The sequence below is a fragment of the Hyperolius riggenbachi genome, chromosome 8 (assembly GCF_040937935.1).
Source record: "Hyperolius riggenbachi isolate aHypRig1 chromosome 8, aHypRig1.pri, whole genome shotgun sequence".
Classification (NCBI taxonomy): Eukaryota; Metazoa; Chordata; class Amphibia; order Anura; family Hyperoliidae; genus Hyperolius; species Hyperolius riggenbachi.
The window spans coordinates 40165496-40309674 of record NC_090653.1 but is presented as its reverse complement, the minus strand read 5'-3'; the positions used below and the strand labels follow the sequence as shown (position 1 = coordinate 40309674).

Here is a 144179-nt window from a genome sequence, read left to right as displayed (position 1 = left end):
TGTTCTGCAATTATGTCTATTGTTTGTTTTTTCCTCCTCTTGAAGCCATTGCGATCTTTTATTGTATGTGAAGTCGTAGCGATTTTTATTGTACGTTTTTTTATCTTTGTTTGTTGCAGCTATTCCTTTCTTGTATTTTGCCTGAGGAAGCGGGCTTGAGACCCGTGAAACGCGTTGCAATTGTGTATCTCGGAGAACAGATTAAATGTTTTTTTTGCATATTGACCACAGTGGTTGTGTCTGATAATTGGGGAGGTAAGTCCACCCTTACCCCCTTGTTTTATTGTTTTTAAACACGGTTCTCTTTTTATCCTGTTGGCGCCTCTGTTGTTACTATACACTGTCTACACACTGCCTGATGTCAGTGTGTGTCACACACTTGAACGTGTTGCCAAAATATGCACTGCAGCATTCCCACTGCCACTGGTAGTTGCAATCATGCTGCGATGTGATCTCCGTTTTACCTATAAGTGATGTGACCATTTCCCTTGCAATTTTTGTGCGATTAGGCAGATTTATGGTGCAGTTACAATATGCAAATGGAAAGAGAATGAACAGCTTGGGAAAAGAATTTGAAATTGCTGAATCACACACACATATATATATATATTTATATATTATCGTATGTCGGCAATTTTTCTGCACTCCTATATTTTACACAGGAGCTCAAGCGCAGAAAAAAATATAGCAGTTCCGGCAAATCAAATAGCAAAATGCAGCCAGTGGGAAACCACACTAAGGGCTGGATTCACTAAACCGTGATAAGACAAATATCACACCTTATGAAAAGTTATCACACGTTATCGCTACGAAGTGCACTTTCCAATTAGCAGGCATAAGTCTGTAGCGCTCGCTGTGCTACTCTGATAAGGGGTGTTAACTTTGATAAAGTGTGATATCTTTGATAACGAGTGATATCTTATCACAAGGTGTGATCTTTGATAAAGTGTAATATTTGAGTTATCATGGTTTAGTGAATCAAGCCCTAAGTGTGCCCAGGCCCATAAGGTAGCCATACAATGGTCGATGTATGGGCAGACCAACCATGATATAGATACCTCTTTGATCAAATGTGATCACGGAGGGATGTGTTGCCTGCCTGCCCATACACTGCTCAGTGGTTTCCAAAAGATTTTAGCATGTAATCTATCAGCTATCGTCGTTGCGCCAGGGAGTGCTAGTACCACGTTACTCATCACTTGTCATGTCACACACGCTCTGGTGTCAGATGGTACCGGCATTTGCAGGGTTTGGAGAGGGGGGGGGTATAGGACTTTACACTGGCAGACACCAGCCGCGGGTATGTTGGGTACATTGATTGTCACAATATTGAACAATATTACCACCGCACACATTATCGAACCCTTAAGACTGAGGTTTTCCACACTGTCCGATTGAATCTTTAGACCGATTTTGGCCCAAAATCAATCAAAAGTTTGATCGGGCAGCTGTGTTGTGACACCAATTCTCTTTCAATTAAACAAAATTTTCAAATTGGAAGGTCAATCGGGCTGCAATATTCAGTAGTGTATGGCCACCTTTAGGTTACAGAGATTTGTAGAAACAACATTTCTTTGCTTGCTGCTTATTATGTCAAACCAGCAGCAGCTCTCAGCTAGTCTAGTACTGGAGCTGCAATAATCTGCTCCTACAGGTGGATATTTAATCCTGCAAAGCAGTCAATAGTCCCTGCTACAGAGCAGATCTATGAAGCTGGTGTGCTGCTGCTGCTGCTGCTGCTGGTGTGATGGAATAAGCAGCAACTCCATTGGCTAGCAAGCTACAAGGAGAACCCACTGTAGAAAATGATAAATGCACAACTCGTAATTCATTAAAGCCCATATGATGTAAAAAAAAAAAAGTAAATAAAAAAAAAAGGAAAAACCAGTGGATGATTTTTATGTCCATGTACAATGCCTTGAAATCACTATGTAGCCCTTTAGTTTGTTACTATAACTGATTCTATAATATAATCATTATTTTTCAACTAATCCTTAAAGGGAAGGTTCAAGCAAAATAAAAAAATGAGTTTCAATTACCTGGAGCTTCTACCTGCCCCATGCAGCCATCCTGTGCCCTCGTAGTCACTCACTGCTGCTCCAGTCCCCCGCTGGCAGCTCGCTGACCTCGGAGGTCGGCGGGACGCATTGCGTACATTTTTACGCATTCCCGCTAGTGCAGGAACATTAACACATAGATTTTTACGCATTACTGGTTCAATGCGTAAAAATGTATGCATTGAACCAGTAACGCGTAAAAATCTATGTATTAATGTTCCTGCACTAGCGGGAATGCGTAAAAATGTACGCAATGCGTCCCGCCGACCTCCGAGGTCAGAAAGCTGCCAGCGGGGGACTGGAGCAGCAGTGAGTGACTACGAGGGCACAGGATGGCTGCATGGGGCAGGTAGAAGCCCCAGGTAAGTGAAACTCATTTTTTTATTTTGCTTGGACATTCCCTTTAACCTCTTGTTATTCAGACCTCAATGACCTAGTCTAGATCCTGCCGAGGAGAAGTGGTCTAGACTGGAGCATGAAATTTGGGCGCTAACCTAAATATCGGCTATAAGGCGCCCAAAGCAAAAACTGGGTGTGCAATAATTATGGTTTTGAAAATTAGAATTTTAATAGTTTTTGAAATTTAGTATGGTTTTAAAAATCAGAACGTTTTTGACATTTTTAATGTTTAGTATGTAGAAATTTTTGAAAGTTATCATTTTAAATATTATAAGCTTAGGAAGGGTGTGTTCAAGTACAGGCTCTGAGGAAAATGTGTCAGCTTTTGTATATACTTTTGCTATGCCACCTATCTACTTATTCTATCTCTATTCCACTTTACCTTACAGTACTACCCCTACTCCATGATTTGCCAGGCGTTATACTGTACCTGGCTTTAGTGTATGTAGTGTTTTTATAAATGCTTTTGATGATGTTATTAAAGTGGACCTGAACTTATGCATAGAAGTGCAGTAAAGCCCCATCTACACCATACAATTCCACACACTATCAATGGAATTTGATTGGATCTAATTCAATTGGATCGATTAAATCCGACATGTCCGATCGGTATTCGATAGGTAGTGTGGTCGATTTTGCATTGATAACTATGCAAAATCGACCACATTACCAATCGAATCCCGATTGGACATGTCGGATTTAATTGATCCAATCGAATTTGATCAATCGTGTGTGGAATTGTATGGTGTAGATGGGGCTTAAAACACAGAAAAACTCGGCCTGTTTGTATTTATAGATAACAGGCTGTTTAATTATCGCTTATCTTCTACTGGTAACAACTCACTGTAATTTGAGCTGGCAGCTCCGTTTGATATGAGCAGTCTGTGCTGTTCAGAGGCTATATGTAAGCAACAGAGGCTACATGTAAGCACATGCAGATTTAAACCTGCATGTGCTTCAAGAAAATCAGGAAGTAAAAGTTCTGCAGCATCTCTGAGGGGATCCATCTGAAAATGGCGCCTGTGAATAATGGCGCACGGTGTTGCCGCTAATCCGTTTGCCGCTTATCGATATTTAACGTTAAAGCCTTATTGTTATTTAACGTTAAAGCCTTATTGTTATTTAGCGTTAACACACAGAACCCTCTCTGTACCTATCCCTAACCCCTAAACCCCGCCTGATGGTGCCTAACCCTAAGACCCCTCTGGTGGTGCTTAACCCTAAGACCCCCCTGGTGGTGCCTAACCCTAAGACCCCCCTGGTGGTGCCTAACCCTAAGACCCCCCTGGTGGTGCCTAACCCTAAGACCCCCCTGGTGGTGCCTAACCCTAAGACCCCCCCTGGTGGTGCCTAACCCTAAGACCCCCCCTGGTGGTGCCTAACCCTAACCACCCCCTGGTGGTGCCTAACCCTAACCACCCCCCTGGTGGTGCCTAACCCTAACCACCCCCGTGGTGGTGTCTAACCTTAAGACCCCCCCCCCCCAATGGTGCCTATACCTAAGACCTCCCTGGTGGTGCCTAATCCTAACCACCCCCCTGGTGGTGCCTAATCCTAACAACCCCCCTGGTGGTGCCTAACCCTTAGACCCCCCCTGGTGGTGCCTAACCCTAAGACCCCCCCTGATGGTGCCTAACCCTAAGACCCCCCCAGTGGTGCTTAACCCTAACCTTGACAGTGTTACAGTAAATCCATTCCCCGTTTTGCAGTTAAATAATGTCTGCAGTTTGGCTTATGTAGGGCGCTATTAATAAATAACGTTACTGTGGGCAATAACGTCTGCTGTTTGGCAAATGAACGGCACTATTGATAAATAATGTTACTGTGTGCCGTTTTCCTTCTTTTTTCCCTGTGCGCCATTATTATGCAGTACTAACGATAAATAGCGATAAGCGTATCTTTTTAATGCGGCGCCATTTTTATACATAGGTGCTGTGCGCCATTATTCACTGATCTGCTCTGAGGAGATCTGTAAACAGTAACAAAGAAATGTTTTTCTGTAAAGCAGGAAACACACTTGCAGGGCTGTGTTCCCCTGCGATTCGAACATTTCCATCAGGCTTCCCTTTTAACGCGTAGGTTTTTCCGTGTATGTTTCCACGTTAACGTGTTTGCGGCCCCATGTACTGTATGTAAGCATGCACGAAAAAGCGGAAAACTATGCATTTGGAAAACGTGAACGCAAGGACTCAATGCATGCGTTTCCTGCAATAGCCTGTAGAATCTTGTGCGTTTTGCCGTTTGTGGCAAAACGCGCACAAATGCATGTGGTGTGTTCCCTGACTCAAGGTTATTATGCTGTTGCTTCTCTTTTAGAGCAGAGAGGAAGTTCTGGGTTTAGGTCCGCTTTCATCTTTTTTTTCTTTCAATTGATTGGTAATCAATAAAGTTGTCATACCTTTACATTTGTAGTCTGAGTATTTTGTTATGCGATTCAGTAACTTTTACATGGCATCAGAACAGCATTGCTTTACTCTGTGTTTTCAAATATGGAATTGCTTGTGAAATGCACAAAATCGTTTTTAACACAAAAACCACAGTCCTGTAAAGCAATACATTTTCAGCAAAAGACATAGGCCTCAATTCACTAAGATCATGCTGGAGATAATAAAGCAAGAGAAAACTTACCTCCACACGTGAGAGAGTTATCTTACCTCTTCATTCCTTAAGTTACCTCTCCTGTAGTTAATTTACCTCCTCTGTAGTTAATTTACCTCCTCTGTACTTAATTTCACATGCAGCTAATTAACAGCTTGTCTTTAACTCTGGAGTTATTTTAAGGATTGGAGAGTTAATTTAAAGACAGAAGAGTTAACTTTAGGCTTGCCTGAGGTAAAATACTTCCTGAATACTACATGCCTTATCACCATGGTAACAACTCTAGAAGAGTTATTAAAGACATAGAGATAAGTTTAGTGAATTGAGGCCATAGTATAACTTTTGCTAAACCCCTTTATTTTTTTTATTTTTTTTGTGGAAAATTTATTTCACAGAATATTCATTGAAAATCTTTTGAAATCTTCATGAAAAAATACAAATGTTTAATTACTTTTTTTTTTCCTTTTTTCCCAGTAAATTGGCAGCATTACTATTTTTAGGACTACTATTGTGAAAGTTTAAAATTTAAAATAAATCTGTACACAGAGGGGTGTAGGTTTTCATGGCTCCAAGACCCCTAAGTATAGAGTACTAATATACAATAGATATCAACCCCTAAATAGAGAATTCAGAGAGGAGGAACAGTCTTTTCTTTTTCAGAGGCCGAGTGGCAGGGGATTCTCTATCATACCCCAAAGAACGTAAGAAAAAGAGGATATAAAAAGGAAATGGAGGGGGTTGGCGACTACAAAGAAGATGAGACCAGTAGAAGATAGAATAGTCAATGTAAGCGGAGTAACTCTTTTGAGAAAATAAATTGCTCTGCTTGATAGAGGGTTAAAATCTGCCCCAAAGAAAAATGTTAATAAATGTGACCTTTGTAGATGTGTACAAATTTGTAAGAAAAATAGATCTCAAAAGATATTTTTTGTACAAAGAAGATCCAACCACTAAGGTTAATCGGATGAGGGGCTATGCACAAAAACATTTCAGAATCAACTCAAAGTTTAACCCTCAGAATAATGCCAGCAGACAATTGACATTGTTAATTAAGGGGACTAGTCTTGCAGGATATATCCAAAATGAAGACCCCAAGATACACGGTTAAATCAAATAAAATACGTAAAATGCTGAAGGAAAAGGAAGTCCTCATACAGCCAGCGGATAAGGTGGGTAGGGGGGGTCATTCTAAATAAACAAGAATACATTGATGAATTGGACATTTTGGTATATGATTCTACCTATGGCAGACTAAGTACAAATCCTACCTCTCTGTACGAACAAGAACTGTTCATCTCTTGAGGAAAGGCCTTTATGAGAGTCTATCAAGTGATATTGAATTTGACTAGTTTAGGTAGGATTAGGAGGCGCGCGCTCAAGTTAATGTGAATACACTCTATATGGCTGCCATATAGAGTGTATTCATATCATTACCTTGACCGGGCGGCTCCTAATCTTACCTAAACTAGTTAGTACCCCTATGCTTAGGGGAAGATCGGCATCGGAAGGTTTCCGATAGATCTACTTTTTCGGAGCAGCAACCAACAACCAAGGCCGAGTTGGGACGGTACTTCCCCACATGCGAGAAGGAGTGGTTGCCTCACCCAGCAACCCACTCTTGTGAGTATTCTAACTTTATACTTACGAAAAATTCCCTGATCCACTAACGTTATTGTACCAGATTGGGCTCCCGGACCTCCCTGTGCTTTTTTCCCTCTACCCTTCTACTGAATTTGACTACTTGATACCCACAGCCCCTAAGATACCAGTGGTATATCAACTACCTAAGTTACATAATAATACTCAGAACCCCCTGGGAAGGCCAATCATTAGTGAAATCAGTTCTGTAACACAAAAGTTGGGTCAATATGTTGATACATTTTTTATAACCCATTGTGAGTTACCGAGGGTGTTGAAAGAAACCATGCGTGCTGCAATTGCTGGAAAGCATGGAGGTGCAAGGTGACTCCTTGCTTGTCATGGCAGATGTAGCCTCCTTCTACACGAACATTGATTAGGGGGAGGCACTTCTTCTGTGGTGGGGACATTGTTGAAATATGACATCCCTGAGAACCAGATGGAATTTTTGATAGAACTTGATTTTGCTCTAGCGAGAATTTATTTTTGGTACAAGGGTAGTTTTAATAGACAAATCAAAGGGTGCGTCATGGGGGCCACTTTTAGTGACCACAATGGATAATATCTTTATTGCAGGGTGGGAGTTGTCAGCCATAAATTCGTGTCCACAGCAGATTGGTAGCTGGTATAGGTACTGTATATCAACAATTTGATGATAGTATGAAATAATAATAATAATGAAAAGTCCTTTACAGAAATTTGGAGACTATTAATAATATGTGCCCCAATATTGGACTGGAAAACTTTTCTAAACTTTTTTTTTTTAAGAAACCCAAAAGAAACGACTTAAGCAAGTTAAGATCAAGTCAAATCGGTCGACCTCAGGGGCTCATAGAGTCCACATAAAAAAAAAATGACATCTTTCAGAGCAAGCATAAGGAAAAGCCATTACAGTACAGAAAGCCTTAAAGAGACTCTGTAACAAAATGTTCATCTTTATTTCTCTTATCCTATAAGTTCCTATACTTGTTCTAATGTTGTCTGGATTACTGCAGCCTTTTCTAGTTGCACTATCTCTCTAATATATATTATCTTCTTTTCTTTGTCAAGCTTTGTCACCCAGAGAGGAAGGAGCTACCTTTGGTGTGATAGGGAACAAATTATGCACATGTGCTTTGTTTATTTCTCACTCACAGACAGGTATCTGCTCTCAGTCTCAGCTGTGTCTGTTGAGGCTGTGGGAGGAGGGAGCTGCCTGCTACATGCTGCAAATTTGTTACCCAGACACAAGTGCAGAGAGTCAAAGGATTCTTGTCACGCTTCAGTGGCAGAGCCACAGGAGGCAGAAGGTAAAAAACAGTGGTGCTATCACGGGTGGTCGTGATCACAGGTCCGCGTGGTTCACGACCATTTTTGCGCATCACGGGCTGTGATCCGGATGCCGTGATCCGCATGGATCACGGCTATGCGTAAAATTCGGATCACGGGTTGTAATCACGGCCGTGATGCGGCCATGATGCGGCCGTGATCTGGAAAATGTAGGGATGACATCACTGGGCCAATCAAAGGCCCCTAGCGCAGGCTACAGCAACCAATCACAGGAGGGGAGGCTATGCCCTCCCCTCCTGTATAAAACCCGGCGGCTATCATGAGAAACTCTGTCCTTGCTGAGACTGGGTGACTGAGAGCATCTCAGGCCATTTGTGTCACAAAGCAAGGGCAATTAGTGTGAAAAACACAGCGTTTTAGTTCATTCCTGTCCTGGTATACTGCTGTTATTGCTTGTATTTAGCTAGCCAGTGACAATAGTTATTTAGTTAGTCAGTGACAGTGTAGTTCAGAGTGTACTGTGCTGCTAGTGTCTGCTGCTGTTCGGTGCTTAGTGCAGGCTAGGCAGGCACTGTGCACAAACTGCACACTGATTTCTATACTGTACTGTATTTAGCTAGCCAGTAGCCAGTAGCCAGTGGTTTATTGTCAGTGTAGTTTAGAGTGTACTGTGCTGCTAGTGTCTGCTGTTGGGTGCTTATACTAGTGTACTACTAGTGCAGGCCAGGCAGGCACTGCACACAAATTTCTATACTGTACTGTATTTAGCTAGCTATTAGCCCTCCAGTGGTTTATTGTCAGTGTAGTTTAGAGTGTACTGTGCTGCTAGTGTCTGCTGTTGTGCTTATTGCATGCAGGCACTGCACACAGATTTCTGCGCTGTAAAAGTTTTTACTTGACGTCAGTCAGTGTAGTCATTGACCGTCCGCTGTCTGCTAGTCTGTACTGAATCCAGTTAATTGGCACTAGTGCCCAGTAGTAGTGACTGCCAGTTAATTTTAAGTGTCCAATAGTGACTAACTGCTGTTGCGATTAGTCACAAAGTGTGTCAGTGACTGACCATGTAGCGTCGTGCTGCTAGTCTGTACTGCAGACAGTTACTTTCCCAGTGCAGTCAGTTACAAAAAACTGTACAAACAATGTCTGAGTTGGTCTCTGAAAGCAGCTCAGAGGATGAGCCACAGGAGCATGGGCATCGCCAGATTCGCCACATGTCAGGCACGAGCAGGTCCAGAAGTGGGCGTGGAAGGCAGGAGCCACAGCCCGCTGCTTCAGCTGGCACCACCATCAGAAGCAGCAGCACTACCACGCAACTCTCAACCAGAGGGAGAGCTGCCGCACCCTCTTCGAGCCAGAAGGGGAAGTTTACATCCCCCATCTGGAATTATTTTCAAGTGACGCCCAGAGACGACAGCTTTGCAGTGTGTAACACCTGCCAAAAAATCTTGAGTCGTGGGAAAAACCCTTCTAAGATGGGTACCTCATCCCTCCAGACCCACCTGGAGAGGAAGCACAAACGGATTATGATGTGTTTAAGAGGCTGAAGGAACAGAAAGGGGGTGGTGAGAGCAGAAGACCCACCGTGCAGCATTCAGGAGGAGCAGCAGCATCATCCCTCATGGTCATCGTCAACCCCTAAAAAGATCCTCCTCTCTTTCCAGTGCGGTCTCGTCAGCTCATCATGCCACAGATATTGCTCATCATGCCAAAGATATTGAGGCTGGTGAGGCCGGCCAGTCTTCATTGTTCTCCTCTCCTCCTTCCACTGCTCACTCCTCCTCGGCAGGGCTTCGGCAGACCCTGTTGAGCAACAATTTTGGGCGTACAAGCAAGCCTCTGCCTCCTAGAAACTGGCGCATACAGAAGCTGAATGGCTTGCTGGCCCCGGCCATGTGTTCCCAACTACTGCCATACTCCCTGGTCAAAGAAAGAGAGTGATATGCGTGCCTTGCTCCAGTTTGGGATGCCAGAATGGGAAATCCCCAGCCGACATTATTTTTCAAGAACAGCGATCCCAGCACTGCACGCTTTTGTGGTGGAAAATGTGGCCCGTTCGCTCGACCACGTCGTGGGTGAGCGGGTCCACATTACAATGGATTCCTGGAGCAGCAGATTTGGGACAGGCTGGTACCTGTCCATTACCGCCCACTGGGTAACATTGGTTGAAGTGGGTGAGAACCCTGCAGCAGTAGGCCAGTTGGTGGTGCCACCATGCGCATTGAAGGGGGATGCAGCAGGCTGCTTGGACCCCATTCCTTCCCCACCCCGCAAGCAAGCCCGCCTCAGCAGCAGCATAAAGCCTCAGCAGTGTCAAGCACTCCTAAAATTGGTCAGCCTGGGGAAGGAGAAGCTGACCGGAAGATACACCCTCGAGACCCTCAAGGAACAGGAGGAGATTTGGCTGACCCCCAGAGGACTAAAAGTGGGGTACGTGGCGTCGGACAACGGGTCCAACCTGCTGGCCGCCCTCCGCCTTGGAGAACTGGAGCATATCCCCTGCTTGGCCCGTGTCCTCAATTTGGTGGTGCAGCGCTTCCTGCGCATCTACCCGGGGATGGAAGAGCTACTGGAAACTGCACGCAAGGTGGTGCGCCATGTTCGCCGATCTGCAACTGCCTCTGCAACCCTGGCCGACCTGCAGCATAAAGAGGGCCTGCCATCACACCGCCTCATTATCGATTTACCAACTCGTTGGAATTCAACCCTGGCGATGCTGGAGTGGCTGTTGCAGCATATGGAGGCTGTAGATAAATACATCTATGATGTGAATTACAAAAGGACCGCCCGGTCGCAGAGCTCTCCTCCAACAGTTTGCCGGTGATATCCAACGATCACTAGACACAAATTCAGCAATTGTGTCTGGTCTTGCTTCCTTTCCTGCAGGGAACCAAGATGGTAAGCCGAGATCGGGCATTGGCTTGTGAATGGGTTTGCATGCTGGACAGGGCGGTGTGTAATTTGCTGGTAGCAGGAGAGGAAGCCGTGAACCAGCTGGAAGTGGAGCAGCTAGCAGCACTGTCCACCGCAGAGGAAGAAGAGGACCATGACCTTCAGGCAGCGGGGGTTGAGTTGGAAGTCCCAAACCTAAACAATGAGGGGGAGCTGCAGAGCGCCGCTTCCATTGTGCAGGGTTGGCGGCTTCAGGTACAGTGCGCAGGAAGAAGAGTTCACTAATAATGTCATCTTGAAGGCCGACGACCCCAATTTTTCAGACAAAGCCCGCCTCTTCCCCATGGCTACCCACATGTTGCGATGCCTTCGCAGGGACCCCCGGGTAATCCAAATGCAGGAAAGGGAGGACATCTGAATCTCCTTGATCCTGGACACGCCTCTGAAGGGGAAGCTGGGACAGTTTATGGCGCCATCCACCACTGCAAACCGCACAAAGGAGTTGCAGGAAGCCCTCGTACGAAGACTGCAGGAAGTATTCCCCCAGCCTACCACCACCCCCACTGTTGCTGTTCTGCCATCCCAGCAACAGGTGCCTGCATCCACCACCACCAGCAGCAGCATCCGCCTTGGAGACCTGCTAAGCCTAACCAAGACTCTATATGCAGTGGAGCTTCCCAGAGCAGAGGTCCCAGCCACGGAATCTTCCTCCGACCAGGAGCAGTGATTTTCACAAATGGTGTCTGACTACATGGGCTCATTCACCGGCCTTGACACAGACAGCCCCGTGGACCCCATGAAGTACTGGGTCAGGAGACTGTTGATATGAAGGGGGCTTGCCCAATACGCCCTCGAAGTCCGGGCCTGCCCCCCTTCCAGTGTTCTCTCCGAGAGATGCTTCAGTGCAGCTGGTGGCGTGGTCACTGAGAAGTGCTCTCGGCTGTCCACCGACTCTGTGGACAAACTCACCTTCCTCAAAATGAACCAGGCTTGGGTGGAAGGTGAGTTCCTGGCCCCTCCTGTCGGCGACAGGGGGAAATGAAGTGGCTGCCTCTCTGGGAATTTAATTTTTTTTACTAATAGGATATATGTAGCAAAAAACTGAAGAAACTTGAGGCGTTTATATGCAAAAAAAAATACAAAAGATTTTTATTGAAGACAACACTTGTGCAAAAATATTTATAAAAAGTATCCGTCAGGAAACATTTTCCATAGCAGAGAATGGCAAAAATGCATCAGTTGTTAACATCAAGATTAGTGCAGTTGTGCAAATTGCAACAACGGTGACTTGTTGTTTCGGGATAGACCCTTCATCACTCAGGCCTCCACAAATAGAGACAAATCTGTATAGTTAACAGCACATGTTCTTAATAAACATCTGGACAACATGAAGCCAGGTATAACCACGCATCCAATTTTCACACACGGGAACCGCACAAGGCAGGAGCTGGAGAAGAAGAATGGCCATTCTTCTCCAGCTCCTGCCTTGTGCTGTTCCTGTGTTTGATGGTATAATAGTTAGGATAGCAGCCTACCAAGCGGTAGGCCTGGGTTCGATTCCTGGCCAATGTGAGTTGGCTTTTGACATTCTACAAATCCCTAAGCAAGCTCATTTTTCTCTTGGATATATCATAATGGTAAATGCTAGGCTGGCTTCAGCATGTAGTGTTGTTGGTGGTATAGTGGTGAAGAGATCTAACTACTGAGCACTAGACCTGGGTTAAATTCCTGGCCAAGGTATGTAAGCTGGCTTTTGAAATTCTACAATTCCCTGGAAGAGGAGACCCTCTTCCCTCTGGGAGGAGGGAGGAAGGAGAAAAAGGACTAAGGGAACAGTCAATAGGGTCTATGGCGGGCATGGGCAAACTTGGCCCTCCAGCTGTTAAGGAACTACAAGTTCCACAATGCATTTGCCTTTTTGAGTCATGACTATGGCTGTCAGACTTCTGCAATGCATTGTGGGACTTATAGTTCCTTAACAGCTGGAGGGCTAAGTTTGTCCATGCCTGGTCTATGGGCTACCATATAGCATAAACAAGGTTCCATTTGCGATTATTAACATTTTTCCGCCGGAATCCGGAATTCCGCGGAAATTCGTAAAAATCCGGCGGAATTCTCATAGCGACGGAATTTAGCTCTGGTGGAATCCGTGAATTCCGGCGGAACGGAATTTGTTTGTTCCGATCATCCCTAAGCAGACATGTCCACCAAACTTGCCATAAGTCACCCAGGGCACCACAGCCATGGAAACAGCGATCATATATATTAGGTTGCATTGCATGCAGTCTCACTGGGATATAATAACATGGATGCAGAAGGTTGATCGCAGTTTCTATGGAGGAATAATATGAGCTGTGTTTGGTACGCATCATATAGCAATAGGCCCATCTCTTATCTGAAAGAACTGAGCCAATGTCTGCTTTCCACTTCAGCTGAAATCACAATTCAGCAGAAGCAGTGTCCAGGTTTAACAAGGAATAAAGAAAAGATATAAGCCCTTTATCAAGGGGCGAGTCTGTACACCAAATCTCATAAGAGGAGTAACTCTGAGGCCCTGTAGCAGTCCTAAAAGTTTGCAAAACGTGAAAAACCTGATTAGCTCTAAAAGTTTCTCTAAAAGGGAGGGACAAATGATGGCAAAATTCCAGCTTGGACATAATATGAAAGGCCCGGACAAAGTTACCTATCCGAAGAAAGCCTTTATTTGTCTACCATGAGAAGGCAGGTTAGCAGTTGCAAGGGGGAGAACTCAGTGTTACCTTAAAGCCCTGTCATACAACAGTCCAAAGATTGTATCTTAAATTAAAACTGAACGGACTTTCAGATAAGGAAAGAATGAGCAGAGACAGGCGATTTTTTCTTCATATCAGGGATACTAAACTGCCTGGTCTACATGATGTCTGTAAACATCAGTGGTCTTAAAAGGTAAGTTTCTGATGTCTTCCAAAGCAGGGCCTCCCATTTGCTATTAGCTGTGACCAAATGAGCTAGCTGAACTGCTAGGTAATGACGAGAGGGCAGAAAGGGGTTGTTAAGGAGGAACTGCAGTGAAAATAGTGTAATGAAAAAAGTGCTTCATTTTTACAATGATATGTATGTGTAAAGGATTTAGTCAGTGTTTGCCTGTTGTAAAATCTTTCCTCTCCCTGATTTACATTCTCCTCCAGATTTATCCAGCACAGCTCTTTTGATCAGAAATTACTTTATTGAATCATCAAAACAGACTAGACAAGCTGCAGAGTGCCCACTCTGCAGCTTGTCTAGTCTGTTTTTATGATCCAATAAAGTAATTTCTGATCAAAAGAGCTGTGCTGGATCAATCTGGAGGAGTTGTGAGTCATACCCAGAAGGTACACTGGGTAATCCGCTGCACGCTATCCCCTGCTTCACTGGAGTGCGGTCCTGCACATCTTCTTGGACACCTGATTTACATTCTGACATTTATCATATGGCTATACACCTTTAGAAGATTGGGGATGGCCATGCGCAGACTGAATAGCGTGGGGTTAATATCATCTGCAAAAAGGCTTACTGTTGTTTATATTCAACTGAGCCTATTTTAATGCCCATAATATTTCCTGTATCTTGCAGCTTTTGGGCAAAAGACTAAATAATAAGGCAAACAAGGTTTGGGAATGTAAGCAACCCTGCCTAGTGCCCCTTTGTATAGGGAAGGGTGGTTAAAGAGAACCAGAGATGAAGCAACCTCATGTATTTTACCTTATAAATCAGTGGGAACATGACAGTAAACACCTAATCTGCTCTTTGTTACATTGTTCTCTGTTTAATTTGCCTGTTATCACCTCTAAGATAAGAATCCCGACTAAGCAGTCGGTCTGGCTTTGCTACAGAATAATTATAGCTGAGACTGTGTTCTTTGCTGTCTTCAAGTCCAAGCCTGCCCCCTGCTGGCTTTGCTCAGGAATCATTATAGCTGAGTCATTATAGCAAAGCCAGACTCAATGCTCAGTCCGGGATTCTTATCTCAGCTAGATAACAGACACTTTTAGCAGTGAGGATGGAACAGAGAGCATGGTAAGTGTTTTCTCTAATGTTCCCACTGATTTCCATGGTAAAATACATGAGGATGCTTCGTCTCTGGTTCACTTTAAGAATGGCCCAGGAGCTTTAGGGTAGCTCTAGACCAGGGGTCTCAAACTCAATTTACCTGGGGGCCGCAGGAGGCAAAGTCAGGATGAGGCTGGGCCGCATAAGGGATTTCACGTGTCCTGCCGCAAAACGAGGGCTGCAGAGCCCCCAAATCGCCCGGGGGGCAATCCGCTGGCATTTCCTGGAAGGGGCAGAGCTTTCAGCTTCAGCTCTGCCCCTCCTGACATCAATTGCGGCGGATCGCCGCCTCTGCCCGCCCCTCTCACTCTTCCTTCACAGAGAGGGACGGAGAGGGGCGGGGAGAGGCGGTGATCCGTGCGGCAATTGACGTCAGGAGGGGCAGAGCTACAGTTGGAAGCTCTGCCCCTCAGCGCAGTCGTGCGTGTTTGCCCGGGGGATTTGGGGGCTCTGCAGCCCTCGTTTAGCGGCGGGGATGCGGCGGATTACTTGGGAGCACTGAAGCGAACTATAAGGTAAAATAGGCAAAAATAGTTCGCTTCCGTGTCTTTTTTGCTTTTGCCAGCGCGGGCCACAAAATATTGTATAGAGGGCCGCGAGTTTGAGACCCCTGCTGTAGAGTGACATTAGATTGCATTGACAGCATTAGGAAATTTACATGAGAGCCCAAATTTTGGAGGGTAGCTAGTATATACGGGCACTTAATCAGGTCAAGACCCTTTTCCATATTGAGAGCAAGGATAGTCATGGGTATTTTATGCACTTTGACATAATGCTGAATGTTAATAATTTTGCACGTTGTCAGCAGCCTGATGCTTAGGAATGTCTAATCTGGTCCTTATAAGCAGACAAACCGAGAGCCCAATATAGTGTAGTAGGTATTAGCCCAAATGGGTAAAGATGAAAAAGCAAGTATTATACTTACAAACACGGGTTACCGCTAAGGCAACCACTGTATAGGCAGGTGGGGAGTATAAACCTGTCCCCACTCAGGAATAAAATGTCGCTCTCTGTGATAGAGGAAAAGAGGGTATGTCACCCATCCACCCAGGGTGGTACACTGGATCAATCGATGTACAGAGGCGCCAGTAGGATAAAAGATAATAAAAAGTTTAAAATATCTAGGTGGTGGCGGTGGACCAACCGACCCAATATAGACACGATGCTGTCAATTAAAGTCAACGAAAATTTATTCACATACTCCAAAAAAACATACTGCGACGCGTTTCACGGGCATACAAACCCGCTTCTTCAGGCATTAAACGATAGGAGTATCACACAGCTATAGGTCCTGAGCAGGCTTGGCACCTCTGTTCCTTATGGATAAGACCTGGAAGGAGTACATTTGAAATCGGCGCCGGTAGACTTGGGCGCAGGATACAGCCAGTATATGGCTGATTCTGCTTCTGCACAAATCCGGGCCGTTTTAATTACTATTCCCCCTCCAGGCCGCCATGGATAGTGGGGGAATGAAATAATTCGGCTTCCAGCGATTGCTGGAGGCCGAATTATTGTGTTTTTTAAGCACCTTCGGCTCCGTCTTCTGACGGAGCCGACGTTACTCACTGAGCGCCGCTATAGACTGATTCCTATTACAGTCTATGGCAGCGCTGGCTGCACCCAAATCTAGCAGTGCTGAAAAGCACTGCTCCACCTGGAAGAGTAGTTTTTGGGCAACAAATGGTGATGCTGGGATTTAGGGAGTATTACGATGGTAGAAGCCAAAAACTCGTGGGGTGATGTTACCAACTACGGTGTAGATATTGCATTTAGGCATGTATGGTACAAGCACATGGAAAATGTTTTTGTAATAAATGACACTCCGGGCCTGGGGCGTCAATGCAGATGTAACATTATCGTTAAGGAAGCGTGCAATAACTGCACCTTGGTCAGAGTTGGTATTTGTCTGCATTATTGCTTTTTAAAGTGATTTGTCAAAAAGGATTTTACACTATTTTAGTCTATTTTCTGAGCCCTAGATCATTGATTGCCTAGATCATAGGGGGGCTGATATATTATTTATCAAGAAACCATCTGGTAAGTGTCACCCACAAAGGGCAGGCTGTCTCTCCCTACTTCCGGGTGTGGGCACATTCTAGTTTGCAGTGATCACATTGGATTTCACTGAATCAGGGACTATGTGCACTTATTTGACTTCACAGGGTGATCTAGTGAGTGAAGTGATATTCTATTGGAGGACTATCATCGTGTCTGAAGCGCTGCTTGTTATTGTGACTGTTGCATTACACATACTTATAAGATGAACATTTCTCCCAGAGTGACGTGCACTGTAAATTACTTTTCTCCTTTGCCTCTGTTACATACAGTAGGCAGTAATTATCTGACAGATCAGTCAGGTTTTGGACTGATACATCTCCTCACGGGGAGTGGGAAAGTGAATGGCAAGTGAGTAATCTGACTCCTGCACAGCCGGACATCGTCTCTCTCTGCTATCTGTTTTCCAGCGCTGCGATCCAGTGGCGTAGCTACAAACCTCTGGGCCCCGATGCGGAATCTGAATGTGGGCCCCCCCCGGCAACAACAGCCCCCCCTCCCCCGGCAACACACGACGCACACACATATCCGAATCCCTATAGCCAGCTATAGGTCCCCCCAGTATAGGTAACCAGGCATAGGTAAGCCAGTATAGTTGCCCCCGGTATAGGTTAGCCAGGTAGGTGCCTCCAGCATAGGTAGCCAGTATACTTGCCCCCAGTATAGGTTAGATAGGCAGGCGCCGCCGGTATAAGTTAGATAAGTTAGATAGATAGGTGCCCCCAGTACAGGTTAGCTAGGCGGGTGCCTCTAATATAGGTAGCCAGAATAGTTGCCCCCAGCATAGGTTAGATAGGTAGGTGCCCCCAGTATAGGTTAGTTAGGTAGGTGCCTCCACTATAGGTAGCCAGTATAGTTGCCACCTGTATAGGCTAGCTAGGTGCCCCCAATACAGGTTAGATAAGTGCCCCCAGTATAGGTTAGATAGGTAGGTGCCCCCCAGTATAGGTTAGATGATGTAGGTGCCCCCCAGTATAAGGTTAGATGAGGTAGGTGCCCCCCAGTATAAGGTTAGATGAGGTAGGTGCCCCCCAGTATAGGTTAGATGAGGTAGGTGCCCCCCAGTATAGGTTAGATTAGGTAGGTGCCCCCCATTACAGGTTAGACTAGGTAGGTGCCCCCCATTATAGGTTAGATTAGGTAGGTGCCCCCCAGTATAGGTTAGATTAGGTAGCTGCCCCCCAGGATAGATTAGGTAGCTGCCCCCCAGGATAAATTAGGTAGTTGCCCCCCAGGATAGGTTAGAGTAGGTAGCTGCCCCCCCAGGATAGGTTAGAGTAGGTAGTTGCCCCCCAAGATAGGTTAGGTAGCTGCCCCCCAGGATAGGTTAGATTAGGTAGCTGCCCCCCAGGATAGGTTAGATTAGGTAGCTGCCCCCCAGGATAGGTTAATTAGGTAGCTGCCCCCCACCAGGATAGTTTAGGTAGGTAGCTGCCCCCCAGGACAGATTAGGTAGCTGCCCCTCCAGGATAGATTAGGTAGCTGCCCCTCCAGGATATATTAGGTAGCTGCCCCTCCAGGATAGGTTAGGTAGGTAGCTGCCCCCCCAGGATAGGTTAGGTAGGTAGCTGCTCCCCAGGATAGATTAGGTAGCTGCCCCCCAGGATAGATTAGGCAGGTGCCCCCCCAGGATAGGTTAGGTAGGTAGCTGCCCCCCAGGATAGGTTAGGTAGGTAGCTGCCCCCCAGGATAGATTAGGTAGGTAGCTGCCCCCCAGGATAGATTAGGTAGCTACCCCCCAGGATAGGGTAGGTAGCTGCCCCCCCCATAATGGAGGGGGGAGCCGCAGGGAGGGCAGGCCAAGGCGACCGCGGGCCCTACGCCACTGCTGCGATCCTATTCTTTCCCCGTGTCTCTCAGCCCCAGTCTTCCTACGGCATGTAGGTGAGCTCACAACATGCAGGAACAAGACAAGGCTGAGAGACACGGGGAAAGAGCAGGATTGCAGCGCTGGACAACAGACAGTAGAGAGAGACAATGTCCAGCTGTGCAGGAGTCAGATTACTCACTTGCCTGAGTTTAATGCTTTAACGGAAGATGACCACAGTCAGCACACTTGGAATAAGCAAATGGTAGGAAAAATAATAACACAGCACACACTGAATGGTATGAGAAATGACAGCACAAAAGACAAAATGGCACAATAGGCAGTAAACAGTAGCATTACTGATATGTGTATATATATATGTTGTCACAGGAGCCCTAGTGGTCAGACCGCAAATTGCCTTCCAATCGGTTTCAGCACACAGACCATGCAAGCTTTGGTCACGATCTTTGCGCAGAAACCGACAGAAATTTGGGCAGCAGCCCGACTAGAAGGGAGCCTGTGAGGTACGGTGATTACAACTTTACACTAATTCGGGGTATAACTGCCACCACCTCTGTTTTCTGAGACAGAGGAACTCACTAACTGGCTATTCCTCGACCTGCAAATAAAACGGTTAAAACACACTCTATTCTGTCTAGCTAGCAACAAAAGTAGCGTCTCCTCAGAGACCTGGGATCAGTTTCTGTGTATGGCTGTATAGCAGGTGTAGCTGAACAGTAAACGACTTTGATAAAGTGTAAGATAAATTAATATATACAGAAAATCGTTAAAATCAACAATTATAGAGACATTAGGTAACGCAGTATGAAAAGAAAAGGATAAAATACTTAGGTTCATGGAAGATGTCCTGTTGTGGGAAAACTTGTAAAGTTCCTTTAGTTTCAGTTCAAAGTCCAGAGTTCAGACCAGGTGGATGCCAGCATATCCTCAAGGTGGCACAGATGTGATCAAGATGTTGTTTCAGCGTGGAAGACACTGAGTTTGGCTCCTCTGCCATTCTTATGCCCCTGATCCAATAGGAGGGAGTGAGGGTGGGAGCCACACACCCCCTTAGAATTTGAGATGAGTCCTCCCCTTGTCCTGGGGACCAGAAATCATATCTAACCATATATGGGCTCTATCTCACAGAACCGTACAGGTCAGGGCAGATTTACTAACATTTTCAGATTCGTCCCGATTTACCCAGCACCCTGATACCAAACATTAGGGGTGGGACCCCTGTGGTATCGCCAGGGCACTTCCGAACTGCCTAACTGGCAGCCTTTACCTCAGAATGTTCTGAAACTTCCTCAGAACCAGCACCAGACAGGGCCCATCACGCTCTGTTAGTTTGGAGGGTCTGCCAGCCTGGCAATACAGAAAATATGACACATATAGCAGTTTATGGAATATGATATACATCTGGGATTTACAGCAGGTCATTCCCAGGCAAAGGCTCTTTTGAAGTTTGGGGGCAGCAAGCTACCTGTCAGCTCCCCTGCTGGGACTGTAGCCAGAATGTCTGACTTTTCCCAACTAAATTGGATCTGTCATGCTGCTTATCAGCTCCATCTGATGGATGGGCCATCAGCACAGCGTGATTCCGGGGACAGCTGCAGCAGGCTCCTGCCTTTTGAGGGGGAAGGAGGGAAAGGACTGTCTTTATTATAAAAGAAAAACCAGGAATGTCAGTTCTGCTCGCTGCACTGACTGGCAAATCTGACCGAGAAATCGACGGCGAATCTTCTAGATTCGCCTACGTTCCTCCCGGCTGTTCCGTGACAGCTGGGAGAAAGAGAAACTCCAGGTTGCTACAGGTGGCCCCTACCCAGCCAATCCAGATTCTATTGATCTGAATCGCAATCGATGCAAAGAATCAATTGCGATCGCATTTTCTTCACGGGCGGTTCTAGGACGCGTCTGCGGCCCCGCAACCGTCCGTGACATATGTGTGTGTGTGTGTGTATATATATATATATATATATATATATATGTGTGTATTTATACTGTACCTATATGTATATATACATATATAAAAACATATATATATATATATATATATATATATATATATATATATATATATATATATATACTAGCTGATGACCCGGCGTTGCCCGGGTATTTATTTGGCTGCTGTTGGCTCTGCCCACTTTTTCTAACCCTAACACACAAACAGTCAATTATCAAGTTTGTGAGCTTTGGGGTTCTTGGCATCAATAATTTGTATTTTCCAAGTGAAATGAAACAAATCCTATTGGCTGTTTATGGCTCCGCCCCTCTCCAGCATTTGAACCCCAGTCACCCATTGACCAACTGTAACAGGTGTGAGGCATCTGCTATAACCAGTGTAAAAATGGCAGAAATTTAAATATTTTCCTTGAAAATCAACAGGTAAATTTTGATTGGCTATTATAGGCTCCACCCACTTCCCTGAATATCACTCTGTCACCCAGTGACCATCTGGGCAAAGTTTGAGAACCCAGCCATTCACAATCTAAAAATGGCTGCAGTGTATATTTTTCCAGTGAAATTTGTATTTGGCCCCACCCACTTTTTTGTAACCTGAACACATAGTCACTCAATGACCAAGTTTATTAGCTTTGGGGTCTTTAGCATCAATAATTTGTATTTTCCCAGTGAAATGAAACAAAGCTGATTGGCTCTTTGTGGCTCTGCCCTTTTCTGAATTTGAACCCCAGTGACGCAATAACCAACTGTACCAGGTTTGAGGCTTGTGCCATTAACAGTGCCAGAATTGCAGCAATTTTAATATTCCCCTTCAAAATCAACAGGCAAATTTTAATTAGCTTTTTTAGGCTCCACCCACTTTTATAAATATTAATCCCAGTCACCCAGTGACCAACTGTGCAAAGTTTGAGAACCCTGCCATTAACAGTTAAAGGGGCACTATGGTTAAATTCTTTGTTTTTTAGTCACTGTAATATTTGTAGGTGTATGTAGAGCATAGTAAGTTACATGTAATGAGGCAGGTGACATTTTTTTTTTACACCGACATACTGCTTGTTTACCTTTAAAGTCCCGTCGGCAGATTTAGCTTACCGCTTGCGCTGTTTAGATTGTCCCTAATCTCAACCGCACAATCGTGCAGTTACTGAAATCCCCCATCCGCCGTAAAGAGCAGAATTTAATCTGCTGCGCAGATTGGAGTACATCATCCCTCCTCGGTGGGACGCAACTGCCATGTGAGGAGGAGCGCAGCATCACTGATGACACTGCACAGCAAGGACCCCTGTAGCGAAGCTGGCAATGAAACGGACACCTATTGTTGTCCGTTTCTATGGTTACCTTTACATTTATATTTCAGGGGAATTTATATTCCACTTACAGGTCCATATCCATTACTTGACAGACCCTGCCACCCATTTCGCTACAATAATTGTAGATCCTTGGCATCCTCCTGATTGCAGCAGCTCCCACATTATCCAGGCAGCATATATAGTATGTGCACGCAGCCATTGCTGTAACTGGGAGCTTTATAAGACGCCCCTGCACCATGAATGCACCAAGTTAAGTATATATTCTTTTTTTTCCTGTTTTTTGTCCTCTAAACCTAGGTGCGTCTTATGGTCCAAAAAATACGGTATAGCTCATTTAGGTGTCGTGAATAGGGATAAAGTTATTGCAGATTAAACAGGGACATAGCTAAAGCATCAAAACTGCTCTGGCCCATAAGGCGAATACAAGGTCTGGATGCAAAGTGGTTAATACTGAGGGCACCTCTGGCTACCTACCTACTACTAAGGGACACCTGTAGCTGCCTATGGCGGGGAGGGGAAGTAAGGGAGAAGTGACAACTGTGCCAGCTAGCACACTTGCAGTGCAGTTTGGTGGTGGTTTGTAGATTCATGGAGGGCGAACTAAGGTGCCAGGACATCTGTGCCTGTAGGCAGGTAAATCTGGGCCTGCATATTAGTTTTTAAGTTGAATTGCTGAAATAAATGGTGTCACGGACGGTTGCGGGGCCGCAGACGCGTCCTGGAACCGCCCGTGAAGAAAAAGCGATCGCACTCGATTCTCTGCATCGATTGCGCTTCAGATCAATAGAACCAAGATTTGATGTGTAGTGTCCCTCTACCTAGGAACAGCTGGGGGATCTGTCTTAGCTGAGTAAAAGCCTGGGGGGAGGTGTTAATTAGCTTGGACATATTCTCTGTGGAAGGCACAATTCCCCTTTCTGTTCTTTGAACCAGGTGACACCTAGCTGATCTCATGTGGATGTTAATTAACCAAAGGGTGATCAGGATGCCTAGGTGCAGCCAGGCAGGCTACGAATCCTCGGGAGGTCTTGACACCTTGCTCCCTGGTAAAGATCAAAGGGAAGTCAGCTGTTAGCAGCTAGCACACATCCTGAATAACCTGAGTCTCATAGCATAATCCATAACTTCCCAGATCTGTCATATTTCTGGGGTTCCTGAGATGGCAGCTTCGCCAAACGTGAGGGAAGTGTAGCATGAGTCCCGGTGCTGGTTCTGAGGAAGTTTCAGAACATTCTGAGGTAAAGACTGCCAGTTAGGCAGTTTGAAAGTGCCCTGATGATACCACAGGGGTTCCATCCCTCATGTCTGGTATCAGGGCGCTGGGTAAATCGAGACAGACCTGAAAATGTTAATAAATCTGCCCTGACCTGTACGGTTCTGTGAGATAGAGCCCATATATGGGTAGATATGATTTCTGGTCCCCAGGACAAGGGGAGGGCTCATCTCATCTTCTAAGGGGGTGTGTGGCTCCCCGCCCTCACTCCCTCCTACTGAATCAGGGGCATAAGAATGGCAGAGGACCCAAACTCAGTGTCCTCCACCCTGAAACATCTTGAACATTCTGCTGCCAGCCAGAGGACACATGGCTGGTGGCCATTTTGCTGAACTTTGAATCAAGCTCTGAAACAAAGGACACATGGGCTAGCGGCCATCTTGATTGGCCATCTTCTGTAACCTGGAACAAAGAATTCTGCTGAACTTTGATTGAAACCAAGAGCTTTAAGAACCTGAAACCGTTTTGCTTGGACTTGATGATTTTCCCACGAAAGGACATATTTCCACAAACCCTAAGTATTTTTCTACCTTCTTTTATTTTTTTATACTGGCTATTACTGTTTTAATAAGTGTTGATTTTAATAATTGTCTGTATATATTAATTATTTATATTGCTGTGAATAAACGACTTTATCCAAGTCATTCACTGTCCGCTACCCTGCTTATCAGCACACACAGAACTGATCCCGGGTCTCTGAAGATACGCTACTGTTTGTTTGTTGTTGGCTAGACAGAATATCGTGTGTTTAACCGTTTTATTCGCAGGACTAGTCAGTCAGTGGGCTCCTCGATCCCATGGTAACCGCGGTGGTGGCAGTTTACCCTGAACCAGTGTGTGAAGTTGTAATCACCCGTATCTCACAGGCTCCCTTCTGGTTTGTCTGCGGCTATCTCTTAACGGTTCCTGCGCATTGACTGTGACCAGAGTTCGCACAATCTGTGCGCTGGCACCGTTTAGAAGGCTAATTGCGGTCAGCCGCCAGGGCTCCTGTGACAAATGGACTTTTGCACGATTCTAATTTACAACTGTATAGTGTTCATTTGAAGCTTTATTTCAGCCAGGGAACACACTAGAATATTTTCGTGTGCGTTTTCTGCACAGAAAAACTTAGAACTCATGTTACTCAATGGGTTAGTTCACACTTACTGTGTTGTTCGCGCGCAGAAAAAAAACGGACATTCTGCATGATGACTCACATTTCGGCAGTTTTCTCCATTACATCAGCTGCTGTGAAAAAACGTGCACGTTTTCCTGCATGGAAACACACTTGGTGTACAGAAAAAGTATGCAGAAAAACGCGCAAAAAAAACTGAAAGTCAAGTGTGAAATTTCTCATGATTGACAAGCTGAGATTTCCATGCAAAACATTGGAATGCAATCATTGAGGGTGTAACCTAGTTACTGTTACTGTGATGATGTTTTAGTAAACGTCGCGTTGCATAACTGAAAAGCTTTCACTTTTAAATGGAGCAAGGAGGAAGAAGATGCAAATAATATTTACCAACATATTTTCTGGTAAGTGTGATTACTTTTTTCCCAGAGATGGCAGATTTGATTGTTGCATTCATGCAGCGACTGCGTGTGCTGCTTTTCCTGTGAGCAGTGAGGACAGGTCTGTGTCCCTACAGATCTGATTATGTCCCTAGAACTGATAACACTTATGGATGGTTATGTGTATGCTAACTCCTTGCACTCAAAACATTACCTGTGGACGTAGCAACACCAGAGAATAGAAATGAATGGAGGATATTTAAGCCTAGTACACACCTTCAACTTTGATTGGCCAATCACTGCCCGATTTCACCACCTCCACGTAGTATAGGCTCCGAACACAGGGAGAATGCACTGTCCACTCCGCGATCCATCATTGCTCGCAATCCCTAAGGGCTGTGCAGAGAGCAACTGGTAATTCCCGGTGGTGTTGATCCAGGGATTTTATCTGATTGCCATCTGGAGTCGGGAAGGAATTTTTTCCCTTTTGCGGCTAATTGGACCATGCCTTGTAAGGGTTTTGTTTCGCCTTCCTCTGGATCAACAGGGATATGTGAGGGAGCAGGCTGGTGCTGGTGTTGTACTTTGTTTTCTGTTTGAACTTGATTGACGTACAGTATGTCTTTTCAACCCAAATGACCATGTAACTATGTTACTGAAAGTACCCTGGGCATGTAAGGTCTGGAAACAGTCACCACACATGCCCAGTCCACTCCAGCAGCAGCTGAGGAGGCCAGCCGCAGGTAGGTAGGTAGGCGTAAAAAAATCCCTATACACGCATATGTTAAAAATAGTGCACCATCCATCCATTAAAAGAAGCAGCAATCTACACAAAGCAATGCAGGAGGAGGAGCCTCAGCACTACAGCATGCAAGGGGCAGAGGCTCAGTACCAGAGCATGCAGTGGGAGGAGACTCAGCAGTACAGTATGCAGGGGGAACAGTCTCAACGCTACAGCATGCAAGGGGAGGAGACTCAGCAGTATAGCATACAGGGGGAGGAGACTCAGCAGTTCAGCATGCAGGGGGAGGAGACTCAGCACTACAGCATGCAGGGGGAGGAGACTCAGCACTACAGCATGCAGGGGGAGGAGACTCAGCACTACAGCATGCAGGGGGAGGAGACTCAGCACTACAGCATGCAGGGGGAGGAGACTCAGCACTACAGCATGCAGGGGGAGGAGACTCAGCACTACAGCATACAGGGGGAGGAGACTCATCACTACAGCACACGGGGGGAGGAGACTCAGCACTACAGCATGCAGGGGGACAAAGACTCAGCAGTACAGCATACAGGGGGAGGAAACCCAGCATTACAGCATTCAGGGGGGACAGAGACTAAGTACTACAGCATACAGGGGGAGGAGACTCAGCTGTACAGCATACAGGGGGCAGAGACTCAGCACTGCAGCATGCAGGGGGACAGAGACTCAGCAGTACAGCATACAGGGGGAGGAGACTCCACTCTACAGCATACGGGGGGAGTAGACTCAGCTCTACAGCATACAGGGGGAGGAGAATCAGCTCTACAGCATGCAGGGGGAGGAGACTCAGCACTACAACATGCAGCGGGAGGAAACTCAGCATTTTAATAAGTGGGAAGAAGAGATTCAGCACCCACAGCCTCCAAGGAGATGAGGCATACATGCAAAAGAAGCAGGGGGACGTTTTGGGTGCCCAATTTTGATAAGTAGAATATTGGTTACTATACCAATCAATATTCTACATTTTGAAAGTGTAAATTACAATGGTAAGATATAAATTAATAATACCGATATCTTAATACAACTAAACCTAACCCTATTCTCACACAGGCCCCTCCCTCTACTTATGCCTAACTCCAATCACCCCCTACAGATGCCTAAACCCCCAACTCCTAACCTCAAAAATAAACCCCAAAACCTAACCTTAAAGAGGAGCTGTTAGGTATATGGTCTCAGAGAAAAAAAACACATATATCAGTAGCTAAATATTGGCTGTACTTACATTACATATGCATTTCACTGTCCACGTTTGGATTTCACAGAATTTTTATATAGGATTTGCAGAGAATGATGCTCCTGACAGCTCATGGCAGGTTCCATGTTTGTCTGTCTCCTATGAAGCCAATTGTGATGTCATATCCCCCCTGCTTCCTGATGATTTGACTCACAAAAAAGATCCTAATGGACAACACTACTGTGCAGTGAATATTAATTAGCCATGTGGCTAGGAACAATAGCGGACTCATGCAGTATACTCTAACGGAACATGTGCCCTGTGATTTTTCAGTGCTGTGAGCTGGGCTGCGTTACTGGCTGCTGTAACATGAGCCTGTAACTTCTCACTGTGAAAGCAGCCTTAGGGCGGGATAGGGAAATGAAGGGGATGACCCAAGGTAGTACACTGGGGAGAAGCAGCCCGAGAATGCTTTGCAGTATCTGCTATGCGTCCTGCCGGCCTCCTTACAGAGCTTGGGAATAACAGCCTTGCTGTTCAGCACACATCACAGTAAGAGAGATTTTCAACTTCAGTATTGCCTTTTTGGCTTCCTTCTAAACTGTTTAACACAGGAGAATAGAGGTTTAAATTAGCTTTTGCAGCCTGACAGTTACTCTTTAACAACCCCTCCCCCCCCCCATGCCTAACCTTAAAGACTCCCTCACCCATGACTAACCTTCAAAACACCTCCCCATGCCTAAAACAGTGAAAGGGGGGGGGGGGGGGGGGGGGTTTGAGGTGAACCTTCAGGGAGAAAAGTGCTCCTAGGTAGTACTTATTTTTGGAGGGGTAAACCTCTGGATGCAGAAGAGTCTTACCCTGTCCTCCTCAGTAGAGGCAATCCAGCGATGAGACCCCCAAAGCTCCACTTGTTGCCTCTTTGCGCAGGCGCCCCAGCAGCTTTCTGCTTGGGCTCCAGCAATGACCAGTCCAGAAGGGGCTAGCAAGAAAGGACTGAAGGGACTGAAGGAGCAGCCTGCAAGCAAGAAAGGACTGTAGTTTGCCAGGCAGGTACATATGAAGTTAAAGGACAACTAAAATGAGAAGAGTATGGAGGCTGCCATATTTATTTCCTTTTAAACAATACCAGTTGCCTGGCAGCCCCGTTGATCTATTAGGCTGCAGAAGTGTCTGGATCACACCAGAAACATGCAGCTAATCTTTTCAGATCTGACAGCAATGTGATCTGCTGCATGCTTGTTCAGGGTCTATGGCTAAAAGTAATAGATCATCAGCAGGACTGCCAAGAAACTGGTATTGTTTAACCGCTTAAGTACCAGTGGTCTCTGCCTCAGAGACCACTGGTACAATAACGACGGAATACTGACAAATCCCCACATATACCTGCTGCAACCGGCATCCACGCCACACTGGACACGGGATCCTCAGGACATCCACTCTGCTGTCTCTATGACAGCAGAGTCATGTAAGCCAGTCAGGAGACGCTATTATTGGCTCCTGGCCGTGTTTATCAATGTAAGCCTAGGGGAGTTGCTTACATTGATCGACACGGCCAGGAGCCATTGAAATCGGCTCCTGATCAGCTTGCAGGGCACTGCCGTAATAGAGACAGGCAGAGCAAGAGAGCTGCGACAGGACACAGCGGGGTAGACAGTGGCAAGATTGGCTGGAGCGACGAAAACGGCAGATGCACGCTGCTCCGGTGAATTGAACTCTACGCCCTGGCAGCCAAGTAACCATCAAGACAGAGCATAAATTTCAATTACCAAGGTCTTTAAAGAGACTCAGAAGCCTCCTTAAAGTCATGTTTTTATTTTAAAAAGCTCTTAACCTATTTTGGTTCCTGGACGTAGAAACTACGTCCAGGAACCATGTGCGCTACCGCGCGCCCCTGCGGCCGATCGCGCGCGTGCACGCGCACTCCCGGCCGCGGATTCGGTAGCCAGGGAATCAATGTATCGGGCTATGGTGCCCGATCACTGATTCCTCTCCCCCGCTGAAAAAGCGACAGCTTCTCTCGGAAGCTGCGCCTTTTCTGGCCGTTCCCTGCCCGATGCGCCACTCTAAGCGTGGGTTACGCTTAGAGTGACGTCATGTAAACAAACTCATGGCCGCCATCTTGTGGCCAAAAAGTAATACTACAAGTGAAAATAAAAATAAATGAAAATGAACACACATTAACATTATAACTCTATTGTTTACCCCACCCTCCCAAAACAACCCAAATAAAATGTTTACTATAAAAAAAAACATTACAATAAAAAAAAAAAAACATGTAAATATTTACCTAAGGGTCTAAACTTTTTAAATATCAATGTAAAGATGAAATATTTCTATATTTTTTTTATTTTAAACTTGTTAATAGTGATAGATGCAAAATGGAAAAAATGCACCTTTATTTCCAAATAAAATATTGTCGCCATACATTGTGATAGGGACATAATTTTAACGGTGTAATAACCGGGACATATGGGCAAATACAATACGTGAGTTTTAATTATGGAGGCATGTATTATTTTAAAACTATAATGGCTGAAAACTGAGAAATAATGAATTTTTCCATTTTTTCTTATTCTTCCTGTTAAATTGCGTTTACAGTAAAGTGGCTCTTAGCAAAATGTACCCCCCAAAGAAAGCCTAATTGGTGGCGGAAAAAACAAGATATAGATCAGTTCATTGTGATAAGTAGTGATAAAGTTATAGGCTAATGAATGGGAGGTGAACATTTCTCACGTGAAAACCACGGAACCTAAATGGGTTAAGCATGTTTGCCCTAACTAAAACGCCACATCCCTGCGGCTGAAAACGGATTAATTTAGTTTTCAGCCGCAGGGATGTGGCGTTTTAGTTAGGGCAAACATGCTTAAAGCGGATCCGAGATGAAAAACTAACTATAACAGGTAACTTGTCTATATATCTTATCTAAAGTTTAGATAGTTCACACAGCAAATCTAGCTGCAAACAGCTTTAATAGAATATGATTCGTTCTTCCTGTGATACAATGACAGCAGCCATGTTGTTTGTAAACATTTCACAGAGGCAGGCTTATCTGTATCTTGAGCAAAGAAAACTAATCCCCCCTCCTCCTCCCCTGTGCCTGTGAAATCTCTGGCTAGTAATACCTCCCCCTCCTCCTGCCCAGACTGAGCTCCCATGAGCCCTTGCTACTGTCTGAAAGTGCCTTGGCTCTCTGGAAACCTGTGGGCGAGGCTTATTTAGTTTATAGGGAATTAGAGCATTAAAACAAAAACAAAAAAGTATTTGGCTTGAGGAATGCCCTATACACAATAGGAAAGGAACACAATTATGCAATGAGTAAAAGTTAATCTCGGATCAACTTTAAGAGCTTTTTAACCACTTGCCGACCGCGCACTCATAATGCGCGTCGGCAAAGTGGTAGCTGCAGGACCAGCGACGCAGTATTGCGTCGCCAGCTGCAGGCTAATTAATCAGGAAGCAGCCGCTCGCGCGAGCGGCTGCTTCCTGTCAATTCACGGCGGGGGGCTCCGTGAATAGCCTGCGGGCCGCCGATGACGGCTCGCAGGCTAAATGTAAACACAAGCGGAAATAATCCGCTTTGTTTACATTGTACGGCGCTGCTGCGCAGCAGCGCCGTAAGGCAGATCGGCGATCCCTGGCCAATCAGCGGCCGGGGATCGCCGCCATGTGACAGGGGACGTCCTGTCACTGGCTGCACAGGACGGATAGCGTCCTGTGCAGCCCCGATCACCGGGGATGACAGGTAGGAGAGGGAGGGGGGGGGAATTTCGCCGCGGAGGGGGGCTTTGAGGTGCCCCCCCCGCAACATGCCAGCCAAGAGGAGCGATCAGACCCCCCCTGCACACCATCCCCATAGGGGGGAAAAAAGGGGGGGGCGATCTGATCGCTCTGCGTGCTGCCTGATCTGTGCTGGGGGCTGCAGAGCCCACCCAGCACAGATCACAGAATACTGCGCTGGTCCTTAAGGGGGGGTAAAGGGTGGGTCCTCAAGTGGTTAAAATAAAAACTTTATTTTAACGAGGCTCCTGAGTCTCTTTAAGTAGTTAAAGATAAATAAATATTTTAGCCTCCATATTCCTCTCACTTCAGATGTCCCAGGCCTCATTCACACTGGAGCGCTTTACTAGAGATTTCAGCTTGTCTGTAAATCGCTAGCGCTTAAAAAAGCTCTATGGCAATTCAAATCAATGGTAGTGTTCACACTGTAGCGATCACCAGTGATTAGTAATTAGCTGAAATCTCAAACTTGGTGCATACAGCATTTTTGGAGCAATTGCATTTTAATGTAAAAAAAAAAATGCAATCATTTCAAAATCACTTTCTTGTACAGTGAAAAAAAATAATCACAGGAAAATTGCTTTGCATAACACTAGTTATTTTTTTCTGAGTGTTGTGCGATTCCCTGTGTGAATGGGGCCTTAACACTTCTTCCATAATAACCTCACCATTTGGGCAATCTGCTTAACTGCTTGGCACCTGTTATCCCTGCCAGGGCATAGATTTCAATTACCTTGCCACATGTTACCGTGTTGATCGCACTACTCACCTGTCGCCAGAGGTGGGACAAGGTCCTCCAGCACCCAAGGCTGAGACACCAAAGTGCGCCCCCCATCCCTCCCACCCCAGCCGTCACACACTGATTGCTATTAGACTAAGAGGTGCCACAGGGCCAACAACCTCCCCAACACCTTAATATCTAGTTATCTGGCTTGCAGTCACTGCTATGTATCCCCTTTTCTTTCTGCTTCATACACAATTAGGAATGACAGCTGAATGAATTGTGCGCCCCCTCCTACACTGCGCCCTGAGGCTGGAGCCTCTCCAGCCTATGCCTCGGCCCGGCCCTGCCTGTCGCTGCAGGCCACTCCATCTGTTGTCATAGTAACGGCAGAGGGAGTGAGCTTCAGCGACAGGTGAATGGCAGTAGCGGTGGCAGAGCCGGATTAAGGCTAAATGGGGCCCTAAGCAAAGTAACTGATTTGGGCCCCCCATATTAGAATGGTAACATGAAGCTGCTGTGTGCACAGTAACATGCCGGACACACCGGGGCAGCCGCTCTACTGGTTGCTATGGGCAACAGCCCGCTTTCCTCTGCGGGTACACAATGCACGGAATAGCAGCGCCAACATGCAGAGAGAGAGATGAATGGCCGGGACGTTGTCACTTGGGGCACCTCTGTAAAGAGGGTGCCAGATATCACAGCAGCAGCACTTTCCCCCTGCATCCCCAGCCTGGCAATAACAGAAATCTCTGGACACCGCCAACCCGGAAGCCGCCCCCCAGACAGAATTACATAAACAACCCACCACCACCGAACAACCAATTTACTCCCAAACTAGACAGCCACATCCACCATGCAGCCTCCAACCCCATGAATACGATAGTCCCGCAGAGAAGGGCAGCCGCAGCGGTGGAGAAGGACAGCACCAGATGACTTGCATTCACCTATTGCGATCCAAGCAATAGAGGTCCCGTCATACGGAGCCCATCGGTCTCCACTAGAGTGCCGCTGCTCTGTTACTACTACTATTACTACTTCCTGTCTGATCTGAGAATCAGGAAGTTCAGAGGAGACAGATGGGTTTCGGATGATGGGACCTCTATCGCTTGTATCACGGATAGGTGAGTGGGTGTTTGTCATCTGCAGCTATCATTCCTGCCCGCTGCAGCTGTGGTTCTGTGGGAAGGAAGGGAGGAGCGGGCAGCGGCAGAGCGCACAGTAGCAGGAGAGGGACCCAGGAGGAGAGCCCGGCTCTGAAGACAGTCAGCAGCGGGCAGCGTCCTTTGACAGGATGGCGAGGGCTGGATTATGTGCTGATGGGGTCCCTTTGACTCTGAATGGGGGCCCCAAGCGACTGCTTCTGTTGCCTGGTCGGTAATCCGGCCCTGAGCCATGCGGCAAGTCGTCGGTCAGCTTCGTTTTTTTGGTACCAGCAGTCTCTAGTCCTGAAGTTGCCAGAGACTGCTGGTACGCAAGTGGTTAAAAGCCTTTTAATTTCCGTTTTGTGATGTTTACAGGGCAAATGCTATGATATAGGAAACTGGGCAATTGCCCAGCGATCCCCAATTGTTGTAGCGTACACTCAGGAGAATGTTTTCACCTGGTTAGTTTGCAAACTACTCCATGGGGTTGATTCACTAAAGAGTGTTATTTCTTAACGCGTGTGTGTTATTGTACGCAAGAGCGCGACAACGGTGATTACGGCAAAGTGCACGTTATCTAGATAGAGTTGGGTAGTTAAATCATAAAGGGCATAGTGAAACATGTGTGCATCTTTTTTTAGACCAGTAATCCATTACGTGCAATGAGTAATTAAATTCCTTTTTGTTTCTAATTTAATTATTTAGTGTTTGTAGATATTCTGCCATTTTTTCCATTGTTATTTTGCTGTGGTTGCAATGGAGCAGGAGCAGAGAGGGCAGCCACTGAGGCGCAGCCTCAGAACCCAGCAAAATCCTACTACATCACAGAGGACCTTGCGTTTTAGGACCCAGGCACCCAGCCAGAGTCCTGCACATAGGAGTACTCATACTGGCCGCCGCAGTCCCCGCAGCCGCACATCCAGCTGCAGTCTCCGCAGTCGCATACCCAGTAATTAAAGGAATTTAATTACTCACGCGGACTGCAGATGGGGGTGCGGCTGGGTGTGTGGCTGTGGGGACTGCGGCTGGGACTGCAGCTGCATGTGCGGCTGGGCGTGCGGCTGTGGGGACTGCGGCTGGGTGTGCGGCTGGGTGTGCGGCTGTGGGGACTGCGGCTGGGTGTGTGGCTGGGTGTGCGGCTGCGGGAACTGCGGCTGGGTGTGCGGCAGTGGGAACTGCGGCTGGGTGTGCGGCTGCGGGGACTGTGGCTGGGTGTGCGGCTGCGGAGACTGCGGCTGGGTGTGTGGCTGGAAATGCCACTGTGGGGACTGCGGCTGGGTGTGTGGCTGGGTGTGCGGCTGGGCGTGTGGCTGGGTGTGCGGCTGCGGGGACTGTGGCTGGGTGTGCGGCTTCAGGGACTGCTGCTGGGTGTGCAGCTGCGGGGACTGCGGCTGGGTGTGCGGCTGGGAGTGTGACTGTGGGGACTGTGGCTGGGTGTGCGGCTGCGGGGACTGCGGCTGGGTGTGCGGCTGTTGGGACTGCAGCTGGGTGTGGTGCTGGGTGTGCGGCTGCGGGGACTGCGGCTGGGTGTACGGCTGGTAGTGTGGCTGTGGGGACTGCAGCTGGGTGTGCGGCTGTGGGGACTGTAGCTGGGTGTGTGGCTGGGGGGACTGTGGCTGGGTGTGTGGCTGCGGGGACTGCGGCTGGGTGTGCGGCTGGGAGTGTGGCTGTGGGGACTGCAGTTGGGTGTGCGGCTGTGGGGACTGTAGCTGGGTGTGCGGCTGGGGGGACTGTGGCTGGGTGTGTGGCTGTGGGGACTGCGGCTGGGTGTGCGGCTGCGGGGACTTAGGCTGAGTGTGCGGCTGCGGGGACTGCAGCTGGGTGTGCGTCTGCGGGGACTACGGCTGGATGTGCGGCTGTGGGGACTGCGGCTGGGTTTGCGGCTGCGGGGACTGCGGCTGGGTGTGTGGCTAGGTGTGTGGCTGGGTGTGCAGCTGTGGGGACTGCGGCTGGGTGTGCGACTGTGAGGACTGCGGCAGCGGGGACTGCGGCTGGGTGTGTGGCTGGGTGTGCAGCTGTGGGGACTGCGGCTGGGTGTGCGGCTGTGAGGACTGCGGCAGCGGGGACTGCGGCTGGGTTTGTGGCTATGGGGACTGCGGCTGGGTGTGCGGCTGTGGGGACCCAGCAGCAGTCCCCGCAGCCGCACACCCAGCCGCAGTCCCCGCAGCCGCACATCCAGCTGCAGTACCCGCAGTCGCACACCCAGCCGCACACCCAGCCGCAGTCCCCGCAGCCGCACATCCAGCTGCAGTACCCGCAGTCGCACACCCAGCCGCACACCCAGCCGAAGTCCCCGCAGCCGCACATCCAGCTGCAGTACCCGCAGCCGCACACCCAGCCGCACACCCAGCTGCAGTCCCGCAGCCGCACACCCAGCCCCACACCCAACTGCAGTCCACGCAGCCGCACACTTAGCCACAGTCCCTGCAGCTGCATTATTTCAATAGTGTATGCATTAAAAACATTGCAAAGTTAACATTCATTACCTAACATACACTTCAATGTTATTTTTAGGTTGTACACTACAAATAAACATTTTATTGAGTGTTCACAACAGGAGATTTCAGTGTATTAATAACATTGGAATGCAGCTGAAAGCAGACCAAAGCACCACCAGTACTACATACACAGTATGGAGCTTGCATTGTACAATGCCGTCTGTTTCATTCATTCTGCAACTGCATAACACACGTTGACTAACACAGAGTGGGTCACTGAGCAGCGCTTAATGCAGATCTGCATGAAGTCCGGTAGGCGGAAAATAGCAGCGAGTGTGCGCGCATTTTTTGCACATTCACGCTGAGTGACAGAGCTCTGCACAGATATCAGCCTGCCTGTCAGCATTTGCATCTGCCAGACTGGGATAGGAATGACAGAGCTCGGTTGGTGCCAAGAAAAGGACAGCGCATTCCTAATGCTACGTACACACTTGAGATAAAAGTCTTTGGAAAATGAAAGATCACAGACCAATCTTACCACCCTTCATGTAGTATGAGAGCCATACCTACACAGTCTTTTCTATGGAGCTGAACTCCCCATCAGACAGAAATCTTTGCAAGATGCTGCACACAAACATGCTGTACAGACACAAAAGATCAGTATCTGCAAAAGATCTGTTCCTGCAAAAGATCCATTCCTGCAAAATGCATTCATAGTCTATGAGATCTGCAGATCATCATACACGCCTTGTTTAACACATTCATCTGCAGATCAGACAATCATCTGCAGATCTGAAGATCCATCCTGGTGACGTTTTAGTGCGCGTAACGTTTTACGCGTGCTGTAATGCGCGTAATGCATTTAGCACTATAGCGTTATGCATGAATCAACCCCCTTGTCTTTTCAGAATCCATCAGCCTTCACCCCTATGGCATTTGTGTTCCTGTAACCTAACAGCAACCCCCTTCACTGCTGGCTGGGACCTCTCTTATTCTTTGCGGCCGCCCTCCCCTCTATTTACGAGCTCGGCTGGTTTGTGCAGGTGGCAGTAGGGTTCCCACCTGCGCATTAGCACGGAGCCACTCACGCACAGAGGAAGAACTTATGCATGAGTCAGATACAGGCCGTACTTTGCGCCTGCGCAGTGCAGTCACGCTCTCACACGGAGGGGGAGTGTGGACACAGGCAATATTCAACATTAATGTTGAATTGTAAGGCCTGGCTGATCTCTCGTCTTCCTTGCGAATGTAATCAAAACTAAACAACTGAATGCATGCAGAGAAATCAGAACTGCCTGGTACGTCTGTGCTATCCTGTGGGCGACATGGTGGCGTAGTGGTTAGCGCTCTTGCTTTGCAGCGCCGGTTCGAATCCCAGCCGGGTCAACATCTGCAAGGAGTTTGTATGTTCTCCCTGTGTTTGCATGGGTTTCCTCCGGGTACCCCGATTTCCTCCCACATCCCAAAAACATACACACAAGTTAATTGGCTTCCCCCTAAATTGGCCCTAGACTATGATACATGCACTACACCAGTGGTTCCCAACCTTTTCCGGGCCGGGGAACACTTTCTGACCATATTTTTCTCCGGGGAACGGCGGCGGCGGGGGGGGGGGGGGGGGGCGGCGGCGCGGGTGTTTGCGCGACCTAGTGGACAGTGCCGTGCTATGGGGGGGGGGGGGGGGGCGGCTGCATAGCTAGCATAGTTGCCCCAGTATAGGGAGTTTAGTTGCCCCAGTATGGTTAGTATAGTTACCCCAGTATAGTGCCCCAGTATAGCTAGTATAGTGCCCCAGTATAGCTAGTATAGTCCCAGTATGGATAGGTAGTGCCCCAGTATAGCCAGTAAAGTGCCCAGTATAGCTAGTATAGTGCCCAGTATAGCTAGTATAGTGCCCAGTATAGCTAGTATAGTACCCAGATAGCTAGTATAGTGCCCAGTATAGCTAGCATAGTGCCCAGTATAGCTAGCATAGTGCCCAGTATAGGTAGGTAGTGCCCCAGTATAGTGCCCAGTATAGCTAGTATAGTTGCCCCCAGTATAGCTAGTTTAGTTGCCCCCAGTGTAGGTAGTTTCGTTGCCCCCAGTATAGCTAGTTTCGTTGCCCCCAGTATAGCTAGTTTCGTTGCCCCCAGTATAGCTAGTTTAGTTGCCCCCAGTATAGCTAATACAGTTCCCCCCAGTATAGATGCCCAGGAGGGGGGAAGCAGCGCTAGAAGGAGGGGCAGTGGAGGCAGCGGTGGGGAGGGGGGAAATATCACCCCCCCCTCCCTTACCTGGGACCCCTCCTTCTGCCTCTCTCCCCCTCCGTTTAGCGGTGGCAAGTGCGGCTCGGCGGCGGGGAGGCATACGGAGAATTACTCACCACTTCTGCGTTCCAAGCGCCGGCAACGTCATGTCGTCACACATCTCCGCCTTCAATACCACCCACTGTGCTTCCGCTAATCAGGAAGAACAGTGGGCGGCATTGAAGGCGGAGATGTGTGACGACATGACGCTGCCGGCGCTTGGAACGCGGAAGTGGTGAGTAATTCTCCGTATGCCTCCCCGCCGCCGAGCCGCACTTGCCACCACTAAACGGAGGGGGAGAGAGGCAGAAGGAGGGGTCCCAGGTGAGGGAGGGGGGGATATTTCCCCCCTCCCCACCGCTGCCTCCACTGCCCCTCCTTCTAGCGCTGCTTCCCCCCTCCTGCACCCTAAAGTAGGTACAGGTCTGGCGAGAGGCCAGACCTGTACGGCACACCGGGCAACATGCCGCGGCACACCGGTTGAAAAACACTGCACTACACGATACATACATAGACATATGACTATGGTAGGGATTAGATCGTGAGCCCCTCTGAGGGACAGTTAGTGACAAGACTATATATACTCTGTACAGCGCTGCATAATATGTTGGCGCTATATAAATACATAATTAAAATAAATAAATCCTGCTACTGAAGTAAGTAACTTTATATATATATATATATATATATATATATATATATATATATATATATATATATATCTTCAGGTACCCTTTAAATAGCTGGGTTAGATTGACAGGGAATTCAAGAGTCTCATCTCAAATTCACCACATGAAAGCCTCTTCATCATAAAAAAAAAAAAAAAGATCATTTTTACTGAACGCCTTGATGTTTGGATAGCATTCCAGATTCCTGACCCCCAGAGCCAAACCAAGGACTACCAGTGCACTACCTGTGCATGGGGGGCGGGGTTATAAAACACAGTAGCCATATGGGAATCGTCGCCTCTCCCCCACAGTGATTGACACATTGTACATTAGGGGGGATAGCACCCAGGGTGGCGAGACAGTGGAAGCGATGTCACAAGGCAGATTCCAGAGAGATTTTGTGCTGAACTCAATCAGGAATTGGCCTGCAGTGTTTGTGTAGGCAAAAAATCTTTTGCAGATCAGCCTCAATCAGAGAGAGATCTGTCTCTTGGTCGATCTCCCTATACATCGTCTGAGTAGATCATATGGGCAGATCGCTCGCATTCTTCACATATGGCCAGGGCGAGGGAGCACTCACAGTGCCCAGAGACTAGTGTCTCCCCAGCCTCTTCCTCGGCCCAACCCTGGGTCCCATTAATATTAAGTAGCCTGATGCCACGTTTTGAGGATATGAACAAGCATTTTGGCCTCATTCACACCTAAAATCGTTTTTTGTGTGCTTTTTTACCCCCTCCTGGTGCTCTACTGAGGGCTGCGTTTCTGGTAAAAGCGTTTTTCTAAGCACTTTTCCAAAGCGGTTTTGTAATTCACTCCCTGACCCAAGTCAGTAGCCCAGGCATGGGCAAACTTGGCCCTCCAGCTGTTAAAGAGACTCTGTAACAAAATTTTCAGCCTTAGTTTTGCTGTCCTATAAGTTCCTTTGCCTGTTCTAATGTGCTCTGGATTACTGCAGCCTTTCCTACTTGCACAGTGGCTGTATTATCTCTGTTATCTATATATCTATATATATAATAGACTAAGTGCCTCAACCTTCAAACAAGAAGAAGAAGTACTTTGCATGAGAAAATTTATGCGTGATCAAACACCAAGTTTAAGGCCTCTTTTCCACGGACTGTTGAGCTGTGTGCTCAGCAAGCAGTTACCAGGCAGCAGTGAGCAGATACCAGGCAGCAGCAAGCAGTTATCAGTCAGCAGTGAGCAGATACCAGGCAGCAGTGAGCAGTTACCAGGCAGCAGTGAGCAGTTACCAGGCAGCAGTGAGAAGTTACCAGGCAGCAGTGAGCAGTTACCAGGCAGCAACGAGCAGTTACCAGGCAGCAACGAGCAGTTACCAGGCAGCAACGAGCAGTTACCAGGCAGCAACGAGCAGTTACCAGGCAGCAACGAGCAGTTACCAGGCAGCAACAAGCAGTCACCAGGCAGCAACAAGCAGTCACCAGGCAGCAACAAGCAGTCACCAGGCAGCAACAAGCAGTCACCAGGCAGCAGCAAGCAGTCACCAGGCAGCAGCAAGCAGTCACCAGGCAGCAGCAAGCAGTCACCAGGCAGCAGCAAGCAGTTACCAGGCAGCAGCAAGCAGTTACCAGGCAGCAGCAAGCAGTTACCAGGCAGCAGCAAGCAGTTACCAGGCAGCAGCAAGCAGTTACCAGGCAGCAGTGAGCAGTTGTGAGAGTTTGAGAGCCATTTCACTGCCTATTCACAGTCCATGGAAAAGAGGCCTTACCCTAGCAAGTCTGACATTGCAAATCTGGCCTAATTGGATATTCATGAGGCAATGCTCATGCAAATGCATGCACAAACCAATACCACAAAGCAGTCACCCTGCTACATGCTACATTAGCACTATCCGGCTTAGTGCACACCAGAGCGGTTCGGCAGCGTTTTGCGATCCACTTGCGGCTGCGGATACGCTTGGGTAATGTATTTCAATGGGCTGGTGCACACCAGAGCGGGAGGCGTTTTGCTGAAACGCATACTCCCGAGGTGAGGCATTTTTTTGGATTTCGGATGCGTTTCTGCCTCAATGTTAAGTATAGAAAAAACACGAACCGCTCTGAAAAACGGCAGTTCAGAGCGGTTTTGCAGGCGTTTTTGTTACAGAAGCTGTTCAGTAACAGCTTTACTGTAACAATATATGAAATCTACTACACCAAAAACGCTTTACAAAACCGCAAAATGCTAGGTGAAATGCTACAGAAAAATAAGAAAAAGCGTTTCAAAATCTGCTAGCATTTTGCCGATCTGCTAGCAGTTTTTGGTGTGCTCCAGGCCTCCAGAGCGCAACGGGGAGGATTCCCAATGCCCCCTTTTTATACAACTGGGGGGACCGCAGGGTCCCAGGCTCTCTCACTTCCTGGAAACCACAGCGGCACCCCGGAGGGGGAGGCTGGGTGGCGTGGACGACCCCCCCCAAGTTTGGCCAGCGCTGGGGAGAGCCGTCTGCACCCACCTCCCAATATTAAAAACAGGCACTTACCTTAACGTCCATTGCGTTCTGCTACATGCGCATTAATTTGGGGGCACCACATGAGAAAATTAATGCGCATGTAGCAGAACCCAATGGACGTTAAGGTAAGTGGCTGTTTTTAATATTAGGAGGTGGGTGCGGACGGCTCTCCCCAGCGCTGGCCACGCTTGGGGGGGGGCAGCTGCGCCACCCAGCCTCCCACTCCGGGGTGCCGCTGTGGTTCCCAGGCAGCGAGAGAGCACTTTGCAGTATTGGTTTTTTGACCCTGCATAGTTTGGCATGCGAAAGCAAATGCATATTTGCATGAGCATTGCCTCATAAATAGCCAATTAGGCCGGATTTGCAAAGCCAGACTTGCTACAGTTAAACTTGGTGTTTGAGCACGCATACATTTTCTCATGGAAAGCCTACTTCTTCTTGCTTCAAGGTTGAGGCACGTACTCTATTAGATAGATAGATGCGGCGTATGCTACGACGCGGGTTGGCTAGTATGATCTAATCTTCTCTCTTCTGTCGGCTCTGTCGGCTCAGGCTGGAAAGTGTGGAATGTGCAGGGCTGCTTGTGATTGGATAGAAGCGATACACACCCACACTCTTCAGGCCCCCTGCAGGCTCTGTATGACTCACACACTCTGCTTATGTGAGCCTATCACAAGCTGGTTAGTTTGTTTGTAAATGCTGCCTAAAACTGGCAATTACAAGCCAGGATTGCAGCAGGAAGTGGCAGAAACACCACAGAGGGGCCCAGGAGAACATAATGAACAGAATGGTATGCTTTTTATTGTAAGAATTTTAGAGTACAGATTCTCTTTAACTATCATACTAGAGAATAGTATGGAGGGCCGAGTTTGCCCATGCCTGCGCTAGCCTGCTAATTTTTTTTTGGGGGGGAGGGGTGGAGCGGAGCCCAGGGGGGACTGGCAGCAGCACCAGAAGGGCACAGAGGCATGTCATTGTGCACAGAACATGCCTCTGTGTCCTATAATGTATATATTATCCCCGTCCATACAAAAAGGCCGTCGGGGAGAAAAGGGCGCGGGGTGTAAACGATAAGCGGTAATAGCGTTTATAAAAATATTGTGTTGTATTTCGTTTACAACAATGTTTTACAAATTAAAAACATTTCATAATGTGTATGAAATAACAAATTGTGAAAATGAAAATCTTCCCTGTTTTAAAAGTGAAACTTATAATTATGTTTGTTAAAAAAAACGATAATATATGTATAATCGTTATAATTGTATAATATTGTGTATAAACTTCATTTATCGTTTCTTCATGTAATAAAATCTGAAAATATTGTTTATAATGATAAAAAAATATATATAAGTACGTTCATAATTGTTGTAAAACTTTAGTAAATATTACTAACATTTTACTACAACTAAACCTGACCCTACTCACACACAGAACCCTCCCTCTACCTATCCCTAACCCTTAGACCCCACTGGTGGTGCCTAACCCTAAGACCCCCCTGGTGGTGCCTAACCCTAAGACCCCCCTGGTGGTGCCTAACCCTAAGACCCCCCCTGGTGGTGCCTAACCCTAAGACCCCCCCCTGGTGGTGCCTAACCCTAAGGCCCACCCAGGTGGTGCCTAACCCTAAAACCCCCCCTGGTGGTGCCTAACCCTAAGGCCCACCCAGGTGGTGCCTAACCCTAAGACCCCCCCTGGTGGTGCCTAACCCTAAGACCCCCCCTGGTGGTGCCTAACCCTAAGACCCCCCCTGGTGGTGCCTAATCCTAAATCCCCCCTGGTGGTGCCTAACCCTGTGCCCCCCCCCCCCAGGTGGTGCCTAACCCTAAATCTCCCCTGGTGTTCCCTAAAGCTACGTCTACACATAGCGATCCGGCTTATTAATCGAGCCGCTGCTGCGGCTCGATTGATAAGATCCGACAGGTCGGATCTCGCCACCGCCGGATCGCTACGTGTAGATTAGGCTTAAGACCCCCTAGGTGGTGCCTAACCCTAAATCTCCCCTGGTGGTGCCTAACCCTAAGACCCCCCAGATGGTGCCTAACCCTAAATCCCCCCTGGTGGTGCCTAACCCTAAGACCCCCCAGGTGGTGCCTAACTGTAAGACCTCCCAAGTAGTGCCTAACCCTAAGACCCCCCTGGTGGTGCCTAACCCTAAATCCCCCCTGGTGGTGCCTAACCCTAAATCCCCCCTGGTGGTGCCTAACCCTAAATCCCCCCTGGTGGTGCCTAACCCTAAAACCCCCCTTAGGGCCCGTTTCCACTTGCACCGAAACCGTGCTGAGTCCGCAGAGTTTCCCCGCAGGCAAATCGTGCGGGGAAACTCTGCCATAGGGTGCAATGGCAACGCCGGCTAAATCGCTACCGCTAGCGATTCGGCCTGCATTTTCATCCGAATCGGTGCGGGAGGCTTCGGATCCCATAGCCGTGCATGGCATGGCTGATGGTATTCATCTGCCTGCCCGCAGACCCGGAAGAGCCGCCGCGCGTCTCATAGTCGCGTGCGGCTCAAGTGGAAACGAGCCCTTAATGATCGCTTTATTGTGTGGATAATAATGTTTTACAAATAGTGACTGTAAAAAATATATTACAATTTACTTACTGATCGCTTTGTTATGTGAAGAATAATGTTTTACAAACAGTAAGGGATAAAATGTAAAATAATGTTTTAGTTAAATACGATAGATACGTTTAGTATTTTTGTAAACGTGATTCGTCACGGGTGCATTTTGTAAACTTAAATCATCACAAGCGCAGTTTGAAAATGTTAATAATCTCCTCTGGGTGCCCTTTTTTCCTGTTCGGCGCCCATCAAATGATATTTATTATGGGAATGAATGGCGGCGCCCTTTTTGTCCACTTGCCTCATGCGCCTAAATTTCCTGCTTCCATATTATCCGCCTCGGGTACTCTTTCAGACATGAATCTGTCACACCTCTAACCACGCCCTGCCACACCCCTCACCAGGCATATACCAAAGAATTCAGAATCCAAAGATTTATTTTTTTTAGTTCAAACCACTCTGGTCTTTTCTAACCTCACTAGTTTTTCTTCATTTTTACATTTTAAAATAAGAAATATATACATTTAATTGATAGAGATGGGCCGAACCTCCGATTTTAGGTTCGCGAACCCTGTTCGCGAACTTCCGCGAAAGGTTCGGTTCGCGAAAAAGTTCGCGAACCGCAATAGACTTCAATGGGGAGGCGAACTTTGAAAGTTTAAAAAAATTCTATCAACTGGAAAAATGATAGAAAACATGTTTCAAAAGCTCTAATACCTGGAGCCACACCTAATTGAGTGAAATACATATCACTGCTGGAGGACCCGCCTACCCTCCCTCCTCAAAGCAAGGTCCTTTATACCATTTGCCTACCTACACTAATTAGTTATGGGACAGCTGCTATACACACTCTGCTAGGGAGATTTTAATTGCCCTCCACCCTATTCCCTCCTCCCTACCGGAGGGAGGAGGGTCTCTTCTGCCAGGGAATTATACTATTTTAAAAACCAGTATACATCATACCATAGCTGGGAATCAAACCCAGATCTCACTGTGTGGTGGGCACGTCACCCTAAGCACTGTACCACTACAGAAGTAAGTGAAGCTTGCCTAAAATTTAACATTTATGCTCAATGCAATAGAACCATTAGGTTGCTTAAAGGAGAACTGTAGTGAGAGGTATATGGAGGCTGCCATATTGATTTCCTTTTAAGCTATACCAGTTGCCTGGCAGCCCTGCTGATCTATTTGGCTGCAGTAGTGTGAATCACACCAGAAACAAGCATGCAGCTAATCTTGTCAGATCTTACAAAAATGTCAAACACCAGATCTGCTGCATGCTTGTTCAGGGTGTAGGGCTAAAAGTATTGGAGGCAGAGGATCTGCAGGATAGCCAGGTAACTGGTATTGCTTAAAAGGAAATCAATATGGTAGCCTCCATATACCTTTCACTACAGTTCTGCTTTAAAGGGAACCTTAACTGAGAGTGATATGGATGTTTCCTGTAAACTATACCAGTTGCCTGGCAGTCCAGCTGATCTTTGTGACTGCATAGTGGCTGAATCACACCCTGAGACAAGCATGCAGCTAATCCAGTCTGACTTCAGTCAGAGCACCTGATCTGCATGCTTGTTCAGGGGCTGTGGCTAAAAGTATTAGAGACACAGGATCAGCAGGCGATTCAGGCAACTGATATTATTTTAAAAGGAAAAATCCATATCCTTCTCCGTTTAGGTTCCCTTTAAGGATTAGTAGCATAAAAGCCAACTCACATTGGCTGGGATTTGAACCTGGGTCTCACTGTATGGTGGACAAGCACACCAACCACTATACCAACTGAAGCTGGCCTGAAATTGCTGGCCTAAAATTTACTATTTATGCTCAATACAAGAGAAAAAGTAGACAAGACAAATAACATTTATATCACACTTTTCTCCTGGCGGACTCAAAGGACCAGAGCTGCAGCCACTAGGGCATGCTCTATAGGCAGTAGCAGTGTTAGGAAGACTTGCCTAAGGTCTCCTACTGAATAGGTGCTGGCTTACTGAACAGACAGAGCTGAGATTTGAACTCTGGTCTCCTTTGTCAGAGGCAGCGCCCTTATCCATTACACCATGCAGCCACTGCTTACAGATATTTAGCCAGACATGGCCTTCTCTTTTGTGTTATTTGTCTTGTCTACTTTTTCTCTTGTATTGAGCATAAATAGTAAATTTTAGGCCAGCAATTTCAGGCCAGCTTCAGTTGGTATAGTGGTTAGTGTGCTTGTCCACCATACAGTGAGACCCAGGTTCAAATCCCAGCCAATGTGAGTTGGCTTTTATGCTACAAATCCTTAAAGGGAACCTAAACGGAGAAGGATATGGATTTTTCCTTTTAAAATAATACCAGTTGCCTGAATCGCCTGCTGATCCTGTGTCTCTAATACTTTTAGCCACAGCCCCTGAACAAGCATGCAGATCAGGTGCTCTGACTGAAGTCAGACTGGATTAGCTGCATGCTTGTTTCAGGGTGTGATTCAGCCACTATTGCAGTCACAAAGATCAGCTGGACTGCCAGGCAACTGGTATTGTTTACAGGAAACATCCATATCACTCTCAGTTAAGGTTCCCTTTAAAGGAGAACTGTAGTGAAATGTATATGGAGGCTACCATATTGATTTCCGTTTAAGCAATACCAGTTACCTGGCTATCCTGCAGATCCTCTGCCTCCAATACTTTTAGCCCTAGACCCTGAACAAGCATGCAGCAGATCTGGTGTTTGACATTTTTGTAAGATCTGACAAGATTAGCTGCATGCTTGTTTCTGGTGTGATTCACACTACAGTGGCTGGATAGTGTACTGGTTAAGGGCTCTGCCTTTGACATGGGAGACCAGGGTTTGAATCCTGGCTAGGTCAAGTACCTATTCAGTAAGGAGTTCAAGGCAAGACTCCCTAACACTGCAGGGTGGCCTCTTGAGCGCGTCCCAGTGGCTGCAGCTCTTAAGCGCTTTGAGTCCGACAGGAGAAAAGCACTATACAAATGTTTGGATTATTATTATTACTGCAGCCAAATAGATCAGCAGGGCTGCCAGGCAACTGGTATAGCTTAAAAGGAAATCAATATGGCAGCCTCCATATACCTCTCACTACAGTTCTCCTTTAAGCAACCTAATGGTTCTATTGCATTGAGCATAAATGGTACATTTTAGGCTAGCTTCACTTACTACTGTAGTGGTACTGTGCTTAGGGTGACGTGCCCACCACACAGTGAGATCTGGGTTCGATTCCCAGCTATGGTATGATGTATACTGGTTTTTAAAATAGTATAATTCCCTGGCAGAAGAGACCCTCCTCAGGGAATAAGTAGAAGGGTAGGAGGGAGGTGGCCAATTAAAATCTCCCTAGCAGAGTGTGTAGCAGCTGTCCCATAACTAATTAGTGTAGGCAGACAACTGAGTCAAATGGTATAAAGGACCTAGCTTGAAGGGAGGGTGGGCAGGTTCTCTAGCACTGAAAGCAGTGTGTTTGACAATAACATGTCTGCTGACAGTGAAATGGAGGGTAAAAATTTTGCTCAATACAGCATTATGGGGCGAATCGAACTTCCGCAAAAGTTCGCCTGATGCAGGCGAACGCGAACCCCCAAAGTTCGCCTGGAACCGTTCGCCGGCGAACCGTTCGGCCCATCTCTATTAATTGATAGGAATAACGTTTACAGTCATTTTACCACATTTTTCTGTAGAAAAATACATATATTTACATAAATCTGTACATCAGTCCAGAAAGAGGGACACATGAGGAAGACAGAGGAACAGAGGGATCTGGTTCCCAAAGAGGGACTGTCCCTCCAAAAGAGGGACAGTTGGGAGGTATGCGGGTGCTAGCAGCAGGCGCCTGGCCAGTGCACAGAAGGATCTGAGCAGCAGTTTGAGCCTCACGTGTGAAAGAGGCCTTCATTGATTTGTCTTCAGTTTAGTTATAGTTCAACCTCTATTTCTCATTCTCTGAATCTCTGACATATAGATAAGAAAATACTGTGTGTGCATGTCAATATAAAAAGGGAACATCCTTCTCATATCACATAACATAAACACCTCAAGAATGACAGAGCAGGAAGTAACTAGCTCCATCAGTATGAGAAGAATTTATGTACATGGGTCTTAGACTTCTTTTATGCCTGCAATTTACCACCAGATCGGTGGGTCGAGTCGATAATTTCCGACAGGTTCGATCTGATCTCCCATAACTTTTCTGATGGATTTTCCAATCACTTCTATACAGGGGAGGACTGGGACCTTTTGGCCTGGGGGGAAAACACAACCTAGAGGCCCTTTTACGCTAGCCCCAGCCCAAAGCCATATCTTCTTTGTGAGCCGACGTATATAGTGTAAAGCAGCTTTACATGCAATTACGTACATTACCCCCCTGCCCTCAGCAACCCAGGCTTGGGGTAAAAAATTGCTACTGTATTAGCAGTGATCAAAAGCCTGGGTCGGTCTTCAGGTGGCCACACACCATACAATTAAAAGATCCAATTTTTCAACAATTCAATTATTTCGATCAGTTGTCCCGAAAAATTGAGAACTTTTCTTTGTTTTCAATCATTACATCCAAATGAATTTCTCATTGTTTTTGATTTTTGGAGATTGGACTTGTTGGAGATTTCAGACCAACTTTATGAAGAATTGTATGGTGTGTGATGGATTGTCAATTACTTGATGTACAGTTCCAATCATTTTTTTCTGAGTTTTCAAATATGTTATTCATGATTGGGGGAAACATTAAACATAGGCGTGTGGCACATTGTTCAGATTTTTGAATTGTTACAATCAGTCAGATAAACTGATTGCTATTCTTGAATTGAACAGATATTAAAAAAATTGTATGGTGTGTGGCCACCTTTCCACTAGTAAGTTAGTTGGTTTGCCCAAAATCAAGTCTATAGTGGAAACAAAACGAGGACTATGGTAAGGATTAGATTGTGAGCTCCTCTGAGGACAGTCAGTGACATGACTATGTACTCTGTAATGTGCTGCAGGAGATGTCAGTGCTATATAAATACATAATAATGACACGATAGGACATTAAGCTATAGGTGGCCATACATCAGGTGACTTGGCAGCCGATCGACCATCCGATTCGGGGGAGCATTTTACATTAGGGGACATCATTGGGGCGGCAAGACGGATGTGGCATCACAAGGCTGCTTCTGGATCGATTTCAGCATGAAATTGATTGGGAATCGCCCTGCGGTGTATGAGCAGCCGACAGTTCTCTCTAATCAGATTTGATTAGAGAGAGATTTGTCTCTTGGTCGAATCTGCCCACACATTGCTAGATGTATGGGTACCTGGTAGGATTAGATTGTGAGCTCCTCTGAAAACAACCAGCATCATGACTATGTACTCTGTAAAGTGTTGCAGAAGATGTCAGGTGAACAATAGAAACTTTGTGGGAGAGACAGGGACAGATTCACATACATGAGACAAGATGGAGATGTGTGAAAGAAAAATAGAGTACATAGGAAAGAGGGGGGCATGGTGGGGGAGATTGAGAGGTATAGTGCATGGGGAAAAGGAGAAACAGCAGAGATCTCAGCAGGACTGCAGCCTTCTCTGTTCCATTTGGGAAGGTACAGGACATACTTGTAAAAGAAACCATTTGATTTGAGATAAAGGAGATAGCAGGGGAGGAGGGGGGCCTGGGAACACACACACACACAACAATAGATAAGGGAGAAAGTCCACCTGGCAATTAAGCTAATCTCAACTGTCCGGAGTTCAGCTTACACTGAGGATATACTATGCAGTCCTGCCTTCTCTCCCTTCCACATGTCCCACAGTTGCTCGGATGCTCCCAGCCTGACAGCACTCCTGTCTCTGTCCACCTCTGAAAATTGACTGCTGGCCAACAAGGACACACTTTGAAATAGCCGGCAAGAGGGGGCCGGGCGCCACACAGGAAGAAGAACAATACTGTGCATTGCCTGCACATACTGTACACGCTGCCCACTCAGCTGATCTTCTGTCTGGGCTGATCACTGCAGCCTCTCTACTAACGGGACACAGCAGGGGGGAAGTGAGAGAGGAAAGAAGTCGGCCCTTTCCTCTTTTGTTATGCATACACCCAGCAGCCCAAAACACAGAGGCAGGAGGCGGCCCGGGGGGCATCTGCCCCCCATCCCCCCAGGCCAGTCCGCCTATGTGTTAGAACCAGGTGGACCTGGGAATTCACACTGAGCCAGATTACTCTTGTGTTATTACTGTGTTATACTTTAGACCAGTGACCAAGGACCACACACCCAAGCTTAGGGATACTGTGTCATCGATGTGTTATACTTTAGACCAGTTCCAGGGTGTTGTGACCAAGGACCTCACACCCAAGCTTAGGGATACTGTGTCATTGCTGTGTTATACTTTAGACCAGTTCCAGGGTGTTGTGACCAAGGACCTCACACCCAAGCTTAGGGATACTGTGTCATTACTGTGTTATACTTTAGACCAGTTCCAGGGTGTTGTGACCAAGGACCTCACACCCAAGCCTAGGGATACTGTGTCATTGCTGTGTTATACTTTAGACCAGTTCCTGGGTGTTGAGACCACGGACCTCACACTCTAGTCTAGGCTTTTGCTTATATGTTATGACCCTTTGCTCTTTAGACCTCTCTCTTGTCTTCTGATTCGGTACCTTTGCATATCTGCCTACCTGTTGCCAAACCCTGCCTGTACCTGGTTACCGAACCAGCCTTCTGTCTTTGTACCTTATCTGCTCGTGTGTTGCCGACCCGACCTGAACGACTCTTCTGGCTGTCACTCTTCCCTTGAGTGTCAGTCTGTCTGTACTACCTGTGACACGACCTTGCTAGTGTCAGGTAGCTGCAGAGACCTCCTGCTACTCAGAGAGGTCTCTCTGCAGTCCAGTCAGGGGCTCTATCCCTTTGGAGTCCTTTGGCTGCAGTAAAGTCTGATTCCCAGTATTACAGGGAATCACTGGATTTCTAGTTATCTCTATCCCCTTTCCCAGGAGATAGTCCCTGCTCTCCCAAGGGCCACCTGCTCCTCAGGTGGTCCGTGCTCCTTTGTTATCATCATCTCCCGCCCCACGGGAGACAGCTTACTGTTGCACCAAACACTTACACGTTACCAGGTGTCCAGAGGTTAGTCTTACTTGCATTATTAGTAATTCTTCAGATCATCAATAATCGGGTATATATCTGTATTGTTGGTGATACTGCAGATCACCAATAATCAGATTCTCTCTGGTTGCTGACACCAATCGTTACAGAATGGCAGACCTGAAAAGCAAAATGGACGCACTCCACAGCCGTCTTGATGCGCTCACCACCTCGGTGGAGAATTTCATCAGAGTGCTGGATGGTCATCAGACCCAGATCACTGCCTTGTCTGGGTCCATACAGGTCCTTCAGACGGCTGTGAATTCAGTGCGATCTCCTCCAGTTACAGACTTGCGTATGTCTGTACCCGAAAAGTTTTCTGGTCATAGATCTGACTTTCAGAATTTAATAAAACCGAGTAATGTCGTATTTTGAGTTGAGACCCAACTTGTCAGGGACTGAGGCACAGCGGGTTATATTTATTAAGACCCTGCTGTCAGGGGATTCTCAAACATGGGCATACAGCTTGCAAGCAGAGCATAAGGCTTTAACGTCAGTCGACGAATTCTTTAAAGAGGAGCTGTTAGGTATAGGGTCTCAGAGAAAATAAACACATATATCAGTAGCTAAATATAGGCTGTACTTACATTACATATGCATTTCACTGTCCACGTTTGGATTTCACAGGATTTTTATATAGTATATGCAGAGATTGATGCTCCTGACAGCTCATGGCAGGTTCCATGTTTGTCTGTCTCCTATGTAGCCAAATGTGTCGTCATGTCCTGCCTGCTTCCTGATCACAGAAAAGCTCGTACTGAATAACAGTAGTGTGCAGTGAATATTAATTAGCCATGTGGCTAGGAACAATAGCGGACTCCTGCAGTGTACTCTGCCGGGAGATTTATCAGTGCTGTGCGCTGGACTGAGTTACATGCTATTGTTACTTGACCCTGTAACTTCTCATTAGCAGCCGAGGGGAGAGCCCCAGAATGCTTTGCAGTATGGTATGCGGCTTGCGTCTTCTTAACCACCCTGGCGTTCTATTTCCCCAGGATTTCCGTGCAAAAAGTGGTTCAATTAATTTCCAATAATTTTCAACCAATTTTTTTTTTGCAATCTTTTTTTTTTTTATATTGAATTCAATACAGGTTATTGTATTGAATTCAATAAAAAAAAAAAGTGTTTGCTGCGAGATTTTGATGATGCTGTGTGACATTGGTGCCATCAACGCCGATCGACGGGGGACATGTGATCGCCAAGGGAGAAGCAAAATCCGTCAAGGGACATGGAAGAAGGCACTGGGGAAGCTATCAGAGGTACGCGGCGAGGGATCAGCATGCCAATGGTGAGTATAAGACCCAGATGTATAGCCAGATGTATTAGCCAGATGTGAAGCCAGGTATAGTTAGCCAGATGTGCAGCCAGGTGTAGTTAGCCAGATGTGCAGCCAGGTATAGTTAGTCAGATGTATTAGCCAGGAATAGTTAGTCAGATGTATTAGCCAGGAATAGTTAGCCAGATGTTTTGCCAGGTATATAGGGAGCAAGATGTTTGCTGGTGTATAGGAGACAGATGTGCAGCCAGGTGTATAGGAGACAGATGTGCAGCCAGGTGTATAGGAGACAGATGTGCAGCCAGGTGTATAGGAGACAGATGTGCAGCCAGGTCTAGGGAGTCATATGTATAGGGAGCTAGGTTTGCGGGTGCCTCTGCCCCCCCAACCCCATTGCCCCCGATGCCCCCTAACTGTGGCCGGGTGTCCCTTCTGGGGGGGGGGGGCTCCCCTTCTGTGCTGGCTGGTAGTGGCCGGCGGGGATCCCCTCTGTGGGGGGGGAATCCCCATACTGTGCGTGTGGGTGGCCGGGTGGCCCTTCTGTGTGTGCATTGGGGGGCAGGTATCATCCTTCTATGGGGGCTAGTCCTGGTCGGTCGGGGACACCCCCTTCTGTGGTGGGGGGGAGGTGGGTGTCCCCATCTATGCGGGCTGTGCAGGGATTCCCCTTCTTTGCCGGCGGGTGGCTGGTGCGGGGATCCTCTCTGTGCGGGGGGCCGGGGGGGGGAGGGATCCCCGTACTGTGCATGCGGGTGACCCTTTTGTGTGTGCGGGGGGGCGGGTATCCCCTTCTATGGGGCTGGTCTTGGCCGGTCGGGGACACCCCCTTCTGTGGTGGGGGGAAGGTGGGTGTCCCCATCTATGTGGGCTGTGGGTGGCCTCTCCCTCCTCTTCCCCCATCCCTCCCTCTCTGTCCCCCCCGATCCCGTGTCTCCCCCCTGTCAGAAGCCCTGCTTTACTCACCTGAGGGCTTTCTCCTGCGCCAGCCGCGATGGACACCCTCCTCCTCCATCGCGAAGTCTCGTGTTCTCTGTAATTACAGTACGCAGCTTGGTGACGTCACCAAGCTGCGTACTGTAATTTACACAGACCGGGACTTCGGCGATGGAGGAGGAGGGTGTCCATCGCGGCTGGCGCAGGAGAAAGCCCTCAGGTGAGTAAAGCAGGGCTTCTGACAGGGGGGAGACACGGGATCGGGGGGGGACAGAGAGGGAGGGATGGGGGAAGAGGAGGGAGAGGCCACCCACAGCCCACATAGATGGGGACACCCACCTTCCCCCCACCACAGAAGGGGGTGTCCCCGACCGGCCAAGACCAGCCCCATAGAAGGGGATACCCGCCCCCCCCCCGCACACACAAAAGGGTCACCCGCATGCACAGTACGGGGATCCCTCCCCCCCCCCCCCCCCGGCCCCCCGCACAGAGAGGATCCCCGCACCAGCCACCCGCCGGCAAAGAAGGGAAATCCCTGCACAGCCCCACACATTCTCTGCCCCGCCAGCTGCACAGGGATTCCCCAGGGTGGCTGGATGCTAGTTCTGCACGCTGTGGGTAGCACAGATCGCTACCCACAGCGTGCTGACAGGCATCCAGCCATCCTGGGGAATCCCTCTGATGAGGGAAAAGTGCAGCCGGCGGGGAAGAGAAACAAGAAATCTCAGCTCGTCAATACCACTTTCAGCAAGTTTTTCCTGGACGAGCTGAGCTCGTCAATACCGCCAGGGTGGTTAAGAGCTTGGGAATAACAGCTTTGCTGATAAGCACACATCAAATGTAAGAGAGATTTTTATCTTCAGTAATGCCTTTTTGGCTTCCTTCTAAACTGTTTAACACAGGAGAATAGAGGTTTAAATTAGCTTTTGTAGCCTGACAGTTACTCTTTAAGGCCATGGCCATAATTTATGATGATCCGGACATTGCCTCTACTGCTGAGCGGAAGCTCAAAACTTTGCGTCAAGGCAAGGATCCTGTAGAAGTCTAAGCAGCTGAGTTCAGGAAGTGGTCTGTGTCAGCTAGGTGGGGGACATTTGCTCTGTTAGACTGTTTTTTATCAGGGTTGTCAGACGCAGTCTCGGATTTGATGTTGGGACACCCTGAACCTAAGTCTATCGATGAGGCAATCGCCTTAGCAGTACGGGTTGATCGGCGATTACGCTATCAGAAACAAACCCGGGGTAAGAGCACTGTAAGGTATGTCTCCTACGCCTCTCCTCCACCCGTGTCACCTCCGCCAGAACCAATGCAAATTGGTCAGTCAAAATTGACACGAGTGGAAAAGAATCGCAGGAAAACTGAACAACTCTGTTTATACTGTGCAGAGGAGGGTCATAGGGTGCAGAATTGTCCCAAGAAGTTGGGAAACGCTGCCGCCTAGGTGTAGTCAGAGGTAATACCCTAGGCGCGCAGTCTTTACCTCTAAATGATAATCGTTTGCTCCTTCCCTGTTCTGTCACATGGGAGTTTCCACTGAAGCTTTTTTAGATTCTGGCTCAGCGGCCAACTTTATGGATTACGAGTTTGCAAAAAAATTGGGGATTCCCCTACTTCCTTTGGACCAGCAGGTTTTGGTCACTGCAGTAGATGACTCTCCTCTGCAAAGTAGACATCCCCTGTCCCGGACCACGGAGTTGGGGTTCAGAGTTGGGGCACTACACAAAGAGAGTCTACAATTTCTGGTCATGCGTATGGCAACATCTACCGTTATTCTTGGCATGCCATGGTTACAACTTCACTCACCTCAGATAGACTGGGTTTCAGGTCAGCTAACGAGCTGGTCTACCCATTGTTATCATCACTGTTTAGCGAAAGTAACCGTGGGTAACACCAAGATCCAAGTTAAAGGTGTGCCAAGCCAATACGCAGAATTTGCAGACGTCTTTTGTCCCAAGTCAGCTGATAAACTTCCCCCCCACCGTACTTTCGACTGTCCCATCGATTTAAGATCTGGTTGTATGCCTCCCAGAGGTCACCTCTATAATCTATCTGGGCCTGAGAAATTGGCAGTGCAGGAGTATATCAAAGAAAATTTGGCTAAAGGTTTCATCCGTTCCTCTCGTTCACCAGCAGGGGCATGATTCTTTTTGTTAAAAAAAAGATGGAGGCCTTCGTCCGTGCATTGATTACCGAGGTTTAAACAAGATTACAGTGAAAAATCGTTCACGCAGGTTACTAATGCCAAGATTTTCTCAAAATTAGATTTAAGAGGTGCGTACAACCTGGTTCGTATCAGGGATGGTGACGAATGGAAGACGGCCTTTAACACACCCGACGGGCACTACGAGTACCTGGTGATGCCCTTCGGGTTGTGTAACGCCCCGGCCGTCTTCCAGGAGTTGATTAATGAGGTGTTCAGGGAGGTGTTGGGGAAGTTTGTCCTAGTGTATCTTGACGATATTTTGATCTTTTCGTCTAATCTCTCAGAACACCGAAAGCATGTCAGATTTGTCCTAAGAAAGTTAAGACAGAATCTGCTTTACGCTAAGCTTGAGAAATGTCTTTTCGAAGTGACCTCTGTTGCCTTCCTGGGGTACATTATCTCTACATCTGGCCTCTCTATGGATCCTGGTAAGGTTTCTGCTGTCTTGGAGTGGCCTCAGCCTGTGGGACTGAAGGCGCTCCAAAGATTTTTGGGCTTTGCCAACTACTACAGGAGGTTTATAAAGGGGTACTCTACTGTGGTCTCGCCCCTCACTAGTCTCACCAAGAAGGGGGCTGATACTTACCACTGGACAGCAGAGGCGCATACTGCTTTTTCCACACTGAAAAAACTGTTCTGTTCTGCACCCATATTGAGACATGTGGATGTCACCTTCCCCTTCATCATGGAGGTGGATGCTTCAGAGGTGGGGGTGGGGGCTGTATTGTCTCAGCGTTCAGGGTTACAAGGTAAACTTCACCCATGCGCCTACTTCTCTCGTAGGTCTTCACCCGCAGAGAAAAACTACGATATAGGCAACCGGGAGCTTTTAGCCATCAAGTTAGCATTTGAGGAATGACGACATTGGCTAGAAGGAGCAGAACACACTATCACAGTTTATACAGATCACACAATTTTTGGGTATATAGAGGGTGCCAAGAGACTTAGCCCCCGTCAGGCCCGGTGGTCTTTGTTCTTCTCGAGATTCAGATTTGTAATCACGTACACCCCTGGTAGTAAAAACGTCAAGGCCGACGCCTTGTCCAGGTGTTTCGAGCCCGAGACGGTACAGCCCTCAGCCCCTGAGACCATTCTACCTCAGAAGGTGGTTTTGGCAGCCACAGAGTCCTGGAAAGATTGGACAGTCACGCTGAGCCCTTACCAACAGGATGTTCCAGAGGGGAAGCCTGATGGGGTTATGTTTGTGCCACTGCCTTTCCGTCTACAACTGTTACAGCTGTTCCATTCTCACAAGAATACTGGTCATCCTGGGGCCACCAGAACTCAGGATTTGTTGGCCAGATGTGCTTGGTGGCCTACATTAGCAACAGACTGTAAGGAGTTTGTAAGAGAGTGTGCAGTGCGTGCTAGGAGTAAACCTTCTCGTCAGGCTCCTGTTGGTACCTTACAACCTTTGCCAGTCCCGAGTGAACCATGGACTCACCTGTCCATGGATTTTGTGGGAGAACTCCTCAGGTCTGAGGGCAAGACGGTCATTTGGGTGGTAGTAGACAGATTCAGTAAGATGGCTCATTTTGTCCCCTTGAAAGGACTCCCTCGGCCCAGGAATTGGCTGATCTTTTCATCCAGCACATTTTCCAGCTGCACGGCATTCCGGAGAATGTAGTGTCAGATCGGGGAGTCCAATTTGTATCTAAGTTTTGGAGAGCTTTTTGCCATCAGCTGGACATGGACCTTGCATTCTCATCAGGCTACCACCCACAGACCAATGGCCAGACCGAGAGAGTTAACCAGGCCCTGGAACAATTTCTTAGATGTTATGTAGCAGATGTGCAATCCGACTGGGTAAAGTTTTTGCCGTTTGCAGAATTTGCGCACAACAACCTGAAGAGTTCTTCCTCAGGGTTTTCTCTATTCCAGGTAGTGTCGGGAAGGTCACCCAAGTTTGCCCCATTGCCAGTGGCATCTACACCATTCCCGGCCCTGGAGGATTGGCAGAGGGCTTTAAAAGAAACTTGGGGAAAGCCTTCCAGACCCAGAAAAAACAGGCAGACAAGAGGCGGTCCGTAGAGTGGAAATTCTCTCCAGGGGACTTGGTGTGGGTGTCCACTCGGCATTTGGCTCTGAAACAATTGTCACCCAAATTGGGCCCTAGATTCATAGGACCTTTTCCAGTGACCAAAAAGATTAATAATGTCACTTATGCAATTGATCTCCCAGCCAGCATGCGAGGTGTGAGATCATTTCATGTGTCTCTGCTAAAGCCGGCAGTGCACGTGGATTCCCTTCCCCCCCCCCCCCCCCCCCTGTGTTGGTTGATGACCAACCTGAATATGAGATTGAAAAGATTTTGGACTCCCGCTTAGTGCAGAATTCCGTGCAGTATCTGGTTCACTGGAAGGGATATGGTGTGGAGGAAAGAACTTGGGTGCCAGATTGTCGCATGCATGCGGTAGAATTAAAGAAGGAGTTTCGTGACGCACATCCTGGGAAGCCTGGTGGGAAGTGTCCGGAGTCCACTCCTCGAGAAGGGGGGGGTTACTGTAAAGGATCGCGGAGATGCCGCCGCGCGGTCTGGCAGCGGGGCGGCTGTCTCCGCGTTCAGACCGGCGGTTTCCGTACAGCAGCATGCGTCTGGTTTGTCTGAGCCTTCTAGTGCACACAGATGGAGAGCTACGCGCGCGCGCTGGGAGGCAGGACCTTTATGCCAGGAGGAGAGGGATCAGCTGATCGGGTTGGTCAGCTGATCCCAGAGTGGACTGTCATTGGCTGAGTGGCGCTGAGGAGTGCTGCACTATATATAGATCTCGCCGTTCAGTCTCAAGTTGTCTGCTGTTGCGAATACATGCGTGTTAGCACTCAGACCATAGTCAGATCCCACAGTGTGTTAGAACCAGGTGGACCTGGGAATTCACACTGAGCCAGATTACTCTTGTGTTATTACTGTGTTATACTTTAGACCAGTTCCAGGGTGTTGTGACCAAGGACCACACACCCAAGCTTAGGGATACTGTGTCATCGATGTGTTATACTTTAGACCAGTTCCAGGGTGTTGTGACCAAGGACCTCACACCCAAGCTTAGGGATACTGTGTCATTACTGTGTTATACTTTAGACCAGTTCCAGGGTGTTGTGACCAAGGACCTCACACCCAAGCCTAGAGATACTGTGTCATTGCTGTGTTATACTTTAGACCAGTTCCTGGGTGTTGAGACCACGGACCTCACACTCTAGTCTAGGCCTTTGCTTATATGTTATGACCCTTTGCTCTTTAGACCTCTCTCTTGTCTTCTGATTCGGTACCTTTGCATATCTGCCTACCTGTTGCCAAACCCTGCCTGTACCTGGTTACCGAATCAGCCTTCTGTCTTTGTACCTTATCTGCTCGTGTGTTGCCGACCCGGCCTGAACGACTCTTCTGGCTGTCACTCTTCCCTTGAGTGTCAGTCTGTCTGTACTACCTGTGACACGACCTTGCTAGTGTCAGGTAGCTGCAGAGACCTCCTGTTACTCAGAGAGGTCTCTCTGCAGTCCAGCCAGGGGCTCTATCCCTTTGGAGTCCTTTGGCTGCAGTAAAGTCTGATTCCCAGTATTACAGGGAATCACTGGATTGCTAGTTATCTCTATCCCCTTTCCCAGGAGATAGTCCCTGCTCTCCCAAGGGCCACCTGCTCCTCAGGTGGTCTGTGCTCCTTTGTTATCATCATGTCCCGCCCCACGGGAGACAGCTTACTGTTGCACCAAACACTTACACGTTACCAGGTGTCCAGAGGTTAGTCTTACTTGCATTATTGGTGATTCTGCAGATCATCAATAATCGGGTATATATCTGTATTGTTGGTGATACTGCAGATCACCAATAATCAGATTCTCTCTGGTTGCTGACACCAATCGTTACAATTCCTCTCTCGTCATTAAAATCCAGGATACCACACCTTGATCTAAGAGCCTGGATAACAAAAGGTATAAAATGGATTAATGATTTACTGATAAATCAGTCTCTTAAGGTAGCCGTACACTGGTCGATTTGCCATCAGATTCGACCAACAGATAGATCACTCTCTGATCGAATCTGATCAGAGAAGGATCGTATGGCTACCTTTACTGCAAACAGATTGTGAACTGATTTCAGCCTGAAACCGTTCACAATCTGTGGTGGTGGTGCTGCCGCTGCTCCCCCCCCCCCCCCCTCCGCATACATTACCTGCTCCGCCGGCGCGACTGCCCCGGTCACCGCTGCTCCATCTCCGCGCTGGTCTGCTCTGGTCTCCGGCATGCTTCACTTCTTCCTGCCCGGCAGGAAGTTTAAACAGTAGAGCGCCCTCTACTGTTTAAACTTCCTGCCGGGCAGGAGGAAGTGAAGCATGCCGGACCCGGAGACCAGACCAGAGCGGAGACGGAGCAGCGGTGACCGGGGGCAGTCGCGCCGGCGGAGCAGGTAATGTATGCGGGCTCTATATCGTCGGGCACTCGAACGCCGCTAGCGACGCGCTCCCTACCTGCGGGCGATCGACGGTAATTTTCCGCACGGATCGATCGACGAGCTCGGATGGGATAGATCAAAATTTAGCGTGTAGCACGAACGATGTGACAGCAGATTCAATCCCAGTGATCGAATCTGCTGTCGATCGGCGGGGAATCGGCCTAGTGTATGGCCAGCTTTAATTCATTTCACAGCTTAAAAACCCAATACGGCATTCCAGACACAGCCAAATATTCTTACCTACAAATTTCACACTTGCATAAGTCATCACCTCTAAAATACATAAAATTCCCACCTAATATATTGGAAACTATTTCCCAAACATCAAATAAACATGAAGGAAACATCTCAGTTTGGTACAAATACTTTGCTAAAAAAAATCCTTTAAACCTCTACTAAAATTTGCTAGGACATGGGAATATGACCTACAGTCTTCAATCACCCCACAAAAACTAAAGACAGCTCTCCTCCACACTAAAAAATACTCTAAATGCATCACACATACAGAAACATAAAAAAATCCTATATAAGTGGTTTTTATATTAGTCTTCTCTCCAGTTTATCCAGACCTATGATGCTATACAAATTGTTAGAGAACTTTTGATTAGGGTTTAAAGTTCCCTTGTAATAGGCACTAATGTATATCACTTATACAAGACGTTATTATTTCTTGGAATAATACTACACTCTCCTTATTGTGTAGGAGGATAATGTCATCTTCTCCTCCTAATATCTTATATTCTTCTTATTGTAATTGCTACCTTGATTTGGCTTGTTTCTTTCTAAATCAGTTACTGTTGTACGTTTTAAAAAATGTTTAATAAAAATCTATTGAACAAAAAAAAAAAAAGCTCCCAGGTGCGTTGATGTGGCGTGAAAGGTAAAATGAAAGTCTATTTTTACCTTTGGAAAACGCAAACTATTGACATTGTGTCAAAACGCCAGAAATCAGCTCTGGTGTGAAAGAGCCCTCACCAATTTTGTATATTGGTGTATTCCATTTGTCTGTATTATTATGTACCCTATGTTTGTTTCTTACTTTGTACAGCACCACAGAATATGTTGGTGCTTTATACATCAATAATAATACTAATAATAAAGTTCTTTAACCATTTATTTTTATCTACATTTAGGTTCTGGTGTCTCGTTCAGGCCTACAATTAACATAAAAATGTTTACTACTGCTTCACTATTTCTTCTGGTGGCATTTTCGGCCCTGCAGGCCTTGGGAAACCCTATAATGTTACAGAGTAAGTCCCTGTTTTCTTACTTGATAATGTAAAGCTTGAGAGTATGATAATATTTATGCATAAGTGGTCATCATGCCTTTTGCTTGTGGTGCGAGCAGATTTTTGGTCAGATGAACAAGAAAAAAACGCACATCTTAGTATGTGGGTGCTGGTTCAGAATTCCCAGGCAGCATAAATCCTGTATTCGAAGGAGGAGTCCGCAGACAATCTTTCAGGAACAAAATGAAGGTTTTGTTGTTCCATCACACACACATGCAATTTTCATTTGACTGAAAGGGTTGACGATCGTTTTGGGGCCAATAGGGTCCCCTTTGTCAAGACATAAGGCAAAAGAAACATGTTTCTTCAAAATCTCTATCTGCTTTTAAACTAAAATGTCATATCATCAGTGGCATTTAGTAACAAGTAACAAAAGTTATTATTAATCAGATTTATATAGTGCTAAAATATTAGGCAGCACTGTACAATAAATAAGGCTACAGACAATGATAATAGGGGTGACAGAACACACAATACAGGTAATAAGGTACACAATGCCAGATCATGCACCGGACTAGTAGTTCTAGTCCCATGTTAATCTGTGGGCAGGATGCATGATCAGGTAAAATACAAAAAGGAAGGCCCTGCCAATGGCTTACAATGTATAGGGAGAGGGTGGTGACACGATGAGAAGGGGGCTGGATCGAGAGGTTCCATGATGGTCTGTCTAAGATGGGATGTGTTCAGCAATCAAACTGAGGTTATCAAACAGAGGCAGTTACATTGGTGTGCTGCCGAACTGTGTTGAATTGCTGGTGTATTCTGGTTAACTCGATTGTTCCAGCCTTAAAATTGCTGCCCTTTAAAAAGCGTACTCAGCTCATATGTCATCCAAGCTGACTTGTGGCCTTCATTATATAGCCAGGGCAAATGTCTAATCGGGACAGCTGAGCGTGGATAAGGATATTAGGCAGCAGGGGGTGGTCTCTATGCATACATCATATAAGGGCACCAGAAAAAAAGGGCGCGGGGTACAGCCGATATTTTAAGATATTGCCTATAACAATATTCTTTATAATTTCTTCATCTTTATCTGAAATAGAATTATAAATATGTTAAAATAACGGTAATAAAATCGCAGAATATCATCTATAACAGTGAAAACGAAAATATATTTACAGTATAATAAAACATTACACAGAACCCTCCCTCTACCGATGCCTAACCCTAAGATGCTCTCTGGCAGTGCCTAACCCTAAGACCCCCCCTGGTGATGCCTAACCCCAAGACTACAACCCCCCACCCCCGTGGTGCCAAATCCAAATCCAAAAAAGCTTTATTGGCAGGAACAAATACATTTAGCATTGACAAAGCAAAACAAAGCATTAACATGGGGAGGGAGTTGTGGGAATAAGGGAAGGATATAGGGGGTTGGGGAATATAGTCCATAGGTGTGTGGAGGAGGTAGGGGACAGTATGGGGGTGCTGAGATATATGGTCCATAGGGGGGTATTGGGGGTATACAGTCCATGTGGTATCATGTTCCTCTCAGTTGGTGGCAGGCTATGACGTATCAGGCTGCTATTTGCACGGTTGTTTCTTCCTCCCCCAGTAGGATGTAGAGTTTCCTCTCCTCATCTGTGGAGGTAAAATCATGGATCTGGTCAGAGAGTCTCTGGAAGTGAACAGTCCTCACAGGTGCATATTTGCTGCAGTGTAGCAGGAAGTGGGCCTCATCCTCCAGGACCCCCTGGTCACATTGTCTGCACAGTCTCTCCTCCCGGGGCTTCCATGTCTGTCTGTGGCGCCCTGTCTCTATCTCCTGGCTGTGGGCGCTCGCAGACGGTACAGACTCAGGGTCTGTCTGTCTTTGTGGTGGTGTAGCCTCTCCCTCTGTAGTGATTGGTAGACAGTGAGTTTCTGGGAGTTCTTTATGTCACTTCTCCATTCCTCTAGGTATCGGTCCTTGCAGCTTTCTATAGTCCCTTTTATTTGGGCTTTTGTCAGCCTGTGTTGGTGGTCTTGGCTGGGCTGGCTGCTGATGCTTTGCTTGAGAGCGCGTGGTATGGCCTCCCCTCCCTGGCTCAGTGAGGCTTTAAGGTGGTAAGTGCTGGGGCTGCTGCTCTGTATATGCGCCCAGTATGAGAATGCCCTCTGATGGTTAGTCAACCATAGTGGAAATCTGCCTAGCTCTGCCCGGCAGGCTGAGTTCGAAGTGCTGCGATGGACTTGCAGAAGATACTTGCAGAACTCTAGATGGAAGATTTCTGTTGAGCTGGAGTGCCATTTTGATTGGTTAGGGTAGGTAGGGTGCCTAACTCTAAGACCCCTCTGGTGCGGTGGTGCCTAACTCTTAGACTCCCCTAGTGATGCCTAACCCTAAGACCCCCCCTGTTGGTGTTTAGCCCCAAGACCACCCTGGTGGGGCCTGCTCCGAGACACACCCCCTCCCCCGGTGGTGCCTAACCTCAAGAATCCCCCCCTGATGGTGCCTATCCCTATTCCCTAAGACCCCCCTGGTGATGCCTAAGACCCCCCCTGGTGGTACCTAACCCCAAGACTTCCCCCCTGGTGGTGCCTAACCCTAAGACCCTAGTGGTGATGCCTAATCCAAATTCCATCCCCCATGGTGTCTAACGCTAAAATACCCCCTTCTTGAGGCCTAACCCTAAAAAAACCCCTTTCTCTGCTGCAAATAACATGAATACAAAGAGTGATATATTACTAAGATAATAAAGTTCAAAATGATAATTTACAATATTATAATTCTCAAAACGAATTTCAAAATGATATTTATCTAAACACTAATTCACAAAGCGAAAAATTTCGATTGGACAGGCCCAGCACCCGCTATCTATCAGGCAGCTAAATTTTGCATTAGCGCCTATGGGGCGCCCAAATAGTCCATTAGCCCCCCCGGCGCCAAATTTCCTGATTCCATTCTCTACAAATGCAATCAATCAGGGTGTAAGGCTAACAGACCCTGTTTGAAGTTACAGATAAGCCACCAGGTAATAGATGTGAAACAAGTGAGGCCAGAAATACAAACAGCAGTAATGAAAATCACTATAAAACCCTGCAATTGGTAAATATGAGAAAAGCAGATCACATCACATGGAATGGGACATACACAGGCAATGCTCGTAAAATGCAGTTAGTTGTCAGATTCATGTGCATTAAGATCGAATGGGACATACATAGGCATAAGCGATCGAAGCAGGAAAAAAGGGCACAGGAGCCCTTATAGAAAAAATGGGGCCGTTGTAGGTGCCTATGATAAAAGCTGCATTAAGGGCAAATTTGAGCGCATGGCGGCGGCCTCAGGGCACCCAATTTTACCAATTTTGCTTCCACAAAGTCGCGATATGCGGCTATGAAGGTTAATTTGGATGCCCAATTACCGGCAAGAGAGAACAGTTTTTTCCCATGCAGGCTTGTGGACACAAATGGCTTGTAGATACTTATATTGTGGCTTTGCATAGCAGGCCCTCCACATAGGGGCACTCAAAGTTACCTTCAAAGCCACATTTTGCAGGGGGGGGGGGGGGGGGGGGTAGGTTTAGGCACCACCGGGGCAGGTGAGGGGTAGGCACCACCAGGAGGGTTAGGGTTAGAAACCACAAGGGCGGAGGGGTTAGGGTTAGGCACCACCAGAGGGAGCTAGATTTAGGCACCACCAGGGGTGTTAGGTACCACAGGGGGCTTGGGGTAGGCACCGCCAGGGGGGATTTTAGGGTTAGGCAGGCCCAGATTATCCACCAGGCATCAGAAGCAGTAGCTTGGGGCCCCATTCGGAGTATGAGGGGCCCCATCGGGACTGCAGATCCGGCCTTTGGGCCTGGAACAGGAGGGGGCACAGCACATGAAGGCGGAGCAGCGTTGGGCACAGAGTGGCGGGGAGGGGGGCAGCCTCCCCCCTAACTCACCTGGGCTCTCCCTTCCGCGCTTCCACCTCGGCAGCAAGCAGGAATTACTCACCTTTCCTGGATCCAGGCGCCAGAGCTCTGCATGCCGCTGGTCTGGTCTTCTCCGTTGTCCAATGCCACTCTCACTGTACTTTCTGATTAGCGGATTAGCCTTGTACACTTCATATTAAATTTGGCTGAATTAACTGATTTAGTATACCACTGACTCCAAAAACAGTCATAACATTAAAAGTCAAAATGTGTTACTCAATTTGGAATTCCTCGTCAAGCATTAATGTCTATTTTAAGAAATTATTTTTTTCTAATGTAATTCCGTGCCTCTGGAATCATCCACCCTTCCCCACCTACAGCAGAGGTCGTCAACTTTGGCTGTTACCTGACTTCCCCCCAATCCCAGGAACCCCTGTGTTGGTCCTACGTCACTGCCTTCCTCCCCAACCATCTATTCTGGAAGGAGGTCAGTGTCTTCTTACAGCCTTTCATGCTTTCTAATCAGCAGCAAAGAAAGCGGGTTTTGAGGCGTAAGCCTCACAACCCACACTAGTGGTGAGAGCAGGCCGGGTCATTGGACATGGAGCTCAACCCCCAAAAGCATCGGACAGGATCTCCAGTTGTTTCTAGAACTTTGAGGGTTCAGGTACATAAAATGTTGGATTTTTTTGGGAGGGGGAGGGCGGGGGTGAGATACCTTACTATTAGTGTACACAGTCAATTGAAGGAGCACCCTCTGGATAAGGTGGCGTGCCTGTTCCCCTGCCTCCGTGTCCCAAGAGGCACATAGAGTATCCTTCAAAGATGAGTCGGCACCACCGTAGTGAATTATAGCTCTTTTAATGTAATGGCTGCAATGACAGACCGCTGTTTCGGGCGAAGAGCCCTTTCTCAAATTGCAATAGCCGTGTGAACCAACAAACATACAAGTGACCTTTAAATACATATGCCACAGGGTGTGATCCAATCATCACCTCTGTGGGCGGGGCCGAGAAGCATGTACCCATGTTTAAATTGTCATATGTGTAACAGTGTTATTAGGGGCAACACTTTTTGTCACCCCACCCTTGGTACTCCTTATTCCATTAGAGATTTTTTCACCTGTGACTCCACGTTTGTAGTCTATGGGCTTGATTCACAAAGCCGTGCTAACCTACTTAGCACGTCTAAAGTCTTTAGGCGCGCTAACCAGGGTGCTAAGTAGGTTAGCACCGGTTTTCTCAATCAGATCGCGCGCTAAGTACCGCGCGCAAAGTTTTACGCACGCAAAGTCCTATGCGCGCGCTATGTCCCATAGGCTTTAATGGGCACTTCGCGCGGAGCGACCTGCGCTCTGTGCAGTGCGCGCGTAAAGTTTTACGCACATAAAGTTTTGCGCGCATAGAGTTTTGCGTGCGAAAAGCTCGTTTAGACGTGCTAAGGGGGTTTTCACAGGCGTGCTAACAGTTAGCACCGCTTTGTGAATCAAGCCCCATATGTTAAAGTGTCCCTGTGGGCTAGCTTATATAGGAATGACTACTCAAAGATTGAAGGATAGAATTAGCTCACATAAATCTGCAATCAGGACAAAAAATCTTAATCAATCTGTCTCAGAGCCTATTTTTCTACAGGGGCACAATGTTTCTCAACTTAGGGAGGTGGCTATAGATGGGGTCCCTAAGAATTGGAGGGGTGACAGAGAAGGAATTACTTAGAAGGTAAGCGTTTTGGATACGCAAATTGGGAACGATGGGATCAGGAGGACTAAATAGGGAATACGATTTAAACTGTTGTATTTAGTGTCTTTTGAACTGTCCAAAATTGTATATATTTGTATTTATATATCGCTCTTTCTTGTTTGCTTTTAGATCACAGGGAGCTGAGCAAGTGGACTTCTGATGGCGGTAAAGGTATATTTTTCCTTTAAGCACTGTGCAGCGGTACTATATGGTTCTATATGCACCTGATGATATCATGCAGTATATGCAGTATTTATATAGCGCCAACATATTCCGCAGCGCTTTACAAAGCACAATAAGACGACAAGGGGAACATAGATACACTGACAAAATGTACAAGCAGCACAAATATTGTGACAAAAACAGTAAACATTAGGAGGAGGATCCTGCCCTTGCGAGCTTACACTCTAATGGTAAAAGTATGGTAAGGTGTTCCCCATCAGGTCCGCTTCTCGGCCCCGCCTACAGCGGTGATGATTGGATCACACCCTGTGGCATATGTATTTAAAGGTCACTAAATGCCACCATCCATATTAGAGTGGTACAAGGAGGTTGACAACATTACATAATGTGAAGCCATTATTCAGAAGGCCACATCTGGAGTATGGAATACAGTTTTGGGCACCACCCTATGGAAAGGACATTGATCTTCTGGAATGGGTACAAAGACGGGCAACTAAATTAGTCAGAGGGATGGAAGATCTCACTTACTAAGAAAGGTTGGACAAACTGGGCTTATTTAGCTTGGAAAAAAGGCGACTAAGAGGTGACATGGTTAAAGCTTGGCAGGTGAGCTTTTTGTCCCTAGGGTTGGACAAGGGACATGATTTGCATGTGGAGGAAAAAAAATTTGCTTTCTATTTAGAAAGGAGTCCTTCACAGTGAGAGCGGTTAAAATCTGGAACATTTTACCTCAAAAAGTAGTTATGGCAAACTTTCTGCATTTAAAGAGGGCTTGGATGCTTTCCTTGCATTGAAGGGCTTCCATGGCTATAGTTTTCAGGTAATTCCTGGAAAAGTTGATCCAGGGATTTATCTGATTGCCATCTGGAGTCTGGAAGGAATTTTTTCCTTTTAAGGCTAATTGGCACAGGCCTTGTAAGGTGTTTTGTCTTACCCGGGTCAACTGATAGATGTGCAGGTTCAGGACTGTGTTTTATTTTTATTTTTTCTGGTGGACTTGATCGAGCAATGTCTCTTTTCAACCAAACTATGTAACATAATAGGCCTTTGGATCATTCCCACTCATGGAATATACTGAGTCAGACAAGGGTAAAGGAATGTTAGACCTCTGAACAAGTAACAATACTTTGCTGAATTGGGATTAACATCCTAAATGAGTGTTGAGTTCTTTCCTTATTTTTTTCCCCCCAATTATTGGGAGTAGACCGCACAAAATGATTAGGTTTTGCTGTGTTGTCTTGATGGTCCACCAAGAGAAACAAGTAGGGTGGAGGAAAGGGGGAAGAGCTAGCAGGGTGGGGTGGGGGGTGACAGAGTGTTGGGAGGGAGGAAGAGCTAGTGGGGGGGGGGGGGGGGGGGTGACAGAGTGTTGGGAAGGAGGAAGAGCTACCAGGGTAGGGTTGGGGGGGTGACAGAGTGTTGGGAGGGAGGAAGAGCTAGCAGGGTAGTGAGGGAGGAGGGTAATTAAGAGGGGATGTGTTCCTGTTGGTTTGTCAAACCTAGGCCTGGATCAGATATAACCTAGACATTTGTATATGAGCTGGGGAATTACTTATTGAGAGAGTTAGTTTATAGTACAATGTTCTATTGTGAGATGATAAAAACTGCAAAAAAATGTCACATAGGACCATTCCTGTATCTTTGTCCATTTTTAAGATGTGATTATTGTATTGCTACATATGCTTCAAAGCACAATGTTGTAAACTGTTGTAAGGCTTGTTCTTGACAACATTAAAGTGGACCTGAACTCTTGTACAGGACAGAAAAAAAACAGAGAGAAATGCACCCTGTATGTATTTAGAGAGTTTAGCCTGTCTAATTCCCCCTCATCTGTGACTAATCACAAGTTGTAATTTGATCTCTCACCTGTGTCACATGACTGCCATGGCAGAGATGGCAGATAAGCTCATTTGAAAGCACTGGATGTTAACAATATGTCTGCTTCCATGAAAGCAGGAAGTAGAAACACTGCAGATTTATTGCAGGATTTGTATCAGCTGTAATAAATATTTTTTTTCCGTATTCATATAGCTAAACAGCCAAGGTTAAACATCACTGTCTGGGAGGGCAGGGCTAAATATCGGTATACAGCAATATTTAGATATAGGAGGAGTTTCTGATGCTGAAACCAGAATAATTATGGTAAAAGTGGGCATCCTTCTACCTTTCAGGAGATGGGCAATTGGGATCAGCCATGCCAGCTGATCAGTATTATGTGTATAGGCACTATTAGCTTGCTAATGGAAAAGAAGTATTGTGTTCAGTGGTGTAACTATAGCCCCTGTGATCATGCCCTCCCATCCCCTGCAGAGCAGCAGAGCAGTGTTATATTTCAAAAGAAGCACAGAGTCCAGACACCGAGATCGCAAGTGTAACAAAAGTGCATCTATGCATGAGCAAGAGCAAAACCAGTAGGTAATGAGAGCATAATGGAGACAGAGTGGCACTGTGACAATTTTGCATCCTGAGGGCACTTTTTCACGTGCTCGACTGTGTATATTAGTCTGGGCAGTGTAATATTTACCTGCTCCACAGATGCGTCAGATCTCCTCCAGGAAGCCATACGCTTTATGCTGCATGCCTCAGGCTCCTCATAAGCGATGGAGGGTAGAGTTTTTGAGTGTGTTGGCACACTTGTCGGGGAAGGGTTAGGAGCACAGGGAGGACCATGTGCCAGCAGGGCCGGTTCAAGTAACAATTGGGGGGGCCCCCCAACAGACACCTCCCCCCCCCCCCCGACCAAAAAGCACCATTAGAGGCCCTTTGTTGCAGCCAAATTTCCCTCCTGGGCCCCTGAGCTGGCTGCTGACCCTCCCCCAATCACCTCCCAACTTTACAGACTCTGCAGAGTCCCTGGGGAGCAACAGCTACGATAGGGAGGGACACCTTGGGGGCCCCTACAGGCTCTGGGGCCCTGGGGCAATTGCCCATTTTTTCCTATGATAGCTCCGGCCCTGCATGCCAGTTTTGCAGGGGGGCCCAAGGCTTGTCTGTAGCTAGTTTTATCTGTTGGTTGAAAGAAGTTGTGTTTGCATTCCAATATTTTCATGTTTTTCCATTTTTGTTTTAGGACACAGTATGCAAATTCATGCCAGCATATTTAGAAACAGTACAAAAGCAAAATGTGTTCAGGTGATTGACGGAGAGACCGATCTAGCTTCTGATACCTGTTCTACTGATTTAAAAATGTGCCGGAAATTAAGAGACTTCTGTGACCACCAGAGTTCAGACATGAAACTAAACCTGCAATCTTTGGAGAGAAAAAAAAATCACAGCTCAGGTCAGTAGCTCTATAAGCAGTACAAGGTTGTACATAAAGAACAAAACTGAATGTTAACATTGCGTAGCACTGGATCCACCCGTTCCATAAACTGACGTGCATTGGAAATTTAAATCCAAGGCCCCCTTCTTTCCTCTTTTGCCCATTGGCTCTGAGTGTACCAAACGACTCCCTGTTCCTCAGCCAGCATAATATCTTATGGGATAAAGTAAAGAGGGAGTGAGGTGACTTTTAAGATACTTTGAGGATGCAAGGACTGGGGAAGAGTCTGTTTTCATGGATAGGAAAGTAGCTAATGGACAAAAAGCGAAAAGTTGTCAATCAATCATACTCAAAATGGTTAGCAGTGGCGTTCCACAGGGGTCAGTACTGGGTCCAGTGCTCTTTGTTTTATTTATTGACGACCTTTATAGATGAAGTAGAATGTAATGTTACTATTTTTGCAGAGGATACAAAATTGTGCAGAATTATCAACTCTCAGGAGGAAAGTGACATTGCAAAAGGATCTGGATAGGATGGCTATATGGGCACATACATGGCAGATGAAATTCAATGTGGAAAAATGTAAAGTCATGCATTTTGGTCTGCCAACGGTCTAGCACCATACAAAGTAAGGTCCGGTGCACACCAAAACCGCTAGCAGATCTACAAAACGCTAGTGGTTTTGGGTGCAGATGACAGAGATTAGTCCCAGTGCACACCGGGCGGATTTGCATGCGATCCGCCGGCCGCATCCGCCTGAGCATCCGCGTGGCTAATGTATTTCAATGGGCTGGTGCACACCGGCGGTTTGAGGTTTTTAGCAAACCGCAAACGTGCAGCAAGAGGCACGTTTGCGGTTTGCTAAAAACCTCAAACCGCCGGTGTGCACCAGCCCGCTGAAATACATTACCCGAGCGGCATTACAGGTGGATGCGGCCGGCGGATCGCATAAAGATCCTCTCGGTGTGCACTGGGCCTTAATGGGATACAGATGAGGACATCAAACTTGGAGTAGAACTCATTGACAACAAGTGCTGCAGCTAAAGCACATACACTTTTAAGATGCATTAAAAGGGAAATAAAAACTGGATGCTAGCATAATGTTGCCCCTGTTTAACTCTCTAGTAAGGCCACATCTGGAATATGGAATTCAGTTCTGGGCACCACATTACAGGAAGGACGTTGCAGTTTTAGAGCAGGTGCAGAGACGAGCAACAAAATTGATACAAGAATGAAAGGTCTAACTTACAAGGAAAGGTTAGATAAACTGGGCTTATTTAGTCTGGAGAAAAGACGCCTTAAAGGAGATCTAATTAACATGTATAAATACAGCAGAGAACAATATTAAAGCTTGGCGGATGAGCTTTTTGTCCCTAGGCTTGTGCAGAGGACTAGGGGACATGATCTGCACATGGAGGAAAAAACCTTTAGCCATTTATTTAGAGTAAGAGTGATTAAAATGTGGAATGTATTGCCACAGGAAGTAGTTGTAGCAATCCCACACTTCCTTACATCACTCCCATGCTCCCTTCTTCTGGGTTGAAGAAGGAAGCGTGGGAGTGACATGGAATGGGATGTGTGATGCAAATGGAGCGCATCGGATCAGACGGCTGCATGGATAAGTTCCTGGATGAGCGGCTGGTCACTAGGTAGGCAGATTTACTTGTGGCCTGTGGCTGTGTGATTGTCCCTAAAGAGTATGGGTTTGTGGGTCCACGGGGAGGGGGGGCGCTATTTTTACGCCCTCTCCCTGGGTGTAATTTAGCCTAAAAACTGCCCTAATTGTGATGCATGAAAATGATTTTGTTACGGAAAGCACGGTTCATCTTTAAGTTCCATGGAAGAAAGTGGACAGTCAGAAACTCCACATACCTTTCAGAAGTCATTTTTACATCTTCAGGTACCCTAAAGGGGTTGACCAGCTCTCTCCCCATGATTCCAACCCAAACCATGACTCTGCCACATTCTTGCTGATGTCCCAGCCTTGCTGTGACATGGTGGCCATCCACCAACCATTTACCACCTCATCCAACTAACTTGACCATCCATGTTTGCACGGCACTCATCAGTAAACAAGACTGAAAATGATTCTTCCTGTAGTTCTGGCCCCACTGCAGCAATTTCTGCTTGTGTGCTTGTGAGTATTGGTTAAGGTTCATACACACGTCAGATTTTTGCATACGACCAGTCGTTTGAACGTCCAGTCGTTTGGACGTCAAATCGGGCGTGTGTACGGTCGTTCACCTGATAAGACTTGGCTGGTCGTTCAAATCCAGTCTTATCAGGTGAACAACCAACCGTACACACGCCTGATTTGTCGTCCAAACGACCGGACGTTAGAACGACCAAACGACCGGTCGTTTGCAAAAATCCGACGTGTGTATGCACCTTTAAGGGTAGCTGAATAGAAGGTTTATGTATAACTGCAATTCTCTTGAGGATCCTACACCTTGATGTTCACAGGACTCCAGCAGCTTCGATTATGTGTTTGCTGCTTTGTAATGGCATTTTAGCAGCTGTTATCTTAATATGATGTATTTGTTTGACAGAACCCTTCCTCATTTTGCTTTTATTTGCACAAATCCGTGTGTGCTCTGAGTCAGCCACAAATCTTTTAACAGCACGATTATCATGCTTAAAGAGAATCTGTACTGTGAAAATCTTACATAAATAAACGTACCAGCCTGTTTGTTGTCTTCTCCTAGCCCCCTCTGTGACATTTTTTCACGCACCCCGCTGCTTTCTTGGTGATAAATTCACTTTTTTATTAATTGTTTTTGTAAACAATGAAGATGGCCGCCAAACAGGAAATACATCATCTGAGCAGGTGCCCGTTTGCAGTGGCTCCTCTCAAGCCTGACTTGGCTGCTGGAATGTTACTCCCTTGCCTTAGCTGCTTGTCTGGGCTCTGCACTGATCTCTCTGTACTCACAGCTGTTCACAAGGTCACAGCTCTGTGAGCCTGCAGGCAGGCTAGCTGTGAGCAGAGACCTTGCCTGTGACTCATACACACAGCACACAGGAGAGCAGAGGGGGGCGTGGAGGGGGCATGCATAACTTCTCCCTATCACAGCAGAGGTAGCACATTCCTCCCTGGGTCAACAAAGCTTGACAAAGAAAAGAGGATTAGATACAGTGGCTTGCAAAAGTATACGGCCCCCTTGAAGTTTTCCACATTTTGTCATATTACTGCCACAAACATGAATCAATTTTATTGGAATTCCATGTGAAAGACCAATACAAAGTGGTGTACATGTGAGAAGTGGAACTAAAATCATACATGATTTCAAACATTTTTTTACAAATCAATCAGTGCAAAGTGGAGTGTGCATAATTATTTAGCCCCCTGAGTCATTACTTTGTAGAACCACCTTTTGCTGTAATTACAGCTGTCAGTCTTTTAGGGTATGTCTCTATCAGCTTTGCACATCTAGAGACTGACGGTTCAGTCTTAGACTCTTACGCTGGTCGGCGTGTTGACCCACAATGTGCGAATGGGCTACAGGGCCCGCAGGGGGTGCGCAGAAGGGTGCCGGGTGACTTTGTGGGCTATGGGGGCTGGAGAAAGCTCACATTTCATTTTTATGTTGAGCTCAGAGTCCTTTTAATCGAGCTCACCTGGCAAACTAGTTATCAGAGGAGCCCGAGATTGATTTCAGTGATCAAAAGAGCCCTGAGACACAATACCATCCATGCGTTTTATTGAAAAACAAAATTTTTAATCTTTATGACACTTAAATACAATTTGCATAATAATTTGGAACGCAGTGTATGGTATACACACTGTAAAAATAGCTAAATTCTATCAGTCTGCCTCTAGGGAATGTTGGAGAGGATGCAGGGATAGGGGAACTATGCAACAGATATGGTTCGGCTGCCCATATATTCGCCCCTTTTGGCATAGCATATCGGCTACAATACACAGAGCCAGTTCACCCTATCGCCACTATTTGCACTTTTCAGTATTGGTCTGCATTTTGTTCCACTTTATGCCCAAAATCGCATTACACAGCTGCGCCTAGCTGCTAAAAAGTCATCACTAGGCACTGGAAAGATAAAATATCGCCCTCTTTCACAGAAGCCAAACAAATAACAAATACAAATTGTAAATATGAAAAAAAATTTGCCCTTTCACAGGAGAAACCCCATACATTTCTTAAAAGATGGAAAAGATGAAATAAGGTGCACCCAAAAATTGGAGACAGCCAGATCATCAATAAGGAGAGATAGATCTTCTCTGTTATGATATACTTCAGCCCGAAACATAGGAACATAAACGTAAACAGGATATTATAAACATAAATTATGTTAAAGGTTGCACTATAGAAATTAATGTTCTAATTATTTTTGGTTAATTTTTTTATTTTCTTTTTGTTAAAGAACAAGCGACACCCATATAAGTAGATAAATACTACTTCTTCTTACATAACAGATGTATTGTGCTATTCACGTAATGATTCCTGTGAATTTTATAAAGAAAAAGCAGAAAATCCTACTCTAGGCAGTGGCCATCTTGCAAAGCTAATGCTGACATCATATCCTCCCTGACTCTTGTTTTCCCCCCTCCCTTCTCTTGCTCATTGTGTATTTATTAGCTGCCCTCCTCCCAGAGTCTTATTTTTATTTACACATCCAATCACTGAGTCACGGCAGCCTTGCTTGTAAACACAAGTGATCAGCTAGGCAGGGAAATAAATGGAAGAGGAGGAATATATTATAGATAAAAAGAACTCCCAGCACTCAAAAGAACTCCCAGCATTCAACTTTTTGGCACTGTTTGGCACTAGGGCCAGTGCTCCTAAAGTATGTGATAACTCCAAACCATAACAGCAGAAAAAGTTTTGAATGCAGTATTAGCATCTTTATCACGTAATACACTCAGACCAGTTGCTGTTGAAATTTGATTTTTATGGTGACAATACCGCTTTAACTTGTGGTAACCCCAAGTCAGGCTTGGGGCCAAAAACTACAGCGCAGAGTGGTAACCCCGAGCCTGAGTAGTAGTAGCCGCTGTGCAGATTGCTATGCACATCAGGTGTTTCAGCTAACCTCCCCCAAGATCCAGACACTGGCAGCCATTCACCTTCCTTTCCTCTGGGGCTCTGCATGCCTCTAGTGAGATCGCATTTTGTCGTCATGATGACAGATGGCAATCGCACTACAGGATTACAGCGCCACCCGGAGGACGGAGGGAGAATTGCAGCGCTGGATCCCAGGGAGTTGAGTAAGTGCTGGGCTGCTGCAGATCTCTCTAGCAGCATGATTTCCTTCCTGCTTAAAGGGTCTGAAAGCATGGTAAATAATTTCACTGCTTTTTAGATCCAGAAATCCTAAAATAATCATACTGCGAGGGGGGTTAATATGACTAAACTCTAGCATTAATAATCTGATTTGACAATTTACACTAATTGCAGTCATATGAACAACTATTGCTGTTTCTGTTAGTTCAATAATGCAGAGAAGGTACAGACTGCAAATCAACTCAGAGCTGCTTTATTCATGCTGCTAGTCTTGTAAGAAGAAAAGAGGTTACAACAACAAAGTACTTCCTGTGATGACATCTATAAACATTTCCTGTGATAATATCTGGTCCGCCACTAGGTGGCAGCATAAACCCTTAACATCCCCCTTATCTATCTATCTATCTATCTATCTATCTATCTATCTATCTATCTATCTATCTATCTATCTATCTATCTATATATCATACTTTAAAACAAACTTTCAAGCATTCAAATAGTAAGGTTATTTAGTCCACTGTACTTCCTAATCCTACCTAATAAAACCTAAGCTGTCCCTGTGTCCCAGGTTTTTTGTTACTGCGCATGTGCGCAGTAACGGACAGCTGGGACCAGAGAGCTGGGCGGACGAGCGAGGTGGGCGGGTGCGGGCGAGCGAGGTGGGCGGGTGCGGGCGAGTGAGGTGGGCGGGCGCGTGGTTGCGTGTGCGGTGCATGCATGCGCACTGGCGGCTGCGGCCGCCGGAAAAAGACCTACAGCCCGTTTTTAAACGGGCTTGGGTCTACTTGTATGCATATACAGTATGTAAATGCTCAACGGTAGCTAAACATGACTGCTTACAACTATTTAGAGGTCAAGTCTTGTTGGTGGCCGGATTCGCCTGCCACTGCGTGTGTAGCGTGGGATCTCAGGTGTGCCCTCAGACTGGGAGGCCGCTGTGCTGTCAGTTGCAGGCAAACGTTCCGACTGACATTCCACTGTTGCCTCCTCTGTGGCCTCCATTGGCAGTTCTGGTCTTGGTGTTTCACTGGGCTCTGTTCCTGTAAGTTTAGTAGGACTAGACTCTGCTGGTCTGAGGTGAGGTATACTCGGTTGCGCCTGTACAGTGTACCCTCCACCTCAACCAGATAAGAGTGAGGAGCTGTTTGTTGGAGACAAGTTCCTAATCTCCATAGTCTGGTCCTGTCACCTGGAAGAGGCTTCATTCTTATGTTTTGTCCCACATTTAGTGCATGGCTCCAGCAGTGCATCCGTCACTGGGAGAGGAGTTTTCAGCCTGCGGGCCATTAGACGTTGTGCAGGGCTAGTGTCCATGCCAGCTGTCGGTGTATTTCTCCAAAGTAGGATTGATTTCCATGGGTCATCCCCTGCACGTTTTGCACGCCTGCACAGGCTTTTGACAATCTTCACTGCCAATTCTGCTTTGCCATTAGCTTTAGGGTACATTGGAGACGATGTAACATGCTCAAAACCCCATTCCTGAGTGAACCTGGTGAACATAGCACAAGCAAATTGTGGACCATTGTCTGTTACAACTTGGCCAGGTTGGCCATACCTGGCAAGTTGAGCCTTACATCTTTTAATGGTTGTGCCTGCTGACAGGTCTGGCAATAGTTCTATTTCCCAAAAGTCTGAATAGTGGTTAACAATCAGCAGAAAATCCTTGCCAGCGTAGTTGAATATGTCCATGCTCAAAATTTGCCATGGCCGTGTAGGGAGGGGATGTGACATCATAGTCTCTTTTTTTCATGCGCATATTCATTGCATACAGTGCACTGCCCTACATAGTCTTTAATCTCCCCATGCATATTCGGCCAAAACAGTGTTTCTCGAGCCTGTCTGTAGCAGGCCTCACTACCAATGTGGCTCTAATGAATGCATCGTGGCATCTCTGTACGTAGTTGCTTTGGGATGATAATATGTTGCCCCTTGAAGAACACTCCATCCTGTAGGCTTATTTCATCCTGGGAGGCCCAATACTCTCTGATAGCAACAGGTGTCTCTGCCCTTGTGTCAGGCCATCCATTGAGCACAACTGATTTAAGGATCTTGAGGTTTTCATCTTGTTCGGTGGACTCTCTGATCTGTGACAGACACTGATGCGTGACATTTAAATAGTCAGCCTGGTTTATGCACTCTATGTCAAGTTCTTCACTGTGCAAGCTGCAGACTGAATGCTGAACATGAGGTGCATCTGCTGGATGCAAGCGTGGTGTGGCTCTGCTCAAAGTGTCACTCACATACATATATGGGCCTGGTTTGTAGGTTACCTCTAGAGCATAATTTTGAAGCGAGAGTAACATGCTTTGAAGTCGTTTTGGAGCACTAAGCAAAGGTTTGTTGAATATTGCGACTAGTGGTTTGTGATCGGTTTCAACAGTGATCTTTTCCCGACCGTACAAGTAGCTATGGAAACGGTGGCAAGCAAACACAATGCTTAGACATTCTTTCTCGATCTGAGCATAATTCTGCTTGGTTGGGGTGAGAGCCCTGGAAGCAAATGCTACAGGTTGTCCATCCTGCAATAAGCAGCAGCCGAGGCCATTCTGACTGGAGTCACTTTGAACTGTAATTGGTTTGCTAATATCATAGTATCTTAGTACTGGCCCTGTGGAGACTAGTCGCTTGATTTCATCAACTGCTTCCTGGTGCTTTGGCAGCCAGTGCAATGGTGTGTTTTTATCCACAAGCCTGCGCAAAGGCTCACAAACCTCAGAGAGACGGGACATGAATTTTGACAGGTAGGTGACCACTTCCGATAAATCTTTGTACTCCCTTGGAATCGGTTGGAGCAGGCATGTCTTTTATTGCCCTTACCTTCTCAGGATCTGGCTTCAACCCCCCTGCTGATAGAATGTGACCGTGAAAGCGAACTTCATTTAGTTTAAACTGTAGCTTCTTGATGCTCAGTCTAAGCTTCACTTCTCTGCAGCGGTTCATAAGAGCAAACATATTAGCATCATGGTCATGAGTGGCCTCCTCTAGCGAGTCTCCACAACCCACTATTAGTATATCATCTGCAATTGGCTCCACACCTCGCAGGCCGGCTAGTAGTTCATGCTGTTTTCTTTGATACACTTCTGGGGCTACCGACACACCAAAGGGTAGTTTGAGCCAGCGCATTCGGCCCCAAGGTGTCCAGAAGGTGGTCAGAAAGCTACTCTCTGTGTCCAATTTGTAGAAATGCATCCCGGGCATCCACCAAGGAGAAAATGTGGGCTTTGGGCAGTTTATAAAGGACATCCTCAAGTGTCGGCATTATATAGTGGGACCTTTTCAGTGCGTTATTCAATGCCCTTGGATCAATGCAGATTCTAATTTTGTCAGCTTTTTTGACTATAACCATGTTACTTATCCAGTCTGTGGGTTCAGTCACTAGGCTAGGTTCCCATCCTGTATGTGTTTGTCCAGCTGGGCTTTGACGGCTTCCCTAAGTGCAACTGGAACATTGCGTGGAGAGCATTGTACTGGTGTGACAGTCCGATCTAGGTCAAAGTGCACTTCCCCAGGTAGAGACTCTATTGGAGTATTGAACACATCCTGGTATGTGCTGGTAAGCTGTTTTTCTGTTAGCACCCCTGTGGTATGGCTTTCCATATTGTGGAGTTCATCTGGAATAGTAATGTGCATCAGACCCAAACGTTCACATGTTGAACCTGATAGGAGTGGGTTCTGGTCTGCTTTGACTATTTCAAATTACAGTTTGTGGCAGAGACCTTTTATGAAGCATTCAGTCTGAAAAAGGCCCAATGACTTCATCACCTCACCTGAATACAGCTCCAGTCTTGTCTGGCTATGCTTCAGTCTTACCTTGGGAGCTATCTTGCGTTTATCCTGCAGGCTCATAACGTTACATGTTGCTCCTGAGTCAAGCTGGCAATGCTGTCGGGTGCCGTGGAGCTGTAGGTTGACAAACCACTTTTTTCCTCGGGAGCTGGGTGACCCCATAGCACTAGCGCTGTATATCTGGCCATTATCTTCATCATCTGCCTCCCGTTCAAGCTCAGCTTGATCATCTACTGTATGCAGCTGACGCTGGTCTCGTTTTGCTTTTAGGCACACTGTTGCAAAGTGGTTGGGGGTTCCGCAAAGTCGGCAATTCTTGCCAAAAGCTGGGCATTGGGATCTCCCCCTGTTGTGTGTGCTGCCACAATACTTGCACTTTTCAGGGATTCTGGGGTAGTTAGGATATCGTGCTGTGCTTGGCTTTGTGTTGCTTTGAGGCACTGGCTTTTGGGAAACTGTAGCATTAATACTGTCATCCACTCTGGTCTGCGTCAGCACTTTCATTCGCAAGTCTGTTTGCTCTGCAGCTTGGCAAATATCTATGGCAGACGCCAGAGTAAGTGTCCTTTCTCTTAACAAGCGACGGCGTGCGTTTTCATCAGCAATACCTAACACCATCCTGTCTCTGATCAAGTCATCTTTTAACTGTCCATAATCACATGTGGCTGCTTACAAAACAGTCAGTTGTCTCACCTTCCTGCTTGAGGGATCCAAAAACAAAGCGCTCAAAGATGACATTTTTTGTTGGCTTAAAAAGGCCCTCCAGGGCATCCAAGATAGCAGTAGCGCTCTTTTGCTGTTCCTCATTCAAATTCAAATTAAAGCGATAGGTGTGTCTGCACTCACTTCCCATTACTCGCCTCAAAGTGGCCGCCTGTACCTCTGCCGGTTTCTCATGCAGTCCGGAAGCTAACATAAAGTCCTGAAATTCAGCTTTGAAAGTTTCCCAGTTGTTAGCCAGGTCACCAGACATCTTCATCTCAGATGGTGGAGGTATTGTGTTTGCATACATGGTTGCTTGAAAACCGAGTTCTATTCTGTATACTGAAAGTTTCTTTACCAGCTGGATGATTGGATGGTGTGTGTGTTTCAGATTTCTGACACCATGTTTCTGTTAGTTCAATAATGCAGAGAAGGTGCAGATTGCAAATCAACTCAGAGCTGCTTTATTCATGCTGCTAGTTTTGTAAGAAGCAAAGAGGTTACAACAACAAAGTACTTCCTGTGATGACATCTATGAACATTTCCTGTGATAATATCTGGTCTGCCACTAGGTGGTAGCATAACCCCTTAACAATTGCAGTAAACTGTTTATTTTTCAAAATGGCATGGAACCGATTGTAATGCCTTTATATGACCAACTGTTGTAATACTTGCATGGTTATTGTGCCAGTAAAATACAAGAAATGCCCCCACCACCAGCACCACCCAGTCAGTGTGAGCGCTAAACAGGGCAGATGGTGCAAATGAGAATGGAAGATGTTTTAATCCAGTTCTTGTTTCATTCTGTCCACTCCACAGGTACTCACTCTCTCCACATTATTGTTGGATGGAATGTTTCTGAAAATCTTATAAGGAAGGATGCATTTTACAGTGGAAGATATGATGATGAACCTTTAACAAATATAGATTTGGCAGGCTTGCCCCACTTGTTTATTTTTACTCATCAAAGGAAACCGGATAACTTAACAGACATTGAAATCGACCTCTATTTTGTTACAAACCTTGAGATCCTGAATAAATGTTTACATTATTTGAAAGAGAAGATCAAGATGGAAGGTAAGACTGCATTTAAGTATGCTAGAGTATAAACATAAAACAGCCACTGATTAGCAGCTGCCACTAATGCCAGCAGCAGTAACAGCCACTGATTAGCAGTCGCTGCTAGGGATGCTCAAAACTGAAACTGGGAGAAACCCAGATTGTTGCTATCCGGATTTCTCCCAGTAAACCTGTGCGGGGGGGGGTCAAGCTTACCTGTCTGACGTCTTCTTCGTCCGTCCCTGGCGCCTCCCACGATGCGTTCTACGCTACGTCAGACAGGTAAGCATGACCACCCTGCACAGGTTTACTGGGAGAAATCCGGATAGCAACTATCCGGGTTTCTGCCGGATTCGAATTTGAGCATCCCTAGTCGCTACTATGCCAGCAAAAGGTAACAGCCACTGATTAGCAATGGGTACTGTGCCAGCAACAGTAACAGCCGTCAGCCACAGATTATCAGCCACCACTGTGCCAGCAGCAGTAACAGCCAATGATTAGCAGCCACCACTGTGCCAGCAGCAGTAACAGCCAATGATTAGCAGCCACCACTGTGCCAGCAGCAGTAACAGCCACTGATTAGCAGCCACCACTGTGCCAGTAGCAGTAACAGCAACTGATTAGCAGCCACCATTGTGCCAGCAGCAGTAACAGCCAATGATTAGCAGCCACCACTGTGCCAGTAGCAGTAACAGCAACCGATTAGCAGCTGCCACTGTGTCAGCAGCAGTAACAGCTACTGATTAGCAGCTGCCACTATGCCAGCAGCATTAACAGCCACTGATTAGCAGCTGCCACTGTGCCAGCAGCAGTTACAGCCACTGATTAGCAGCTGCCACTGTGCCAGCAGCAGTAACAGCCACTGATTAGCAACCGCCACTGTGCCAGCAGCAGTAACAGCCACTGATGATTAGCAGCTGCCAATGTGTCAACAGCAGTATTGTTTTTGTGGTTCACGCGCAGAGGGGAGGAGGAAGCCTGCGCATGCGGAGAGGACCCGCAGGCTTCCTAATCCGGGGTCACATGACTTTATGTTCGAGTCGCCGATCCCATGTAATGGGATAGTAATTTGCTGCTCTGGCTTGTAATCCTCTGCAAATTTTTGATTGAGATGATTTATGAGGGGCCATCATTTATTAAAGGGAAGGGGCAAGCTTCACAAAAAAAGGATCTACTTACCTTGGGCTTTCTCCAGCCCCTCGCAGCCTATGTGTCCCTTGCCGCAGCGCCGGTGTCCCAGGATCCCCTCCGTTGCAGATGCCGACCTCACAAGGTCGGCATCTTCTGCGCCTTTGCGAGCAAGCAGCCACACCGCTAGTGATAGCGCTCACATGGTCTGGAGCTTTCTGCACAGGCGCAGTACTTGTGCGCTGAACGCTCCAAGCCGCGTGAGCGGCGTGCCCGCTGGTTGGCATCTGCAACGGAGGAGACCCCTGGCCACTGACTTGGATCGGAGCTGCGGCAAGGGACACAAAGGCTGCCAGAGGCTGGAGAAAGCCCCAGGTAAGTAGCTCTCCTATTAAGGCACATGCTATTTTATCAGCGTGCCTTAATTACACGCTACGCGCATAAGTGACAGGCAGCCTACTGGGCCAATCACAGTGCGGGTATCACGTCCTTTAACCACTTGATGACCCACCGTTTACCCCCCCCCCCCTTAAGGACCAGCGCTGTTTTTAGTGATCTGTGCTGGGTGGGCTCTGCAGCCCCCAGCACAGATCAGGTAGCAGGCAGAGAGATCAGATTGCCCCCCTTTTTTCCCCCCTATGGGGATGATGTGCAGGGGGGTCTGATCTCTTCTGCCTGCCTGGGTGTTGCGGGGGGGGCACCTCAAAGCCCCCCTCCGCGGCGAAATTCCCCCCTCCCTCTCCTACCTGCTCCCCCCCGGTGATCGGGGCTGCACAGGACGCTATCCGTCCTGTGCAGCCAGTGACAGGCTGTCCCCTGTCACATGGCGGCGATCCCACGGCCGCTGATTGGCCGGGGATCGCCGATCTGCCTTACGGCGCTGCTGCGCAGCAGCGCCGTACAATGTAAACAAAGGAGACGTGTCCAATGTTTACATTTAGTCTGCGAGCCGCAATCAGCGGCTTGCAGGCTATTCACGGAGACCCGCTCCGTGATCTGACAGGAAACGGCCGCTCGCGCGAGCGGCCTTTCCTGATTAATTAGGGAGGCACCTGGCGACGCAGAACTGCGTCGCTGGTCCTCCAGCTACCACTTTGCCGCCGCACGGTATGAGTGTGCGGTCGGCAAGTGGTTAAAGAGAACCCGAGGTGGGGTTCTCACAATGCTAGATGCATACAGAGGCTGGGTCTGTCTATAGAGCCCAGCCTCTGTTGCTATTTCAATTCCCCCTAAATCCCCCCTGCGCTCTGTAACCCCCCTAAAACACAGCCGCGCTCCGCGGGCTGTGTTTATCTCTTTACTGTCACTCTCGCCGCTCCACCACTTCCTGCAGAGCTCCGGTCCCGCCCACGTCCCTTCTCTCCAATCAGCGGCGAGGGAAGGGACGCGGGCGGGACCGGAGCTCTGCAGGAGGTGGGGGAAGCTGCGAGAGTGACAGTAAAGAGATAAACACAGCCCGCTCTGACAAGCTGCGTGTCAGCAGCGCGGCTGTGTTTTAGGGGGGATTACAGAGCGCAGGGGGGATTTAGGGGGAATTGAAATAGCAACAGAGGCTGGGCTCTATAGGCAGACCCAGCCTCTGTATGCACCTAGCATTGTGAGAACCCCGCCTCGGGTTCTCTTTAATGTGACTGGACCCGCAGGGACTGAGGACGGGAGGAGTGGAGCGGGCGTAAAGTTACTATCTGTATTGCAGCATAGCGTGTGCTTCTGTCACTGGGCATGATTAGCACGCAATCAAGGCACACTGATGAAATAGCGCAAGTAACAGGAGGTTACTCGCACTATTTCTCTTAGTGAATCAAATCCATAGTACTAGTCCTACTAAGAAATTGTTTGAAGTCTCTCTCTATTTTCTTGCACTGCAAGTGTTAAAAAACTAGGGTTGTTACTGTACGTAAATACAACTTGATGTTTTGACAAGTAAATAGAAGGCAAAACACTTTTATCTGCCCGAGAAAACACTGCTAACATTTAACTGCTGAAAATTTTAAAGGGTCATTGCTTTTTGTTTTGCAACTGAATGAAGCTGATTTTACATCAGACAAAATTCAGCTGTCAGGGCTCGTTCACATCTAGGGTGTTTTTGTGCTTTTTTCAAGCACAGGTGATTTTCAACATCACCCACAGAACGTTTGAGAAGGTTCATATCGCGTGCATCTCCGCATGAATGACTGAGCGATCGCTGCTAGGAAACTGATAGACAGCAAAACCGCTGTCTATTTACTGTGTACAGCGCTGCGATCTTCTGCATCGCTGTACTGGGGACACGGCTGTCCCCCTGGCAGGCTCAAGGGTGATCCGCTATGACAGCCGATCACAAGGATTAGCTGGCACATAGAGGGAGGGTTTAAAAATAATAAAACAAATATGTATATTTATAAAAAAAAAAAATAAAGAGATAAATATTTATTAAAAAAAAACAAACATCTGGGGAGTGATCAGACCCCAACAACAGAGAGCTTTGTTGGTGGGGAGAAAAGGGGAAATGGGATCACTTGTGTGCTGTGTTGTGCAGCCCTGCAGTGAGCTCCTTAAGCTGCAGTTGCCCATTTTGTAAAAAATGGCCTGGTCAGCGTTAGTTCATGTGATAAGCGAAGGTTATCACGCGATCTGCGCGCAGTGCCTATTCCGCAAACTGCGTCAGTTCATGTGATAAGCGAAGGTTATCGCGCGATCACGTTGCGGGCTTCACGTGAAAAGCGCACATGATCGCGTGATAACCTTCGCTTATCATGTGAACTAATGCTCTTCGCGTGATAGGCACTGCGCGCAGATCGCGTGATAACTGCTGCGATAGCAGTTATCACGCTTTTGAGAAACAACCCCTGTGAGTAATATGATGATTATGTAATTATGTATGGCTTTGTACAATGTGTAGCTTATTCCCCTGCAATTTTTTTAACTTTTGTTGAGGTGAAGGTTGTGTTATAAATGTTGAGTAAATGATAGTGATTTTTTTAATCAATTAATATTCTTGGACTTTATTATTGTAGTCCATTTTCTCAATTATAATTTACATGTTTTCTCAGGCATATAGGGATTCACCAAGAGAAATAGCGCGAGTAACCTCCTGTTACTTGCGCTATTTCATCAGCGTGCCTTAATTACACGATATGCGCGCAAGTGACAGGCAGCCTACTGGGCCAATCACAGTGCGGGTATCACATCCTTTAATGTGACTGGACCCGCAGGAGGAATGAAGCGGGCGTAAAGTTACTATCTGTATTGCAGCATAGCGTGTGCTTCTGTCACTGGGCATGATTAGCGCGCAATTAAGGCACACTGATGAAATAGCGCAAGTAACAGGAGGTTACTCGCGCTATTTCTCTTAGTGAATTAAATCCATAGTACTAGTCCTACTAAGAAATTGTTTGAAGTCTCTCTATTTTCTTGTACTGCAAGTGTTAAAGGGAACCTAAACTGAGAGGGATATGGATGTTTCCTTTTAAACAATACCAGTTGCCTGGCAGTCCTGCTGATCTCTTTGGCTGCAGCAGTGGCTGAATCACACACATGAAACTAGCACGCAGCTAATCCATTCTGACTTTAGTCAGAGCACCTGATCTGCATGCTTGTTGAGGGGCTGTGGCTAAAAGTATTAGAGACACAGGATCAGCAGGAGAGTCAGGCAACTGGTATTATTTTAAAAGAAAAAATTAATATCCTCCTCAGTTTAGGTTCCCTTTAAAAAAACTAGGGTTGTTACTGTACATAAGCAAATGAGTTTGTAAAAGGAGATAGATAGGGTTGGCACCAGATGCTGGCTGGTCACTGACTCCGCGTGTACGCTCCTCCAGCTACCGTGCTCACCTTTCAGTAGTATAATTCCATCGTAAGAGAAAGAAATTGATAATGGAGCACCGGTACTGCTATTAAAGGTTTATTGCGTCACGCAGCCGGGACTGCCACCCCTCACTTCTGGTTTGTCTGTATTGCCTGCGTGACGCAATAAACCTTTAATAGCAGTACCGGTGCTCCATTATCAATTTCTTTCTCTTACCGATGGAGACATAAGCAAATGAGGTTGTGGAACAGTAAATACTACAACTTGATGTTTTGAAAAGTAAATAAAAGGCAAAACACTTTTATCTGCCCTAGAAAACACTGCTAACATTTAAGTGCTGAAAATTTTTAACGGTCATTGCTTTTTGTTTTGCAACTGAATGGAGCTGATTTTAAATCAGATTGTTTAGACAGCTGCTGTTTAGAATGTGGTCTTAAAATTCATCTGTTATACTGAAAATAAAAATATGAGACTATTTATTACCAATGTTTTATATACAGTGAAGCTCTCGGTATCTGGCACAGGCGGGGATTGCTTGACATGTGAGCTTGCCAGTTGCTTGAGAAGTCTAGCAACCGGCACTAAATATCACTCACCTTCCCCCACCCCTCCCCGTACAGAGCGGTGCAAGGCAGAGACAACTTACTGAACTTACAGGCACAATCTTCTACACTTCCTGCAGCTCCCAGCGGCTTTCCTGTATGGCTCCCGAAGCGTGCATGTGACCCGATGTCAGGTGACATGCCAGGTGCTGTGTATGCACACAGGAAAGCCGCTGGGAGCTGCAGGAAGTGTAGAAAACAGTGCCTGTAGGTTCAGTAAGTTGCTTGTGCTGCGCAAAACTCTGCACATATCTAAAGTTCCACCCCCCGTTCTTCCCCTCAGGCATCCCGGTTAGTTGAGACTTCTGGTAGCCTAAGTTGTAGATAATGAGGGATTTACTGTACTATTAGTCCTACAAATATACAAATACAGTTCAGTTCAAGTGTTCTTCATTCTGATTTGTTCCTTAAATGCTTTGATGGTTTGTTTTGTAAAGTAGATTGTTTTTTATTTATTTATTTTGTAATTTTTTCAATTCATTTATTTTTTTAAATCTTACAGGAACTACAAATCCAGCCATAACAACAACGTCACCACCGGGTAGGTAAAACATAGTTTTGGCTAGGTTATTTCAGAAGGGCTGGTTAGTTCCGTTTTAAAGTACTCTAGAATGAACAGCCGTCCTAACAGAAAGGGCCTACATGAACTTCCATCTGATCTGTACAAGAAGTATTGAAGCTTCGATAGTTGCATTATTTTTAATGATTTTTATAAATCAACATATTTCGTGGTGCTGTACAAAGTGAAAAACAAACATGAGGTACAAGGTAATACAGACAATGGTGTACACCAATATACAAAATGCTGAGTTGGTACAACATACAGAATTGAAAAAATAAAGAGATAAATATTTATAAAAAACAAACAAACATCTGGGGAGTGATCACAGCCCACCAATAGGGAGCTCTGTTGATGGGAAGAAAAGGCGGGGGGGGGGGGGGGGGTCATCACTTGTGTGCTGAGTTGTGCGGCCCTGCAGTGAGCCTCTAAAGCTGCAGTTGCCCATTTTGTAAAAAAATGGCCTGGTCCCTAGGGGGGTTTAAGCACAGCGTCCTCAAGAGGTTAAAAAAAACGCAGCACTCAGTGGAGCTCCGGGAGGCGCTAAATAAAATTGTGCACAAAATCGCAAAACGTTTGCGATTTCTATTTTAGATGTGAACAAGGCCTCAAACTGAAAATAAAAATATGAGACTATTTATTACTAATGTTTTATATACAGTGAAGCTCTCGGTATCTGGCACAGGTGGGGATTGCTTGATATGTGAGCTTGCCAGTTGCTTCAGAAGTCTAGCAACTGCCACTAAATAATACTCACCTTCCCCCACCCCTCCCCATACAGAGCGGTGCAAGGCAGAGACAACTTACTGAACTTACAGGCACAATCTTCTACACTTCCTGCAGCTACCTGCGGCTTTCCTGTATGGCTCCCGAAGCGTGCATGTGACCCGATGTCAGGTGACATGCCAGGTGCTGTGTATGCACACAGGAAAGCCGCTGGGAGCTACAGGAAGTGTAGAAAACGGTGCCTGTCGGCAGGGCCGGGCCGAGGCAGAGGCTGGAGAGGCTCCAGCCTCAGGGCGCAGTGTAGGAGGGGGCGCACAATTCATTCAGCTGTCATTCCCAATTGTGTTTGAAGCAGAAATAAATAAGAAAAGGGGATACATGACAGTGACTGCAAGGCAGATAATTTGAGATTAAGGTGTTGGGGAGGTTGGGGGCCTTGGGGCACCTATTAGTCTAATAGCAATCAGTGTGTGAAGGCTGGGGTGGGAGGGATGGGGGGGGCGCACTTTGGTGTCTCAGCCTTGGGCGCTGAAGGACCTTGTCCCGCCTCTGCCTGTCGGTTCAGTTAGTTGCTTGTGCTGCGCAAAACTCTGCACATATCTAAAGTTCCACCCCCCGTTCTTCCTCTCAGGCATGCCGGTTAGTTGAGACTTCTGGTAGCCTGAGTTCTAGATAATGAGGGATTTACTGTACTATTAGTCCTACAAATATACAAATACAGTTCAGTTCAAGTGTTCTTCATTCTGATTTGTTCTTTAAATGCTTTGATGGTTTATTTTGTAAAGTAGATTGTTTTTTATTTATTTTGTAATTTTTTCAATTCATTGATTTTTTTAAATCTTACAGGAACTACAAATCCAGCCACAACAACAACGTCACCACCAGGTAGGTAAAACATAGTTTTTACTAGGTTATTTCAGAAGGGCTGGTTAGATCTGTTTTAAAGTACTCTAGAATGGACAGCCGTCCTAACAGAAAGGGCCTACATGAACTTCCATCTGATCTGTACAGGAAGTATTAAAGCTTCGATAGTTGCATTATTTTTAATGATTTTTATAAAACGCCAACATATTTAGTGGTGCTGTACAAAGTGAGAAACAAACACGGGGTACAAAATAATACAAACAATGGTGTACACCAATACACAAAATGCTGATTTGGTACAAAATACAGAATTGGTAATTACAGTATAAAAATTAATATGAATAAATGTGTAACAAATTCCAAGACACAAAAGGGTGAAAGAGCCCTGCCCTTGCGAGCTTACAATCTAAGAGGTGGGGTAGTACACAATATTCATATCTGGAGGCAGTGTGTTTGTTATCTAGCAGGAAGTACAACTTGGCCAGAAGTGAACGGGGAACTGGCCTAAGGTAGAGCATATGCTTGCCGTGAACAAGTGAGCTTTGAGGGCACGTTTAGAGATATCAAAGGTTGGAGAGTGACGGATGTGTAGTGGCAGGGGATCCCAGAGGAGGGGTGAAGCACGTGCGAAACCTTGTAAACATGAATGCAGGTAGGTGATTATAGAGGAGGATAAAATAAGGTCATGTGCAGATCTGAGATTGCGGTTGAGTTGGTTTCTGGAAACTAGTTAGGAGATGTATAAAGGAGAGAAATTGTGCAGAGAGAACCAGCAGAGGAAGAGCGAGAAGAAAGATGAATGAGACGAGCGGCCGAGTTCAGTACAGATTGGAGCGATGCCAATCTGTTAGTTGGTAGTCCACAAAAGCAGTACGGTACAACAGTCCAGACGAGATATTATAGAGCATTCATGGGCGTAACAGTAGACCCTGCAAGGGATGCAGTCGCAGGGGGGCCCAGAAGCCGCAGGGGGCCCTGTTTATTTTCCCTGTCCTGAGAAACTGACAAGTAAGGGAACAGAGAGAAAAAGCTTTCTGCTCTCTGCACAACTGTTCTAATGACTGCATTTGCTCAGCCACTGATAAGGAATCATAAAAAGTTTTGTAGACAAAGTTTTGTAGACAGTCTCTATTCAGTGTGCAGCAGGGTCTTGTGTACAGCACCCAGCCCCCAACCTCTCTACCCCTCCCCAAGTGCTGTGTACTGTAGTAATGCTGGAGAAATCAATGTAATAACCTTGAGGCTAGGAGCACACCCCTCTGTCGGTTTTCTGCACACCATGTTTTTCTGTGTGCATGTTTTTTTCACAGAAACTAATGTAATTGATAGATAAAATGCCTACAGTACATTCAAGTATACACTCGCAAATTGAATAACATTGGTTCTCATTTAACCTGTGCAGAAAGCAGGGGGGAGGGCATGGGGAAGGGGGCCCCATCCAAAGTTTTGCAGGGGGCCCCAGAGATTTATAGTTACACCCCTGAGAACATGTTCTGTTAGTTAGTAGTCCACTAGGTAGTCCACTAAGTAGTATGTCACAACAATCCAGATGAGATATTGTGAGAACATATATTAACATTTTTGTTGTGTCCTGAGTGAGAAAAGGTCAGATGCGAGATATGTTTTTAAGTTGGAGATCACAGGAACTGGTTAGGGAGTGAATGTGAGGAGTAAAGGAGAGAGAGAGAAGTCAAATATTACCCCTAAGCACCATGCTAACTGACGTTATAGGGGTTTTATTAACATTAATTGTTATATCAGGCAGAGAAGTGGACAGAGATGGTGGAAAAATGATTAGTTCTGATTTACTCATGTTAAGATTTAAAAGTGAGAGGCCATGAAAGAGGATATAGCAGACAACCAGTCACGTGAGAAGGGAGCTAAGGTCTGGAGCCGAGAGGTATAGTTGTGTATTGTCCGAATATAAGTGGTAATGAAACCCAAATGAGTTGATTAAGTTGCCAAGACCGTGCATGCAGAAGGAAAAGAGGAGGGGGCCAAAGACAGAGCCTTGAGGTACCCCCAGGTAAAGAATGGGCAGTTTCCTCACGCACGCTGCAAGATATCGGTTGATCAAGAATGAATCGTGTGATGTAAGGGCACATTCAAACGATTGACATGCTATAAAGAATCGACTGTACTAGCTGAATTCGCATGCGCACAGTATACACTCCGGGAACAACTGCCGGTCACACCTGTGCACCAGTGTACTGTACTAGTAAACCGATCAACCAAGGTGGGCGACAGAATTTGTCGATTTTCTACAGTATGTCGCATGTAATATATGGCCTAAAATCCGATTCATCACCGATCAACCAACCATTTTTAAAGTTGATAGTTCTAGTCGGCCGGATCTACATCGCCTGATCTATGGGCACCTTAAAGGGACTCTGAGCAGTGCAGAAACTATGGAAAGGTGCATATCATTTTGAAGCTCTCTTTCTCCTCTTTCCAATGATATATAAACCGCCGCCCTACACCTTTTAGTTTTCGCTATTTTCGTGATCGCTGCAATATCGATCGTGAAATAGCGAAAACTGAAAGGCATAGGGTAGCGGTTTATATATCATTGGAAAGAGGAGAAAGAGAGCTTCAAAATGATATGCATCTTTCCATAGTTTCTGCACTGCTCAGAGTCCCTTTAAGGTGCCCATAGATCAGGCGATGTATTTCCATAGTTTATGCACTTTTTGGAGTTCAGCATTTTATTACACAGGACGACTTTTCCCCAAAGTCGGCAGCTCGATTCAGCACAATGCAATGAAATACAAGGAACCCAGGGGGATATAATTACAAACATCATGCTGGTAGGTGTGAGGATATAATTAATTAGTTGTAGGTATGCTTAAAGGCATACCCACAGGCACTGCTCGGAGTCCCTTTAAATAAGCCCAGTTTATCTAACCTTTCCTGGTAAATGAGACCTTACATCCCTCTAATCAGTTTTGTTGTGATATACACTTCTCAACTGGTTGATTATTTGCAAGACATTATGCAACTATTGATATTGGATTCGCACTACCACTTCTTAGCATGCTTTCCTATTTAAAGGGAACCTAAACGGAGAAGGATATGGATTTTTCTTTTAAAATAATACCAGTTGTCTGTCTGTCATGCTGATCCTGTGTCTCTAATACTTTTGACCACAGCCCGGAACAAACATGCAGATCAGGTGCATGCTTCTTTCAGGGGTGGGATTCAGCCACTACATCAGCCAAAGAGATCAGTAGGATCCCAGGCAATTGGGATTGTTTAAAAGGAAACATCCATATCCTTCTCAGTTTAGGTTCCCTTTAAAGAGACTCTGGAACAAGATTTTCAACCTTATTTCTTCTATCCTATAAGTTCCTATACCTGTGCTCTGGATTATTGCAGCCTTTTCTAGTTGCACTGTCTCTGTAATATATCTAATCTTTTTTTCTTTCTTTTTCTTTGTCAGCCAGGGAGGAATGCACTGCCTCTGCTGTGATAGGGAGGAGTTATGCACACCTCCTCCATGCCCTCTGCAGGCTCTGTGTGTGTGCTTTGTTTATCCTTCACAGACAGGTCTCTGCTCTCAGTTTTCTGAGTTTGTTAGGCTGAGGGGTGGGGAAGGAGCTGCTGCCTGTCACATTCTAATTCCAGTGCAGATAATTCCCTATGTAATAAAAACTTGTAGTATACTGTAGCGTGATATACAGTATATGTACACAAACATCACTTCCTAGTTAGCGGCCATCTTTTTTGTTTGTAAACACTGCCTAAAACTGGCGATTAACCACTTCCCAACTGAGGGGTTTTACCCCCTGACCACCAGAGCAATTTTCACCTTTCAGCGCTCCTTCCATTCATTCGTCTATAACTTTATCATTACTTATCGCAATGAAATGAACTATATCTTGTTTTTTTCGCCACCAATTAGGCTTTCTTTAGGTGGGACATTATGCCAAGAATTATTTTATTCTAAATGTTTTAATGGGAAAATAGGAAAAAACGTGGGAAAAAAATGATTGTTTTTTAGTTTTTGGCCTTTATAGTTTTTAAATAATGCATGCTACTGTAATTAAAACCCATGAAATTTGCCCATTTGTCCCGGTTATAAAACCATTTAAATTATGTCCCTATCACAATGTTTGGCGCCAATATTTTAATTGGAAATAAAGGTGCATTTTTTTCAGTTTTGCGTCCATCCCTAATTACAAGCCCATAGTTTATAAAGTAACAGTGTTATACCCTCTTGACATAAATATTTAAAAATTTCAGTCCCTAAGGTAACTATTTATGTATTTTTTTTTTAATTGTAATTTTTTTTTTTAAATTACAAGAAAAAAAAATTTGGGCAGTGTGGGAGGTAAAGGGTTAATTTTGTGTGTTAAACTAATTTATTTCTATGTGAAAAATGCTTTGGATGTAGTTTTACTATTTGGCCACAAGATGGCCACAGTAACATTTTGTTTATGCGACCTGCAAGCGTCCGGAAGGACGCTTGCAGGAAGTACAAAGAGGCTGAAAACTTTTTTTTTTTCTCACAATGGCCGCGCTGCTCAGCCGAGCGGCAGCGGATCATTGCGGGGCTGAGATCAACGAACGGGAATGGATTTTCCCGTTCATTGATCTCCGGGCGAGCGGGCGGCGGCGTGTTTACTAGCGGCGGGCGGCGTGTTTACGAGCGGGAGCGCGGACAGCGGCGGGAACGCGGAAAGTACGTATTTCTCCGTCCCTGGGGGTTAAAGGATGGAAAAAGGGACGGAGAAATACGTACGCGCGGGGGTAAAGTAGTTAAAAGCCAGGATCTTGGCTGGGAGTGGCGGAAACGGCAAAGAGGGACCCAGGAGATCACAGTGACTCGATTGGTATATTTTTTATTGTACGAATTGGACAGTTCAGATTCTCTTTAAGGAAATCTTTTACTGGGTGGCCTTCATTAACATCATTGAGCATTACTGACAATTTGTATTTACATTTGACCACAGACATACATAGAAATGCTCATTTTTGAATTCTACATGTCACTTACATCCATGTGCATAGGAACAGACTTCTTGGTTCTATTTAGCATGCTAGCATATGCCAGTTTAATGGTTATGTTAATAGTCTTCCATTCAGTGGGGTTGATTCTCTAAAGCGTGATAACTGCTATCACAGCAGTTATCACGCGATCTGCGCGCAGTGCCTATTCCGCAAACTGCGTCAGTTCATGTGATAAGCGAAGGTTATCGCGCGATCACATTGCGGGCTTCACGTGAAAAGCGCACGTGATCGCGTGATAACCTTCGCTTATCATGTGAACTAATGCTGTTCGCGTGATAGGCACTGCGCGCAGATCGCGTGATAACTGCTGCGATAGCAGTTATCACGCTTTTGAGAATCAACCCCTGTGAGTGATATGATGATTATGTAATTATGTATGGCTTTGTACAATGTGTAGCTTATTCCCCTGCAATTTTTTGAACTTTTGTTGAGGTGAAGGTTGTGTTATAAATGTTGAGTAAATGATAGTGATTTTTTTGATCAATTAATATTCTTGAACTATATTATTGTAGTCCATTTTCTCAATTATAATTTACATGTTTTCTTAGGCATATAGAAATTCACCAAGAGAAATAGCGCGAGTAACCTCCTGTTACTTGCGCTATTTCATCAGCGTGCCTTAATTACACTATGTGCGCGCAAGTGACAGGCAGCCTACTGGGCCAATCACAGTGCAGGTATCACATCCTTTAATGTGACTGGACCCGAAGGGACTGAGGACGGGAGGAGTGGAGTGGGCGTAAAGTTACTATCTGTATTGCAGCATAGCGTGTGCTTCTGTCACTGGGCATGATTAGCGTACAATTAAGGCACACTGATGAAATAGCGCAAGTAACAGGAGGTTACTCGATCTATTTCTCTTAGTGAATTAAATCCATAGTACTAGTCCTACTAAGAAATTGTTTGAAGTCTCTCTATTTTCTTGTACTGCAAGTGTTAAAGGGAACCTAAACTGAGAGGGATATGGATGTTTCCTTTTAAACAATACCAGTTAGAGACACAGGATCAGCAGGAGAGACAGGCAACTGGTATTATTATAAAAGGAAAAATTAACATCCTCCTCAGTTTAAGTTCCCTTTAAAAAACTAGGGTTGTTACTGTACGTAAACAAATGAGGTTGTGGAACAGTAAATACTACAACTTGATGTTTTGAAAAGTAAATAGAAGGCAAAACACTTTTATCTGCCTGAGAAAAAACTCTGCTAACATTTAAGTGCTGAAAATTTTTAAGGGTCATTGCTTTTTGTTTTGTAACTGAATGGAGCTGATTTTAAGGCTTCTTGCACACCAAGACGTTGCGTTAGGTGCCACGTTAAGGTCGCATAACGTGCACCTAACACAATGTATGGTGCTGCAAGAGCCGACGGTAGAGTGAGCCGCGTTAGGCGGCTCGATTCCTATAATGTCTCCCAGAGTGGCGCTGATTGGCCAGCGGGACCACATGATGCGGAGCGAGACACTCCGCATCACGTGGTCCCGCCGGCCAATCAGCGCCCGCCAGTGCAGTGAATATTAAGTAGCCATGTGCGCGGCTACTGTAGCTGGCTCTCCCCGCCTCCTCTCCGCCCCACACTGCGCATGTGCAAACAGTCTAACGCGGCTATAGCCGCTCCAACGCCGTAGCATGCTGCACTTTGCGCAGAACGTGCAGCGTTACATGTAACACAACGTGGGCTGTGTGAACAGCCCACTTGTGTTACATTGCTGTGCGTTGGGGGAGCGTTACAGGCGCACTAACGTGCGCCTGTAACGTCTTGGTGTGTAAGCAGCCTTAATCAGACTGTTTAGACAGCTGCTGTTTAGAATGTGGTCTTAAAATTAATCTGTTAAACTGTTAAAAAGAGTTTTAAAAATGTTCGTTTAAAAACAAAGTCCCCAGGAGACAGTAAAATGTGGATTTTAATTAAACGTTATTGATCTCATAGATGTTTATAAATCAATAAAGTACAGTTCTTTGGTACATCAAAATCAATTACAAAAAAATATAAAAACAGAATGATTAAATTGCTGTATAATCTGTATATCGAATCTATTTGTCTGTAGTAGTCTTCTTTGAGTGTATGTATGTGTATATGTGTCTGTCTGCAAAGAGAATGAATGAATGTGTGTGTGAGAGTCCAGACTTTCCTGCTGGTTCTTATATATGTTAGTTCTCAGTATTCCTACTGTTCTGCCTTCTGATTGGACCAGCAATAATGCTACTACATACGGTTAATAAAGCCTCCTTTCGTAACACAGAATTAACTAGGATTGCATCACATCACCCAGCAACCACCTGTTGACCAAAGTCAAGATACAATTTCAGCCACCAGAAGCCTGGCTTGACAGAGATCTATTTTCTAATGACATTTGTGACCTTAAATTCCACAAAGAAAGGAACACATGCTAAGCTCAGCAAACTTCTGAATGTTCATTCTAAATCCTAGCATTATATACTGTATATCCATTAAAAAGACACTGAAGCGAAAAAAAAAATATGATATAATGAATTGGTTGTGTACTATGAATAATTACTAGAAGATTAGCAGCAAAGAAAATATTCTCATACTTTTATTTTCAGGTATATAGTGTTTTTTCTAACATTGCATCATTCTATAATATATGCAGATTACACAACACTCAGCATTCAAAATGAGTCTTTCAGAGCAGTCTGTGAAGTAATGACCTCTCCTCTGCCAGAGGAAAAGTAAATAGTTCACTTACAGTTGAGATAATAAAAGTCAGATAACAGCCCTCCCCACGACTAACTTAGTCGGAGAGCTTAAAGAGACTCTGTAACAACAAAAACCTCCCCTGGGGGGTACTCACCTCGGGTGGGGGAAGCCTCCGGATCCTAATGAGGCTTCCCACGCCGTCCTCTGTCCCACGGGGGTCTTGCCGCAGCCCTCCGAACAGCCGGCGACTGTGCCGACTGTCAGTTCAATATTTTGCTGGCTCCAGCGGGGGCGCTGTGGCGACTTTCGGCACGGAAATAGACGGAAATACCCGATCTCCGTCGGGTCCGCTCTACTGCGCAGGCGCCGGAAACTTGCGCCTGCGCAGTAGAGCAGACCCGACGGCGATCGGGTATTTCCGCCTACTTCGGCGCCGAGAGGCATCAGAGCGCCTGCGCAGGAGCCAGGAAGGTAAATATTGCGTCACGGCTGTACGGAGGGCTACAGCGAGACCCCCGAGGGACGCAGGACGGCGTGGGAAACCTCATTAGGATCCTGAGGCTTCCCCCACCCGAGGTGAGTACCCCCCAGGGGCCGTTTTGTCGTTACAGTTCCTCTTTAATGGCTTGTTTGCATAGAGATAACAACTGGAGTTTCTCAACTCTTCCTGTACTGGAAACAATAAGACTGATGTATCTGATCTTAATGTTTTATTTCTTAGCTGTACTACACATACAAATCATAATATCATAATTTTTTTCCGCTTCAGTGTCTCTTTAACCAATATTGTATAATTATCACTATATTAAACAATAGCTTTGATATTTCAATCTCATGACATTGTACAGATATAATTTCTCATCCGGCAGGGCCCTTAGCCAAATGTAGAAATCAAAATCCGTCAATGACATATCATTTGATTAAAATCTCAAAACATTCAACATATAACATAAACTGAAAATAAAAATATGAGACTATTTATTACTGTTTTATATACAGTGAAGCTCTCGGTATCTGGCACAGGCGGGGATTGCTTGATATGTAAGCTTGCCAGTTGCTTGAGAAGTCTAGCAACCGCCACTAAATAATACTCACTTTCCCCCACCCCTCCCCGTACAGAGCGGTGCAAGGCAGAGACAACTTACTAAACTTACAGGCATGATCTTCTACCCTTCCTGCAGCTCCCATTGGCTTTCCTGTATGGCTCCCGAAGCGTGCATGTGACCCGATGTCAGGTGACATGCCAGGTGCTGTGTATGCACACAGAAAAGCCGCTGGGAGCTGCAGGAAGTGTTGAAAACGGTGCCTGTAGGTTCAGTAAGTATATATATGCAGAGTTTTGCACAGCACAAGCAAAAGTTCCACCCCCCTTATTCCTCTCAGGCATGACGGTTAGTTGAGACTTCTGGTAGCCTGAGTTCTAGATAATGAGGGATTTACTGTACTATTAGTCCTACAAATATACAAATACAGTTCAGTTCTAGTGTTCTTCATTCTGATTTGTTCCTTAAAGAGAACCAGAGATGAAGCAACCTCATGTATTTTACCTTATAAATCAGTGGGAACATGACAGTAAACACCTAATCTGCTCTTTGTTACATTGTTCTCTGTTTAATTTGCCTGTTATCACCTCTAAGATAAGAATCCCGACTAAGCAGTCGGTCTGGCTTTGCTACAGAATAATTATAGCTGAGACTGTGTTCTTTGCTGTCTTCAAGTCCAAGCCTGCCCCCTGCTGGCTTTGCTCAGGAATCATTATAGCTGAGTCATTATAGCAAAGCCAGAATCAATGCTCAGTCCGGGATTCTTATCTCAGCTAGATAACAGACACTTTTAGCAGTGAGGATGGAACAGAGAGCATGGTAAATGTTTTCTCTAATGTTCCCACTGATTTCTATGGTAAAATACACAAGGGTGCTTCGTCTCTAGTTCACTTTAAAGAGAATCTGTATTGTTAAAATCGCACAAAAGTAAACATACCAGTGCGTTAGGGGACATCTCCTATTACCCTCTGTCACAATTTCGCCGCTCCTCGCCGCATTAAAAGTGGTTAAAAACAGTTTTAAAAAGTTTGTTTGTAAACAAACAAAATGGCCACCAAAACAGGAAGTAGGTTGATGTACAGTATGTCCACACATAGAAAATACATCCATACACAAGCAGGCTGTATACAGCCTTCCTTTTGAATCTCAAGAGATCATTTGTGTGTTTCTTTCCCCCTGTTCTCATGCACTGAAGTTTCAGGCTGCTCGTTTCTTCCTGCAAACAGCTTTGCCCTTGTCTGTAATTCTTCAGTATGTGAAAGCCCAGCCAGCTCAGAGGACGATTTATCCAGCTTGTAAAAGATAAGAGAGAAGAGAGAAGCTGCTCTAATCTAAATAATACACAGGCAGTGTGCATAGAGGGGCCTGGAAGGGGGAGTTCATAGCAGAACCACAACACTGAAGAACTTGGCAGCCTTCCAGACACAGGCCGACAAGTCTGACAGGGGAAAGATACATTGATTTATTACAGAGACTGTTATAGTAGAAAGTGCTGCAGTAAGCCAGAACACATTAGAATAGCTTTTGGAACTTGTAGGATGATAAAAAACAGGATGCAATTTTTGTTACGGAGTCTCTTTAAATGCTTTGATGGTTTGTTTTGTAAAGTAGATTGTTTTTTTATTTATTTATTTAGTAATTTTTTCAATTCACTTATTTTTTTTAAATCTTACAGGAACTACAAATCCCACCACAACAACAACGTCACCACCGGGTAGGTAAAACATAGTTTTTACTAGGTTATTTCAGAAGGGCTGGTTAGTTCCATTTTAAAGTACTCTAGAATGAACAGCCGTCCTAACAGTAAGGGCCAGGTCTACATGAACTTCCATCTGATCTGTACAAGAAGTATTGAAGCTTCGATAGTTGCATTATTTTTAATGATTTTTATAAAACGCCAACATATTTAGTGGTGCTGTACAAAGTGAGAAACATACACGGGGTACAAAATAATACAGACAATGGTGTACACCAATATACAAAATACTTAATTGGTTAAAAATACAGAATTGGTAATTACAGTATAAAAATTAATATGAATAAATGTGTAACAAATTCCAAGACACAAAAGGGTAAAAGAGCCCTGCCCTTGCGAGCTTACAATCTAAGAGGTGGGGTAGTAAATAATATTCATATCTGGAGGCAGTGTGTTTTATGCTGGGTACACATGATGCGTTTTCTTTGAGTGTATGTATGTGTATATGTGTCTGTCTGCAAAGAGAATGAATGAATGTGTGTGTGAGAGTACAGACTTTCCTGCTGGTTCTTATATATATGTTAGTTCTCAGTATTCCTACTGTTCTGCCTTCTGATTGGACCAGCAATAATGCTACTACATACGGTTAATAAAGCCTCCTTTCGTAACACAGAATTAACTAGGACTAGCCAACCCGCGTCGTAGCATACGCCGCATCTTCTATCTATCTAATAGAGTACGTGCCTCAACCTTGAAGCAAGAAGAATAAAGGTGGGTACACACATCAGATAAAAGTCTTTGGAAAATGAAAGATCACAGACCAATCTTACCACCCTTCATGTAGTATGAGAGCCATACTCTACACAGTCTATTCTATGGAGCTGAACTCCCCATCAGCTAAAATCTTTGCAAGATGCTGCACACAAAGGTGCCTGTACACATTCAAAAGATCAGTATCTGCAAAAGATCTGTTCCTGCAAAAGATCCGTTCCTGCAAAATGCATTCATAGTCTATGATATCTGCAGATCATCACACACACCTTGTTTAACCGACATTCATCGGCAGATCAGATCAACCAGAATGGATCTTTGGATCTGCAGATGATTGTCTGATCTGCAGATGAATGTCCATCAAACAAGGTGTGTATTATGCTGGGCATACATGGTACATTTTCTACCGTGTAATCGAGCGCTTTCTTATTTTCCACTCGTTTCTTCTTTTGTCCTGCCCGCCGGTATCGAGCGCAGAATCGATCCGGCGGGGTATCGGACACGTCGGAAATTATCAATCGAGCCATCAGCGGCTCGATTACATGGTAGAAAACATACCGTGTATGCCCAGCATGAGATCTGCAGATATCATAGACTATGAATGCATTTTGCAGAAACTGATTTTTTTGCAGGAACAGATCTTTTGCAGATACTGATCTGTTGCATGTGTGCAGCATCTTTGTGTGCAGCATCTTGCAAAAAATTTTATCTGACGGGGAGTTCAGCTCAATAGAATAGACTGTGTAGGTATGGCTCTCATACTACATGGAAGGGGGTAACATTGGTCTGTGATCTTTCATTTTCCAAAGACTTTTATCTGATGTGTGTACCCACCTTTGAGCTACGTACACACTTGCGATAACTATCGTTTGCAAGGAACGATAGTTACCAGACGAACGATACGGCAACGATAGGAATGCAACGATGGGATGCAGCGATCATCATACACATTTTAACGATAGTTCTCGCAGAAAAGAACGATCAGAAGGAAATGTTGCGTACATATTTATATAAAATTAAAAAAAAAACACTGACATGGAGTTACAATAGATACAAATATATGATTGTTAACTTGAAAACAAAGTTTAATTGAAATAAGCAATGTAACAATCTTTACGGCCGCGCTACAAAGGAAGTACTGAAGCTGGGCAGAATCCAACGCAGGCGCATTGGCCCTTGTAACGATCGTTCTCGGCCGATGTCTGTACACACTATAGTTTTGTAATGATTGTCGGTAGATACGATCCGTCAGGTTGGATATTTCCATCTTCCCGATGTCGTTCTTTTGTCGTTCGTGTTAATGATCGTTTGGTAAAGTTCTTTCCCCGATTGTCGGTGGAACGATCGTTAATTAGCTGTTTTAAACGACCGTAGTCGCCAGTGTGTACGCAGCATTAGGCTTTCCATTAGAAAATGTATGCGTGCTCAAACACCAAGTTTAACCCTAGCAAGTCTGGCTTTCCAAATCTGGCCTAATTGGCTATTAATGAGGCAATGCTCATGCAAATATGCATTTGCTTTCGCATGCCAAACTATGCAGGGTCAAAAAACCAATACTGCAAAGCGGTCGCCCTGCGGGAATAAGTTCATGCTACATTAGCACTATCCAGGAGCGCCACGGGGAGGATTCCCAATGCCCCCCTTTTTATACAACCGGGGGGACCGCAGGGTCCCAGGCTCTCTCACTGCCTGGGAACCACAGTGGCACCCCGGAGGGGGAGGCTGGGTGGCGCAGCCGACCCCCCCCCCCAAGCGTGGCCAGCGCCAGGGAGAGCCGTCCGCACCCACCTCCCAATATTAAAAACAGGCACTTACCTTAACGTCCATTGCGTTCTGCTACATGCGCATTAATTTTCTCACGGAAAGCATTTTTTGCAGTTTGTATCCTTTGGAGGCAGGTGGTGGATGGCTTGCTCTGGTGGTGTGAGCCCTGGAGTGAGTAGTCTGCGCCTGTCCTCCCCCCCCCCCCTCTGGAGTGTTGTATGTGAGCCAGCCCTGAGCTCTAAAGCTTGGGGTGACCCATGCTTCACTCCTTTCTCATGTGGTGCCCCCAAGTTAATGCGCATGTAGCAGAACGCAATGGACGTTAAGGTAAGTGCCTGTTTCTAATATTGGGAGGTGGGTGCAGACGGCTCTCCCGGCACTGGCCACGCTTGGGGGGGGTCGCCTGCACCACCTAGCCTCCCCCTCCGGGATGCCGTTGTGGTTCCCAGGCAGTGAGAGAACCTGGGACCCGCGGTCCCCCCGGTTGTATAAAAAGGGGGCATTGGGAATCCTCCCTGTGGCGCTCCTGGATAGTGCTAATGTAGCATGTAGCAGTTTCGCATCGAAAATCCCGTTTTCGTTTTTGGCGAATTTTCACGAAAATCTTCAGAAATATTTGCATTTTCGACCAGCATCGAAAATTTATTGTATGCGGATGCTTATGCCCTTATGCGGAAAAATGTCCACAATAATCCGCATGGAAATTCAGTCTATGCGTAAGTTTATACGGAAAAATGTCCGCAATGATGCGCAAGAAACTTCTCTGAATGCGGACGCTAATGCCCTTATGCGGAAAAAGTCAGCAATAATACGCAAATAACGCGAAAATGACTGGCATTAGGCGAAAATTAACGTGAAAAAATTAGATGGAAAATTTGCTTGTCAAAACGAAATTAGGCGAAAATTCTGTAAAAATTTGTCGAAACAAATTTTTGCATTTTCGCTCATCACTGGCATGTAGCAGGGCGACCGCTTTGCGGGATTGGTTTTTTGACCCTGCGTAGTTTGGCATGCAAAAGCAAATTTGCATTAGCATTGCCTCATGAATAGCCAATTAGGCCAGATTTGCAAAGCCAGACTTGCTAGGGTAGGCCTCTTTACCACGGACAGTTGATAGGCAGTAAAATGCCTCTCAAACTCTTACAACTGCTCACTACTGCCCGGTAACAGCTTGCTGCTGCCTGGTAACTGCTTGCTACTGCCTGGTAACTGCTCGCTGCTGCCTGGTAACTGCTCGCTGCTGCCTGGTAACTGCTCGCTGCTGCCTGGTAACTGCTCGCTGCTGCCTGGTAACTGCTCGCTGCTGCCTGGTAACTGCTCGCTGCTGCCTGGTAACTGCTCGCTGCTGCCTGGTAACTGCTCACTGCTTCCTGGTAACTGCTCACTGCTGCCTGGTAACTGCTTGCTGAGCACACAGCTCAACAGTCCGTGGAAAAGAGGCCTTAAACTTGGTAATTGAGCACGCATAAATTTTCTCATGCAAAGTACTTCTTCTTCTTGCTCCAAGGTTGAGGCACTTAGTCTATTATATATATAGATTGCATCACATCACCCAGCAACCACCTGTTGACGAAAGTCAAGATACAATTTCAGCCACCAGAAGCCTGGCTTGACAGAGATCTATTTTCTAATGACATTTGTGACCTTAAATTCCACAAAGAAAGGAACACATGCTAAGCTCAGCAAACTTCTGAATGTTCATTCTAAATCCTAGCATTATATACTGTATATCTATTAAAAAGACACTGAAGCGAAAAAAAAATATATGATATAATGAATTGGTTGTGTACTATGAATAATTACTAGCAGATTAGCAGCAAAGAAAATATTCTCATACTTTTATTTTCAGGTATATAGTGTTTTTTCTAACATTGCATCATTCTATAATATATGCAGATTACACAACACTCAGCATTCAAAATGAGTCTTTCAGTCTGTGAAGTAATGACCTCTCCTCTGCCAGAGGAAAAGTAAATAGTTCACTTACAGTTGAGATAATAAAAGTCAGATAACAGCCCTCCCCACGACTAACTTAGTCGGAGAGCTTAATGGCTTGTTTGCATAGAGATAACAACTGGAGTTTCTCAACTCTTCCTGTACTGGAAACAATTAGACTGATGTATCTGATCTTAATGTTTTATTTCTTAGCTGTACTACACATACAAATCATAATATCATAATTTTTTTCCGCTTCAGTGTCTCTTTAACCAATATTGTATAATTATCACTATATTAAACAATAGCTTTGATATTTCAATCTCATGACATTGTACAGATATAATTTCTCATCCGGCAGGGCCCTTAGCCAAATGTAAAAATCAAAATCCGTCAATGACATATCATTTGATTAAAATCTCAAAACATTCAACATATAACATAAACTGAAAATAAAAATATGAGACTATTTATTACTGTTTTATATACAGTGAAGCTCTCGGTATCTGGCACAGGCGGGGATTGCTTGATATGTAAGCTTGCCAGTTGCTTGAGAAGTCTAGCAACCGCCACTAAATAATACTCACTTTCCCCCACCCCTCCCCGTACAGAGCGGTGCAAGGCAGAGACAACTTACTAAACTTACAGGCATGATCTTCTACCCTTCCTGCAGCTCCCATTGGCTTTCCTGTATGGCTCCCGAAGCGTGCATGTGACCCGATGTCAGGTGACATGCCAGGTGCTGTGTATGCACACAGAAAAGCCGCTGGGAGCTGCAGAAAGTGTTGAAAACGGTGCTTGTAGGTTCAGTAAGTAGATATATGCAGAGTTTTGCACAGCACAAGCAAAAGTTCCACCCCCCTTATTCCTCTCAGGCATGACGGTTAGTTGAGACTTCTGGTAGCCTGAGTTCTAGATAATGAGGGATTTACTGTACTATTAGTCCTACAAATATACAAATACAGTTCAGTTCTAGTGTTCTTCATTCTGATTTGTTCCTTAAAGAGACTCCGTAACAAAAATTGCATCCTGTTTTTTATCACCCTACAAGTTCCAAAAGCTATTCTAATGTGTTCTGGCTTACTGCAGCACTTTGTACTATCACAGTCTCTGTAATAAATCAACTTATATCTCTCTTGTCAGACTTGTCAGCCTGTGTCTGGAAGGCTGCCAAGTTCTTCAGTGTTGTGGTTCTGCTATGAACTCCCCATTCCAGGCCCCTCTATGCACACTGCCTGTGTGTTATTTAGATTAGAGCAGCTTCTCTCTTCTCTCTTATCTTTTACAAGCTGGATAAATCATCCTCTGAGCTGGCTGGGCTTTCACATAGTGAGGAATTACAGATAGGGGCAAAGCTGTTTGCAGGAAGAAAAGAGCAGCCTGAAACTTCAGTGCATGAGAGATGCAGGGGGAAAGAAACACACAAATGATCTCTTGAGATTCAAAAGGAAGGCTGTATACAGCCTGCTTGTGTATGGATGTATTTTCTATGTGTGGACATACTGTACATCAATCTACTTCCTGTTTTGGTGGCCATTTGTTTGTTTATAAACAAACTTTTTAAAACTGTTTTTAACCACTTTTAATGCGGCGGGGAGCGGCGAAATTGTGACAGAGGGTAATAGGAGATGTCCCCTAATGCACTGGTATGTTTACTTTTGTGTGATTTTAACAATACAGATTCTCTCTAATCTGTATTGTTAAAATCGCACAAAAGTAAACATACCAGTGCGTTAGGGGACATCTCCTATTACCCTCTGTCACAATTTCGCCGCTCCTCGCCGCATTAAAAGTGGTTAAAAACAGTTTTAAAAAGTTTGTTTGTAAACAAACAAAATGGCCACCAAAACAGGAAGTAGGTTGATGTACAGTATGTCCACACATAGAAAATACATCCATACACAAGCAGGCTGTATACAGCCTTCCTTTTGAATCTCAAGAGATCATTTGTGTGTTTCTTTCCCCCTTCTGTTCTCATGCACTGAAGTTTCAGGCTGCTCGTTTCTTCCTGCAAACAGCTTTGCCCTTGTCTGTAATTCTTCAGTATGTGAAAGCCCAGCCAGCTCAGAGGACGATTTATCCAGCTTGTAAAAGATAAGAGAGAAGAGAGAAGCTGCTCTAATCTAAATAATACACAGGCAGTGTGCATAGAGGGGCCTGGAAGGGGGAGTTCATAGCAGAACCACAACACTGAAGAACTTGGCAGCCTTCCAGACACAGGCCGACAAGTCTGACAGGGGAAAGATACATTGATTTATTACAGAGACTGTTATAGTAGAAAGTGCTGCAGTAAGCCAGAACACATTAGAATAGCTTTTGGAACTTGTAGGATGATAAAAAACAGGATGCAATTTTTGTTACGGAGTCTCTTTAAATGCTTTGATGGTTTGTTTTGTAAAGTAGATTGTTTTTTTATTTATTTATTTAGTAATTTTTTCAATTCACTTATTTTTTTTAAATCTTACAGGAACTACAAATCCCACCACAACAACAACGTCACCACCGGGTAGGTAAAACATAGTTTTTACTAGGTTATTTCAGAAGGGCTGGTTAGTTCCATTTTAAAGTACTCTAGAATGAACAGCCGTCCTAACAGTAAGGGCCAGGTCTACATGAACTTCCATCTGATCTGTACAAGAAGTATTGAAGCTTCGATAGTTGCATTATTTTTAATGATTTTTATAAAACGCCAACATATTTAGTGGTGCTGTACAAAGTGAGAAACATACACGGGGTACAAAATAATACAGACAATGGTGTACACCAATATACAAAATACTTAATTGGTTAAAAATACAGAATTGGTAATTACAGTATAAAAATTAATATGAATAAATGTGTAACAAATTCCAAGACACAAAAGGGTAAAAGAGCCCTGCCCTTGCGAGCTTACAATCTAAGAGGTGGGGTAGTAAATAATATTCATATCTGGAGGCAGTGTGTTTTATGCTGGGTACACATGATGCGTTTTCTTTGAGTGTATGTATGTGTATATGTGTCTGTCTGCAAAGAGAATGAATGAATGTGTGTGTGAGAGTACAGACTTTCCTGCTGGTTCTTATATATATGTTAGTTCTCAGTATTCCTACTGTTCTGCCTTCTGATTGGACCAGCAATAATGCTACTACATACGGTTAATAAAGCCTCCTTTCGTAACACAGAATTAACTAGGACTAGCCAACCCGCGTCGTAGCATACGCCGCATCTTCTATCTATCTAATAGAGTACGTGCCTCAACCTTGAAGCAAGAAGAATAAAGGTGGGTACACACATCAGATAAAAGTCTTTGGAAAATGAAAGATCACAGACCAATCTTACCACCCTTCATGTAGTATGAGAGCCATACTCTACACAGTCTATTCTATGGAGCTGAACTCCCCATCAGCTAAAATCTTTGCAAGATGCTGCACACAAAGGTGCCTGTACACATTCAAAAGATCAGTATCTGCAAAAGATCTGTTCCTGCAAAAGATCCGTTCCTGCAAAATGCATTCATAGTCTATGATATCTGCAGATCATCACACACACCTTGTTTAACCGACATTCATCGGCAGATCAGATCAACCAGAATGGATCTTTGGATCTGCAGATGATTGTCTGATCTGCAGATGAATGTCCATCAAACAAGGTGTGTATTATGCTGGGCATACATGGTACATTTTCTACCGTGTAATCGAGCGCTTTCTTATTTTCCACTCGTTTCTTCTTTTGTCCTGCCCGCCGGTATCGAGCGCAGAATCGATCCGGCGGGGTATCGGACACGTCGGAAATTATCAATCGAGCCATCAGCGGCTCGATTACATGGTAGAAAACATACCGTGTATGCCCAGCATGAGATCTGCAGATATCATAGACTATGAATGCATTTTGCAGAAACTGATTTTTTTGCAGGAACAGATCTTTTGCAGATACTGATCTGTTGCATGTGTGCAGCATCTTTGTGTGCAGCATCTTGCAAAAAATTTTATCTGACGGGGAGTTCAGCTCAATAGAATAGACTGTGTAGGTATGGCTCTCATACTACATGGAAGGGGGTAACATTGGTCTGTGATCTTTCATTTTCCAAAGACTTTTATCTGATGTGTGTACCCACCTTTGAGCTACGTACACACTTGCGATAACTATCGTTTGCAAGGAACGATAGTTACCAGACGAACGATACGGCAACGATAGGAATGCAACGATGGGATGCAGCGATCATCATACACATTTTAACGATAGTTCTCGCAGAAAAGAACGATCAGAAGGAAATGTTGCGTACATATTTATATAAAATTAAAAAAAAAACACTGACATGGAGTTACAATAGATACAAATATATGATTGTTAACTTGAAAACAAAGTTTAATTGAAATAAGCAATGTAACTATCTTTACGGCCGCGCTACAAAGGAAGTACTGAAGCTGGGCAGAATCCAACGCAGGCGCATTGGCCCTTGTAACGATCGTTCTCGGCCGATGTCTGTACACACTATAGTTTTGTAATGATTGTCGGTAGATACGATCCGTCAGGTTGGATATTTCCATCTTCCCGATGTCGTTCTTTTGTCGTTCGTGTTAATGATCGTTTGGTAAAGTTCTTTCCCCGATTGTCGGTGGAACGATCGTTAATTAGCTGTTTTAAACGACCGTAGTCGCCAGTGTGTACGCAGCATTAGGCTTTCCATTAGAAAATGTATGCGTGCTCAAACACCAAGTTTAACCCTAGCAAGTCTGGCTTTCCAAATCTGGCCTAATTGGCTATTAATGAGGCAATGCTCATGCAAATATGCATTTGCTTTCGCATGCCAAACTATGCAGGGTCAAAAAACCAATACTGCAAAGCGGTCGCCCTGCGGGAATAAGTTCATGCTACATTAGCACTATCCAGGAGCGCCACGGGGAGGATTCCCAATGCCCCCCTTTTTATACAACCGGGGGGACCGCAGGGTCCCAGGCTCTCTCACTGCCTGGGAACCACAGTGGCACCCCGGAGGGGGAGGCTGGGTGGCGCAGCCGACCCCCCCCCCAAGCGTGGCCAGCGCCAGGGAGAGCCGTCCGCACCCACCTCCCAATATTAAAAACAGGCACTTACCTTAACGTCCATTGCGTTCTGCTACATGCGCATTAATTTTCTCACGGAAAGCATTTTTTGCAGTTTGTATCCTTTGGAGGCAGGTGGTGGATGGCTTGCTCTGGTGCTGTGAGCCCTGGAGTGAGTAGTCTGCGCCTGTCCTCCCCCCCCCCCCCCCCCCCCCCTCTGGAGTGTTGTATGTGAGCCAGCCCTGAGCTCTAAAGCTTGGGGTGACCCATGCTTCACTCCTTTCTCATGTGGTGCCCCCAAGTTAATGCGCATGTAGCAGAACGCAATGGACGTTAAGGTAAGTGCCTGTTTCTAATATTGGGAGGTGGGTGCAGACGGCTCTCCCGGCACTGGCCACGCTTGGGGGGGGTCGCCTGCACCACCTAGCCTCCCCCTCCGGGATGCCGTTGTGGTTCCCAGGCAGTGAGAGAACCTGGGACCCGCGGTCCCCCCGGTTGTATAAAAAGGGGGCATTGGGAATCCTCCCTGTGGCGCTCCTGGATAGTGCTAATGTAGCATGTAGCAGTTTCGCATCGAAAATCCCGTTTTCGTTTTTGGCGAATTTTCACGAAAATCTTCAGAAATATTTGCATTTTCGACCAGCATCGAAAATTTATTGTATGCGGATGCTTATGCCCTTATGCGGAAAAATGTCCACAATAATCCGCATGGAAATTCAGTCTATGCGTAAGTTTATACGGAAAAATGTCCGCAATGATGCGCAAGAAACTTCTCTGAATGCGGACGCTAATGCCCTTATGCGGAAAAAGTCAGCAATAATACGCAAATAACGCGAAAATGACTGGCATTAGGCGAAAATTAACGTGAAAAAATTAGATGGAAAATTTGCTTGTCAAAACGAAATTAGGCGAAAATTCTGTAAAAATTTGTCGAAACAAATTTTTGCATTTTCGCTCATCACTGGCATGTAGCAGGGCGACCGCTTTGCGGGATTGGTTTTTTGACCCTGCGTAGTTTGGCATGCAAAAGCAAATTTGCATTAGCATTGCCTCATGAATAGCCAATTAGGCCAGATTTGCAAAGCCAGACTTGCTAGGGTAGGCCTCTTTACCACGGACAGTTGATAGGCAGTAAAATGCCTCTCAAACTCTTACAACTGCTCACTACTGCCCGGTAACAGCTTGCTGCTGCCTGGTAACTGCTTGCTGCTGCCTGGTAACTGCTTGCTGCTGCCTGGTAACTGCTCGCTGCTGCCTGGTAACTGCTCGCTGCTGCCTGGTAACTGCTCGCTGCTGCCTGGTAACTGCTCGCTGCTGCCTGGTAACTGCTCGCTGCTGCCTGGTAACTGCTCGCTGCTGCCTGGTAACTGCTCGCTGCTGCCTGGTAACTGCTTGCTGAGCACACAGCTCAACAGTCCGTGGAAAAGAGGCCTTAAACTTGGTAATTGAGCACGCATAAATTTTCTCATGCAAAGTACTTCTTCTTCTTGCTCCAAGGTTGAGGCACTTAGTCTATTATATATATAGATTGCATCACATCACCCAGCAACCACCTGTTGACGAAAGTCAAGATACAATTTCAGCCACCAGAAGCCTGGCTTGACAGAGATCTATTTTCTAATGACATTTGTGACCTTAAATTCCACAAAGAAAGGAACACATGCTAAGCTCAGCAAACTTCTGAATGTTCATTCTAAATCCTAGCATTATATACTGTATATCTATTAAAAAGACACTGAAGCGAAAAAAAAATATATGATATAATGAATTGGTTGTGTACTATGAATAATTACTAGCAGATTAGCAGCAAAGAAAATATTCTCATACTTTTATTTTTAGGTATATAGTGTTTTTTCTAACATTGCATCATTCTATAATATATGCAGATTACACAACACTCAGCATTCAAAATGAGTCTTTCAGTCTGTGAAGTAATGACCTCTCCTCTGCCAGAGGAAAAGTAAATAGTTCACTTACAGTTGAGATAATAAAAGTCAGATAACAGCCCTCCCCACGACTAACTTAGTCGGAGAGCTTAATGGCTTGTTTGCATAGAGATAACAACTGGAGTTTCTCAACTCTTCCTGTACTGGAAACAATTAGACTGATGTATCTGATCTTAATGTTTTATTTCTTAGCTGTACTACACATACAAATCATAATATCATAATTTTTTTCCGCTTCAGTGTCTCTTTAACCAATATTGTATAATTATCACTATATTAAACAATAGCTTTGATATTTCAATCTCATGACATTGTACAGATATAATTTCTCATCCGGCAGGGCCCTTAGCCAAATGTAAAAATCAAAATCCGTCAATGACATATCATTTGATTAAAATCTCAAAACATTCAACATATAACATAAACTGAAAATAAAAATATGAGACTATTTATTACTGTTTTATATACAGTGAAGCTCTCGGTATCTGGCACAGGCGGGGATTGCTTGATATGTAAGCTTGCCAGTTGCTTGAGAAGTCTAGCAACCGCCACTAAATAATACTCACTTTCCCCCACCCCTCCCCGTACAGAGCGGTGCAAGGCAGAGACAACTTACTAAACTTACAGGCATGATCTTCTACCCTTCCTGCAGCTCCCATTGGCTTTCCTGTATGGCTCCCGAAGCGTGCATGTGACCCGATGTCAGGTGACATGCCAGGTGCTGTGTATGCACACAGAAAAGCCGCTGGGAGCTGCAGAAAGTGTTGAAAACGGTGCTTGTAGGTTCAGTAAGTAGATATATGCAGAGTTTTGCACAGCACAAGCAAAAGTTCCACCCCCCTTATTCCTCTCAGGCATGACGGTTAGTTGAGACTTCTGGTAGCCTGAGTTCTAGATAATGAGGGATTTACTGTACTATTAGTCCTACAAATATACAAATACAGTTCAGTTCTAGTGTTCTTCATTCTGATTTGTTCCTTAAAGAGACTCCGTAACAAAAATTGCATCCTGTTTTTTATCACCCTACAAGTTCCAAAAGCTATTCTAATGTGTTCTGGCTTACTGCAGCACTTTGTACTATCACAGTCTCTGTAATAAATCAACTTATATCTCTCTTGTCAGACTTGTCAGCCTGTGTCTGGAAGGCTGCCAAGTTCTTCAGTGTTGTGGTTCTGCTATGAACTCCCCATTCCAGGCCCCTCTATGCACACTGCCTGTGTGTTATTTAGATTAGAGCAGCTTCTCTCTTCTCTCTTATCTTTTACAAGCTGGATAAATCATCCTCTGAGCTGGCTGGGCTTTCACATAGTGAGGAATTACAGATAGGGGCAAAGCTGTTTGCAGGAAGAAAAGAGCAGCCTGAAACTTCAGTGCATGAGAGATGCAGGGGGAAAGAAACACACAAATGATCTCTTGAGATTCAAAAGGAAGGCTGTATACAGCCTGCTTGTGTATGGATGTATTTTCTATGTGTGGACATACTGTACATCAATCTACTTCCTGTTTTGGTGGCCATTTGTTTGTTTATAAACAAACTTTTTAAAACTGTTTTTAACCACTTTTAATGCGGCGGGGAGCGGCGAAATTGTGACAGAGGGTAATAGGAGATGTCCCCTAATGCACTGGTATGTTTACTTTTGTGTGATTTTAACAATACAGATTCTCTCTAATCTGTATTGTTAAAATCGCACAAAAGTAAACATACCAGTGCGTTAGGGGACATCTCCTATTACCCTCTGTCACAATTTCGCCGCTCCTCGCCGCATTAAAAGTGGTTAAAAACAGTTTTAAAAAGTTTGTTTGTAAACAAACAAAATGGCCACCAAAACAGGAAGTAGGTTGATGTACAGTATGTCCACACATAGAAAATACATCCATACACAAGCAGGCTGTATACAGCCTTCCTTTTGAATCTCAAGAGATCATTTGTGTGTTTCTTTCCCCCTTCTGTTCTCATGCACTGAAGTTTCAGGCTGCTCGTTTCTTCCTGCAAACAGCTTTGCCCTTGTCTGTAATTCTTCAGTATGTGAAAGCCCAGCCAGCTCAGAGGACGATTTATCCAGCTTGTAAAAGATAAGAGAGAAGCTGCTCTAATCTAAATAATACACAGGCAGTGTGCATAGAGGGGCCTGGAAGGGGGAGTTCATAGCAGAACCACAACACTGAAGAACTTGGCAGCCTTCCAGACACAGGCCGACAAGTCTGACAGGGGAAAGATACATTGATTTATTACAGAGACTGTTATAGTAGAAAGTGCTGCAGTAAGCCAGAACACATTAGAATAGCTTTTGGAACTTGTAGGATGATAAAAAACAGGATGCAATTTTTGTTACGGAGTCTCTTTAAATGCTTTGATGGTTTGTTTTGTAAAGTAGATTGTTTTTTTATTTATTTATTTAGTAATTTTTTCAATTCACTTATTTTTTTTAAATCTTACAGGAACTACAAATCCCACCACAACAACAACGTCACCACCGGGTAGGTAAAACATAGTTTTTACTAGGTTATTTCAGAAGGGCTGGTTAGTTCCATTTTAAAGTACTCTAGAATGAACAGCCGTCCTAACAGTAAGGGCCAGGTCTACATGAACTTCCATCTGATCTGTACAAGAAGTATTGAAGCTTCGATAGTTGCATTATTTTTAATGATTTTTATAAAACGCCAACATATTTAGTGGTGCTGTACAAAGTGAGAAACATACACGGGGTACAGAATAATACAGACAATGGTGTACACCAATATACAAAATACTTAATTGGTACAAAATACAGAATTGGTAATTACAGTATAAAAATTAATATGAATAAATGTGTAACAAATTCCAAAACACAAAAGGGTGAAAGAGCCCTGCCCTTGCGAGCTTACAATCTAAGAGGTGGGGTAGTAAATAATATTCATATCTGGAGGCAGTGTGTTTTATGCTGGGTACACATGATGCGTTTTTTTGGTCGATTGACGATTCGTTTTTCTGCTTTATTTTCCGTTCAATTCTCTTATCTTTTCTTATCAATTTCCATTCACTTCTATGAGAAGTCAATCAGAAACATGATGGAAAATAAGATCGAACATGTCGGAAATTATCTATCAAACCATCTATCTGCCGAAAAAACGCGTTGTGTGTACCCAGCATTAGGTTATCTAGCAGGAAGAACAACATGGCCAGAAGTCAAAGGGGAACTGGCCTAAGGTAGAGCATATGCTTGTCGGGAACAAGTGAGCTTTGAGGGGACATTTAAAGAGGAACTCCAGTGAAAATAATGTAATAAAAAAAAGTGCTTCATTTTTACAATAATTATGTATACATGATTTAGTCAGTGTTTGCTCATTGTAAAATCTTTCCTCTCCCAGATTCACATTCTGACATGTATTACATGGTGACATTGTTACTGTGGGCAGATTATGTAGCTGTTTACAGCTGTCTGTTAAAGCCAGAACAGCTAGAAACAGCCATTTCCTGTCTGTGAACATTGTTACATTGTGGCAGTTTGCCCAGAGTACCATACGGTACCAGAGCCTCTTGTGGGAGGGGTTTCAGCACAAAATCAGTCATACAGCGCCCCCTGATGGTCTGTTTGTGAAAATCATTATATTTCTCATGTAAAAGTGGGTATCAGCTACTGATTGGGATAAAGTTCAATTCTTGGTCGGAGTTTCTCTTTAAAGATATCAAAGGTTGGAGAGTGACGGATGTGTAGTGGCAGGAGATTCCAGAGTAGGGGTGAAGCACATGCAAAACCTTAATGTAACATCCGCTATTATGGCAGCTGCGGACACGCAGGGTGTTTCCGCAGCCGCCTCGCCTTCCTGGTCAGGGACTTCACCCGTGCCTCTGGCGTCTAGTACGCCGAGGACGGGTCTGTCATCTGCACATAGGGTTGCTGTATCGCGCGGGGAGGAGGCGTGTCAGCTGACCAGCTGGTCGGCTGACATCAGAGAAGACTCACGGCCCTCCGGATTGGCTGATTGTTGTGGGCGTGGTGTCTCCTCTGCTTCAAAATCCTTCGCCGTTCACTCGCAACTTGTCTGCTGTTGCGAATACTTATGTGCTAGCGCTCAGACCTTAGATAGTAGCTGGTGTGCTTTGATCTGGGAGGAAACCAGGGATTTCACACAAGACTAGGATATTATTATACTGTTTATTGATATATTGTGTATGACTCTTGCTACCCTCTGACTGCTCTTTGATTACCGCTCCTGTACTTCTGCCTATCTGATTCTGTTACTGAACCTTGCCTGATATCTTACCATTCTCTTGCCTGTCGATTCTGTACTGTGCCAGCTCGCTCGTTACTGATCATTGCTTGTCTGACCTCTCTACTCACCAGTGAGCCCTTGTCACTGGTGAGGTGCTCTTCTGACAGTACCCACGAGCTCCTCTGGTGAGGTAAAGCCAAACTGTCAGTTATTGTGTACTGATAGTACTCACCAGCTCCTCTGGTGAGGTGAAGTCAAACTAATCAGTTACTGTGTTCTAATAGTACCCATCAGCTCCTCTGGTGAGGTTTTGCTAAACTAATCAGTTACTGTGTTCTTTATACCCACCAGCTCCTCTGGCGAGGTTCTTTTCCTTATTCTGTTACTGTTGCACCAAGCACTACATATCTCGTTGGTTACTAGCTATACTTTTATTATTGGTGATACTGCAGATCACCACATAATCAGGTATAACGTCTGTATTATTGGTGATTCTGCAGATCACAAATAATCAGACATCTGTGTTGCTACACCAATCGTTACACTTGTAAACATGAATGCGGGGAGGTGATTAAAGAGGAGGATAAAATAAGGTCATGTGCATATCTGAGATTGCGGTTGAGTTGGTTTCTGGAAACTAGTTAGGAGATGTATAAAGGAGAGAAATTGTGCAGAGAGGACCAGCAAAGGAAGAGCGAGAAGAAAGATGAATGAGACGAGCGGCCGAGTTCAGTACAGATTGGAGCGATGCCAATCTGTTAGTTGGTAGTCCACAAAAGCAGTACGGTACAACAGTCCAGACGAGATATTATAGAACATGTATTAACATTTTAGTTGTGTCCTGAGTGAGAAAAGGCTGGATGCAAGATATGTTTTTAAGTTAAGGATCACAGTTACTGGTTAGGGAGTGAATGTAAGGAGTAAAAGATAGAGGAGTCAAATATTACTCCTAAGCACCGTGCTTTAACAATTGAAGTTATAGGGGGATTTATTAACATTAATTGTTATATCAGGCAGAGAAGTGGACAGAGACAGTGGAAAAATGATTCGTTCTGTTTTATTCATGTTAAGATTTAAAAGGCGTGAGGCCATGAAAAAGGATATAGCAGACAACCAGTCATGTGAGAAGGAAGCTAAGGTATCATCTGCATATAAGTGGTATTGAAACCCAAATGAGTTGATTAAGTTGCCAAGACCATGCATGTAGTTGGTAAAGAGGAGGGGGCTAAAGACAGAGCCTTGAGGTACCCCCCAATTAAAGAATGGGGAGATAAGATCTGATCTGAATAAAAGACTGTTAAAGACCTTCTAGCAAGATAGGGAGATATCCTGAAGAGAACAAGGCCCTTTATACCTATAGATGAAAGTATCTGTAGGAGTATGGTGGGGTCAACAGTATGAAATGCTGATGAAAAACGAGAAGGTTGAGTATGAAATAATTGCCTTTGGATTTAGCAAAAAAAGAAACGGTGGCCACTTTAGTAAGAGCTGTTTCTGTGGAGTGGTTAGAGCAGGTATGTCAAACCGGTCCTACGAGGGCCGAGACCCTCACACATTTTTAATACAGCTCAAATGAATTGATGGGTTTGAATCAGGAAAGGCGTGGTCCATCAGGTAGAACACATTCCTTTCTTTCTCAGTCCATCCTAAATACTGGCATGGATCTGGCCCTCCAGGCCTGGAGTTTGACACATGTGGGTTAGAGCGAAATCCAAACTGGAACTGATCAAGTAGGGAGCTAGCAGATAAATACTGGCTTAGTTCAGCATGTACTGTATATGGCATTCAAGTAATTTGGATACGAATGGGAGAAGTGACTCTGGACGGTAGTTGTCGAGTTCGGTGGGATGTAGAGATGCTTTTTTTAAGTGGTGTCACAATAGCCTTTTTGAATGAGGATGGAAAGATTCCAGTGGACAGGGGTAGGTTGAATACCGATGTTAGTACAGGAATGAAAGATGAGGATAGCGACAGAATGAAATGGGAGAGAATAGGATCCAAAGAACACTTGGTAAGAGATTTTGAGATTAGAGAGGAGATAGAATGTTCAGAGAGTGGAGAGAAAGCAGATAGAGAGCAGTCAAGAAGTGGGTGTGAATGGAATTAGATGGCTGTGTGGAAAAACTGGGTAAGTAAAAAAACTGTAGTGAGACTCATCTCGGAGTCTCTTTAAGGTTTTTTTGTATGACATGAAGTCCTCATTTGTGGTTTTTCTCCAATGCCGCTCAGCTACTCAAGAGCACCTTTTCAAATGTTTAGCAGCTTTCGTCAGCCAGGGTTGGCGAGTGTCACTATGAGGGCAGACATTGGTGCGAGGTGCGAGGGCATCCATGACTAGTGTGATTGAGCTGTGGTAGTGTGTAGCTGGTGCTTCTGGGTCAGTGAAAGTTGATGTGAGGAGAGGTGCCAGGGCATCAGAGACAAATTGCATGCCTAACTTACAGTAGTTTCTGTGTACATGACAGCTTGCTTGACAAGTGTAGTGGGAAAAGGGGAGGAAAGAGAAAAGTTTAGAAAGTTATGATCAGAGTGCGGGAGTGGAGCATTAGTAAAATTAGTGACAGAACAGAGAGGAGAAAATATGAAGTGGAGAGTATGGCCATCAGTGTGAGTTGGAGCAGTGGACCACTGAGACAAGCCAGGAGGAGGTGAAAGACACAAGATTGGTGGCAACAGAATTATTGGTGTCAACAAGAATGTTAAAATCACCCATGACAATGCTTGGGATTTCAGAGGACAGGAACTGGGAGAGCCATGCAGGGAAGTGATCTAAGAAAACAGAAGCAGGGCCAGGAGGGCGGTAGATAACTGCGATTTGGAGGTTAGAGGGAGAGTATAGTCGGACTGCATGGACTTCAAAGGATGGTAGAGAGAAATATCCAGTCTTGTCAAAAAAAACCAATTCGGTGAAGCTTACAGTCCTATTTTGCTGTTAACAGTGAAATAGGGTCTGTAGACTTCACAGAATCGGAGTTCCTTGGCACGTTCTGGCCAAGATTTTGGCTAATAGACTAAATTAAGTCATCCTAAGCCTGATACATTCTAACCAAACTGGCTTTATGCCAGTTCAGGAACAATGTGTTTAGTGTCAGACACCTAGAAGAGACCTGGTTACAACATGCTCATCGGAATGTGGGTTGGAGAGATGTGGTCTCATTCGATGCAGAAAAAGCTTTTGACAAAGTAGAGTGGTCATATCGAAAAAGGCAACAGCTTGGGTCAAACTTTTACTGTCCTTTGTAGGACAAACTAAGCTTCTTAAAATAATCTTACTGCCCAAAAGACTTATACATAATAATGCCAACATTTGTATAGCGCTTTTCTCCTGTCTAACTCAAAGCACTTGAGTGCTGCAGCCACTAGAGCATGCTCATAAGACCAGCCTGCTGTGTTAAGGAGTCTTGCCCCAAAACTCCCCCACTGAATAGTCGCTAGCTTACTGAATAGAAAGAGACAAGATTTGAACCCTGGTCGCCTATGTCAGAAGCAGTGTCCTTCAAACAAATAAACGAGGGAAGCACTCTTGATACTCCAGAGGAAGAGCAAGGAGCTCAAAAACGTTTGTGTACTGTTGGGTACAATATATGGAATATTGCCAATCAAGAGTGCTTCTCTCCTTTAATTGTTTGATTGTATTGCTTTTGGAGTGGTGAACCACAGGGGGTAAGCACCGGCAGCCAGGTGGAAAGGTCCCCTGCAAGGAGGTTGAAGAAGGGTCATCAATTGCGAAGAAGCAGTGTCATTAACCACTACACTATCCATACACATCACAATTCCCCCATTTACATCTCCACATGAATCTTATTAATTGTAAATCTGTGATATCTTACTTCAATTGCGAACCGAAAGCAATGTAGCAAATGTAGCAACATCTCTTCACTCCAGCTTATGTCCACATGTTTCCTTAGCAGCTTCGTAAGTCACACTAGAGGTCTAAGCTCACTGGGATCAGAGGACAATGACTCTGGAGCTTCTTGAGTTAAGAAGCTGCGGGGGTTTGGCTGGTGCAGCTGATCACTACATTTGGCCTATTTTTTAGATCACAATTCATGGATTTATCCATGGATCATCTTATCCGCGAGTATATATGGTTTTTGGCTGCTTTCTTAAAACAGGAATGTGTTGCAACACATTAGAGACCTCTACACTTGTTTAAACTTAAAGCGGTATAAAACCCTGACATAATATTCAATAAAAACACGTTTTCCTACTTTTTATATGCCTTACGCTTAGCATATTTGCTTTTGTGCATAAGTATTATTATTCATTTAGAAATTACACGTTCCTAAAGTACACTTATTTTACTCTGAGAGCTGACTTTGCATGTTATTCATAACTGCTTTATTCATCGTCTAACTTAAAGCGAAATATAACCCTGCATTTCAACTTTGCTCTAAAACATTATTTACAGTATATTATATGCAACCAGCATTTTTTTTTTACTAGACCAGCATTGGAAGGGTTACACAGGGCTTTATGCTAGGTACACACCATACAATTTTCTGTTAGATTCTTCTGGTAGATTTACCTACAACATGGAAAAAAGCTATCTGGCAGGTAAATCTAAGAGAAAATCTAACAGAAAATTGTATGGTGTGTACCTAGCATTAAAGTTCATGGAGATTTCTGCAGACGCATCCGAAGCTGAAATAGATACATTTTGTTTACATAAATGTATCTAAGTGTTGAATGTGACTCACTCTCTCTGACTGAGAAGGAGCTTGGAGGACAGCCATAGAGTGTGTAACATTTCTCAATAGATACATTTAACTAAATAGAATGTAACAATCTGAACTTCTGCATATCCCTCCACGGAACTTTAAACCTCTGTGTTTAACCCTTCCAATGCTGGTCTAGTAAAAAAAAAATGCTTTTTGCATATAATATGCTGTAAATAATATTTTAGAGCAAAGTTGAAATGCAGGGTTATATTCCGCTTTAAAGAAAATATGGGTTCACTTTACTGCATTCTGTAGACAGACAGCAAAAATCAGAAGTAAAATACGTTATATATCAGTTAATGTTTAAGTTATGTCCCACTAATTTCATCTGTTATTCTCTGCATTAGATGGCACACCTGGTCACTTGAGGAAGTATATAGCTGCTTATGTAGTGTTGGCATTCTTTTTACTAGTGGTCGGAATCGTTGTCTGGAAAAAGTGTGTGGGTAAGATGAAATGTCCTTTTAACACATATTTAAACACACTGTTTCTGGGCCCAACCTGAAATGGAACAGGGCGGGGGGAGTTTGTATTTGAATGTACTTTATACATACTTCCCAACATCATGATCCTGCACACCCCTTTCTGTCCTGGTCCATTAACATTCATAATTAAATATATTAATTTAAAGGATGGGAATAAAGTTTAGAATCAGACACATTTTCAGTAGAAAAATACATATATTTACACAGATCTGTACATCAGTCCTGAAAGAGGGACAAAGGAAGAAAGAGGGATTGTGTTCCCAAAGAGAAACTGTCCCCCCAAAAGAGGGACCGTTGGGAGCTATGCCTTATATAGTACAAGATACAGTACATTGTCAAGTAGAAAAGTAATAGTGCCCATACATGGTACAATTTTTTCATCCATTCTTACCAGTTCTATGTAGTATAAGGGTAACTTTAAGAGAGTCTGAAGCGAGAATAAGGTCACTTCAGACCTCATACTTAGCAGGGGCATGCGTGCCCCTGCTAAAACTCCGCTATCCCGCGGCTTAACGGGGGTCCCTTCACCCCCAAACCCACCCCCGTACAGAGCGGAATCTCTTCCGCATAGAGGCAGGGCTAACCGCCGCAGCCCTGCCTCATGCGCGTCAGACGCGTACCTCCGCCTCTCCCCCACCCCTCTCAGTCTTCCTTCAGATAGACGCGCTGTGAGGCAGGGCTGCAGCCGTTAGCCCTGCCTCTCGGAGCAGCAAAATCTACGACCAAGTTGGTTGTAGATTTTGCGGGGGTTGGGGGTGAAGGGACCCCCGTTAAGCCGCGGGATGGCGGCGTTTTAGCAGGGGCACACGTATCCCTGCTAAGTATGAGCTCTGAAGCGAGATTTATTCTCGCTTCAGAGTCTCTTTAAGTGAATATTCTGAAAGGATAATTTAGGCAGTACCCTTATATTACATAGAAATGTTAAGATTGAATGAAAAATATTGTGCCATGTTTGGGCACCATAACAGAAGTGTTTTGTGAGCAATTTATGAATACTTTCTGAGTCTGAGATTGAAATTCAATTCAGATTTGCAGAACTCCCACACACAGTCGAGAGAGGCCTAGAAGGTACAGTGTGTGGAAGAAGGCACCATTTTTTTTTTAGCCTGTACCTTGTCATTAAAACCCCCCTCCTCGCACAGTCTGCTTGCCGCCCATCCGTCACTCTCTCTTCATCAGTTTCAGTCAGTCAGCACTGCAGTGCACTCAACAGCTCAGGCTCAACCTCTTCCCCTCAGTTTGGTTAGTTCTTCTTCCATAAACCATGGTTCCTGAATCCTCCCTCTGCTGGCTCTGTCTCTTATGGTCTGGCTCGGGATGCTGCTGTGTTCTTTTATAGACGCTAGTGACATCACACACCCAGACAGCATGCTGGAGATTCTGCATGAACTCCATCTTGCTCCATAAGCCCCAGCGGCACCATGGGGGTGGAGCTACATTGTACGGCTGCACCTGCAGCTATTACAGTGCACTGTGTTTTGCTGCAGGCGGGCCAGTGAGGTGGGCACAGGAGTTGGCGACAGTTCAGGACATTGGCTTTGACAATAACCCAAATGCAAGGAAATATTTGTAACTGGGACCCTGGGACAGGGCAATCTAATTCTGAGACTGTCCCAGATAGACTGGGAAGTCTGGTCACCATTAGAGATGGCCCGAACCTCTGATTTTAGGTTCTCGAACTTCCGCAAAGGTTCGCAAACTTGCGAACTTTTGCGAACCGCAATAGACTTCAATGGGGAGGTGAGCTATAAACATTTATGATGGCCAGAAAAGTGATGGAAAAGATGTTTCAAGGGGTCTAACACCTGGAGGGGGGCCTGGCGGAGTGGGATACATGCCAAAAGTCCACGGGAAAAATCAAGATTTGACGCACAGCAGCGTTTTAAGGGCAGAAATCACATTGAATGCTAAATTGGAGGCCTAAAGTGCTTTCAAACATCTTGCATGTGTATACATCAATCTGGGAGTGTAATTAGAGTACTGCTTCACACTGACACACCAAACCCACTGTGTAACGCACCGCAAACAGCTTTTTGTGTAGTGATGGCCATGCTGGACTGGTGCGCACCATGGCCAGAGTGCATGCGATGGCGGTTTTCAAGCCCATATGGTCGCCGGGCTGAGGTAGCTCAATGACAGAACAACAGTAGAGTGAAGTACAGTGACTGTTGGTATTAAATATCACACTGCGTGCGCTCCCGTAGGTGGGTGGGTGCACTGAACAACAGGTAGGTATATGCAGTGCTGCTGGGTATTACAAATGTGCACCTGTCACACGCGCACACACACACACACACACACACACACACACACACACACACACACACACACACACGCACGTACCGTGAACAGGTGCAATGACTGGTGGTAATAACAATGCGTGCGCTCACTTAGGTAGGTAGGTAGGTGCACTGAACAGTGAACAGGTGCAGGGATTGCTGTTACAAATGTGCAGCTGCCTGTCACACACACAGGTAGTCACTCACTGAATGTGCTGGGTCTGGCAGTGGCACAGTAGGAATTACCACCAAGGGGCCAAAGGCCAGCTGCGACTGACTGACAGGGCTGTATATGCAAGTGGGCCACACAAAAAAAAAAAATTAGATCACAAGAACATGACTCAAAAGAGCTGTTGAGGGGTGCTTTTTTAACAATAACAATCAGCAATGAGCAAGCTAAGAAGCCTACAAAAGCCTAACTTAGCTTTCCCTATGAGAGTCTGCCAGCAGCAGCACCTGTCCCTTCACTAATTACTGCAGGCACACGAGTGAGTGAAAAGCCTGACACTGCCTGCCTTGTATAAGGGGGGGTGGGGCTCCAGGAGAGAGTGTATCCCAATTGGCTACAATTTGCCTGATGACTGTGATGTAGAGGGTCAAAGTTGATCCTAATGATGCACTATGGGGGTGAATTGAACTTCCGGAAAAGTTCGCGGTTCGCCGCGATCGCGAACCACCGAAGTTCGCCGGCGAACCGTTTGGGCCATCTCTAGTCACCATAATGTACAGACTTAGATTTATGCCTTTAAAGGGGCCCTGAGTAGAGGGGTGAATTGAAAATCAGGCTTACCTGGGGCTTCCTCCAGCCAGTGGCGTAGCTAAAGAGCTGTGGGCCCCGAAGTTTTACAATGAGGCCCCCCAAGCACTCTATACATAACAATTGATACGGGGCACCAAAACCTGCCCATGGCAACTACAGTGTCAGAGGTGCAAGAAGGGAATGGGGAACTGTTTGTTAATGATTACCACTATTCAAAGTATCTATAGAAGTGATTATTATGAGCACAGGACCAATAGAGAGCTAATACTGCAGTTGAGGGAGAGCCCTGAGGGGCCCCTCTGGCCTAAGGGCCGCGATGTGGTCGCAACCTCTGCACCCCCTATTGCTACGCCCTGCCTCCAGCCCTCTGTAGCCCGTTAGGTCCCCCGGCGTCCTTTTGGTCCATTCTGTGGTCCTGCTGGTGGCTCCAGTAATAATGCATTTCTGTGGGCTGTTTAGACTCTATGGGAAGAGTGTTCCCCCCCCCCCTCCAGAACACCCATCCACATATCCAGCACACACAAAATCATCCATATTTCCTTTCACCAGCAGAATCCAGTGTTGCCAAACCTTGCAAATTATTTTTTACTGACAAAGATATAAAAATGTACTGACAAAGCGTTTTCATTACTGACATTAACCCCAGCGCCCCACTGCACCAAAAAATCGATGTGGCCATTCAACAGGACATGTGTGGGAGAAGAAACTGTATATGGACAAATGTGCATGAGATCAAAGTCCATACTGCAGGAGTGCGGACGGGACCAAACGGACACCAAGGAGATTACAGATTACAGGGAGTTGGAGAAAGCCCCAGGTAAGTCTAAAACCTTGTGTTTGATTTATCTCAGGTGTACTTTAGCTAAATGATGCTTGATTAGGAGCATTGGCAGTAACGATGTACACCTAGCTGGTGTCTAACTAAGTGTAAAATGTCTCCCCATGCCTATGTGCAATGTTTTAAAATCTCACCTCTCCACTGGCGTGACTCCTGGCCTCCTCCACTCTCATCCCTATGTCCGCCATTACTGCAAGTGCCTGTACCATGTGGCACAAGTCATTGGGCCATTGGCTGCCTTCTGCTGCTTTGCTAACTGGTGCCCATGGTCATGTAGAAGGGACCACGGCACTGTCATTGGGCCAATCACTGCACTCAATTGGTAGCAGCGGGTGGCTGTGATTGGCCAGTCTGGTGCCAGGACCCTTGCCTGATTGGCCACGTGCCAAAGCTTTCCTCTAAATGGCCATGGTTATCTCTCACCGGTGAGGAGGTTTTACCGTAGCATGCTCTATGATATCATAGGGAAGGGCTGCAGGTGCCACCGCCCGAATGGGGATTTGGGGATGAGGAGGGTGGTGTGGGTGTGTCAGGAAGGCAGGATAAAGGAGGCAAGCGCCAGGTGGCCCAAACTGTTCAAATGACCCCACCCCACCACACACACACACACACAGATTTTGTTGCCTGAATCAGGTGATTCAGGTGGCTTCATGGTAGGTCCGCCCCTGCTTCACCAGAACAGTAGAGTTTCTGTGTGAAAATGCATGTTAACAAATCCATCAAAAAGGAAAAGCATTGTGCTAGACAAACGCTGGGCAATGCTGATTTCATGCATGGAGCTTAGCACCACCACGGACCTCCTGCATGGACTGAATGAGAACCCATGCCACGCTCATCCTTGTATTCCCTGCATGAAGAGCTCACACCAGGCAGCTGTGGGCTGTAGTGGTAATGAGATGGGGAGGAGCCTGGCCAGCAGGAAATAAAAGGGAAAGCTGAGAGAAGCCAGGGCTGCAGTTGGATGGCTGAGCCAAGGGCAGGACTGTCTGGAGTCTCTGTCAGCTGCTACACAGCAACAACACCCCGGCGAGGCACTATACTGACTGAATAGACTGCCGAGGGAGGGTGGGGATTCTCACCTTGTTCCTGCTCCTCTTCTGCCTGGCTCTCCACCTGTTCCTCCTTCTGCTCTGCCCATCTGTCTCATTCTACTTGCGGTCTGAGTGGGTCCCCTGGCTGGCTGGCTACCTGCAGATGCGGCTATATCCTGCTGGACCCTGCTGGTTCTCTGCCGCAGGTGCAGGACCAGTGGGATACTACCAGCCTCGCTGCCGGGCAATTCTGGAGCAAGCGTCAGCAAGGTGCATGATACACGCTGTGTACGCTATGCACTCTCTCTATGTGTGATATGAGTCTCGATACCCACTTCAGCTCCAGCCCCTCCTCCTCCTGCCTTGCCCAGCCTTTCAGCTCCGTCCTGGAGTGGATGGCACATCACGTGCTTGTACAGCCCATACAGCTGACCAATGCCATCTGTTGCCTGTTGTTGAGAGGTGCTGCAAAGAGAAATGGGCAAAATTGGCCAAGAATAGATGTTCCTGGCCGTTGCTGTCTATGATTGGTTAACCCTGCTAGACCAATCAGTGTGCGGCATTCAGCCATCCCTAAGCAATGTCTCCCACACTGGCTGCCGGGAGATATACGTCACTCCTACAGTTGCGCATTGCAGAGCTACTGTTGCTAGGCAGTGCCACATCAACATCTTCAGATCAATGCAACCATTACGTCGAATGGACCTGATGTATTTGCGTCGGCAAGGTCGCATAAAACAAACATAGTTGGGCTGCAACTACTAGGTAGCTGAACGTTGAATAAGTACCGTATTTTTCGGAATATAAGACACACTTTTCCTCCCCCAAAAATGGGGGAAAAAAGTCCCCGCATCTTATATTTCAAAGACAGGGAATCCCCGACTTAAAAACGCCCGCCGATACGAACTGCTGACCCGCCACTACGTCGGGTACTCCCTGCCTTGTCCCCTGTGTGGTCCGCCGGCCCCCGCATGTCTCCGCTCCCCCAGTAACAATAACTGCAGAGCGACTCACCTCCCCATGGATTTCAGCACTGGGTGGTCCTCTCTGCCTCCAGCATGTCAATGTTACCCCTGTAGAATAGTTAGCGGCAGAGCGGCTCACCTTCCTCCAACGGCAGCGATGTGTAGACATTTTGCGTACTGCGCGGCTTCCCCTAGTGATGGCTCATGTTAATGACTCATTTGTCTCATTAACAGGAGCTGCTGGAGGAAGGTGAGCTGCTCTGCTGCTAACTATTCTTTTACAGGGGTAGCGCTGACATGCTGGAGGCGGAGAGAACCACCCAGCGCTGGAATCCGTAGGGAGGTGAGTCGCTCTGCAGTTATTGTTACTGGGGGAGTGGAGACATGGGGGGGAGGGGACACAGAGAGGAGGACAGGAAGGGACAGGAGACTGGAGAACAACACGGCGCTAAAAGGGGCACGGACACACACATAGGGGAGCAGGAGGGGACACAGGCACACACAGGAGGAGGCACAGGGACTAGAGGACCACACAGATGGGCTGAAGGGGACACGGACACACATGGGGGGAGGGGACACAGACACACAAACAGTAGGACAGGAGTGAACACATGGGTACTGGAGGACCACACAGGGGGCCAGAAGGGGACACACACGCAGGACAGGAGGGGACACATGGCGTCAGGAGGACCACACAGGGGGCAGGAATGGACACGGGCACTGGCCCCTGACAGGCATCTGACTGAGGCCTGATTGACATCTGATCGCCTGTAATCAGCTCTGATTGAGGTCTGACTGAGGTCTGAGTGACATCTGATCGTCTGTGCACTGTTCATTGACATCTGATCGCCTGTTTTCACTCAGATTGACATCTGATCGTCTCTGATTGCCCAGTGATTGACTGCTGTTTACATTGTTTGGCATCTAACAGCTGCAGTGTGATTGACATTTGAGCGCCTCTAATCAGCTCTGGCATCTGATTGAGGTCTGTTTGTCATCTGATCGTCTGTGCACTGTTGATTGACATCTGATCACCTGTTATTTCACTGATTGGCATCTGATTGTCTCTGATTACCTGCTGATCACCACGGATTGACTGCTGTTTACATTGTTTGGCATATGACAGCTGCAGTGATTGATATCTGATCGCCTGTAATCAGCTCTGATTGGTGTCTGATTGAGGTCTGATTGACATCTGATTGTCTCTGCACTGTTGATTGACATCTGATCGCCTGTTTTCACTCTGATTGGCATCTGATCGGCCTCTTGATTGCCCTGTGATTGGCTCTGATTGACCTCATTCTGTTTCTGATGGTTTCTGATTGCATATGATTGTGTTCGATTGCATCTGATTGCAATTGATTTCCTCTGATTGCTATCTGATTTTGATCTGATTGCCTCCAATTGTATCTGATTGCCCTCTGATCCCCATCACATGCCCATGTACTCTGTTGCCACACGTTTTGAGATGATCCTGCGCTTCCTGCACAACACAACCTGTCATCCAAAAGGCCACCCTGCTTATGACTGGCTCTACAAAATTTGGCCCCTCATAGACCACTTTTCATCAAAGTTTCCAGATGCTTACACCCCTGAACTGAACATCTGCGTAGACAAGTCCCTGATACATTTTACTGGGAGCCTTGGCATCAAACAATACATCCTAAGCAAGCGCGCCCGGTATGGGGTCAAGATGTATAAGCTCTGTGAAAAGGCCACAGGCTATACTTATCGTTTTAGGGTCTATGAGGGAAAAGACTCAAAACTGGAGCCAGTCGGATGTCCTTACTACCTGGGGAGAAGTGGCAAGATTGTGTGGAACTTGGTGTCACCCTTATTCCAGAAGGGGTACCATACCTACGTGGACAACTACTACACAAGTGTGGCCCTCTATCAGCATTTAAAGTTAGTCGGAATTCCCTGCTGTGGCACCATATGACCTAGTCGCTGGGGCTTCCCCCCAATGGCTCAGTAGTACCCGACTTGCATGGGGGAGAGGCTTGCCTTGCATAAAGAAGACCTTCTTGCAGTGAAACTGAAGGACAAGAGGGACGTTTACCTTCTGTCCACCTTTCACAGAGCCATGACAGTCCATATTGAACGAGTAACTGGAGTCATTGAAAAGCCCCTCGCCGTCCACGACTATAATTTAAACATGGGAGGGGTGACTTCAACGACCAGATGTTGGCTCCCTATTAATTTCCCAAAGGACCAGACACTGGTATAAAAAGGTGTCGGAGTATATTTAATTCAATTGGCAACGTACAATAGTTTTGTTCTCTACGGTAAGGCTGAGAGAACGGGATCCTTCCTTCAATTTCAAGAAGAGATCGTTTCGGAACTCCTGTATCCAGGAGGGGCCGTGCCCCACCCCCCTGATGTAGTTAGCCGGCTACATAAAAGACACTAGGCTTATGTCTTTCTGAGTGCCCGAGGTCAACACTCCCCAAGAAAAGCTTGTTGTGTCTGCAAGAAGGCTAAAATAAGGCGTGACACCACTGTTTACTGTCCCACCTGTCCTGAACATCCTGCCCTGTGCATAGGGGAGTGTTTCAAGAAGTACCACTCACAGATACGCTATTAGAGTAGGGAACTTGAGACATAGCAGTAGGCACACGAGGGTCTCTCAGGGCTCTTTCACACTGGTGCGATGCGTTGCAGCAAATTGCCTAACAAAAGTCCCACTTTGCGGTCCCCACTACGCCGGAAGTGGTAGACTTAATGCTAGGGCATAACTGCGTTACTGCGCAGCTCCTGCGGCGATTTGTGTCGGCCCTGAAGTCATGTTAGTCTATGGCGACGCAAAGATTACTTCCTACTTGGGCGAATGCCAGACAGGGAATACCATATACTAAAGTCTGTTGTACTAAAGTGTCTGTTTTTGGCGATGCGGTGCGGCGGGTGCGACCCACCGGATACGCCAATATGCAGTGTGAAACCAGACATCAGGTTTCAAGAGGACCCTACAAATGACACATTTCCACTAACTTGTGACAAAATTAAAATCTTTATGAACTCACCATAACCCTCACAGAATACCTTGGGGTGTCTTCTTTCCAAAATGGGGTCACTTGTGGGGTTCCTATACTGCCCTGGCATTTTAGGGGCCCTAAACCGTGAGGAGTAGTCTGGAAACCAAATGAGTAAAAATGACCTGTGAAATCCTAAAGTTACTCATTGGACTTTGGGCCCCTTAGCGCACCCAGGCTGCAAAAAATTGTCACACGTGGTTTGCCGTATAATGTGTTTTGGGGTGTCTTTCCACACATACCCATGTTGGGTGGGAGAAATTTCTTTGTAAATGACATTTTTTTTAGATTTTTTTACACAAAGTTGTCATTTACAGAGATATTTCTCCCACCTAGCATGGGTGGTGTGATGGGAGTGCTGTGGTATAATGTCATGTGGCATGTTATTTTTTTGGAGGGGGGGGACATGTAACTTGTCCCCTGTGTTCCCTCATGGCTGTATCAGTTGAAAGGATCCGCACCGTCTAAAACATAGGTATTTATTAAAGTTTTTTAAAATGACATGAGAAAAGTCAATGTGCGCTCCGGATCACCATTGACGCACAGCGTTTCGGATATAATCCTTCCTCAGAATGGTTCCAGTACACACTGTCATAATCACACATGCTATGTTACTTAAATACACAGGTAGAGGACCTGATGGAAAACTGCAAAGCGTCTCAACACTTTGCATATATGCATATTCATACCAGCAAGGGCCATTGAAAATGTATCAAAATGTAAACAGAGCAGATAACATCACGTAGGAGAACAGTCTGATCAAAAAACTTGCATCAGGCAGATCAAACAATGGGAGTACCTCCAGAGGTTCCATGTATTGAAGGCACTTCTTATTCCCCCAAGATATGTAATACACATCCTATGGTTGTTCAGGTCATCGTGCCCCAATTGCTAGGAAGCGGTGTCGGCTGATCCCAAGCTCTGCCAGCCAATTACCGCTCTACCTCTATGTCGGTACACACCCCCTTAGTCTTCACTGCCTATCCGATAGTTCCCCACATCTACTAGTGAAAGCAGCCTATCTGGAGACCGCCGGCAGCGTCCGCTCATGTGATTAAGTTGTAGCCAATCAATGTGGCGCCTATAGTCCGCATGAACTTCCGCGTTTACGGATAGATGTATTCTGCACATGCGTACAAAAGAATTGTCCAATCAGAGCGGCGCCGACAGCGTCCGCATCAAGGACTACATGTGACATCATAAGGCAAACTTGTTTGATTGGCTACAACTTAGTCAGTCACATGAGCGGACGCTGTCGGCGGTCTCCGGATAGGCTGCTTTCACTAGTAGATGTGGGGAACTATCGGATAGGCAGTGAAGACTAAGGGGGTGTGTACCGACATAGAGGTAGAGCGGTAATTGGCTGGCAGAGCTTGGGATCAGCCGACACCGCTTCCTAGCAATTGGGGCACGATGACCTGAACAACCATAGGATGTGTATTACATATCTTGGGGGAATAAGAAGTGCCTTCAATACATGGAACCTCTGGAGGTACTCCCATTGTTTGATCTGCCTGATGCAAGTTTTTTGATCAGACTGTTCTCCTACGTGATGTTATCTGCTCTGTTTACATTTTGATACATTTTCAATGGCCCTTGCTGGTATGAATATGCATATATGCAAAGTGTTGAGACGCTTTGCAGTTTTCCATCAGGTCCTCTACCTGTGTATTTAAGTAACATAGCATGTGTGATTATGACAGTGTGTATTGGAACCATTCTGAGGAAGGATTATATCCGAAACGCTGTGCGTCAATGGTGATCCGGAGCGCACATTGACTTTTCTCATGTCATTTTAAAGAGCTTTAATAAATACCTATGTTTTAGACGGTGCGGATCCTTTCAACTGATACATGTGATCCCTGTGACTCCAGGGGTGATCCCGGCACGTCGCTCAATCCATCGGTGCAGATGTAACTATATCACTTGTTCCCTCATGGCTGTGGCATTCTCGCCTATGCTGGGAGGGGAGGGGGGGTGACACCTGCTCCAAGGCTGCGGCACTCTCATGTATGCTGGGGGGGGAGACATGTCACTTGTGCCCTATATTCCCCCATGGCTGCAGCACTCTCTCTTATGCTGGAGGGGGAGAGACACGTCACCTGCCCCCATTTCCCCCATGGTTGCAGCACTCTCACCTATGCTGCCTCCGGATGGCGAGAGGTTGCTGACCACACTTGTGGCCATAGCGCTTCGTCCTCTTAAGATGTCGGTAGTGGGCAAAGCAAGGGAGAGATAGAGCGTGGCCACACTCTATCCCTCCGTATGTCAGGAGGAGAGAGACAGCTGATGGGAAAGGGGGGGGGAAGGGGCCAAGCACAAGCACGCCACAGACCAGGAAGAGAGGGGTGGGTGGGAGGGAGGAGCCGAGCATGTGTGTGTGGTCTGTGCGCAACAGTTTGCATTGAGTTTTACTGATGTACTACCCACTGGTCACTTTCAGCAGCAAAGAGGAATATTTACAAGGATGATTTTTCTTTTGCATCAACATCATGTCACCACATTATTCAGAATGTTAGTAACATTCTTTGACGCTGTCCATTTTTTTTCTATCCAACCCTACGCCCCTCCTTCAATTCCCCAGACCTTCAATGTTGCTTTTGCTTTCCTTTCGGTTACATAAACTGACAAACACTAAACTTGTTACTGTAATAAAATATTGACATGTTGACCTTGGGCATTAGCAATAACATTATTTTTCTGCATAATATTGGTTTATAGGTGGATCAACCAGCAGTTCCTCTCCCGAGAGAGTCTCTGAAATAGAAGAAAACAAGCTGAACACACTCATCACAGAGAAGCTGGTCACTCCTAAGTTAATGGACACTATTTAATTTATTTATTTATCTATTTATTTGTGTTTTTGAAATCTCTAAATAAACCTAAAACAATAGCCACATGCCGATCGATCCCACTGCTTGCGGTCCTGCCATGTGGTCCAGCGGTTTTGGTCTAACTGCTTCCGATTGGCTTCCTCCATCATAGATGTGTCCATTTCCGCTGATCGTTGGGTAGCCTTTTTCCATAAGCAGTCTCCCTCCCTCTCATTCCAGAATATGCTTTTAGTTCAGTTTTGCAATGCCGCAAAGGCCTTGGTAGCCAGGGAGTGGAAGTCCCCATCCCTTGCCTTGCATGACCTTTCCCACAAACGTCAGAAAATCTACTTATTGGAAAAGATCACTTTTTCATTGATAAAGTAGGTCACTTCAACAAAATTTGTGTTCCTTGGGCTACCTGGTAATCCCCTAGCGGCAGGGTTGATTAACCTGGCGTTCTATTTCCCCAGGATTTCTTTGAAAAATGTGATCCAATTAATTTTCATAACCTTTTTTTTTTCCTGTAACTTGCCAAAATGTGTCAAGCAAGGGACTAGTATACAGTGCAGGAAAGTATTGACGTGTATGCATGTTAATACTGTTTACAGCATGTTTTGTATGGACGTGTATATCTGTTAGTACCGCTAAGGAGGTTAATTGCCTTTCTTGTTTTATCTAAGCCATACAGTGTTAGTATCATTTTTTATGTTGTGCAGTTTTTACAACTGTGTTTCCTCTGGGATCCTGTGTTGAGTATAGCTGGTGTTCTTTTTTTCATATTGTACTGTATACATTGCTTTCTATGTCATCTGTTACTCCTGACATTTTTTATTTTTTTGCATGATTGTATGTTTTTCTTACCTTGTTCAATAAACCCTTAAACCCTTTGTTAAAAAAAAATAGCCACAAATGATGTCATATGAAAGCTCAGATACTGGACTGGCGCCATGTCCATGCAGTACACCATTATGTGCTTGAACTAAACTGATGTGGCTAGAAAAAAATAACCAAGGGTTTTTGCCTTCCTACTAGCGTGTGCCTTCACTCTCTTTTCTCACTGCTTGCTGTGTAATGCTATTTCATTGGGTACTATTTGTCTAATGCATCCCATGCCCATTCCTATTTGTTCCTAAGAGTCTAAACTTTAATATAAGTTTCTGATCTGCATTTTTTTTTGTGTTTGTTTGATTCAGTGTTTCATCTTACCATACCCATGTGCTTCCTGTTATTCACTTCTCTATGTCCCATTTCTTAGTGTAGCCTCTTTGATCCCATACTTTGTGTCTTTCTTTCTTGCTTAGCATGCTCTTTGGTTTAGAGACAGAACTCCCACAATACAGATGTTATGGGATTCAGTGCCATTCCATGCAGCCCCTGCTGCTGACGTGTTTTGCCCAAGCAGGACTTTGTCACATGATGAACTGTGTAAGCCCTGCTAGGATGAAACATGTCAGAAGGATGCAGAGTTGATTGATACTTGGTCCCATAATGAATCTGAAGTACTTGCAGTAAGTTCTGCCTTGTTCACATAATCTTCCTGTCCTGTCTGAGTGTTGGCCAATGAACAGAGGGGCTTCAGCAGATCTACGGCAAGCATTTTTGGTGGGTCTAGAGTGGTGTTTTGACTCTTCATATTCTTTTGAAAGTTTTTTTTTTAGTCTCTAACAGCTTCTGTTTTTTTTTTTTTAACATTCGGCTTATTTGAAGCAACTGTTTGACTCAAGATCCCGAGTAGTCAGCCTAAAAGTCATGTTCCCTTCAAACAGCGTCCTGATTGAACTAGACAAATTTCATAAATCACGTCTGGCGAAGAAGACGGCAAAAGTAAAGTAGAGACAAGACATCACACCTTCTTCAGGTATGAATATTCGGTAAGTTTTTTGCTTTTAGAAAAGTTCATGCAAAAATAGTAAAAGCCCAATTCCAGAAGTCAATTTTCCAAAAATTGCTCCTGCCTGACAGCCCCACCTAATGTAAAGGTGAACTCCTCACTCTCCAAAACCCTGCTCATACTTACCTGTGTGGTTTCTCAATATAAAGGGTCATGTGGCCTAGGAGCTGGGAAAAAAGGGCGCAGGCAGCTAGTGGACAAAAAGGGCGCCGCCATTCACTCCCATAATAAATAACGTTTAATGGGCGCCGAGCAGGAAAAAAGGGCGCCGGAGCTAAATAAAGTTTACAAACGGCGCCCGGAGCTAAATAAAGTTTACAAACGGCGCCCGGAGCTGTTTAATGATTTATAACTGAGCTTGTGTTGATTTACGTTTATAAAATGCACCCGTGCCGAATAACGTTTATGAAAATACTAAATATATTTATCTTATTTAAATAATTAAAACATTATTTAAAGTTTTATCCCTTACTGTTTTTAAAACATTATTCACAAAATAAAGCGATCAGTACGTAATGTAAATTGCAATATATTTTTTTATTTAAAGTTTTATCCCTTACTGTTTTTAAAACATTATTCACAAAATAAAGCGATCAGTACGTAATGTAAATTGGAATATATTTTTTGGAGTCACAATTTGTAAAACATTATTATCCACATAATAAAAAAACATTATTATTCACAAAATAAAGCGATCAGTACGTTACGTAAATTGCAAAATATTTTTTGCATCCATAATTAGTAAAACATTATTATCCACATAATAAAGGGGGGTCTTAGGTTTAGGCACCAACAGGGGGGTCTTAGGTTTAGACACCACCAGGGGGGGTCTTAGGTTTAGGCACCACCAGGGGGGTCTTAGGTTTAGGCACCAACAGGGGGGGTCTTAGGTTTAGGCACCAACAGGGGGGTCTTAGGTTTAGGCACCAACAGGAGGGTCTTAGGTTTAGGCACCAACAGGGGGGTCTTAGGTTTAGGCACCACCAGGGGGGTCTTAGGTTTAGGCACCAACAGGGGGGTCTTAGGTTTAGGCACCAACAGGGGGGTCTAGGGGTTAGGGGTAGGTACAGGGAGGGTTACTTAGGCACCAACAGGGGGGGTCTTAGGTTTAGGCACCAACAGGGGGGTCTTAGGTTTAGGCACCAACAGGGGGGTCTTAGGTTTAGGCACCAACAGGGGGTCTAGGGGTTAGGGGTAGGTACAGGGAGGGTTACTTAGGCACCAACAGGGGGGGGGGGGCTTAGGTTTAGGCACCAACAGGGGGGTCTTAGGTTTAGGCACCAACAGGGGGGTCTTAGGTTTAGGCACCAACAGGGGGGGTCTAGGGGTTAGGGATAGGTACAGGGAGGGTTCTGTGTAAGAGTAGGCTTAGGTATAGTTTTAGTAAAATTTTAGTAATAATTACTAATGTTTTACAACACTTATTACGAACGTACTTATATTTATATCATCGTTATAAAGAATATTTTCAGATTTTATTATAAGAACAAACCATAAATGAAGGTTATTCACAATAATATACAATTATAACAATTAAACATATATTATTGTTTTTTTAATAAACGTAATTATAAGTTTAACTTTACAAATAGGGAAGATTAACGTTTTCACAATTTCCGATTTTATAAACATTATTTAACCACTTCAGCCTACAGCTTCGAAAATCTTATGCATCCGAGCAATGTTCACCTCCCATTCATTCGCTAATAACTTTATCGCTACTTATCAAAATTAATTGATCTATATCTCGTTTTTTCCGCCACTAATTAAGCTTTCTTTAGGTAGTACATTTTGCTAAGAGCCACTTTACTGTAAATACATTTTAACAGGAAGATTAAGATAGAAATGGAAAAAAATCATTATTTCTCAGTTTTTGGCCATTATAGTTTAAAATTAATACATGCTACAGTAATTAAAACCCATGCATTTTATGTGCCCATTTGTCCTGCTTATTACACCATTTAAATTACATCCCTATCACAATTTATGGCGCCGATATTTTATTTAGAAATAAAGGTGCATTTTTTCAATTTGCGTCCATCACTATTTACAAGCTTATAATTTAAAAAAAATTAATAAGATACTCTCTTGACATGTATATTTAAAAAGTTCAGACCCTTAGGTAACTATTTATGTAGTTTTTTTTTTTTAATAGTAATTTTTTTTATTTATTTTTTTTAATACAAAAATGTATTTGGGTAGTTTTAGTTTGGGAGGTAAATAGCCAATTTTAGATGTAATATAATGTATTTTTTTATTCAATACAGGTATGTGGGTGCAGTTTACTATTTGGCCACAAGATGGCCACATTCAAAAAATTCCTAGATGCGAACGATGTCGCATCTAGGAACTAAAATGAAGAGAAGAAGTTTTCCTGGGGGCAGAAATACCACGCTCTCTGATGAGAAAGCGTCGGTATTTCTGCCGGGGACTTAGATCGGTGAATGGGAATTATATTCCCATTCACTGATCGGGGGGGCAGCGGGAGCGCGCACGGGCGCGCGCCCCAGACGGCTGCAGCACCACTGCCAATCTGGACGGATATATGCGTCCAGATATGGCGAAGTGGTTAATGATTTATAATTTTTGTTAAACTTTATTTGTAAACGAAATATAGCGCACTACTTTTATAAACCCTATTAATGATTAATTATTATTTAGAGTTTACACCCCGCGCCCTTTTTGTCCAGGCGCCCTTTTTGTACGTACGCTGTGGCCTATCCTTGCAAGCAGATATCCTCTCTCTTTCACATACCAGTGCTGGACTGTACAGTCTCATCCGTGCTTCCATTCCTGGGTCAAACTTACCTAAAAGAGGAACTTTAACCCAGATTTAACTTCACCCCAATCAGTAGCCAATACCCTCTTTCCCACAAGAAATCTTGATGGCTGATATTGAAGACGTCTTGATGGCTGATATTGAAGCTAAACCCCTCCCCTGTGATGTGAGGCAAACACTGACTAAATCATTTATAGATTAATATTGTCAAGAAAATAAACAATTTTATTAATAAGGTTATTTTCACCACAGTTCCTTTTTCTGTAAGCAAGTACAAAAGTACAGAGTTGTGGGCTGGACACACCCTTCTACAACCCCATTCCCAGGGGCATAACTAGAAATCAATGGGCCCCACTGCAAAACTTTGGATGCCCCACCTCCTTTTCTGCACAGGTAAACTGAGAACTGATGTTATACAATTAAAACAAAAAAAAAACCTTTGTTCCTGTGCGCTCACTACTATAACAACAATCTTCCTAAACAACGTGAAAATAATGCAAATTAAATAATGATAAAGTCCTCAAACCACAGTCCAGTGACTCATTATGTGTCCATGGATCGCTGCATCAGTCACCAAGCATATGATGTAATTACAGTCCTCCTTCAGAATGCTGCGCTCACATGTACAGTACAGACCAAAAGTTTGGACACACCTTCTCATTCAAAGAGTTTTCTTTATTTTCATGACTATGAACATTGTAGATCCACACTGAAGGCATCCAAACTATGAATGAACCGTGTGGAAGTATAGTACATAACCAAAATTGTGAAACAACTGAAAATATGTCATATTCTAGGTTCTTCAAAGTAGCCACCTTTTGCTTTGATTACTGCTTTGCACACTCTTGGCATTCTCTTGATGAGCTTTAAGAGGTAGTCACCTGAAATCGTTTTCCAACATTCTTGAAGGAGTTCCCAGAGATGCTTAGTACTTGTTGGCCCTTTTGCCTTCACTCTGCGGTCCAGCTCACCCCAAACCATCTCGATTGGGTTCAGGTCTGGTGACTGTGGAGGCCAGGTCATCTGGCGCAACACCCCATCACTCTCCTTCCTGGTCAAATAGCCCTTACACAGCCTGGAAGTGTGTTTGGGGTCATTGTCCTGTTGAAAAATAAATGATGGTCCAACTAAATGCAAACCGGATGGAATAGCATGTCGCTGCAAGATGCTGTGGTAGCCATGCTGGTTCAGTATGCCTTAAATGTTTAATAAATCCCCAACCGTGTCACCAGCAAAGCACCCCCACACCATCACACCTCCTCCTCCATGCTTCACGGTGGAAACCAGGCATGTAGTGTACATCTGTTCACCTTTTCTGCGTCACACAGACACGGTGTTTAGAACCAAAGATCTCAATTTTGGACTCATCAGACCAAAGCACAGATTTCCACTGGTCTAATGTCCATTCCTTGTGTTCTTTAACCCAAACAAGTCTCTTCTGCTTGTTGCCTGTTCTTAGCAGTGGTTTCCTAGCAGATATACTACCATGAAAGCCTGATTCACACAGTCTCCTCTTAACAGTTGTTCTAGAGATGTGTCTGCTGCTAGAACTCTGTGTGGCATTGACCTGGTCTCTAATCTGAGTTGCTGTTAACCTGCGATTTCTGAGGCTGGTGACTCGGATGAACGTATCCTCCGCAGTAGAGGTGACTCTTGGTCTTCCTTTCCTGGGACGGTCCGCATGTGAGCAAGTTTCTTTGCAACGTTTGATGGTTTTTGAGACTTCACTTGGGGACACTTTCAAAGTTTTCCCAATTTTTCGGACTGACTGACCTTAATTTCTTGAAGTAATGATGGCCACTCGTTTTTCTTTACTTAGCTGCTTTTTCTCTTGCCATAATACACATTCTAACAGTCTATTCAGTAGGACTATCAGCTGTGTATCCACCAGACGTCTCCACAACGCAACCGATGGTCCCAACCCCATTTATTAGGCAAGAAATCCCACTTATTAAACCTGACAGGGCACACCTGTGAAGTAAAAACCATTTCAGGTGACTACCTCTTGAAGCTCATCAATAGAATGCCAAGAGTGTGCAAAGCAGTAATCAAAGCTAAAGGTGGCTACTTTGAAGAACCTAGAATATGACATATTTGCAGGTGCTTCACACTTTTTGGTTATGTTCTATACTTCCACATGTGCTAATTCATAGTTTGGATGCCTTCAGTGTGAATCTACAATGTTCATAGTCATGAAAATAAAGAAAACTCTTTGAATGAGAAGGTGTGTCCAAACTTTTGGTCTGTACTGTACATCCAATCTTCTTATAATTGTGTAACTCAAAAAAAGAAAAAACAAACCATAGCGTGATACTGCATTAAAATATTGTCTTTTCCCACAACACCCAGTGCTGCAAGCAATACCCTCTGTGTATCCACCACAACTCACAGGATTATACAGGTCCTCACCATGTGAAATAGCTGCCAAGCCACAGACAGCAATACCAGCACCATATACACTTCCCCAATCGCATGCAGATATCCACCAGATCATACGTGGCCTTTCACCTCACACTCTGCCGTCCAAATTATAAGACAGCAGAAGCGCTTTGTGTATCCAGGTAGAATGTTTCCAGCTAATCCTCAGCAGATAAAACACCATAGGAGCAGAACCTTCACATCAGCCTATCAACTAAAGGACTCCACATAGCGTAAAACCATACAAATTTATTAAAATATATAAAAATCTAGTGCACTCACATGTTCAAAGTAAAAACAAGCATATATCAGCATAAGCTCCACCACGCCAGCTTCCTTCGCCTGTAGCTTCGCCCTACGCGTTTCGTGCATGCGCACTCATCAGGGGCCTAGTGCACACTTGAATGTGTTTTCCCCATGCAGATAAAAACAAACAGCAGTGAAACACTGGCAGCATTTTCTCTATCAATTACATTACCTTCTGTGATAAAATGTGCATGTGTTCACATACACAGACACACATGGAGCTTGATTCACTAAACCGTGCTAACTGATATCACGGTCGCACTAGCGTTTTTGCGCGGGTTATAATGCGCGGAACGTTTTTCGCACGCAATTGCGAATTTTTACGCACAAATGTGTCCGTTTTCACAAGAAAATTCACAGCTCCGTGCGAAAATTCACGATTGCGTGTGAAAAATGTTACGCGAAGCGCGAGCGTGACCGTGATATCACTTATCACGGTTTAGTGAATCAAGCCCATGGTGTGCAGAGAACACATACAGAAAACTGACAAACAAGTGTGCTCCCAGCCTCAGCTTATTACACTCACTGTGTTCATCTCTGATGGAGCAGAACTGGCTCTGCAGACTTCTCCAGCATCACTACAGTACACAACACTTGGGGAGGGATATAGAGTTTGGCGCTGGGCGTTGTACACAAGAGCCTGCTGAACACTGATTAGTGACTGTCTACAAATCTTTGTCTGCAAAATTTTGTACGATTCCTTATCAGTGGCTGAGCAGATGCAGTCATTAGAACAATTGTGCAGAGAGCAGAAAGTGTTTTCTCTCTGTGCGCTTAGTTGTCAGTCTCTCAGGACGGGGAAAAGAAACTTCTTCCCCCACAGGGCCCCCTGCAGCTTCTGGGCCCCCTACAGATGCATCACTTGCAGGGTCTATTGTTACGCCCCTGCCATTCCCAATTTTTCTTTTGTAGCATTTTTCAGAAACCCCTACATTAACTTGACAAACCCATACCTGTTCTGTAATTTTATATTAGGGGAAAGGGAGGAAATAAATAGCATGTGTGCAACGCCTACCCAGAAATGTATGTGGGAGGCTGTGCCATTCTGATGATGTGGCACAGACAGTTCTCCTCGAGAAGACAACAGAGGGCCAAGATGGCTTCAACCTTTATGATCATCTAAATATGTTTTGTAGGGTGGGTGACCCTCCTTAGATAAAGGTAAGTGGGTAAAACATTCCTCAGGAAGAAAAGTAATTTTGTTTCTAAGCTAAAAAAAAAATTCCCTGAACTGTAGTCACATTAGTTAAATATAAATCCTTACACAGTTTTTTTTCCTGTTTTGAAATTCAGAAAAGTAAATTCAGAGCTTCCAAGATGAGGACTTTTTCCATCACCAAGGAAGTCGACAATGGTTCTCAGGCCATGGCAAGTATCTGCTAGTGTCCTTTTTGCTGTCAGGCTTGATATTAAAGTGGCTGAAAAGATACCCGAGACAAACTCCTTTGTACAAACAGAGGGAGCAGTCATCATGTACATGCAGGAGTCCTTATGTCCACTGCTTCCCCATCCCCTTCCATTCCCTTGTAAAAGCCTATGTAAGGCCTCTTGCACACTGCAAGTGATTCCGATTCAGATTCCGCTTTTTAATCAGTTTTTACATCCGATTCAGATTCCGATTTGCAGTGTGCAGTGAGCAAACTGCAAATCGGAATCTGAATCGGATGTAAAAACTGATTGAAAAACGGAATCTGAATCGGAATCACTTGCAGTGTGCAAAAGGCCTAAGTGTGCCAAGTTGGTTAGGTTGCAAACAACTGCACAAACACTGACCTGGCTTCAAAAGTCCTTGATCGCATGAGGACATGCACCGCCGAACCAGCGCTTGCACAGTAGTGTGCAGCGCTGGCCATTAGTGCTCAGTGCAGTAGTGCGCAACCTGGCTGACTTGGTACACTTACGGGAGCATTTAAAAGGGATTCCCGCACATACATGCCTGCTCCCTCCATTTTTACAAATGAGTTAACCTCAGGTATCCTTTGAAACCCACATTTACTACAATGAAATCATTCTTCAGTTACAACTGTGTTAGCACACATTTTTACACCTTACCACATGGTGGTGCTGTTGCTCATAAATTGTACTGTTGATGATTTTCCTCATGTTGCCTCTGTAAGCTATTTATAACAGTTTTCTTTCTTGGCCACTGAGAAAAAGAGGTGGAGCCAAATCAGTAAATTTGATTTATGAAAATGTATACATACTGATTTCTATGTAAGTCATTAACTATGTTCTCATAGGAAATTAAGTAATGTATTTGAATAGTGTGTAAGATTTTGCTCTTGGAAATTACACAGGATCAAAAGGAATGTAGACGTTGATGCTCACCTTGAAGAAGTCTAGAAACTCCATGGAGGAATGTTCCGCTGCGCAATTATTCTTCAGAGTTTGGTTGGTCAGTGTTGAAGTCTTTTGAGGTCTTGGGGATATACAGAAGATACTTTATGGGTCACCAAACACTGAAGCATAAATGAGGGGGGTGGATGGGTTGTGGAGCAATATTGATTTTACATATTGCTACAACAGCGATACCCCATACACAGGACTTTGACCTGGTCAGGTTTGTCATTGGACCTCACATTGGACTATCACACTCTAGACCCTGTTGTCTGGAATCATTGCTTCTGATTTTCAAGGAAAGAAAAGAGCCAAAGGGAATTCAACACAAACACGTAGAACACTTGCTGTACTTAGCTCATGTACTTAGTGTTTTAGGATGGACTTCTAGGATTCAAACTCTGCAAGTGCCAAACTGGCCAAGCAATGGGAGAGAAGGTTAGAGACAGATGTTCTTTGCTGGTCCCAACCCAAGAGGGATCTGAGAAGATGCTCCCTACTCTGCAAGAGTATGGGCCTGATTCACAAAGCGGTGCAAACTTTTTCGCGGACTTTTGCGCGCGCAATTTTGCAAAAAAGTTCGCGATCGCGCGAATGGCGGCAAATTGCGCGCGCAAAAGTCCGCAAAAAAGTTTGCACCGCTTTGTGAATCAGGCCCTATATCTTAGACCTGGTATTTCAGTAACTGGTAAGACCTGCTTCTTTACACGTCTTGCACCCAGAATTTGTTGGAGAGGTGAATGAGACCAAACAATATGTTTTTTTTTTTTCTTGTTTATATCCCTTTGTTGGTATTATTATTTATTATTAGGCACTACTGGCCCACACACTTTCTCAACAGGAGAGAAAAAAATCACTGTTGTAACTCTATGAACAGAGGCATTCCTTTGATTTTCATAATCTCCTGCACATTTCCTGTGTGCATGCCAAGTGGCCAAGTCATGGACATGGTAGGTATACGGTATTCCAGCCAATGAAGAATCTCTTTGCTTTATGTAAATAATAAGGATCCAGGGATTCATCCGATCGCTGTAAAGGGGGTCAGGAAGGAATTTTTCCCTGATGAAGGGTTTTTTCGCCTTCCTCTGGATCGTTTGGAGCTTTTGGACAGACGTGTCATTTATACATTATTTATTTATTTATTTGTATATTTATTTGTGCTGCTAATTCCATTCTGAAGTTTAGCAGCAGCCATTGGAATAGCGAAGATTACATCTCTGTACCTTGTCAGACTGTAATGAACGTGTTTTAGGAAATAGTAACTTATAGCTAGCGGTGTGTTCTGCATATTTATGGTTGTTGTGTCTCTTTTTGTATGTTTGCGTTTTGCTTATCTGTATTATTTATTCTAAGGACGTGACAGTAGTGACGGTGAAGATACTACAGTATATGATTATACAAAATCCGAAGTTGTATTCTGATCATTTTTTTTTTGTTCCCCTCAAAAACATATTTGTATATTGTGGACCTAAAGAACTTTTTTTAAAGCTCCATTGTATTTGTACTGAGGTGTGCTTAGAATATCTTAAAAAAAGGGCTCTGATCAGTAATGCTATATACTTTATTTACATTTTTCTAGGCTAGACCCATGCCACCGCAATCATATTACAGTATTAGCTGTTACGTTATAACTGTCTATACTATTTACAACAGCATGAAGAAATACGCTTATCCATATGCAAATCACAGTACTAGTAGAAGAGAGAGTCAAATGCAAATGATTTAAAAACAGATATGCAAAATAAACTTGTTTATTTAGTAACAAATGTGGCCCCCATGGGCAGCTATACAGGTTGGTAAACAGAGCGGCATACTATCCATGAGACTATTAAAGGATACCTTAGCGCTGGGGAAAAAAATAAAAAAGGGTAGCAGGCATGCCCACTGCTCCTCCCGTTCTCCGTCAAGGACGCGTGTCGCCGGCCAGTGTCTGCACACTGATCATCGACCCTCCTGACCCAGAAATAGCTTCATGGGCTATTAAAACATATCAGAGGAGAACGGGGGGAAGAGGGTGGTGGGCATGAGAACAGTGAGGTACACACGCCTGCTCTCCGTTTTTTTCCCCTAGCGCTATGATATCCTTTAACGGTTGCCTGAGGTAATGATTGGCAAGCAGCATCTACTGTGGTACAAAGATCATCCATCGTATGCACCAGTGGTCCCCTGTGCACCTGCCCTCCACATGTGTTCGATGGAAGAGAGATCCAGCAAAGCTGCCTCACAACTGCCTCACAACTGCCTCAAAGCTGCCTCACAACTTATGTGACGTACCAGTCTGCTGTCAGAATATCTGCAATGTGCACCAGAGCTATCGACTGCTTTAACATGATACTGCCTCAAACCATCATGCCCTGCGTGTGACGCTCGGTGATATCGGCTGGCAAGTGGCTTTCTTCGGAGCATCATCACACAAGTCCACAGGCAGAAGCGACTGTCAACTCTAAACAATACCTGATGCCATCGATTGGTCCTGTTTTGATGACAGCGACACCACACCAGATGTGCAGTCCCATGTTGAGGGTGAGTCTCAATCTTAGTCATCGTTGAGCCATGTGTTGTTGGAGCCTAGTATTGCCAGTATTAGTTTAGCCCCCTTCCCATCTGTGTGTTGCTGATCATGTTTTCAGCAATGCAGTTATGTGATCCTCAGGGACACCAGAAGTGTAAAGACTGTACTGCCTGATGTTTCCATCCATGAATTGCGATTCATAGTGGAATCACAAATCAAGGTTGCCAACAAAAATATGCAAACGCGTTACAATTTCCATTCAATACATGTGTTGCTTGAGGTGGGGAAGGGGCCTTAACCGGTTACATGGCAGTTTTTGCCATTTTTAACCCTGCCTTGTCCTTGAAGTATTACATTGGCACACTAGTGTAGACGGGTTTATAGCCTGCACTGGCTTTGTGGATGGTTGTCTCTCAGAAAGCCCAATGCTGTGAGTATGCAATTTTAAATGGTTAAATTATTTTAATGAGGCCTCCCCCATCCTCCTCAGTAGCCCCGATTATGTGCTGGCTCCCCCTGAAAAAAGGAAAATAATAACAATTCCAGTGGATGGGGTGTGCAGGCGCAGTAGCGGCTTTTCGCTGAGGCTCTGGTGGAGATTGCCAACCCAATCGAGTCTGCTCTACTGCGCAGGTGTGAGCTGTATACTACTGTGCAGTGGAGTGACTTTGATCGGGCTTGGCAATGTCTCTGACGAAGTTCAAGGGGAAGCCACTATTGTGCCTGCGTGCACCGCTGACAAGCCCTCAGTGGACTTTTAGGGGTCCAAATGCTGCATACCCTCTGCTCAGGGGGAAGCCTCTTCAGGTCACAGAGGCTTCCCCCTCCCAAGGTAAGTACCCCAGGGTCAAATTTTTCCCTACAGGTACACTTTAAGACCACTGTATGTATTAGAATTTCTATCCCCCCCCCCCCCCCTTCCCCTCTTATCATGTAACAGTGCGGTATTCTCTTTCCGTAACACAGGCATATTGCACCTTTCAAACTATTATCCAACTCCCCCTTTTCCCAATGTATTTCCATAGTCTCCACCCCTGCAGAACGCACATAAAGAGCCTGCCAGAGAGATTCTTGTGTAACCCGCCCCCCCATCCCTGCAGAGCGCACATACATAGCCTACCGGGGATATGCTCCTGTTACACCCCCCCCCCCCCCCCGCAGAGCACACATACAGTGGTGTGAAAAACTATTTGCCCCCTTCCTGATTTCTTATTCTTTTGCATGTTTGTCAAACTTAAATGTTTCTGCTCATCAAAAACCATTAACTATTAGTCAAAGATAACACAATTGAACACAAAATGCAGTTTTAAAGGATGGTTTTTATTATTTAGTGAGAAAAAAAACTCCAAATCGACATGGCCCTGTGTGAAAAAGTAATTGCCCCCCCCCCCCCTTGTTAAAAATATCTTAACTGTGGTTTATCACACCTGAGTTCAATTTCTGTACTCA

General features: G+C 45.5%; 1 protein-coding gene across 12 annotated transcripts; it reads left to right on the top strand.

Annotated features, from left to right (window-relative positions):
• The first annotated feature begins 24809 nt into the window (after nt 1-24809).
• LOC137528094 (uncharacterized) lies at nt 24810-140786 on the top strand. Of its 12 annotated transcripts, none has more exons than XM_068249360.1 (16): nt 24810-24852; nt 59901-60017; nt 65761-65796; nt 68885-69094; nt 79624-79881; nt 85883-85921; nt 87512-87550; nt 97912-97950; nt 104870-104908; nt 111809-111847; nt 118632-118730; nt 122455-122625; nt 130393-130486; nt 132195-132345; nt 139175-139249; nt 140179-140786. In XM_068249360.1, the coding sequence occupies exons 1-14, from the start codon at nt 24822-24824 to the stop codon at nt 132220-132222; spliced, it is 1239 nt and encodes a 412-aa protein (XP_068105461.1). In that variant the 5' UTR covers nt 24810-24821; the 3' UTR covers nt 132223-132345; nt 139175-139249; nt 140179-140786. The 12 variants fall into 12 exon arrangements, with proteins under 12 accessions (XP_068105461.1, XP_068105459.1, XP_068105460.1 ...); XM_068249358.1 differs by having other exon boundaries at nt 65761-65802; XM_068249359.1 differs by having other exon boundaries at nt 65761-65802; nt 132195-132358.
• Nucleotides 140787-144179: the final 3393 nt, after the last annotated feature.

What these genes read in the sequence shown, in the direction of transcription:
- LOC137528094 (XM_068249358.1), top strand. Translation starts at nt 24,822, where the DNA reads ATGCAAATAATATTTACCAACATATTTTCTG. An exon ending in AACAACAACGTCACCACCGG is followed by an intron (nt 97,951 to 104,869) that starts GTAGGTAAAACA and finishes TAAATCTTACAG; the next exon opens with GAACTACAAATCCCACCACA. An exon ending in GGAGTTGGAGAAAGCCCCAG is followed by an intron (nt 122,626 to 130,392) that starts GTAAGTCTAAAA and finishes ATTGGTTTATAG; the next exon opens with GTGGATCAACCAGCAGTTCC.